The following is a 108,049-nucleotide window of genomic DNA, read 5'->3' on the forward strand; positions in this document are numbered from 1 at the left end:
TTCTTGCCTCCTCTCCTTTTAATAACCTTCCATTTCCGTCTTTCACTGTCTCTTCAATTCTTGAGCCAGCCTTCCTTACTCTCTTCACTTCTCCCCAAAACTTCTTCTTATTCTCTTCATATGACTGACCCAATCCCTGACCCCACCTCAGGTCAGCTGCCCTCTTTGCCTCACGTACCTTGCGCTTTACTTCCACCTTTTACTCTCTATATTTTTCATACTTCTCTATACTGTACTATTACTCTGCAGCCATTCTTCAAAAGCCCTCTTTTTCTCTTCTACTTTTACCTTCACTCCTTCATTCCACCATTCACTGCCCTTCCTCATGCTGCCTCCAACAACCTTCTTGCCACACACATCACTTGCAATCATAACAAAATTTTATTTTACTAACTTCCACTCCTCCTCTAAATTACCAGTTTCTCTTACTCTCACTTCGTCATATGCCATTTTCAACCTTTCCTGATATTTACTTTTTACCTCCGGTTTTATTAGCTCTTCAACCCTCACTAACTCCCTTTTACATCCACCTACTCTATTCCCCCACTCTTTTGCTACAACTAATTTTCCTTCCACCAAAAAATGATCAGACATACCGTTAGCCATACCCCTAAACATTACGTAATGATCTAGGCAAAATTTCAAGGGAATAGGGGATAAATATTAAGCAATAAAAGAACCTGTAAGAATTATAGAGGCGTAACACTGCCATACCCAGTATTCATAGGGACTAGATTAGCTTTATGGTCCTGTTAAATTAAAAACTTGTATATGCAAATGATGCTACTCTATTTGCACCAATTCATTCTCCCTAATGTAGACCTATGGTTGATGACTGTTCATAGAGATGGAGCTAAAATTAGTGCATGGTGCAAATCGTGTAGTGGGGGGGGGTGATATGTAGGTTAAAGATAGTCTCTCTTCAGCATCAAGATTTTTGCATTAATAATGTCTTTTAAAACATATAAAATTCATCTAAATATATATATATATATATATATGATTTTTTTCTCATAAGTTTACCTTTGAGAAACTCGTCCGATCTATTTCTTCTTAAAAACAAAAAAATCTGGTATATAGATAAAATCTATTAAGATCTTGAGGAAAGTTTCTAATTCAATCATTCTACCATGTTTTGAGTATTGCTCTCTTGTCTCGTCTTCAGCTGCTGACGACCACATTAAATTAATGGGCAGAAACTTGATGTCTATTAAATTCCATATTTCTGATCTGGATACTAATCTCTGGCACCATTGCTCCATTAGATCTTTAGACGTGCTACATGTGATTTTTCGTAATTCCTACCATCCTTCGCATTCAAATCTTAGCAGACTGCACTACCCAGAATGACGCACTAGGTAAACATTTAACTCAAACGATCTTGCCTTCTCCATCATAGGGTTCAGTAAGCCAATTACTTCCGTTTGTGACAAGATTGTGTAATGATCTTCCTAATTTGGCAGTTGAATCGGTGGAGCTTTAGAAGTTCAAACTTGCTGCGAATGATTTTCTTCTGTTGAACAGGTTGAAATGAGTCTCACCTCATAGTTTATATATGACTGATCACTTTGAACATTGTTACTGATCTTGGAATATCTTCTATCTCTTTGCATCACTTCTGGTATATGCTGTAGTTTATTAGCATCTTCTCTATTTTTTTTTTTTAGCACTGGGCTGACTTCCCTGAGTGAGCTCTTGGGCTTGTTACATCCTGCTTTTCCAACTAGAGTTGGTGCTCTTTTAGTACTAATAATAATGATAACATTAGTAATTAAAATCTTTTAAAATTATGATAGAGGTGTTTGTATCAAGTATTTAAAATATATCAGGTATATAAGAAGCTCAAAAATAAATGGATAACCGTGTCACACAAGATTCTAGAGAAAACTAATGGATATGTGGTATAAAGGGTTTTAAGATTGTTTAATGCAGAGAATAATTTGTTTTGAGCTTTTAGACATCTTTCTGACTTATAAAGACTCAAGAAGGTCACCTGGTTTATAAGAGTAGATTTGACTCAATTTAAATCTCTAGAGGACTTACATATCTATATTATAAAAGCAAACACAGCCATCACATGAAAAGTATGTTATCGTGTAAATTTGTGAATAAAACAGGAATTGAACAATGCTAGATGGGCAGAGTTTTCACAGGGTACGGTACTGAATGGAGTTTGCATGCAGGAGCTGTAGATATTAGTTTAAGCTTTTAGAAGTAATTATATGGAGAGAACTGAGAGTCATTACTGGTGACCAAATGCCTATGATTATAGATACCTTGATTATTCAAAGATCAATTTAATTATCGTTAAGGAAAACATTTAATTTATTGATTAAAAACCTCTTGGAAAAACTTAAAAATGTAGGTGAAGCTACTATGGAAATAGGATCTAATAAAAAGTTCTGTATGAGATAACGGTCTGTGTCTGGAGATTGATGGATAAACTCACTTTAAAGAAGATACATATAAAATTTTAATGTGATTGAAAGAGATTATGTGGAACCCAATGAAACAGAAGTCAAGTATAGCTGGACAATGAAGAGATAAGCATATGAGGATTTGAAAAAAAAAGTTGATGTGCGTACAATTTTGGAACTTTTAAAGTCAGAACCAAATATAAAAAGCTATGCAGTCTGGAACACCTTGGAATTCTCGGGTTGAAAGCAAGGTGAAGACATACAAGCAAAAAGACATTTATTAAGATAAATAAAAGACTGACTGAATATAAAGATCCACATCAAAGGATAGGGCAATCAAAGAAAAATTTATCATCCATGAAAATCTTTCATCTTTCGCAATCATTTCATTTCACTAAGAACATCAAATTTCAAGAATTATTAAAGGATAGTATGAAAAGGAATCAGTCATATATTCTAACTTGCTAATTTTCTAAGGTTTGGTATATGTTAAATATCAGGACACAAGATAAGATATTTATTTTATAAATTGTTAGGGATTTTAGTGTACTGCAAACTATGCTTCACCCAATCAAGAAATAATAAATTATAGCTTTTATTGAACAAGAAAATAATACACACTACCTTTCCCCCTACTTCCTCAAAAACCAAATTCCCTTGTCACTGGGATCATATAAATTAAATATTATTAAAAGCGACCAGCTTATTTCAAATGATGACACAGAAACAGATTACTATAATCCATCAAAAAAAAAAAACATCCACAAAAATAACAATAGTAAATACAGGAGAGTTTATGAATAATGTTTCTAAGTGATATTATTACAACCGCACTTATCTACAGTTCAATTACACGAAATGCGTAATTAAGACAATGTTTTATTCAAATGCCCCATCAAGTAAATAAATTCTGTATATTAATCTATACCCATATTCTCCTAAGTGGCAAATGCCTAATCAATACGAGACGTCCCATACAAAACTCACTCCAACCAGATAATATTATCATTTTTTACTATCAGATCTAAGACGTAATACCAGCCATTGTTATTTTAACCGGACTTTATCTCTCACTGGTGTCACAGTCAGGTTTACTATATAAGGGACCGAGAAGACCACTTCTGGCACATCACGATGAAGGTGATCGTCCTTTTCGCATTGGTGGCACTTGCTGCCGCAGGTAAGTGTGAAGTACACACCTTTCGTCCTCACTTCCTTTGGTTTGTACTTATCATTACAGAAATGGTTCTCTGACTTCAAAGCTATGCTATGGCGAAAGCCCTTCATTATAAGTGTTCAAGTCTTCTGAAGGATTTCCTGCACCCAAATGTATTTTCTGAAACTTGCCAAAGACAGTCGTGAAGACAGAGATCGCAGTTATGAGATATTCATAACTACCAGGAAGAACTCACTCCCAACTTCGAGAGTAATTCATGATTATTCTTCACTGGACTTTAACTGCTAATACACTTGGATCCTCATACAGTAAGATATCACTAACGAAAGCTCTTATCCATTACACATCTTTCGCGAGATATCTTTAGACAATCGGTAGACAGTGCCCTTAGATTTATTATTTTAAGTTCGACTAAATTTTCTTCATTTGCCAAAAAACTCTTTGGTTCCAAAACAACTTATGAGTAATTTCATCCAACTTTCATCCAGGTCATTAGATGTTGAAGACTGATTACTATCTTAACTCATTGATCTAATCATTCTCGGAGCGTGATGTTCTCAAAATTATAACACTTGTGGTCTATTATGCATCCTAAATATCTTCCTCTTAAATGGCAGGTACCATAAATTAATTTTCAGCGAAAACAAAGTTACGATTCAGTGCAACAAATTTTAGGTTCGTTCCTTAATGTTGTTGTTGTTGTTGGTTTTTTTTTTCTTTTTCTTTTTTTTTGCATTTAGGACTTGGAAATACCGTTTTTTTTTTTTTTTAATCATACACCATAACTAAATGTCTTTTAGTAGAAAGTCTGATCTTTATCAAAGGTTCTATACGTCATATACAAGTTTTGTTCTTTTCTTTTAATCCTATTAATGTACTTTGATCAAAACAGGAGAAATTATAATAATCGACAAATGCAGGGCTAAAGATTGTGTAATGCGATTTGTCACAAAAGAGAGCCAATGTCTCCATTGAACGTTTCATACAAAAACTGAAGAAACACTCAAAAATACACCAGAATTGCAATCAAAATATAATTAAAATACTTATACCAGCCGTAATTAAACTTGCATACATTTCTCCATACGTGATAATCGATTTACATAATAATTACTCACATTGTGAATTCAACCTGATTTACCCCCCTAGGGTTGCTGTAAGATACCAATGTAGTAATTCGATTAACTCGATAACAGGAATCACCATATGATATATGAGATAAATTATGAACATAATTACTTTTTCTTTGACAGATGTACCCTTGGCCAAGAGACAACAAGATGTTACCCATCTGTTGTGGAAAGTGTATGACCATTTGGAATTCGACGAACTGAAAGGATATGCCGAAGCCTTTGACCCTGAAGCTGACAAGTCTCAATATAAAGACGACGGTGAGGCTGTACACCGCTTAGTCCAAGAACAGAAGGACCACAGACTCCTTGAACAACATCACTGGTTCTCCCTCTTCAATGAACGCCAAAGGGAAGAGGCCCTCATGCTCTTTGACGTCTTCATGCAGTGCAAGACATGGGAATGTGCTGTTCACAATGCTGCATATTGGCGTGAGAAAATGAATGAAGGAGAGTTTGTTTATGCTTTGTACACAGCTGTTATTCATTCTGATCTTGGACATGGCATTGTTCTCCCTCCACTCTATGAAGTTACTCCTCACATGTTCACAAACAGTGAAGTTATCCAGAAGGCTTACACAGCAAAGATGACAAATAAACCAGGTAAATTTGAGATGGAGTTCACTGGTACAAAGAAAAATAAGGAACAACGTGTTGCTTACTTTGGAGAAGATATTGGAATGAATCTCCATCACGTCACATGGCATATGGATTTCCCCTTCTGGTGGGAAGACAAATATGGTGGACACTTGGATCGCAAGGGAGAACTTTTCTTCTGGGTTCATCATCAGCTGACTGTCCGCTTTGATTCTGAACGTCTATCCAACTATTTGGATATGGTGGATGAACTCCAGTGGGAGAAACCAGTCGAAGAAGGCTTTGCCCCACACACTATCTACAAGTATGGTGGCGAATTCCCTGCCCGTCCTGACCATATTCACTTTGAAGATGTTGATGGAGTAGCAAGAGTTCGTGACATGGTAATCATGGAAAGCCGTATCCGCGACGCCATAGCTCACGGATACATTACTGATAAGGAAGGTCAAGTTATTGATATTATGAATGACCAAGGCATTGACAAACTTGGTGACATCATTGAATCTTCTATGTACAGTCCAAATGTCCAGTATTATGGAGCCCTCCACAACTTGGCTCACATTATGCTTGGCCGTCAAGGAGATCCTCATGGAAAATACAACATGCCTCCAGGTGTTATGGAACACTTTGAAACTGCTACTCGTGATCCTACTTTCTTCAGACTTCACAAATATATGGATAATATTTTCAAGGAACACAAGTACAGCCTTCCTCCATACAAGCATGAAGATCTGGACTTCCCCGGTGTAGCTATTGATAGCATTAGCGTTGAAGGAGAACTTAAAACATATTTTGAAGACTATGAATTTGATATTCGCAATGCTGTCGACTCCGCTGAAGGTATTACTCCCGTTGACTTAAAAGCCAACGTTCATCGTCTGAACCATCATGACTTCTCTTTTGTCGCTGATGTCAACAACAATAATGGAAACGAAGTTGTCGGTACATTCCGCCTTTATCTTTGCCCCGAATATGACAACAATAAGGAACATTTTGATTTCAACAATGGTTCCTGGCACTGCATTGAAATGGACAAATTCTGGAAGAAATGTAAGTTTACCACTTATTCGTAATTCATTGCATTATATATACATTCAAATATATATACATATATATATATATATATATATATATATATATATATATATATATATATATATAAAGATAAATTGAAAGATGTAACAACATATTTCATCTATCTTTATCATTGCAATTTCGAGTATATGTTTGAAGTACTATTTCCAATCTAACTTTAGAAATATTTCCTTTGAATAACGTTTCGAATTTCTTTATTTACAGTAACTCCAGGAAGCAATCACGTCGTAAGGAAATCTGTTGACTCTTCTGTCACTGTTCCTGATGTACCCAGCCTGCAGTCTCTCATGGATGCAGCTGACAGTGGTAGCTTCTCCATGCCTGAATACGAAAGGGCTTGCGGCATTCCCAACAGAATGCTTTTGCCCAAGGGTAAGAGGGACGGTATGGAATTTGCTCTGATTTTGGCAGTTACTGATGGCAGCTACGACCTGACACACCCTGAAGTTGAATCTGAGCACGGAGGCACTCACGCTCACTGTGGAGCCCATGGAGAGATCTACCCAGACAAGCGTCCCATGGGATTCCCTCTGGACAGACGTATCCCAGACAGACGAGTCTTTGATGAAACTACAAACTTCAAGTACACTCATGTGAAGGTGTTCCATGATGAACACCATCATTAATGATTTTGAATCCTCGATGACAATGATTTCTCACTTATCTACTCCTAAGAAACTATCTTAATCATTTAAGTAAAGGCGAGTTAATAATGTGAAATAAAATAATGCTCAGAGGCTATGTTTTCTATATCCTTTAAACTTCTCGAAAGCTTAACATTACCTAACAACTCTCTTATTACGAAAATATGTTAGGTAGGATGAAAGAACTTTATAATTTGGTTATGCCATATAGAAAAACACAACATATTCTCTACCATTCATTACAAAAAAATCACTTACAATATTGTAAACTAAACATTATATCCAATTCCAGATAACTTACAATAACTTGATTATATACACCAAGGTTTCTAACCAAACCAATCCCTCACCATTATAACAATTCGAACACAATTTACTTCTATGATAAATGTTTAGAGTCCGCTAAATACATCAGTGGAACCATACAATGGTTTCACACTGCTTTCAGTAATAAGCTCTATTTCTGCATATGACACCTTCGCTCAGTTAGTTCTTTTAATAATTCTGACCATCCATTACATTTAGATCTTCCCAGACACTACTATCCTATGTGTAGTAAGCTTCTATGTATGTTCTTAATTCTAATAGTCATGCCTTCTCCATCACAAGACTCAATACTACACAGTATTCTAGAAGCTTTATCACAGCTGTATCCAGATTGGGGAGTGATCATCTTCATCTGGTGGTTGAATCAGAAGTTCAAACTTTTTGCAAATGTTTTTCTGTTGTTCAGGTCGACATAAATCTCATGTTTAGTTTTAATATCACTAATCTATTCTAATGTTGTTACTAATCTTTAAAAAAATCATATTTCTCATTCATTACTTATATTTGGTTCCTCATTGGGCTGCTTTCCCTATTAGAGCCCTTAAGCTTGTAGCATTCTACTTTTCTAACTTTTCCTTGACTTTTAATGATAATAATAAGGGGCCTCAAGAGAAAATGTTAAGCAATATTAACCTTCGCATTGAAACACTAATGCATTACTAAGCACAACATTACTTATTCTTTCAAGTTCTATTCTCTCTATTTGTCTATCTAAATGCTTTTTTCCTGATCATTTGTGTGATTTTCCTATGGTGGCAAAAAATTGAATTACAATGTTATACTTATGACATCTTAAATGGGTGAATAGTGATATCTATTACAGCCCAGGAATATATTTAAATTGCAGTCACTCTCCACGCAGGGTGCTGCACTCCTCCAATAGGTGGGTTTTCATTTTACATATTTTTATGTCAAAACCTAAAAACAGTATATAAAAAAACAAATGTAATTTTATTCTTTCTTTGTGACTTTCTTTTAGGATTAAAATTAAAAGAACATGTCATTTACTATTCTACCTTGCAATTGGGTCCATATTTAATTATATTTCTATTCTTTCATTTACACTTTATTTCCCCTTCCTTTAAGATAATTTCTACATTCAAAGTCATTTTCATCTATCAAAAATTTTTTAATCTCCCTTAGTTGCAAATTTAATGGTCTCTCCATCTTTCGATTTTGGTTATTCCCCACCAGAGGGGAGTTAACTATACTTGCCTATCCGGCAAAACATCATCCATTGTCTTGCTCCTGATATTCACATGATTATGCTTTCTTGGAATCCAAACAATGAGGTGCCAATTAAGTGATTAGATAAAGTGGGATAAACAGTATCAAGTGGCAAGATGACCTAATGTGGAAACATCAAAGCAATGTGAAACTGATTACCTTGTTGATGCTCTACCTTTCGAGATAACCTAGTGAGACTTCTCAATTACCTTTGACATAATATTTGGGCCTGTCCTTGGGTGTTCATAAGGAAACACTAGAACAAGCCAAACAAAATCAAACTAAGATTCCATACACCACAAAGTAAACTAGAAAATAATTTCTCAAGTGAGAGAAATGTCACGCTCTATGCTAACTCAGGCTGAGCTATCGAATGAGCAATCCATGTTTACTTTGAATTTATCAACGAACTATTTATAAATGACCAAAATATCCCTGACCTGTGGTATTGTAAGTAGTTACGCTCCCTGAAAATAAAGAAGGGTCGTGGATGCCTGGTAGCTTATTAAGAGGTTGTCTTTTGCTTATGTTTCTTTTTCTTTTCAAAACCATCCTAACAGTCCACCCTTCAGTTGAAGTGGCTATCCTGAGGGGTATTTAGCCTTGCATGGTGTATCGGCTCCTTCATGTTGATCAGCGTTTCTGACTGTTTTCTATAGTCTATGGGTTTGATCAATTACTTTATATTTTTTATAAATATATTTTTTTATTTTTTTGTTAATTTAGTTTCTAAGTATGATGTATCATTTTTATTACCATTAATTCTTATGCTGTCTGGAGACACTGAGCAAAATTTGGGACAAGTGCGTTCTAGATTTCGTCAATGTCGTCTACTGTATTGCAATATTCATGGTCTTCATGCAAATATTCAAAACTTTACAGTTGCATTCAGACAGTATTATATTCCTTGGTGCTCAGAAACTTTGTTTTCTAATAAGAGGCACTCATCTGAGCTCCTAATAACTGGTTTCAAGAAACTAATAATTTTTCAAACGGGATGACATTCCTAAGGCCAGGGGATTGGAGGTGTATATTAGAACTGAGTACCCTGCTTCTCATAAGTCCTGTTATGAATGTGGATATCATGAGATTCAGGTAATAAAAGTTTGTGGCAGGCATAACAACTATTTGTGTTCGATCTACCGGAATCCAGACAAGTATGATTATAGGTTTGATTGTCTTCTTACCATTATGGGCAAGATATAAGAAGATGATAGAAAGGCCTCTTTTATCTTTGTTGGTGATTTCAATACCCACTATAGGGCATGGTTAAATTCTGTTTCTCGTACCTATCACCAGGGCTTAAGATCTTTAGACTTTGCCTCTAAATCAGGCTGTTAGCAAACCATAGGTGAAGCTACTCACAGGTCTGGTAACTACTTGGACATTGTATACACCGACACCCCTGGCATTATTACAAGTAAAATTTGTTCTCTAGATGAGGACGTCTGATTATGCCTTGATATGATTAGTGGTGAAAACTAAGATTGTAAGATTTATATGAAATCTCAAGCAGACTGGAATGGGATTTTGAGTGATCTTTTGGGCTTGAATTGGTCACAATTGCATAGTAGTGTTGATCCTGTTGTCCCTTTGAATGAGAGTCTAGTGAACATAATTGATAGACACAACCCTTCTTATGTGCTAAGGTACCGAGTGAAGGACAAACCATGGTTCAGTGATGATTGTAGACATGCTTATTTGGAGAAGCAGGAGACCTATCATCTTTAGAAGGGTAACAGATCAGATTTGAATTGGAATAACTATACTCAGTTTAGAGCTTTTGCTCAGAGAGTTTATGCTTCAACTGAAAAAGAATGCAATTTAACCATAAAAAAAACTCTTTCTGGCAACACCTCCTCCTTTACTTAAACCAGATGGTTCTGTCACTCACTGTCTAAAGGAAAAGGCAACCCTTTTGGCTTATGTGTTTGACAGTAAGCAGGGTAATGAGAAACTTAATCTTCCTCATTCCTGTTTTCCTGAAGCTAAATTAACTAGTTTAGCTTTTCAATCTCATGAAATTAAAGCTCTCTTGACGAACTTTGATGCTTATGGAGGTGTAGACCCAGATATTAATTTTCCTTTGCTTTTTATAAAGACTGCAGATTTCTTAGTTCCAAAGTTATTTGTTATTTTGCACGTTAGCAAGAGGAGCTTTTAGCACTTGTTGGAGAATGTTAATGCACTATGTAAATGTGTTTGTGGTAGCTCAAGTTTAACTGATTACCGCCCAGTTTCCAAAACTCCCATATCATCTAATGCTTTTGAACTTCTTTTGGAAAACGTTTTAATGGGTTTGGTGAAGGTAATAATCTGTTCTCTAGTTTACAATTTGGTTTGCGTGTCGGCCTTGGAGCTTGTGATGCCCTTCCTACAATCTCCAATGCTGTACAGAAATCCCTTGATTGTGGCCAGGAAGTTCATATGATTGGCCTTGATTTTAGTACTGCTTTTTGCCGTGCTAATCAGGAGGTCATTGTTTTTAAACTCAAAAACTTAGGCGTGGCGGGGGGGGGGGGTCGTTTCTTAACATTATCACTGAATTTTTAAGTAATAGATCACTAAGAATTGTTGTTGATGAGCACCATAGGGAGTTGTCATGGATAGATAGAATAATATAGAAAAGGATATTAAAACATGTAAAGTTTCTACTCTTAAGAAGCAGGGAGAAGAGGTCCCACTAGTGTTTACCAGAAGCTGTCACAGCCGCTGATTGAGGTCAAGACATTAATTAGATGTGCCCAGATCAGCAGACCTGGGGCATAAGGGTCGTCTGTTGTAGCAATTCGAGGAGCCAGCGTTTTGGAAGGACCCGTGGCATAAGGGGAGTCTATTGTCACCGAAGCATCCATCAACAGAAGGTAAACACATGCCTCGCTTCAATTATAGCGCCATACGGATCATGATTGCACCAGCAGAATGTTCGGGAAGATGTTGTGATCAAAGTATGTGTGGTTTTAAGGAAAACCAATGGGGATGAAGAAAGGAGAAAATTTCCTTTGGAATTGTCCATAGTTAGCCCCTCCCATACGGGGGTATATAAATTTCAAAGATCATGGGAACAAGTGAAAGAACGAAAGCGGGAACGAGAGAGAGAACGAGAGAGGGAACGAGAGAGAACTGGAGAACGAGAAAGCAAAAGGACCACAATGCAGATGTGACCAGCCTTACGACAACTTATACGAGATGTCAGAACCAGTTGACCCCGTCGCCATTACCAACCACGAAGTGTCCAGACCTGAAAATCTACGTTCCTGAATCGTCAAGAACTGCTGTGAAGAGTACCATCATTTCTTTTAAGTATTATTTGTCTACTTTCTTGGCTGTTCCCCTATTTGCTGAAGTGTAGTTTAATCAGATAATTTTCTTTGTTCAATTTCATGCTTCCCAAGTTCTCAATCAAGAAACATTGATCTTTGACTAGTTGTAAATATTATGTTTTCTTTTGCGAATTTCTTTCTATATTCCTTTTCCCATATTTCTCTTGGTGGTTGTTGATTTATCCTAATTTAATTAATCAATTCAAAAGAACCTGATTCGATCCTCCAGGATCATAACAGTTGGCGACCTTGCCAGAATTTTCGACAACATAACCAATTGAAACAGGTAAAATATAGAAAGAAGCAGAATGAGTGAAATTACAAAAGATTTGATAGCTTCAGGTAAGTTTCTTGGTCTAGATGACGATGCTCTCCGTGAGTAGGTTTTTAAGAGAGAACAGGAAGTGTTTGAGAGAGACGAAAGAGCAGCTGAAAGAGAAGAAAATGAAAGACAGCGTAAGCATGAGTTAGAAATTGCTCGTTCAAGACAAACTCTTCATAACAAACGGTCAGGTAGCAGATCAGGAAGTAATTCAGCTTTAAATGGTGACACTGATATATGAGTGCAGTGCTCAAACTTATACCGAAATTTGATGAGGGAGACGTTACAAAATATCTCATGTCTTTTGAAAATTTAATGATCAGAGTAGGTTCTCCAAAAAGACAGTGGACTTTGTATTTACAATCAGTTTTAAATGGTAAAGCACATTCTGTGTATAGTTGTTTGTCTGAGGATGAAAGTGAAGATTATAATACTGTGAAAGAAACCGTACTTAGTGCATACAGATTGGTACTAGAGGTGTACCGTAAGAAGTTTAGAAGTTTGAAAAGAGATAATACTAGTACATATGTAGAGTACAGAAAGAAGTTAGAAAGATTGTTTTGTGATTGCTTGACTTCCGCAGAAGTCGATAATTTTGAAGATCTCAAGAACTTAGTATTGTTAGAAAGCTTCAAAGATAACATATCCCCAGCCATCAAATTATATATAGAAGATAGGCGTGAAACATCTTTTGCCGATGCTACGAAATTAGCAGATGAGTACAGTCTCACACATGGTTTAAGTGGCAGTAAAAAGAAAAACGATCTTTTGTCAAGTAAAGTACAACATAGTAAAGGTAGTTCTAACAATAACGATATTAGGAACAGGGATTATTATTATTATTGTTACACATGTGGGAAGGAAGGTCATATTTCTCGGTACTAAAAGAGCAAATGGGCAGTCAGTAATTCAGAGGTCACTTGTTACAATTGTAATAAGAAAGGGCATATAGCTAGGAATTGCATAGTAGAATGTACGAATTTTAAGAAACCAGTGTCACAGGTTAATAATCTTTCTTCAGGAAGGATTAGTTTCTTGAAAGAAACTAGGAAACATTATGGTGAATTTTTGTCTGAAGGTTTAGTTTCTTCTCTTAAAGGAGGTGATTCAATTAAAGTGTGACGGGGCAAGAGAAGGTTATGACTCAAAGGCAGAATGAAAGCAACTCAACATTCGTTTATATATACATAAACTCCAGGCAAAAAGGGCATAAAAGACATAACAGGCAATTTCATGTTCAACCGACACCGTAAGGGTTAACAGTTAACGGCGAGAAAAAGAGACATGTTATTTCAGGTCCTTATCAGTGCGAGGAGAGAGCAAAGATACAAGCATAACATATACACAAAATGGAATGTCGTTACTATGTACGATCGTGTGACATACGGTTGGTACATGGCTTCCCCCGTAAAAATGACATACTGTACATGTTAAATAGGGCGCCCTGATCTAGAGAAGTGAACTGTAGGCAGGTCATCTGGCAGGAGATAAGCAGGTTTTAGACGATCAATGGAAACCTAGTCTTCTTTGCCACGAATGTTTAGTAGGAATGCTTTAGGACTGCGTCGGATCACAAGGAAAGGGCCCGTGTAAGGGGGCGTTAGCAGTGGCTTGCTAGTGTTGTGGCGTAGGAAGACGTGCGATGCAGAGTGCACTTCTGTCGGTATGTGATGCTTCGCTGGGGGCTTGTAAGTCTGGCGGCATGGAGTAAATTTTCCCACGACATGACGTATACGCTGGAGATCGTTGGAGGAGGTTGCAGAAGGAAAATATTCGGCAGGGACGACCAACGGGTCGCCATACACCATTTCAGCTGCCGAGACATTGAGGGCGTCTTTAGGAGTGGTCCTTAGTCCTAGGAGGACCCAGGGAAGCTGAGTAAACTAGTTGGAATCCTTGCAGCGGGACATCAAAGCTGTTTTGAGGATGCGATGAAAACGTTCAACCATTCCATTGGCAGCTGGGTTGTAGGCAGTTGTCTGATGTAGGGTGATGCCCAGGAGATTCGATAATGATGTCCACAATTCAGAGGTGAAAGTGGTACCCCTGTCAGAAGTAATATGCTCAGGGATACCAAATCTTGCAATCCATCCTGAGAGTAAGGCAGATGTACATGAGGCGGACGTTGCAGTTTCCACGGGAATGGCTTCAGGCCAACGAGTGGAGCGGTTGATGACGGTAAACAGGTAACAATGTCATTGTGATGTGGGTAGGGGGCCTACAACGTCGACGTGAATGTGGGTGAAACGACACTGAGGTTAAGGAAAGGGGCCCACTCCTGAATCTGTGTGTCGATGTACTTAGAAATGCCGTGCCAAATGGACTTCGTCTTCAGCAGCTGTGCAGTAGAATGGCACAAGGGATGTGAAAGGCCGTGAATGAAATCAAACACCTGTCGGCGCATGGGAGCAGGAATCCAGGGTCATGGTCTACCAGTACTGACGTCACAGAGGAGGGTGGTGTTGGAGTCGTCGAGGGGGATGTCTTCCCAATGGAGGGATGTGCAGGATGTCCTAGATGCTTGATACTCTGGATCCTGTCGTTGGGCTTCAGCCAAAGCGTTGTAATCCAATCCCAGTTGAATGGCAGCCAACGTGTTTCTTGACAACGGGATTCATTTTCCCAGGGACGTGTTGAAGGGTGTAATTGTATTCAGCCACAGCGGAGAGATGTCGGCGTTGGCGGGCGGACCAGGCGTCAGTTGTAAAAGAAAAGGCTGAAATTTTTCTAGTTATTCCAGAGTTCTACATTTAACAAAAAATTAAATGTAGAACCCTTGGTGTGGAGTGTAAAGAAATATCTTTATGCTTTTTGTATAATTCTGTTTGTACTAAAAAGTACATTATGTCTTTGTTTACTTTGGTGGTGGTTGGAACTATGGGCATTTGTTTAATGTTAACTTGTTTTATGGTTATAGGATAATTTGCGACTTTGTTTAATATTGAGCCTGAATAGTTCTTTAAACTGTCAGTTAAATATCCACTCACTCTGCCTTTTGAGTATTTATATTCAGCGTTCCAGGATCCAGGCAGAGGCAGATTCCAGTAAGACAGATTCCCAGCGGGGTAGAGTCAGAGACCAGCACAGAAAGCAGTCCGGAGCGGAGCGGCACCAGATCTTTGAGATTTTCTGACATTTTCTTACCCTGAAGTTTTCAAGCGTCATGGAGCGATAAACTCCACCTAGGCCGAGCGATAGGATTTCATGTTCGGAGAGAGGCAACACGAGCAACTGGACTTATCATCTAACCACGAAAGACCAGGATCTAAAGAAACGTAAGTCAGTTGAGAGACCTTATGCAGGCTCAATAGGATTGATCTGTTTCTTAGATATAATTTACGCTTATTGTAGTTTAAATCATTGTTGCCAACATGTCGAAAAAATTGAAGTAAAGGATTTTATCATTGTAATTACCATTATACTTGTGCCTTTGGTTTATAAACCAGTGGAGTTTCATTTTGACTAAGATTAACTACGAACGTAATTCAAATATACTTTTTCTTATTTAGTAACGAGTGTTTATTTACGAAATTTACGTTTTCACGAAGCTAGCTTGCTGAATTTCTTTCCTTTCTCATTAAATTTGCCAATTAATTTCTACGTTAAATTGATTCTTTTCAAGAGGTGTATATTCTTTTTTATTATTTTAGGTCCTTTATATAAGGTAGATGAGTTACTGTGGAGAGGAAGTGGTGCATACATCCGAAGACAGCTTTTTGGGTAATTTTCTCTCAAGACGAGAAACGGCAGTTCAACATTTATAATTTCACTTATTAAACTCAATAGTTTTCTTTGTCTTTGGTTTGAATCCTCACTGTCAATTAATAATTTTTACCATATCAGACTGTCAAGCGAAGGTGTGCAACAGAGGCATGTGGTCTGTGCGAATGACGAAGGGCGTACCTTCGGAGAAATGGCGAAAGTGACGGACAGCCAAGTGCACCGCCAGCAATTTGCGATCGAAGGTAGAATGACCCGATTCTGCCTTGGACAATTTTCTGCTGAAAAAGGCCAATGTGCGGGGCAACCGTTGACCACCTGTTCGAGTACTGCACCAATAGCGAAATCGCTGGCATCGATGAAGAGAAGTAGAGGGCCATGTGGGATAGGGAAAGTGAGAGCTGCAGTGGTTGGTAGGGCCTTCTTTGCATTGCAGAAGGCCGCTTCTTGAAGGGCACTCTACTTCAGGTCTTTTGGCTTGCCCTTGAGGGGGAGGCGTAGAGGGGAGCAAGAGTGGTGGCAATGGCTGGCAGAAAACTGTGATAATAGTTGATCATGCCCGAGTATTCCTGCAGAGCTTTAACAGTCGAGGGCGTGGGGAAGTTCTGAGCGACTGCTACCTTCTCAGGGAGGGGATGGACTCCTTCAGGAGTGATGTGGTGCCCTAAGAACGACACTTCGGTGGCGCCAAAGGTACCCTTGTCGTACCAGACTACCAGGCCGTTTTATTGCAGGCGGTCGAGCACGATGCACATGTGACGGAGGTGTTCCTCTTTCGAGGAAGAGAACACAAGTATGTCGTCCATATAACATACACAGAAGGGGAGGTCCACTAAGATGCCATCCATGAGATGTTGTAAGGTGGCCTCAGCATTACGAAGGCCAAAACAGGAGTAACTGAAGGTGTATATACCAAACAGAGTGCTGATGGCAGTCTTTATGCTTCATCCGAAAAGTAGTACAATTTGACCTTAAAAGAAACCCTTTCTGGTACAACCCAGGAACATAAAGGGGGGTTTGTTATCTAATCTGCACTTATGTGGTGTAGACTAAACAGTTCCTCCTTGGCCTTATCCAGATGGCTTTGTCACTCACTGTCCAAAGGAAAAGACAATCCTTTTGGCTAATGTGTTACAGAAAGCTGAGCAGTGAGAAACCCAATCTTTGTCATTCCTGTTTTCTTGAGGCTAAACTAACTAGTGCAGTTTTCAATCCGATGAAATTAAAACAATCATCTTGGACCTTGATAACTATGAAAGTTTAGGCACAAAATAGTTTTCTTCCTTTTTTCTAAAGATAGCTGATTTCTTAGCTCCTACGTTGTCTGTTATTTTTTCACAAGTTTGAAAGAAAAGGTTCATTTTGCATTTGTTGGGAATTGGTAATATTACTCCGTAAGGTGAACATGTTTGTGGTCATATTATCCCTGCTGCTGATTACCGCCCAATTTACAAAACTCCCTTATGATAAAGTTTTTGAAGGTTATTTTGGGCCAAACGTTTAAATAGGTATGCTGAAGGTATACATCTGTTCTGTAGTTTGCAGCTTTGCCTTTTTATAGGCCTTGAAGTGTTTGATTCCTTTCTTAAAATTTCCATTGCTGTACAGAAATCCCTTGATTATGGTTGGGAGGTTAACATGATTGAACTAGATTTTAGAGCTGCCTTTAACCATGTTATTCATGAGGCCCTTGTTTTTGAACTTGAATAGGTGGGTCGATTCTTAGCATCATTATCGAATTTTCAAGTAATAAATTGCAAATAGAAATTGTTGTTGGGCACTATAGTAACTGTAGGAATGCCATATCTGGTGTTCCTCAGGATAGCGTTCTCGGACTATTACAACAACACCAAAAACACCACGCTGGCCACTGCGGACTGGTGATGGTGAGAGACTTTAGTCTGATTGCTCACAGAAAACCAATGTAGTATGGATGGCCCTGACTAGTACAGCTTTACTGATCATGGTGATACACAAACCCTTTCACCACACTACAGTATCCCTATTCCAAAAGGGTTATCACATCTCATATTATTTACTCATGATATGTGGTTTGGCATGAAAAACAAGGTTGCTGTATGTGCAAATGATGCTATTCTCTGTGCATCCATTCCATCACCTGAATGTAGACCTATGGTTGCTGAATCCCTAAACAGAGATCTTTTTAAAATTAGTGCATGGTGCAAATTATATGGCATGAAGTTGAATCCTAACAAAACTCAAAGTATTATTGTAAGTAACTCCTCAACAACCAGATCTTTGCATTGACAATGTCTCTTTTCTTATATACAACTTATTTAAAATTCTAAGTGTTATTCGTGATTGCAGATATACTTTTGAGAACCACATTCGGTTTGGTTCTTCAATTTCCCCAAAAAGTTGGTTTGTTGAGAAAGTCTTTTTAGAGTTCTATGTGACTACTCTATCCTAAGGAAATATTTTAGTGTTGTTGTCCTCTCTAGTCTTCAACGGCATTCTCTGTTATTAATTTGTTGAATAAAATCTCAATGTCTATTAGATTCCTTATTCCTGTTCTGGATAGTAACTTTTGGCACCGTCGTTCAGTCTCTTTTTTGAGGGTGTCGCATAATGTTTTTCATAATTCTGACCATCCTTTGCTTTCAAATCTTCCCAGACTGTACCATCTTCTACACAATCTAGGTGTGCACTTAAATCTAGCAAGCTTGCCTTCTCTGCAGCAAGGCTAAACATTACACACCTTTATAGAAATTATATTCCTTCTGTGACAAGATTCTTGTGGAATGATCTTTGTAGTCTGGCATTGAATCGATGGAACTTCAGAAGTTGGAAGTTGTTGCAAATCTTTTTCTGCTGAACAGGTTGAGATAAAGGTTCCTTTACACCAGGCAACATGAGGCATGCAACATTGTTGCATATGCCGAGTGTTTACACCAGTTCAGCAGAAGGTAATATGTAGCATATGGTTGCGGGGCATGTGGCTGGTGGGAACATGTTACTGTATAACCCAATGTATTTAGCAACAATTAGCCTGTTGCCCAGTGTTGCATGCCTTCCCACCAGTCGTGGCAATGATTTTCTTGTATAAAGCCACATAATTGTTCGCAAGAAAAAACTTACCTTAACTACATCTCATAGTGCTTCCATAATTGCTTGGTATACTTGAAATAGTCATACCAGAAATTTTGAAGAGGTACATGGGAGATTTATAGCTTTCGCCAGTGATTTGGAAATGCAATGTTGCCAAATTTCTAATTTTAGGTGGAAAGGCTTCTCCATAATTTTTGTCACTCGAGAAGGTAATTAAATCAATACTGATATTATTATTATTATTATTACTATCCAAGCTACAACCCTAGTTGGAAAAGCAAGATGCTATAAGCCCAGGGGCTCCAACAGGGAAAAATAGCTCAGTGAGGAAAGGAAATAAGGATATAAATAAATGAAGAGAACAAATTGACAATAAATCATTCTAAAATAAGAAACGTCAAAACAGACATGTCATATAATAAACTATCAACAACATCAAAAACAAATATGTCATAAATAAACTATAAAAAGACTATGTCTGCCTGGTCAACAAAAAAGCATTTGCTCCAACTTTGAACTTTTGAAGTTCTACTGATTCAACCACCCGATTAGGAAGATCATTCCACAACTTGGTCATAGCTGGAATAAAACTTCTAGAGTACTGCGTAGTATTGAGCCTGGTGATGGAGAAGGCCTGGCTATTAGAATTAACTGCCTGCCTAGTATTACGAACAGGATAGAATTGTCCAGGGAGATCTGAATGTAAAGGATGGTCAGAGTTGTGAAAAATCTTATGCAACATACATAATGAACTAATTGAACGACGGTGCCAGAGATTAATATCTAGATCAGGAATAAGAAATTTAATAGACCGTAAGTTTCTGTCCAACAAATTAAGATGAGAATCAGCAGCTGAAGACCAGACAGGAGAACAATACTCAAAACAAGGTAGAATGAAAGAATTAAAACACTTCTTCAGAATAGATTGATCACCGAAAATCTTAAAAGACTTTCTCATTAAGCCTATTTTTTGTGAAATTGAAGAAGACACAGACCTTATATGTTTCTCAAAAGTAAATTTACTGTCGAGAATCACACCTAAAATTTTGAAAGTGTCATACATATTTAAAGAAACATTATCAATACTGAGATCCGGATGTTGAGGAACCACCGTCCTTGACCTACTTATAATCATACTTTGAGTTTTGTTAGGATTCAACTTCATACCCCATAATTTGCACCATGCACTAATTCTAGCTAAATCTCTATTAAGGGATTCACCAACCCTAGATCTACATTCAGGGGATGGAATTGATGCAAAGAGAGTAGCATCATCTGCATATGCAACAAGCTTGTTTTCTAGGCTAAACCACATGTCATGTGTATATAGTATGAAAAGTAATGGGCCAAGAACACTACCCTGTGGAACACCAGATATCACATTCCTATAATCACTATGGTGCCCATCAACAACTCTTTGAGATCTATTACTTAAAAAATCAATAATAATGCTAAGAAACGACCCACCCACTCCCAACTGTTTCAGTTTGAAAACAAGGGCCTCATGATTAACACGGTCAAAGGCAGCACTAAAATCAAGGCCAATCATACGAACTTCCCGACCACAATCAAGGGATTTCTGTACAGCATTGGAGACAGTAATTACTCAATAGAATTGTTTCAAGCAAAGTTACTGACTATAAAAAGTTCTCTCTTCCACCATTGGTTTCCTCCTCCTTAGTTTATTTTGTATATTTTATTCATTACTTCTCATATATACTTTTTATTTGTTATTTCCTTATTTCCTTTCCTCACTGAACTGTTTCCTTGTTGAAGCCCTTGAGCTTGTAGCAATCTGCTTTTCCAAATAAGGGTGCAGTTTGGCTAGTAATAATAATGATAAGTATAATAGTAGTAATGATAATGATAATAATAATGATACTATAGCAGAAAAATTATTCTTAATATATCACAGAAATATATTTTGATTGAGAAAGTGATAGTTGAAAGAATGGATCATATCAGACCCTTGGGTTTTGAAAATGTACTAGGAAGGTCAAGAAACTGTTTATAGACATATGGACTTTAGAAAAAAAAAACATCTGGTTGAATCGACTAAGACAGTGAAGTGAATGGTGTTGAAGCTGTTGACAGTGAAATTAGGTTTTTCTAATGGAAATAAGCTATTTTCTAGAATGCGTAGATGGGAGAGCGCTTGGTGATTTGGTTTAGTATTGTGTCTGAATAGCAGTGTTTTATATCGAGGTCTGTTCACTATCTTCAAGGAAAGATACCAGAGAAATGTAGGTACAAAGATATGAGATTAGAATTTAACTTGTGAATATGCTACAGGATGGTTGATGTTTGCAGCCGGAGATCGAGATGGAAAAAAGAAATATCTTCAAAAAGATTGAAAGTATTTGCAGGATGATAAATTTAAAACCACTGTATGAGAAAGGAAGATTAGGTTGTTAGGATAAATGGAAACCTGGAATATGGAATAATAGATGCTAGTATGGATGGAGGAAGAATACTATAAATTAGTTTTCATATTCTTTTAGGCTAAAACACAAATACTAGTGGGAGTAAAGAAAATGTAGCACGGTGCTTGCTGAAGATTAGGAAGATAATAAATAGAACTTATGAAGAGAATTTTGAGCCAACTCTTGTATATGGATAGGATGGGGTTATATTGAAATAGGATAAATTGAAGCGCTGCTCAAATGTACTGTGCTTAGCATTTTTGATGTAAAAATAATTAAAGATGTTAGAAATGTTGAGACACTGAAAAGTGGTATGAAAGTTAGCATAGGTCAGAGGTTGGGCAAGACTATTTTTATGTGGTTTGGTGAGGTTGGAAGAATGGAAGAAAAGGCACTTAATGTGGTTGGAAGAATGAATGAAAAGGTCCGGAATGTGGTTAGAAGAATGGATGAAAAGGCCCTTAATGTGGTTAGAAGAATGGATAAAAAGGCCCTTGAAAAGACCCTTAATGTGGTTGGAAGAATGGATGAAAAGGTCCTTAATGTTTTTGGAAGAATGGAGGAAAAAGTCCTTAACGTGGTCGGAAGAATGGATGAAAAGGCCCTTAATGTGATTGGAGGAATGGATGAAAAGGCCCTTAATGCGGTTGGAAGAATGGATGAAAAGGCCCTTAATGTGGTTGAAGAATGGATGAAAAGGCCCTTAATGTGGTTGGAAGAATGGATGAAAAGGCCCTTAATGCGGTTGGAAGAATGGATGAAAAGGCCCTTGATGTGGTTGGAAGAATGGATGAAAAGGCCCATAATGTGATTGGAAGAATGGATGAAAAGGCCCTTAATGTGGTTGGAAGAATAGATAAAAAGGCCCTTAATGTAGTTGGAAGAATGGATGAAAAGGTCCTTAATGTGGTTAGAAGAATGGATGAAAAGACCCTTAATGTGGTTGGAAGAATGGATGAAAAGGCCCTTAATGTGGTTGAAAGAATGGATGAAAAGGCCCTTAATGTGGTTAGAAGAATGGATGAAAAGACCCTTAATGTGGTTGGAAGAATGAATGAAAATGCCCTTAATGTGGTTGGAAGAATGGATGAAAAGGCCCATAATGTGATTGGAAGAATGGATGAAAAGGCCCTTAATGTGGTTGGAAGAATAGATAAAAAGGCCCTTAATGTAGTTGGAAGAATGGATGAAAAGGCCCTTAATGTGGTTAGAAGAATGGATGAAAAGACCCTTAATGTGGTTGGAAGAATGGATGAAAAGGCCCTTAATGTGGTTGGAAGAATGGATGAAAAGGCCCTTAATGTGGTTAGAAGAATGGATGAAAAGACCCTTAATGTGGTTGGAAGAATGGATGAAAAGGCCCTTAATGTGGTTGGAAGAATGGATGAAAAGACCCTTAATGTGGTTGGAAGAATGGATGAAAAGGCCCTTAATGTCTAGGATGGTTGAAAGTGATTTCAAGATATATGTATATATATATATATATATATATATATATATATATATATATATATATATATGTGTGTGTGTGTGTGTGTGTGTGTGTGTGTGTGTGTTTGTGTTTGTATGTATGTACTCAATTTTGTTGTTCATGTATTGTGTATATTGTTGATTTTGCTATTATTATGATTAGCTAAGCTGCAACCCTAGTTTGGAAAGCAGGATGCTATAAGGCCAAGGGCTCCAACAGGGAAAAATAGCCCAGTGAGGGAAGAAAATAAGAAAATAAATAAACCATTTGAAGAGTAATGAACACAGAATAAAGTATATCTTAGATCAGTAGGCTACCAACGTTAAGATATATGTCATATTAAACTAGGAAGAGACGTTGACAGTATGTCAGCCTGTTCAGCATAAAAATATTCTCTGCAACAAGAATATGTTAAGTACGAATTTCTGAACGATATTTTGATGTCTAACAAGTAGAATTATGTAGTTATATGGAAATGAAAATACGTTTTAAATGAACGAAATATTAAATGATTATATTCAGATATTTTTAGTATTATATGATCCATGTTACTGAATCAAATAATCACATTTGTTTATGATATGAAAGCAAGTAATATGATAGTTCTACCTAATGTTGAACACTATCATAACCAAAAACGAAATATTTTTATCCAGCTTTGCTGAACCAGTAACACCCTAATGTCCTTAGCACTTGAGAGAAGCCGTAATTGGCGTTGATCATTCGATGAAGATGAGGACAACTGATGATATACTTATCAGAGACAGCTAACAATTGTGTGCATGTTAATTTGGTCTTTTTGTCGACGGACTTTGTCCCCTGCTTGATAGACCAGCGTGTATATAAGTAGGCAAGTCTCTGCAGTTCGTCACAGCACAATGAAGGTGTTTGTCTTCTTCGCGCTTGTGGCTGCTGCCGCCGCCTGGCCAAGCTTTGGCTTCGAGAGCCTTTCCCTGGATGGTTTCCAGAGCGACGCTTCGGGTAAGATTAGAATCTTTTTGTGGCATTTTAGCCCCAAATACATTCCTTTTTTCGTTTGTATATGCCGTCACAAGAGGCCCTAGTTAGGCTAAGCTGTTCTTAAAATATTTAATTTTTCTTTGTTTCCTTTCCTCACTGGGTTATTTTCCCTGTTGGAGCCCTTGGGCTTATACATCATCCTGCTTTTCCAACTAGGGTTGTAGCTTAACAATTAATGATAATGATAATAATAATAATAATAATATTAATAATAGTAGTCTTGGGTAGTGCCATAGTCTCTGTCCCATGGTCTTCATCTACCTTTGAGTAGAGTTCTCTTGCTTGAGGGTACAATTGGGCACACTATTCTATATTATTTCCTTTCCTCTTGTTTTTTGGAGTTTTTATCGTTTATATAATACAATATGAAAGATATTTCAAGGTTCATACTGTTCTTAGAATATTTAATTTTAATTGTTCGTTACTTCTCTTGTAATGTATTTGTTTCCTTATTCCCTTTCCTCACTGGGCTATTTTTCCCTGCTGGAGCTCTTGGACTAATAGTATCCTGCTTTTCTAACTAGGGTTGTAGTTTACCTAATAATAATAATAATAATAATAATAATAATAATAATAATAATAATAATAATAAATCTTTGTATCTGGCCACAAGATATCACTCGAGAAATTTTGGAGGCGATTTGAATATAGCATATAGTTGTGTTGTGGATCCAAGTTTTATTTAGTATATTTATTTCATAGAATTGCAAGGTACAGCTATTTTCTATATTCTTTTCTAATTCAATTGTTTAATGTTATTTATTTTTCTATCTTAATTCTAATAACATTTGAACAGTTTGAATAATAGTTCCTTAGGCATTGGCAAAATTATTGCCAGATTACAATATTTTGGTTCGTGGAGGAAAAATTGGTTTTCTTTGTGAATAATTTTAAAAGAAATTATGATAATGCATTGCCAAGCCTTTTAAATCGTAATGTATGTCCAAGTGTATTACTAAACTGGCTATTTTTTCTAGTTAGCAGTATTACATACCTGGAACTGTATTATAAAAAACTAGATGTCCTATTAATGTAAACAGCTGATATTATGTATTGTGATGATCGTTATTATTGTTGATTAGTTAAAAGATATGCAAATCTAATTTCTTGTTGAACATAATCATTTATATATAGTTTTATTTTCTAATTTGGAAATTTAAGTTGATTAAACGCAGAAATTATTGTAATTACAAATCTTTTTTTTTTGTGGTAAATGATCATTATAATTGTTATAAAAATGTCCAGGCATTTTGACTTGGTGAATGATATAACACTGAAAGTTTATCAGACAAGTAATAATCTACTTTTCATTTCTAATTTTTTCGTAGTTATTTTCAATAAACTTTGTTAAGAAATATAGATAATGATGTCATTTCTGTAATATTTCGAAACAATAATTTATTAAATTGCAATTAAGGATATGTTACATTTTACAAGGAAGTAGTTATTTACTTTTATGTTATTTTATTTTAGATGTCCCATTGGCAAAGAGGCAACAAGATGTGAACCATCTGCTCTGGAAAATATATGATCATCTAACCTTTGATGACCTGAAAGGTTATGCAGAAAGTTTCGATCCTGAGGCTGATACCTCCATGTATAAGGATGGAGGTGAAGCTGTCCATCGCCTTGTAAAGGAATTCAAAGATCACAGACTTTTGGAGCAGCACCACTGGTTCTCTCTCTTCAATGAACGCCAGAGGGAAGAAGCTCTTATGCTTTTTGACGTTCTGATGCAGTGTAAGACATGGGACAGTGCTGTCCACAATGCTGCATACTGGCGTGAGCGCATGAATGAAGGAGAGTTTGTGTATGCCCTTTACACTGCTGTTATTCACTCTGATCTCGGACATGGCATTGTGCTCCCTCCTCTGTATGAAGTTACTCCTCACATGTTCACAAACAGTGAAGTTATCCAGAAGGCTTACACTGCAAAAATGACAAACAAACACGGCCTTTTCCACATGGAATTCACTGGCACTAAGAAGAACAAGGAACAGCGTGTGGCCTATTTTGGAGAGGATATTGGTATGAATGTGCATCACGTCACATGGCATATGGATTATCCCTTCTGGTGGGAAGACAAATATGGACATCATTTGGACCGCAAGGGAGAACTCTTCTTCTGGGTACATCATCAGCTGACTGTTCGCTTTGATTCTGAACGTCTATCCAACTATTTGGATATGGTAGATGAACTTCACTGGGAGAAGCCAGTTGAGGAAGGATTTGCTCCACACACCATCTATAAGTATGGTGGTGAATTCCCTGCTCGTCCAGACCACATCCACTTTGAAGATGTTGATGGAGTAGCCAGAGTCCGTGACATGGTTATTACAGAAAGTCGCATCCGTGATGCTATAGCTCATGGATACATCACTGACAAAGATGGCAAAGTTATTGATATCAGGAATGACGAAGGCATTGACAAACTTGGTGACATCATTGAATCTTCTATGTACAGTCCTAATGTCCAGTATTATGGAGCTCTTCACAACATGGCCCACATTATGCTTGGCCGTCAAGGTGATCCCCACGGAAAGTATAATATGCCTCCAGGTGTAATGGAACACTTTGAGACAGCCACTCGTGACCCTACTTTCTTCAGACTTCATAAATATATGGACAACATTTTCAAAGAGCATAAGGATACCCTTCCTCCATATACTCATGAGGATTTGGATTTCCCTGGAATTGATATACAAAGCATTGCTGTTAATGGACCCCTTAGAACTTACTTTGAGGACTATGTGTTTGACCTAAGAAATGCTGTAGACAGTGCAGAAGGTGTTGCCATGGTTGACTTAAAGGCACTTGTTGCCCGGCTCAACCACCAGGACTTCACCTTTTCTGCTGATGTCAACAACAACAATGGCAATGAAGTAATTGCTACTTTCCGTTGGTATTTGTGCCCTGATTATGACAACAATGGAGAGAAATTCACTTATGAAAATGGTCACTGGCACTGCATTGAAATGGACAAGTTCTGGAGGAAATGTAAGTATTGACTTCTATCTTATCTCAAGGTCTAATTTTATATGGATTACAACATTTCACTCATTTATATGGTAATCATTATTATTTTCAGTCATTACAACATTTCACTTGTTTTATATGGTTCATAAAACACTTGTTTTATATGGTAATCATTATTATTTTCAGTCATTGATGTAATTATATTTTTTTTTTGTCAACAGTACTTCCAGGACTTAATCGCGTAGAAAGAAAGTCAACTGAATCATCAGTTACTGTCCCAGATGTACCAAGCTTCCAGTCCCTCATTGACGCTGCTGACAGTGGCAGTTTCGACATGCATGAATTTGAAAGGTCTTGTGGTATCCCCAACAGAATGCTCTTACCTAAGGGTAAGAAGGACGGCATGGATTTTTCTCTCTTCTTGGCTGTCACAGATGGTAGCTATGATCTTACTCATCCTGATGTTGATTCAGAACATGGTGGTACACACGCTCACTGTGGTGCCCACGGAGAAATCTATCCAGACAAGCGCCCCATGGGCTTCCCTCTGGATCGCAGAATCCCAGACAGACGTGTCTTTGATGAAACTACAAATATCAAATTCAAGCATGTTAAAGTATATCATGATGAACGCAAGTACACTGTTATAACCCTCGATTCTATCAACTGATTTTTTTTTACCTTTATTGATGGATTTATCATGGTAAGGATGACTGTTTAAAAACGCGTAAAAAATAAAATAATACTGTCTAAATACGTTTTCCTTTCCTTTTCTGATTTCATGGGGCATATATTAGATTGCCCTTATATCTATTTTTTTATTGACTGCATTCTCTGATTTTCTAAATCTCTTCTATATAAGATATTTCCTAAAGCAGAGTTATTATTCTTATGTATTTACATAGAGCAAGAAATGTTGAGGGAAATTTTAAATGAGCATGAACTTGAGCATATAATAGTTGTAGGTTTCTACTACTTTCAAGCAAAGCTTGTTTTTCCATGGTGCATGAAATATGTCAATTTTGTGACAAACCCAAGCTGTTATATGAATGACACTCGGTTTGGTTATACTAATGAGTACCACTGCTGAACTTCTGTTCTTCCTTGTTTTAGATGCGTTTCTTATCATTTGAAAAATTGTTAAAAGATTTACCCTAGTGTCATTTAGCCCTCCTTGATTGTCTGCTTCAGACCTGATAGTTGTCCTTGATATTGTACCAACCGTGTGTCACACGATCGTACATAGTTCATTTTGTGTATGTATTATGCATGTATCTTGGCTCTTCCCTCACACTAAAAAGAACCAGAATAAACATGTCTGTTTTCTCATCTGTAACAGTGTTTGTTTTATGAACATGAAATTTCTTGTTGCTTTGAGCTTTTGATTATGATATCATACTTTGAATTACATACATCCGTTATTTTAATTGACAGCAAGCTGGGTCATAAGAAACTCAAAAGATTTAATATCTGGCCTTCCTTAAGTAGATATTCTTGATTCATTTTGTTTTATATTATATACTCATAATACGTTGCTTCGCCTTGAAAGCAAGCTTATTGAATATGCATCTTTAATAGAGATCTAGCTTAAATTAGTTCATGGTTCAAATTATGGTAGGTGAAGGTGAACCGTAAATAACTTAAGATATGATTGTATGTGAAGGCCAGTGGGTCATTAACATCCAGAACATTTCATTGATAATATCTCTAACTTTATACAACTGATTTAGAATTTCAAGTGTGATTGTTAGTTGTAAATTTTCCAAAGGATATGTATTCGCCCCTGTCTGTTTCGTCTGTTTATGGGTTTGCTTGTTTGTTACTTCCGCCAACGAAGTTAAGAGGCATGGTTTACGCCCCTGTTTGTCTGTTTGTCCTTTTGTGTGTTTGTTTGTAAAAAAAAAACTTCCCGGCCACCATTTTACTCATTAAGTAATGAAAATTCCAGAGAATAATTGATATGTTGAGATGTGGAAGTGATTCAGGTTTGGAAGTCCTAGGTCATAGGTTAAGGTTAAGGTCGAGCAAAAGGTGACTGAATTAACCCTAACCTTTGCCCCAAGTTCGCACATAGTTGTCACGCAGACTTCAAATATGCCTTTGGCATAAATTGACTCTGGGAAAGACAAGCTGGTTTCGAGAAATAAGCTGCCGTGGTGGAATTCTGCACTGTCAGAGTGTTTTTCTAGTTTATATGCTTGTTTGACAGCAACTTTACACAAACACTAAAGTACTGATTTTGCCCAAACTTGGTAGTCATGTTGGGTATGACCCAAGGATGAATCTGTAACATTTTGGATAAAGTACTTCAAAGTACAAGTACTGAGCATTACTTCGAAAATAATCCCAATTTTTTGTTTGTTGACAATATTACCCAAAAACTACTGAATCAATTTCAAACGAGGCTTGGTGGACATTTATGGAATATGACTCAAAGACAAATCTAATAGATTTTGATGAAAATACATCTAAGTACAAGTATTTAGTGAAGTTAAGAGCAAAATTTGTCTTTTTTTTCTTTTTTTGGTGAACATTACTTCCAAACAATTGAACCAATTTCAACGAAACTTAGTGGACATGTGCGGTATGACACAAGGCAAAATCCATTAGATTTTGAAGAAAGTACAAGGATGCAGTGGAGTTCATAGCAAAATACGACTACTTGACGTGGCAAAGGCATGATCTCTACTGAGTGCACCTCTGTTTTGACTATGTTTTGAGTATTGTTCTCCTGTTGGATTCAGGTGCTGATTCCCAACTTAAATTTTAGATGAAATCTAGCAGTCTCTTAAATTCCTTATCCCTGATTTGAAAATTAATTTCTAGTACTATCGTTTTGTTAGTTCTTTGTACATGTTGCATAAGGTTTTCCATAATCCTGACCATCCTTTGCATTAGGATCTTTCCAAACTGTATCATCTTGTACATTTTCCTAGGTAGGAAGTTAATTCTAATAATCTTGCTCTCTTTATCATAAGGCTCAACACTGCACTATATTCCTGAAGTTTCTGTGAAATGGAATTGGAAGGATCTTCCTAATCTGGTGGTGGAACATGTGGAACTTCCAAAGTTCAAACTAGTCTCGTTTCATAGTTTATATTTGACGGGTCTGTTGTGCAATTAGAATCAAAATAAACGCCGACACTCGGGGGTGGGGGGGGGGGAATCTTTCGTCAGATGTCTCTTATTGTTCCCATGACAAAACAGACAAGGTGTTGCTCTTATTACTACTTCTACGAAATGGGCACTTTTGGGCAGAGCCTTCTCCATCCTTAGCGAACCAAGGACAGTGAAGGGCTGACTTTGTTAGCAAAGCATACAAAAGTTACAAATCGAGTTGCCATATTTCAATTCTTTATTATCATTTGACGCCTCATCTATACACTGCAAATACCAAACACCCACACATGATATATGTATGTATGTATGTATGTGTATATATATATATATATATATATATATATATATATATATATATATATATATATATATATATAATGCAATTACTATTTTTTCACAGGAGGGGCCAAGTGGACACTGCAGGGAAGGGTCGGAGGGGGGGTCTCCTCTTCATAACCCCTTGCCCCAGCCAGTCCGACACTGAGGAAATAAGGAAGTCGTTTCTGTTTTAGGGGTTGTGGAGAGAAGTTAAATGAGTATTCTTGATACAGCCTGTAAGATATTGTATCATTGCCTAAATATTATTTGATAACCGTTGGTGTTCTAGCAAATATTTTTAACCGTATTCAATATTGGTTGATTTGTAAAAGATAGTACCAGTAGAATAAAGTAGTTTTGTAAAAGATAGTACCAGTAGAATAAAGCAGATTTTGGTTGTTCCCCATCAGAGGGGAGTTAACTATACTTTCCTATCCGGCAAAACATCATCCATTGTCTTGCTCCTGATATTCACATGATTATGCTTTCTTGGAATCCAAACAATGAGGTGCCAATTAAGTGATTAGATAAAGTGGGATAAACAGTATTAAGTGGCAAGATGACCTAATGTGGAAACATCAAAGCAATGTGAAACTGATTACCTTGTTGATGCTCTACTTTTCAAGATAACCTAGTGTGACTTCTCAATTACCTTTGACATAATATTTGGGCCTGTCCCTGGGTGTTCACAAGGAAACACCAGAATAAGCCAAACAAAATCAAACTAAGATTCCATACACCACAATGTAAACTAGAAAATAATTTCTCAAGTGAGAGAAATGTCGCACTCTATGCTAACTCAGGCTGAGCTATCGAATGAGCAATCCCTGTTTACTTTGAATTTATCAACGAACTATTTATATATGACCAAAATATCCCTGACCTGTGGTATTGTAGGTTGTTATGCTCCCTGAGAATAATGAAGGGTCGTGGATGCCTGGTGGCTTATCAAGAGGTTGTCTTTTGCTTATGTTTCTTTTTCTTTTCAAAACCATCCTAAAAGTCCACCCTTCAGTTGAAGTGGCTATCCTGGAGGGTATTTAGCCTTGCATGGTGTATCGGCTCCTTCATGTTGATCAGTGTTTCTGACTTTTTTCTAAAATCTATGGGTTTCATCAATCACTTTATTTATATTTTTATAAATATATTTTTTTATCTTCTTGTTAAGTTAGTTTCTAAGTATGATGTATCATTTTTATAACCATTAATTCTTATGCTGTCTGGAGACACGGAGAAAAATTTGGGACAAGTGCGTTCTGGATTTCGTCAATGTCGCCTACTGTATCGTAATATTCATGGTCTTCATGCAAATATTCAAGACTTTACAGTTGCATTCAGACAGTATTATATTCCTTTGTGCTCAGAAACTTTGTTTCCTAATATGAGGCACTCATCTGAGCTCCTAATAACTGGTTTCAAGAAACTAATAATTTTTCTAACGGGATGCCATTCCTAAGGCCAGGGGATTGGCGGTGTATATTAGAACTGAGTACCCTGCTTCTCATAAGTCCTGTTATGAATGTGGATGTCATGAGATTCAGGTAATAAAAGTTTGTGGCAGGCATAACAACTATTTGTGTTCGATCTACTGGAATCCAGACAAGGATGATTATATCTTTGATTGTCTCCTTACCATTATGGACAAGATATAAGAAGATGATAGAAAGGCCTCTTTTATCTTTGTTGGTGATTTCAATACCCACTATAGGGCATGGTTAAATTCGGTTTCTCCTACCGATCACCAGGGCTTAAGAGCTTTAGACTTTGCCTCTAAATCAGGCTGTTAGCAAACCATAAGTGAAGCTACTCACAGGTCTGGTAACTACTTGGACATCGTATACACCGACTCCCCTGGCATTATTACTAGTAAAATTTGTTCTCCAGATGAGGACGTCTGATTATGCCTTGATATGATTAGTGGTGAAGACTAAGCAGCCTGTCCTTGTGTATAATACTCATGTAAGATTTATATGAAATCTCAAGCAGACTGAAATGGGATTCTAAGTGATCTTTTGGGCTTGAATTGGTCACAATTGCATAGTAGTGTTAATCCTGTTGTCCTTTTGAATGAGAGTCTAGTCAACATAATTGATAGACATAACCCTTCTTATGTGCTAAAGTACCGAGTGAAGGACAAACCATGGTTCAGTGATGATTGTAGACATGCTTATTTGGAGAAGCAGGAGACCTATCATCTTTAGAAGGGTAACAGATCAGATTTGATTTGGAATAACTATACTCAGTTTAGAGCTTTTGCTCAGAGAGTTTATGCTTCAACTGGAAAGGAATGGAATTTAACCATAAAAGAAACTCTTTCTGGCAACACCTCCTTCTTTACTTAAACCAGATGGTTCTGTCACTCACTATCCAAAGGAAAAGGCAACCCTTTTGGCTAATATGTTTGACAGTAAGCAGGGTAATGAGAAACTTGATCTTCCTCATTCCTGTTTTCCTGAAGCTAAATTAACTAGTTTAGCTTTTCAATCTCATGAAATTAAAACTCTCTTGACGAACCTTGATGCTTATGGAGGTGTAGACCCAGATATCAATTTTCATTTGTTTTTTTATCAAGACTGCAGATTTCTTAGTTCCCAAGTTATTTGTTATTTTGCACGTTAGCAAGAGGAGCTTTTAGCCCTTGTTGGAGAATTGGTAATGTTAATGCACTATGTAAATGTGTTTGTGGTAGCTCAAGTTCAACTGATTACCGCCCAGTTTTCAAAACTCCCATGAAGGTAATAATCTGTTCTCTAGTTTACAATTTGGTTTGCGTGTCGGCCTTGGAGCTTGTGATGCCCTTCCTACAATCTCCAATACTGTACAGAAATCCCCTGATTGTGGCCAGGAAGTTCGTACGATTGGCCTTGATATTAGTACTGCTTTTTGCCGTGCTAATCATGAGGTCATTGTTTTTAAACTCAAACACTTAGGCGTGGGGGGGGGGGGTCGTTTCTTAACATTATTACTGAATTTTTAAGTAATAGATCACTAAGAATTGTTGTTGATGAGCACCATAGGGAATTGTCATGGATAGATTGAATAATATAGAAAAGGATATTAAAACATGTAAAGTTTCTACTCTTAGGAAGCAGGGAGAAGAGGTCCCGCTAGTGTTTATCAGAAGCTGTCACCGTTGCTGATTGAGGTCAAGACATTAATTAGATTTTCCCATATCAGCAGACCTGGGACATAAGGGTCGTCTGTTGTAGCAATTCGAGGAATCAGCGTTTTTGAAGGACCCATAGCATAAGGGGAGTCTGTTGTCGCCGAAACATCCATTAACGGAAGGTAAACACATGCCTCGCTTCAATTATAGCGCCATACGGATCATGATTGCACGAGCAGAACGTTCCGAAAGATGTTGTGATCAAAGTAGGCGTGGTTTTAAGGAAAACCAACGAGGATGAAGAAAGGAGGAAATTTCCTTTGGAATTGTCCATAGTTAGCCCCTCCCATATGGGGGTATATAAACCTCAAAGATCATGGGAACGAGTGAGAGAATGAGAGCAGGAACGAGAGAGAGAACGAGAGAGAGAATGAGAGAGGGAACGAGACAGAACGAGAAAGCAAAAGGACCAGAATGCAGATGTGACCAGCCTTACGACAACTTATAACGAGATGTCAGAACCAGTTGACCCAGTCGCCATTACCAACCACGAAGTGTCCAGACCTGAAAATCTACGTTCCTGAATCGTCAAGATCTGTTGTGAAGAGTACCATCATTTCTTTTAAGTATTATTTGTCTGCTTTCTTGGCTGTTCCCCTATTTGCTGAAGTGTAGTTTAATCAGATAATTTTCTTTGTTCATTTTCATGCTTCCCAAGTTCTCAATCAAGAAACATTGATCTTTGACTAGTTGTAAATAATATTGTTTTCTTTTGCGAATTTCTTTCTATATTCCTTTTCCCATATTTCTCTTCGTGGTTGTTGATTTATCCTAATTTAATTAATCAATTCAAAAGAACCTGATTCGATCCTCCAGGATCATAATAGTTAGCGACCTTGCCAGGATTTTCGACAACATAACCAATTGAAACAGGGAAAATATAGAAAGAAGCAGAATGAGTGAGATTACAAAAGATTTGATGGCTTCAGGTAAATTTCTTGGTCTAGATGGCGATGCTCTCCGTGAGTATGATTTTAAGAAAGAACAGGAAGTGTTTGAGAGAGATGAAAGAGCAGCTGAAAGAGAAGAAAATGAAAGACAGCGTAAACATGAGTTAGAAATTGCTCGTTCAAGACAAACTTTTCATAACAAACGGTCAGGTAGCAGATCAGAAAGTAATTCATCTTTAAATAGTGACACTGATAGTTTAGATATGAGTGCAGTGCTCAAACTTATACCGAAATTTGATGAGGAAGATGTTACAAAATATTTCATGTCTTTTGAAAAGTTAATGAACAGAGTAGTTTCTCCAAAAAGACAGTGGACTTAGTATTTACAATCAGTTTTAAGTGGTAAAGCACATTCTGTGCATAGTTGTTTGTCTGAGGATAAAAGTGAAGATTATAATACAGTGAAAGAAACCGTCGATAATTTTGAAGATCTCAAGAACATAGTATTGTTAGAAAGCTTCAAAGATAACATATCCCCAGACATCAAATTATATATAGTAGATAGGCGTGAAACATCTTTTGCTGATGCTACAAGATTACCAGATGAGTACAATCTCACACATGGTTTAAGCGGCAGTAAAAAGAAAAACTATCTTTTGTCAAGTAAGGCACAACATAGTAAAGGTAGTTCTAACAATAACGATATTAGGAACAGGGATTATCATTATTATTGTTACACATGTGGGAAGGAAGGTCATATTTCTCGGTACTGTAAGAGCAAATGGGGAGTCAGTAATTCAGAGGTCACTTGTTACAATTGTAATAAGAAAGGGCATACAGCTAGGAATTACACAGTAGAAAGTACGAATTTTAAGAAACCTGTGTCACAGGTTAATAATCTTTCTTCAGGATGGCATAGTCTCTTGAAAGAAACTAGGAAACATTATGGTGAATTTTTGTCTGAAGGTTTAGTTTCTTCTCTTAAAGGAGGTGATTCATGGAAAGTGTAACGGGCCGAGAGAAGGTTGTGACTCAAAGGCAGGATGAAAGAAACTGAGTAACTTCATTACAGAACATTCATTTATATATACATAAACTGCAGGCAAAAAGGGCATAAAAGACATAGAAGGCAATTTCATGTTCAACCGACACCGCAAGGGTTAACAGTTAACGGTGAGAAAAACAGACATGTTATTTCAGGTCCTTATCAGTGCGAGGGGAGAGCGCAGATACATGCATAATATATACACAAAATGAAATGTCGTTACTATGTACGATCGTGTGACACACGGTTGGTACATTGCTCCCCCCCCCCCCCTCTAAAAATGACATACTGTACATGTTAAATAGGGCGCCCTCATCTAGAGAGGCGAACTGTAGGCGGGTCATCTGGCAGGAGATAAGCAGGTTTTAGACGATCAATGGAGACCCAGTCTTCTTTGCCACGAATGTTTAGTAGGAATGCTTTCAGACTGCGTCGGATCACAAGGAAAGGGCCTGTGTAAGGGGGCGTTAGCGGGGGCTTGCTAGTGTCGTGGCGTAGGAAGACGTGCGATGCAGTGCAAGTCTGTCGTTATGTGATGCTTCGCTGGGGGCTTGTAAGTCTGGCAGCATGGAGTAAGTTTTTTCCACGACGTGACGCTGGAGATCGTTGGAGGAGGTTGCAGAAGGAAAAAATTCGGCAGGGACGACCAACAGGTCGCCATACACCATTTCAATTGCCGAGACGTCGAGGGCGTCTTTAGGAGTGGTCCTTAGTCCTAGGAGGACCCAGGTAAGCTGAGTAAACCAGTTGGAATCCTTGCAGCGGGACATCAAAGCGGCTTTAAGGATGCGATGAAAACGTTCAACCATTCTATTGGCAGCAGGGTTGTAGGCAGTTGTCTGATGTAGGGTGATGCCCAGGAGATTTGCTAATGATGTCCACGATTGAGAGGTGAAAGTGGTACCCCTGTCAGAAGTAATATGCTCAGGGATACCAAATCTTGCAATCCATCCTGAGAGTAAGGCGGGCGTTGCAGTTTCCATGGGAATGGCTTCAGGCCAACTAGTGGAGCGATCGATGACGGTAAACAGGTAATGATGTCCTTGTGATGTGGGTAGGGGGCCTACAACATCGACGTGAATGTGGGCAAAACGACGCTAAGGTTGAGGAAAGGTGCCCACTCCTGAATCTGTGTGTCGATGTACTTTGGAAGTTTGGCAAGAAGTACAGGCGCGGATCCAATCCTTAGTATCCTTAGAAATGCTGTGCCCAATTAACTTCGTGTTCAGCAGCTGTGCAGTAGAACTGCACGAGGGATGTGAAAGGCTGTGAATTAAATCAAACACCTGTCGGCGCATAGGACCAGGAATCCAAGGTCGCGGTCTACCAGTACTGACGTCACAGAGGAGGGTGGTGTTGGAGTCGTCGAAGGGGATGTCTTCCCAATGGAGGAATGTGCAGGATGTCCTATATATTTGATACTCTGGTTCCTGTTGTTGGGCTTCAGCCAAGGCGTTGTAATCCAATCCCAGTTGAATGGCAGCCAACGTGTTTCTTGACAGAGCATCGGCAACGGGATTCATTTTCCCAGGGACGTGTTGAAGGGTGTAATTGTATTCAGCCACGGCAGAGAGATGTCGGCGTTGACGGGCGGACCAGGCGTCAGACTGTCGAGTGAAGGTGTGCACCAGAGGCATGTGGTTTGTGCGAATAATGAAGGGCGTACCTTCTAAGAAATGGCGAAAGTGACGGACAGCCAACTACCGCCAGCAATTTGCGATTGAAGGTAGAATATCCCGATTCTGCCTTGGACAGTTTTCTGCTGAAAAAGGCCAATGTGCGGGGCGAGCTGTTGATCACCTGTTCGAGCACTGCATCGGTGGAGAGAAGTAGAGGGCCATGTAGGATAGGAAAAGTGAGACCTGCAGCGGTTGATAGGGCCTTCTTTGCATTGCAGAAGGCCACTTCTTGAAGGGGACTCCACTTCAGGTCTTTTGGCTTGCCCTTGAGGGAGGCGTAGAGGGGAGCAAGAGTGGCGGCAATGGCTGGCAGAAAATGGTGATAATAGTTGATCATGCCCAAGAATTCCTGCAGAGCTTTGACGGTCGAGGGCGTGGGGAAGTTCTGAATGGCTGCTACCTTCTCAGGGAGGGGATGGACTCCTTTAGGAGTGATGCGGTCCCCTAAGAACGACACTTCGGTGGCGCCAAAGGTACATTTGTCGTACCGGACTACAAGGCCGTTTTGTTGCAGGAGGTCGAGCACGATGCGCAGGTAACGGAGGTGTTCCTCTTTTGAGGAAGAGAACACAAGTATGCCGTCCACATAACATACACAGAAGGGGAGGTCCCTTAAGATGGTAAGATGCCATCCATGAGACGTTGTAAAGTGGTCCCAGCATTACGAAGGCCAAAACAGGAGTAATTAAAGGTGTATGTACCAAACGGAGTGATGATGGCGGTCTTGGGGATGTCTTCTGGGTTCATTGACACCTGATAATAACCCTTCAGGAGGTTGAGCGTGGAGAAAACCTTCGCTTTGTGCAGGTAGGAGGTCACGTTGGTGATGTTTAGGAGGGGGTAGTGATACGGTTCTGTTTGCATGTTCAGGCACCTATAATCCCCGCACAGACGGAGGGAGTCGTCTTTCTTCAGAATGATGTATAAGGGTTATTTCCTCCGTCTTTCTTCAGAATGATGTGTAAGGCCTAATTCCTCCATTTCGGTGAACATCTGTTTGGCGGCTGCCAATCATTCCGGTGCCAGATGACTGAATTTTGCGAAGACTGGGGGTCCCGTTGTCTTGATATGGTGATAAAAACCATGCTTGGCATGAGCCATGGGCGTTTGGCAAAGTTCTGGACGGAAAACTTCCGGGTACGACGTGAGGAGGTGGGCGTAGGCATCCGTAGGTACGCTGATGTGGAGAACGAGGTTAGAGGGGGCGGGTTTAAGAGGTGTTGACAAGTACGAGTCTGCGTTGACCAATCGTCGGTGGGCGACATCGACCAGAAGGTGGAAATGAGAGAGGATATCAGCACTAAGGACTGGCAATGTGACGTCAGCAACAAGAAACTTCCAATTAAACTTACCGTTTCCAAACGATAATGTGAGGTTCTCGTAACCGTAGGTGGGTATCGTAGATCTGTTGGCAGCTACAAGGAGGACGTCGGCAGACGTAGACAGACTACGTCGTATCCTGAAGAGTTCCCTTGGCAAAAGAGAACGACAAGCACCCGTGTCTACCAAAAGTCACATGCCCGTTCCTGCATCATATAAAAAGAAAAGATTAGAAACACGAGAGGCCACTGCCACGAGCGATGGCCTACTTACACTTTTTTTGGCCAATGACAATCCTTGGCCCATTTCTTCGTGGCTGCCCCAAATCTGTAGTGGTAATAGCAAAACTACAACCAATGGGAGGCAGTAAGTGGCTGTAGAAGTCGTTGGTTGGGGCGCGAGCGAGTGGTGGGTGATGGGTGGCTTTGTCGCCGCTTTGGCACGTCACGGGGTAGGCGTGTATGTCCTACGGCATTCACGTCAGCTTTGGTTGACGTTCAATAGGTGTCCTCTTTGTCAGGAGTGGAGGCATTAATGGAGGTCTTGAAGGTCGTGAAGTGGCTGCCCATAAGGGCGTCGGCTTTGGTCATCAAGTCCATCATGGGTAAACTATCGACATCCGGTATGGCAGCGCATACAGGTTCGGGTAAACAACATATCCAAAGGGCACGAAGTAGGTTCACCTCACGAGGAGAGCCGTCTGCGGAAGGTTGTAGCCGAGCAATATTGGTCATTTCCCTGAGGGCGAGCGAAGCCGTTTGGTCCCCACAAAGGTTGTTGAGAGAGCTGAAAAAGCTTTGCTATACGGGCGGCTGGCGACGGCGAGTACTGCTGCAGAAGATACGTTTTGAGGGCGTCATACACTACTGGGGTGTCTCCTTCTTCAAAAAGCCAGTCGGATATTTCCGGGAAGGTGTCCTCGGGTATCGCCCCAAGTACATAATCTGCTTTGGTGGTTGAGCGAGTCATGCCCTTGATGCAGAACTGGACTTCTGCGTGCTGAAACCAAGCAAACGCCTCTCAATGGGGCGGCGCCAACTTCCACAGAGTCCGCCATAGAACCAATGACAGAGGGGCGAGGGGGGGTGGAAGGCGGGGGGAGTGAGTCGACTTCCGGAGTCACCAATGTGACGGGCCGAGAGAAGGTTGTGACTCAAAGGCAGGATGAAAGCAACTGAGTAACTTTATTACAGAACATTCGTTTATATATACATAAACCCCAGGGAAAAAGGGCATAAGAGACATAACAGGCAATTTCATGTTCAACCGACACTGCACCGGTTAACAGTTAACGATGAGAAAAACAGATATGTTATTTCAGGTCCTTATCAATGCGAGGGGAGAGCGAAGATACAAGCATAATATATACACAAAATGAAATGTAATTACTATGTACGACTGTGTGACACACGGTTGGTAAAAAAGTAGTCTTGCTTAGGGATACAGGAGCGGCCGTATCACTCGTTAGGAGGGAGAGCGTATCAAGGAATGTAATAATCAGCATGAAAGAAAAAGTTATGCTAGATGGGTTTCCGAACACTTGTGTAATTTATCCTTTATTAAAGATGAAATTGAAAAGTCAGGTAGTGACAGGAGATGTAAAACTAGCAGTCGTGGATACTTTGCCCGTAGACGGCGTTAACATTATTGTTGGCAATAATTTAACTACCTCCAAGTGTGTGAATCCTATTTTAAGTGAAGCTCAAGTGCCTGAAATGATAGTAACTAGGTCAGGATTAGATACAGATATTGACTACGGTCATAGGTTGTTCGAGGATTCGAACGTGGGTAATAGAGGTGGTGATGATGATCTTAGCATGAGTGTAGCTGAGGAAACCGACTCTATCAATGTTTACAATGTGAGGTGAGATGATAATGTTGTCGTAAGAAGTGATGTACAGATAGACAATGTAATAGGCCCAAGTAATAGCAGTTGTAGTGTTTCAGAAACTAGTATATTGAATAAGGATGAACTAGTTAAGATGCAGAGGGAAGATGAAACACTAACTCGAATTTTTTAATGTGAGTTGGATGATGAACCTGAAAATGTTTGTAAGGAAACATTTAGTCTAAAAGACAAACTTTTGTGTCACTATGTTCGTCCTAAGACAGGTAGCAAAGAGGAGGTCATAGAGCAATTAGTAATTCCTGGGAAACTTCGTGAATCAATTTTGAAATTAGCACATGATGAACAAGGACATTTAGGAGTAAATAAAACATTCAAGTGTAAAAGTAAAACGTACTTTTGGCCTGAAAAGAAAAGTGATGTGAAGAGATATGTTTTAAGTTGTCACGAATGTCAAATGGCTGGTAAACCTAATCAAGTAATTCCCAGGGCTCCGTTACGTAATATTCCATCGGTAGGAGAACCTTTTGAGAATGTCGTAATTGATATAGTAGGGCCTTTGCCCAGAAGTAAGGGAGGGAATATCTATCTATTAACAATTATTGATAGACTAACACGACATCCAGAAGCAACCCCAGTAAGAAATTGCAATGCAAAAACTGTAGTGTAAACGCTTGCTGAACTTTTTCTCTAAATTTGGACTTCCTTGTGTTATACAGTGATAATGGTAGCAATTTTGTATCAAAGTATTTCAGAGATAAAATGGAAGAGTTAGGGATTAAACTTGTAACTTCCACCCCATACCACCCTGAATCACAAGGAATTGTTGAACGTCTTCCTCAAACGTTGAAAAGTTGCTTAAGGAAGTTGTGTAATAATTCCGAACATGACTGGGAAGAAAAGTTACCTTCTGTCTTGTTGGCTTTACGATTAGCACCTAATGACACCACGGGATTTAGTCCTTTTGATTTGTTGTTCGATCACACCGCCAAAGGACCTTTAGAAATTTTAAAGTGTAAGTTAATGCGAGAAGAAGGTAGAAAGGATTACATACAGAATATCGAAGATCACAAAGAGGATTTAAGGAAAGCCTGGCAGTTGGCAAAAGAAAATGAGAGCAACCATCAAGGGAATTACGATCTTAAGGCTAAAGAAAGAATTTTCCCTGTGGGTGATAAAGTCTTAGTATTAGTCCAGAAAGAAGGTCCCTCATCATCTTATAAGTTCGAAGGTCCATTTCCTATCGTAGATAAAAGGGGAAATTTAAATTACTTAATTGATATAGGTAGGCGTAGAGCTGAGTGGTTGCACATCAACTTGCTAAAGAAATATAATGAACGTCCAGTGCCAGTTGTATCCGTGTCGCAGAGAGAGATTACTTTTGAGAAGAACTCTGATGTTCTTAATAATTTCACGTTATTTAATCCTACCTTAGAGAAAGAAAAAACAAGGGAATTATTCAATGTCTTTTCAAATTATCCAGAAACTGTTAATGATAAATTAGGTTTAACTAATCTCTTAGAACACAATATTGAGTAACAGGACACAAAACTAATTAGACAAAGTCCTTATCGTCTAAGCCCAGAAAAAGCAAATTCAGTCCGACAAGAAATTAAGTATATGCTAGACAATGGTTTGATTGTTCCTAGCGAAAGTGTCTGGTGTTCTCCAATAGTTCTTGTTAAGAAGGAAGATGGATCAGATAGGTTGTGTATTGATTTTAGAAAAGTGAATAGTGTTACAAAACAAAGTAATTTTCCCCTCCCCAGGATAGAAGATTGTTTAGATAGAATAGGAAACGCCAAGTTTATTTCTAAACTTAATTTGGCCAAAGGATACTGGCAAGTACCTTTAAGTTGTCGAGAACAGAAAATATCTGCTTTCATAACACCTTTCGGTACTTATGAACCCAGTGTTATGGCTTTTGGTCTACGAAACGCTGCGAGTACTTTCCAAAGATTAATGAATAAGTTTTAAATGGAATTGATAACTGTGTCGTGTATTTGGATGATTTTGTAGTGTTTTCAGATACGTGGGAGCAACATCTACGCATTTTAGCTAAAGTCCTAGCAGTCCTTGAAAAAGCAAAACTTGTTTTAAATCTGAAGAAATGTGAATTCGGAAAAACCTCGATCACATATTTGGGTCCTAAAGTGGGTCTAGGTAAGATTTGTCCAAAAGATGGGAACATAGAGGCAATCATCAACTTCCCAATCTCTACCAGTAAAAAAACAGGCAATGCGATTCATTGGACTGATTTCATATTTCCGTAGATTTGTTCCTAATTTTTCAGAAATAAGTGCTCCAATAAGTAATCTTTTCCAGAAAGGACGAAGTTTTGTATTTGATAATGAATGTACCGAAGCTTTCAATAAGTTAAAGGCCATACTGATTCACGAGCCCGTCCTAATGTTACCCGATTTTAGCAAGGAATTTAATTTAGCAATAGATGCAAGTGATACTGGCATAGGAGGAGTTCTGTTGCAAGAAGTGAATGGGACCAAGCACCCTGTAGCTTATTATCCGGAGAAGTTAAATAAAGCACAGCAGAATTATTCATCTATTGAGAAGGAATTGCTTAGTTTAGTATCAACTTTACAGCATTGAGATTTATGTTTGCTTTAACTGTGTATACTTATCACAATCCATTAGTTTACTTAGATAGGTTTAAGAATGAGAATAAACGTCTCATGCGTTGGAGTTTAGAATTACAAGATTACGATTTAAGGATAGTTCATATAAAGGGAAAGAATCTTTCTAGAAATTTTTCAGAATGATATGGACGTTTGCTTGTTTTTTTTTTCTCTTTCATCAATAAGTAAGAGTGTGTTTTGGTTTTGTTACGTGATGCGAGAGTAATGAAGTAATTGTCTCAAGAAATGTCAACATAAACTAAAGAAATAATAAGAATCAAAATATATATTCAGATACGATAATAGAAAAAATCATTTTTATATGATATTTCTATTTTCAATTCCTAAAAGTAAATAATGTTTTTCTTGTCGTATTTGGCTTATCTGAGCCACTTCTCATCACATCATTTTACCTGAAACACTAAATCGAAAAGCAAATTGACTTAAAAGATAAAGTAGACAATCATGAGAAAGCTAAACTCACACTAGGACCCAAAATTACTTGATAAAGCATAATGATAAAAATTTAAATTAGGATTATTTCCAATTAGGCTAATTCGCAAACATATTGCACAATCTCATCAATTAATTATAATCATTTCACAATAGTGCTTTCTTCTTCACTTGAATTTCTTCAAAGATTATGAAGAATACTATTTATCGAGGTCACCCCCCCCTCCCCCAAATCTGGTATCTTATCAAATTTCAGACAGATAACTAAATCATTGTTATGCTTGGAGAGTTTAACAAAGTATACCACTTTGCCTCTCATTGCATCCACAGACTTGAGCCTTAGAAAGTAGGAGCAAAGAAATTTTCAACATAGAATATCATGTCGATTTTCTAAAATATTTTCTTAACTGTTACTAACTACAAATTTCGAAGAATTGTAATGTGAATATTTTATTGGAGATCATGAGCTCAAAAATACCCGCAAATGCCACCAAAATCCTTAAAGAATTTTTCCAAATGACATGATAAAAATTATGCTCAATATTGCAAATCTGATAATCTTTTTAAAAATAATTTAATAAAATTACTTACATTTCGATTATTAGTGTGACCCATTGACTAGGAACACATCTTAAAATACTAATACTAATCTCCATCTTCTTGGACAAATTAATAAAAAAAATCACCCTCAAACATGATAGTTTTAGTCAAAAATATTCAGTGTTTATGGTTTCGCATATAGTCCTCAGTAAAACCAATCTCACTAAATTGATAAATAGATGATTATTATATGTATTTTCAGGCTATTTGATTTCCAAATTTACTTAACCTAGCCATTATCTGATTTGCTTTTTTCAATCTTTCATTAAACTTTGCACTTGCTATGGTTATGAACAGATTTAATCAAATTTCATAATAACGCAAGACTTTCCATAAAATTGGCCGGTGCAAACTATCAAAGACATTTCCATAAAAGGGAAATGAAACTCTGGAAAATGGAAAAACTATACAGAATAAAGAAAGAAGAAATACGATAGACTGAGATTAACTCTCAAATAGGGAAACCGAAAAATGGGACAGGTGAAAAACCAGGGAGAAAAAAATATAAAAATAAGGAAAGACAGAAAAAGGAAGCTTGGAACACAAAGTAAAAATTGGAATATGAAAAGAAATCAAAATATGGAAACGAAAATAAATCATATAACATCTACGAAGCAAAAAAAGATATATATATATATATATATATATATATATATATATATATATATATATATATATATATATATATATGTATATATATATATGTATATATATACATATATATATATATATATATATATATATATATATATGTATATATATATGTATATATATACATATATATATATATATATATATATATATATATGTATATATATACATATATATATGTGTATGTATATATATATACACACATATATATATATATATATATATATATAAATATATATATATATATATATATATATATATATATATATATAAAAGGATATAATAGAAAAACGTTCATTAGGTCAACATTTTCAAAATTTGAGTAATTTCATCTGAATTACAAAAATTACAAAGGAATATTATGTAAATATTTGACAAGTTTTAAGTGCAACTTTTATCAGTGGAAACTCTCCTTAACAATTTGTAAGAATGAATTACAGGAGAAAAATGTTATAGAAAAGAACGACAGGAAATCATGCAACTGAGAGAATCATGTCACTAAAACACTTTTTTTTATCATGTTCCTTTTATTTGTTGCCAAGGATTTGCTAGGAAACTTGTGGTGGCCTACTGGAATCGTCCTTGCTGGTGATCGTCAGGTAGGGGTTCGAGTCCCACTCAAACTCTCTAGTTTCTTTAGTGTCTGCAACCTCACCATCCTTGAGAGCTAATGATGTGTCATCAGTGGCCATTACCTGACCCTCCCTAAACCTAGCTTGGGTGGAGAGGGGGCTTGGGCGCTAAATATACGTTATGTAAACATGGTCGGACTGTAGGCATTTTCCAGCTTGCTACGGCAATGGAACTGTCTCTTGCCTTTGCCATTCATGAGCGGCCTTTAAAATTTTAAAATATGACTTAGTAAACTCTTTCAAGCATGACTGTCGAGTGATATATCCGTCATTCGCTTGATTGAATCACCGAGCTTCCTAAAGGATGTTGAAGGTTGAACAGGTCCTCCGGATTTATGTGAACTTATCCATTCTTGTATCAAGTTTTGCTCTCACAGCGCATCGTGGTACGCTATAACTCTTGATAAGGTTTAATCAAATGCATTCATTTCACTTCTCTCGGCAGCTCCTCCATGTTATTGTGAACTTATCCATCCTATTTAAAAGTCCTTGTAAACTGTCACTCAGAGACCTTGCAATAAAATGCCCCTACTTGTTCTGTAGAGATATTAACATTAGGTTTCACAGTCCCGCTGGCCCTGTAGGTATGTCGCCACTTCGGGAGTGAACCAGTTTCACCAATGCCATACACCGCTCAATTTCAGAGAGAAAAATTCTCACCTATAGCAAATATGATGTTGCTATTCAAATATTCTACTCCGTCCATGGTTGCAACCCACAAACAGTGTACCCATTAGCAGGTGCTTCATTGGAAAATGGACCTTAGACCTTACTATGGACCACGGGCGCTCTATCAAAAAGAAAAAGAAAAAAAAATAGTTTCCAAAATCCTCTGATGTATAATCTTTTTACAAAACCAATAATTTTCTGGTAGTGATTCCAGCCGCATGTTTTGGCAGTGTTTATGAAACTAATTTCTATTTCATTAATTAGAACATCTTCGAGCATTGAGTCCTGATTTGTACGCATAATTTTTCCCCTTCAATTTACATGAACTTAATTGCAAATTTAATCAATTATTATAAATGTAAAGGAAATTACGAGAAAACTCCTTAATTGATTTCATCTACTACGTAAAATAAACGAGGTGAAATTGCAATACGAAAAAAAAAAAAAAATGATTTCGCCCTGGACAAAATTTATGAAGGAAATTTCGAAAGAGATCCAATAAATCCTTTTAAAATAACCACAGTAAATCATAATGGAAATATCCAAACAATACAATATAATTTCGCCTTAGTTTGAAAATTATTTAAAAAAATACATATTTTAGTTAATAAAAAAATATCACAAAGGGCCATTGGGCGCATTTTACGTTTGAATGCTTCCACTGTATTCGGCCCATATGAACACATTTTATGTACAATTGCTACCAGTTTTTCCCTTGTTATCATTTACTCGTGAGGAAATTTTACAAAATATGTAAAATTATATATCAATGGAAAGGAAGTTTATTCAGTTATATATATATATATATATATATATATATATATATATATATATATATATATATATATTAGATTCGTATCTTTGATAATTTTGTGCTAGGGTGAGTTAAATGAAATGTCCCCTAGAAAGGAGCTGAACCCAACAAACTCGAACTAAGATTCCATACACCAGGATGTATCCCAATATATAGTTTCCCAAGTGAGAGAAATGTCCCTCGCTCTCTTTAACTCGGGATGATGTTTTATTCCAGGTGTGACCAAGTTGTGGAATGATCTTCCTAATCGGGTAGTTGAATCAGTAGAACTTCAAAAGTTCAAAGTTGCAGCAAATGTTTTTATGTTGAACAGACTGACGTGAGTCTTTTTATAGTTTATATATGACATCTGTTTTGATGTCGTTACTGTCTTTAGAATGATTTATTGTTGATTTGTTCTCCTCATTTATTTATTTCCTTATTTCCTTTCCTCACTAGGCTATTTTACTCTGTTGGAGCCCTTGTGCTTATAGCATCTTGTTTTTCCAACTAGGGTTGTGGCTTGGATAATAATAATAATAATAATAATAATAATAATAATAATAATAATAATGAGCTATAGAATAAGCAATCCATATTTACTTTGGAATTCACCTACGATCTATTTTTACACGACCAAATTATTCTTGTCCTGTGGTATTGTAGATAGCGACGTTCCCTGAGAATATGTGCATGAAGGTCTTTTGGAATTCTACCCTTGGGAGCACGGATATGAATTTTACGTAGATGGAGGACAATGCAACCGAGCTGAAGATACGGCAATAGTTATTATCTTTATAAGATAGAAGTGCTTGATGAGGGATAAAAGATTAAACGGGAGAAGAATTAGCCAAAGTACATCTTCAGATATTTGAAATCTCGGCAGAGATTATTCTTTCTGAAAGACGCACCATTATACCTTGTAATAATTACAGTAAGTGTGACACTTGACTGCAAACTATCGCATTTTGATGCTGATCCTGGTTATATTGCAAAAAATATGTTTTGTATTATTATCTGTACTCGATTATGCTACATAGTCAATGTCTGAGTGGAAAGCTCATATATAAAACGTAACTTGCATGCATTAACTTTGAAAAATAACTTCTTTTTCAAATGACCAATATTTGTCATTATGCATCCTTATGAGGAACTATCAAATGTATTATTTTTTTATAGACATTTATATGTAAACAGAAAGTGTAAACTAATTATTAACAAGATTGTTAATAGACAATACATTCAATTAGGCAAGTGTAAGGACATGAATATTATATGATATTGTTACTTTTTGAATTATGATCCTGAAATGCCTCAAAAATCATCAATATAATATAGATATTCAAAAAGTATATAACCCATTATATAAAAATATATTCAGAGACGACAATAGGAAAAAATCATTATTATAAAGATATTCCTATTTTTAATTCCTACAAAAATGAATTCATTTTTTATTTAATTATTTGGCTTCGTTATTATCTGGGCAACTTCTCATTACATAATGTCTACCTGAAACACTAAATAGAAAAGCAAAAAGACTTAAGAAATGAAATAGTCAATCATACGAAAACTACGGTCTGACTAGGCCCCAATTTACTTGATGAACCATAATGATGAAAATTGGAATTAAGTTTATTTCCAATTAGGGTAATTGGCAAACATTAGGCACAATCTCATTAACTAACTACAATAATTTTCACAACAGTGCCATCTTCTCCACTTGAACTTCTTCAAAGATTATAAAGAATTCCATTTATCGAGGTTCCCCCCTCTCCCAAATCTGGTATCTTATCCAATTTTACTCAGATAACTGAATCATAATTATGCTTGGAGAGTTTAACAAAGTATACCACTTTGCCTCTCATTGCATCAATAGACTTGTCCTTTTGAAATTAAGAGCAAAGAAATTTTCAACATCGAATATCGTGATTAAATATTACTACCGACAAACTTCGAAGAATTGTGATGTGAACTTTTTTTTGCGATCCACGAGTTCAAAAATACCCCCAAATGCCACCAAAATCATAAAGGAATTTTCCCAAATAACATAATAAAAATTAAGCTAAATTTTGCAATGGCAAATGAGCTAGCCATCTCCATTCTGATAAAACGATAGAAAATATAGAAAATAATCTAATAAAATTACTTGACTTTCGAGTATCATTGTGACCCATTACCAAGGGTAATGTCTCTCAAATACTAAAATTAATCTTCATAATCTTCGAGAAACGAATCAATAAAAATCACCCTCAGTCATGATAGTCAGTCATAATATAGAATGTTTATGGTTATGCATATAGTTTTCAGTCACTGTTGAATAAATTTTAAGACCCACTTAGTAAAAAAGCATCTTAAATGGCAAATAAGTCTTTTCATTGGGCACAAGGGCAATACTGATCACGCTTCTGTAGGATGTTGGATACCAAGAAATGAAACGAAGGGCGACATGATAAAACATTTGTTAAATAAGAAGAAATTGAAGGTTGAAAGACCAAATAGGCTGTATAAGTTTAAAGGTCGCTCATGAATGGCAGAGGCAAGGGACAGTGACAATGATGGACCTAGAGACTAATGCCAGGCTGACACTTGCACGACTTTTTGCCACGAATTTGTCGTGGCAAGTCGTGACATTTTGTGGCACGAACTGGAAAATAAAAAAAAAACAAAAAATTACCTCAGAATCACAGCTCACCTGTCCACATTGACACGAACTGGCACGACGAGTTCACGACGAGTTCATGCATAGTTTTAGCATAGTTTGCGCACTTCCCGCATCGTCCCGACAAGTTCACGAACAGTTCGCGCATAGTTCACGCCACATTCACGAAATTTTGTCGTGACCAAAATTTTGAACATTTCAAAATTCTCGTCACGACATGCCACGATGTCACGACAGGTTCACGACGAGTTCACTCCAGTTCACGACGAGTTCATGCCAGTTCACGACTCGAGCCGCGACAATGCGTGCCACAAATTCGTGCAAGTGTCAGGGTACCTTAACTATATGATCAGCTCTCAAGCCCCTCTCCACCAAACTAGGATCAGAGGAGGCCAGGCAATGGCTGCTGATGACTCAGCAGGTAGACCTATGAACTCGCACAAACCCGTCATCCTTAGCTAACAAGGATCGTAAGGTTGCAGACACTACAAAAAACTATCGAGTTTCAGCTTGTCTCGAACCCCAGTCCAGCAGATTGTCAGGCAGGGACGTTTTCAATAGTTAATGTAGTATTATGAAAGTCAGAGGTAGACAACGTAAAAAAATGTGGTACAAATCACAGAGAGAAGGACACAACAAATAAAAAAAACTTTTAAAAAATAACAAAATGAAACATGTAAAGCTAGAAAAGTTTTAAAGGTAACAAATGAGGTGAAAATTGCGGGGAAAAAACACCGAGAAAAACAATAGAGGTAACGAATCAGGCAAACACCAAATTAAGAAAAATGTAACTCTGAAAAATGGAAAAACTTATAGAAATGGCATTACCAAATAAAGAAAGAATTGCGATGCGCATAAGGATAGACTTGGATCAACTGTCAAATAAGGAAAACGAAATATAGGGCAAGTAAAAAAACAGAGAAAGAAATATAAGAATAAGGAAACACAGAAAAGAGAAAGCTTGGAACACAAGGAAAATTGGAATATGAAAATAAACTGGAATATGGAAACGTAAATAATTTATATAACACCTACGAGCTAATATATATATATATATATATATATATATATATATATATATATATATATATATATATATATATATATATTGAAGGAAATAACAAAAATAATCGTTATTCCAAAATTTTCAAAATTTTAGTAATTTCATCTGGATTAACAATTTTTTCCTTGAATTTTCATGAATGTAATTATAAATATAATCAATTAGTATAACTGTAAAGGGAATTACGAGAGAAGTTCTTAAATGATTTCGTCTACTTCGTAAAATAAACGACGTGAAATTGCAATACAAAATAAAATAAAATAATTTCGCTCAAGAGAAAAATTGTGGAGGAAATTCCGAAAGAGATCAAATAAAACATTTCAAATTACTACAGTAAATCATAACGGAAATAATACATAAATAATCCAAAAAATAGTTACGTCTTTGTGGGCAAATTAATAAAAACTGAAAAAACGAATAGTTTTACTGTTAATGAAAAAAAATATTACTTTGAGCGACATTGGACGTAATTTACTTCTGAATAATTCTACTGAATTTGGCCCATATGAACACATTTTATGTATAATTGCTACCAGTTTTTTCTTTCTTTTTATCATTTACTCATAAGATAATTTTACAAAATATGTAAAATTATATATGAATGGAAAGGAAATTTATTCAGCTATATATTTAAAAAATATTTAGATTCCTATCTTTAATAACTTTGTGCTAGGGGAAGTTAAGTAAAATTTGTTTTAGGTTCTTATCTTTGATAACTTTGTGCAGGGGAAGTTAAGTAAAAAAATTTTTAGGTTCCTATCTTTGATAACTTTGTGCTAGGGGAAGTTAAGTAAAAAATTTTTTAGGTTCCTATCTTTGATAACTTTGTGCTAGGGGAAGTTAAGTAAAATTTGTTTTAGGTTCTTATCTTTGATAACTTTGTGCTAGGGGAAGTTAAGTAAAAAAAATTTTAGGTTCCAATCTTTGATAACTTTGTGCTAGGGGAAGTTAAGTAAAAAAATTTTTAGGTTCCTATCTTTGATAACTTTGTGCTAGGGGAAGTTAAGTAAAAAAATTTTTAGGTTCTTATCATTGATAACTTTGTGCTAGGGGAAGTTAAGTAAATTTTTTTTTAGGTTCTTATCTTTGATAACTTTGTGCTAGGGGAAGTTAAGTCATTTTTTTTAGGTTCTTATCTTTGATAACTTTGTGCTAGGGGAAGTTAAGTAAAAAAAAAATTTTAGGTTCTTATCTTTGATAACTTTGTGCTAGGGGAAGTTAAGTAAAAAAAAATTTAGGTTCTTATCTTTGATAACTTTGTGCTAGGGGAAGTTAAGTAAAAGTTTTTTTAGGTTCCTATCTTTGATAACTTTGTGCTGGGGGAAGTTAAGTAAAAGTTTTTTAGGTTCTTATCTTTGATAACTTTGTGCTGGGGGAAGTTAAGTAAAAGTTTTTTTAGGTTCTTATCTTTGATAACTTTGTGCTGGGGGAAGTTAAGTAAAAAAAATTTTAGGTTTTTATCTTTGATAACTTTGTGCTAGGGGAAGTTAAGTAAAATGTACCCCCAGAAAGGAGCTGAAGCTCGAGTGCCAAATGTTGTAGGAAGGGATTGGCACATACGCAAATGTAAATTAAAGTTGGAATCGCAATATCAAATTTGGGAAACTGAGAGTCGTTGATATGAGAGTTTGGGATATGCTGATACTTTTTTCTAACCTATTTCATAATTTCCATTTCAAATAGGTTTTTTAGAAGACCTATCACCTCATTCGAATAATTTTGACGATAAGTATATTTTTATATTTGATCTTAAAAATAATCTTATCTCTGTTCATCGTTGGTTATTCTGCTAGTTTATATGCATACACACAGTTTGAAACCAATCAAATCTTAGTAAGCCTATGTTGACCTAAACAGTAAACTTATGAATCTGCATGTTATTAGACTGGCCTGGCCTGAAGCCAGTGTATGGGGAGAGCAAAAGACTTGCCGATAATCTCCTTTAAAGGGAGAAGCAAGCCCGTTTGTAGCGGGGTTCGACACGCTAGTGGTGAGCCTTCAGTGAAAGTTTGTAAACCGGCTGATGTTGCTAACATTTTCATATCTGTTTCGTGTGTGATAGAACAAATTCTACAATTACCCCATTATTTCTTTTACCTAAAACCACCGCATGTTAGAAGAGCTGGATTATTATTATCATTATTATTATTATTACTTGCTAAGCTACAACCCTAGTTGGAAAAGCAGGATACTGTAAGCCTAGGGGCTCCAACAAGGAAAATAGCCCAGTGAGGAAAGGAAACAAGGAAAAATAAAATATCTTAAAAACAGTAACAACATTAAAATAAATATATCCTATATAAACTATAAAAACTTTCACAAAACAAGAGGAAGGAAAATAAGATAGAATAGGGTGCCCGAGTGTACCCTCAAGCAAGAGAACTCTAATCCACGACAGTGGAAGACCATGCTACCGAGGCTATGGCACTATTATTATTATTATTATTATTTGCTAAGCTACAACCCTAGCTGGAAAAGCAAAATGCTATAAGCCCAGGGGCCCCAACAGGGAAAATAGCCCAGTAAGGAAAGGAAAGAAGGAAAAATAAAATATTTTAAGAAGAGTAACATTAAAATAAATATTTCCTATATAAACTATGAAAACTTTAACAAAACAAGAGGAAGAGAAATTAAATAGAATAGTGTGCCTGATTGTACCCTCAAGCAAGAGAACTCTAACCCAAGACAGTGGAAGACCATGGTACAGAGGCTATGGCACTATCCAAGACTAGAGAACCATGGTTTGATTTTGGAGTATCCTTCTCCTAGAAGAGCTGCATACCATAGCTAAAGAGTCTCTTCTACCATTACCAAGAGGAAAGTGGCCGTTGGCAACTGAACAATTACAGTACAGTAAACCCCTTAGGTGAGGAAGAATTGTTTGGTGTTGTCAGTTGTATGAGGCCAGAGGAGAATATGTAAAGAATAGGCCAGACTATTCGGTGTGTGTGTGTAGGCAAAGGAAAAATGAACCGCAACGAGAGAGAAGGATCCAATGTAGTACTGTCTCACCCGTAAAAGTACCCCATAACTCCCTAGCGGTAGTATCTCAATGGGTGGTTGGTACCCTGGCCAACCTACTACCTATTGTTGAATATACTGTATGTATGTATATATGTATGTATGTATGTATGTATGTAAGTATGTATATATACATATATATACATACATATATATACATATGGGGACCTTTAGTTAACGATATGCAATTGGCTCATCCTGTCGGACCTCTTACGCTGACCCCTCCTACTAAAATTGAGCAAATCTTCTTCAATAGAAAATATGTTCTAATAATGTTTCACCTCTAGATATTGGTTAAATATGACGAATTTGGAAGTAGTTCTTATTATTCATAACTAAACAAACCTGAGTCCATTACATAGGAAAATGATAACAGTGAAGCTGGAATATGGCAGTCCAAATTTTATAATAAGTACAAAAGGTAGTTGGCTGGTGGTTACTGGCCGGAGGCAGGGGAAACCCGCTCCCACTGCTTGCTCACTGGGTAGTCACTTTGATTGCAGCTAGGACTTTCTATAGGGTTGGTGACTGCAGGAAAGTGTGAGTACAGGACCCTGGACTGTATAGTTAGGAAAAATACAAATTACGTACAAAATCGTCATTTATTCCTACACAAATATAAATCATTGTCCCTTACATAGGAGACTCGTCCTTAGACGGGAGGAAGTTCCTGTTCCAACTGGCTGGAAAACAAATCTCAGGATTCCTAAATTCAGACCTTGTAGGTAGCAAGAGTTCAGGATCCTTACAACTCATGTACCAGTGGTGTGACTATACCAGCGGGTCCACGGCCAGTCCAATAAGGGACACTAAGCAGAAAATCTTTGTGTTGTAATGTTGAGGCATACATATACTAATGGATTTCCCTGGTTACTACATGCTCTCCTCATAAGGAGTATGTGGAATGACACTTCTATATACACTGTTATAGAAAAGCTACCAGTGAGGTGGAGCTTACTTGTATGCAAATCGATTCCAGTTGAAAGGGTTTCCAATGCTGTGCCCAAGTGGAGGGGAAAATAAAAGTTAAAGGAAAGGGCCAGTAAACCTTCAATTTCATCGTAGTCTAACACATAACCTCCATCCTTGATCCACTGCTAAGGTCCTGTGCAAAACAACAGAGGCAACGATAACACCTGCTGTGTAGCTACTACAGGCCCTAGCATAAAGTGTCTACGTACCTGTGGGTCAATTCCCATAGATAGTAGTCATTAAACATCACCTGATATTTTCACATACCTGACTGGAGTACATGCGCTACAGAGACATTTTTACGGAATTACAGGGTCGTAACTACTCCATTGGCATCTTGAGTTTAACCCAACCTTCTCCCAGAGGAGGAGGGGAGAATGGCAAATGGGTACAATCAAAGCCTTCCCTATGTCACTGGAAGATCATATTAGGTAACATTCATCTTCACTCTCCTCGTGTTGAGGAAGAAGAGCTTTAAGTTGAGTCTAGTTGTACGTGTACGTTTAAGGAAGCAGTCAGGCGGCCCGACAAAAACCCCAAAATTAGCTGATCCCGATCACATGTTACATCTCTTAGGGTCACAAACTGAGACGAAAAATCCTGGCATTGAGAACAGACAGAATCCGGGGTTTAGCTAGAAGTTCAGGAACAAAGGGTGGGGAGACGAGACCTGCCCCAGTGTTAAGTATGATTAACGCTAAAGAAGAGACCATAACTCTCGCTATATAACTTGTCGGAGGCTACGTCAGGCAAGAAATACTTATTTGAGGAATGGTTTCTGTGTAAGGTAGCCCCAACCATAGAAAGGAGTCCTTTCTAAAGAGCACCAGACTTTCATACTGTCTGAGGATGACGAGTCACCTCCCTCTGAGGACAAGTCAATTCAATACACTGCATGAGTATGAAGTTTTATCTAAGCAGTCAAATCAACTACTATCAGACTAAGGGCCTGATTTTAAGGCTTGAGTAATGATTTCTCATTGCCGATCCCAAGAAGAGACCTTCTTCAGAGGAAGGAAAATAAACATCAGGCTAACTCCAGCACTGAGGCTCTGAGAGGGAAGGTACCCTTCTCTAACCATAGAAGATGGCTCATTTGGTTTGGCTCACTCAAGTCAACGATTCCCAAAAGTATCCTGACATATCTCACGTGATTTTGCATGAAATATCTGTCTTCTGAGAAATGCTGGACCAATTTAACTCATAACTCTGAAGCAACTCTAATTTGTGAGATTTCTGGGGGTTTTGGTTGATGGAATATGTGACTGAGGAGGTAATACCATCAGATTCTCTATCTGGGTGGTGTTAGAAAGTACAGATACAATTCTACTTGGGGCCTTCTCAATGCTATTAGAGTTAAACTGAGTTAGGAGTGGCTTGTACTCAATTTAAGACACTCCTTATCTAGCAGAACAATGGAAAAATTAAATATAGATAAAGTCCCAGGAATGCCTCCTCGAATTCTGCTTCTGGGTCTGTCATTGGTGAGAAAAACATCGGAAGTTTCTGATTAGTGACGCTGTGAACAAGACGGCTCACAGAGAACCCCTTCAAGTCAAAGTTTTGTTCACTATCTGATGATAGGCCTATGATCAGTATCCTTCTGCTCAATTTGTCCTTTACTGATGTTATTTTGCGTGGCTTATCGCGGCTATAGAGGCTGTAGAGTGACGAGTCAAGCATTGCCAACTTGTGGATCTCTACCGTCAGTTGATAGACTGCTAAGAGAACAGTACCGCCTAATTTCAATTTTTGTCTCTACGGTGGTGCTTTTACTTATTCACGCCACTGAGAGACCAATAAAATGAGGGCAAAAGTGTTTAAGTGTCTCTCAACATCTCAACACTAAAATTGGATCGGTGTACTGGTCAGTCCTTGTATAGACTCCACATGTTATAGGAAGTGCACTCAGCTCACCACCCCATCACCCCTTCTCTTTTGACTTGCCAATGAACTCCAGAAAATCCAGTGCATGCCTTAACCGGAGGAGGAGCCCTTCAACGGGTTATTTCTGAATGGCAACGTTGCCAATCGATATGGGACTCTCCTATCGGACTATTGCTATAGGAGGGTTGCGGTCTTATGAACAGTGTCTCTTCCGATAACATTGAAAGGACTGGAAATATTGATAATATTTCGGGATGACACGTTCCAGGGCAGTTAGGACTTCAGCCCCCTTCAGCTAAAGCTGTGTTAGTAGACGGGGCTGTTGAAGGAGAGGAAAAGAAAGTTCTTGAAGATGCTGGTGGGAAGACTCCTCCCCAAAAGGTATCAATATCTTTATAAAAAAAAATCGGTCTGTTTGGGCATCAGGCTGACTTTTTCGATTCATCACGATCCTAAATCATGTCTGAATGAGAGGAATTTGTCACGTTGGAAGTCAACCAGGTAGTGCAGGTTGACAAATGCTGTTGGTGTGTGTCCCTGCTCTGGAGGTTGGATGGATTGGAATCTGGAAGTAATCACACTTCAGATCAACTGACATTATGATGTCCAAAGGGCCTTATTATCTCCTGAGTATTGTGGCAGTTCATGATAGATTTGTAATTAAATACGGGATTTATATAATTTCATATATTGAACTATTAAATACTTCTTATTATCAAGTTCCCTCTATCTTTGGATTAACATGGATTAACCATATGCAGAGTTACATTTAAGTACAGCTATCCTATCCATGACTTAAACAAAGGCCTTAGGATCTTCATACTGAAGTAAACAGTCAACTTACTCGGTTGTCAAGAAAAATATATGTATAATTCGACTTTATTACAAATATTAATGTAAAAATACTCTTTTTTTTTTTTTTTTTTTTTTTTTGTATTGAGAAGCGAATGACCTAGCTTGCTAATTTACTATTTTGAAACTTCCAATTCTCAGTTTGTGATCTTGAGAATGCTCATAAAACTATTCTAATTATGGTTTGATCTTTATCGTGCATTCGCTCATACTTTTGGCTGCATGATTCTAAGCTTCTTTGTGTAGGCATCCTGAAGCTAGGAATAAAGTACTTTTTTACTTTATAGTTAGTATTAGAGAATATAATCAGCATTTTTCTATTACTCCTATTAGCATCATTATCATTATCACAAACCAATCTCTAGCGCTCTTTAGAAAACCTGAAGGCTACAATCATGAGGGCGCCCTTAAGGAGAGCAGTCCAGTATGGGAAAAGAAGTAAAAAAGTAAATAATAAAATATGAATAAAACCAATTACAATAAGTAGCAACTATGAAGAAATATCTCGATCCCAAACCCAAAGACATTTTTAGTAGAAATAAAGAATCACATTAAAGATGAATATTCGAAACCAGAAACTTTATTATTTGTTGAGTTAAAAATATATAATCTTCTTCACAAAGAAAGCCCAGTAAAGAAATTAGGAGGTACAATGGCCGCAAGATGTAAGGTGTAACATTTCAGAACAAGAAAAAAACATAGTTTCCTTCTGTGTAAGTCTTGTAAGCATTGCAGCCTTTTCTGCATCAGACTGAATAATATATTAAATGTTACATATTGCCCCTTACGACTATCTTCAGGCGCAATGATATAACTGTATGCACTCAAGGCTGCCACATACAAAACAAAATACTGATATAGTCGTTCTTATCACATGTAAGATATTGATGCTATTGAACCATAGCAACAGCGAATTGATGGACTTTGCCTTTCAATGGGCAAGCAACAAGAGTATTTAAAGAGGCCAGGATCCCTCTGCTTTCACAAGAGCCTTCTCCTGTCAAGTCACAATGAAGGTCATTGTCTTGTGCGCTTTTCTGGCACTTGCCACCGCAGGTACGAGAACAATCCCTTGCTTAACTGGTAAACAATGTTCTTTTGCAACAAAGCAACGAATAATTCTAATATCTAAAGTCATTTCATTTTCATATATTTGGCACTCTTAATGTCTAGATAAAAATGGATTCTTAATTATCGTTCCATAGATATAAAGAAAAGTAGGTTTTTATGAAAGGGTGGAGGTAACAGAATGAATGAATGATTGATTTCAAGTTTTCTGGCATCCTGACATCAGGAAGTAATAGACGCTATTGCTCCTACAACGCCACATAAAGGATTCAAGTCATAAATTTACATTATATTTTACAATGTCTTTTTAACATAACTGCTCTTCATTGAAATTGCTCCCGTTTGTAATATATATTTTACTCTTTATAATAATAAAGATGCTATATGCTGATATTATTAAATATCAGTAAAATTTCTAAGGAAATGATATGCGATTTACTTTATATTTCATGATCTACAAAAGAATCCTGAGACAGGTGTCACCAGCATAAATATGAAAGTTCTGTATAGTTCTACCAGCCATTGGAAATTTAAATATAAAACAACAACCCTACCCTTATAGAATAAGATAGAATCCTTTTTTTTCTACAGATATCCCGTTGCTCAAGAGACAGCAGGATATCAACCACCTACTGTGAAATGTGTATGACCATCACCACTTTGATGATCTGAAAGGATATGCTGCTTCCTTTGACCCAATAGCTGACAAGTCACAATATAAGGATGGAGGAGAAGCTGCAGAACATCTAGTCCAGGAATACAAAGACCATAGGCTCCTTGAACAACATCACTAGTTCTCCCTCTTCAATGAACGCCAAAGAAAAGAGGCCCTAATGCTCTTCAATGTCTTCATGCAGTGCAAGACCTGGGATTGTGCTGTTCATAATGCTGCATGCTTTTGCCCAAGGGTATGAAAGACGGGCTGGAATTTATTCTCGTTTTGGCAGTCACTGATGGAGACTATGACTTAACACACACTCATGGTGACTCAGGTGACTGAGAACATGGTGGAACCCATGCTCTCTGTTTATCTCATGGACATTTGTATCCAGATAAAAGGCCCATGGGATTCCCTCTTGATCATCATATCCCAGACAGAAGAGTCTTTGATGAAACTACAAACTTCAAGCTTGCAAATGTCAAGGTCTACCATGACGAACACAACCACTGAGCTTTTCTCCAGTAATAACAACTACTCGGCAACCCCTAGCAAATGTGAAAAGAAAATGTGGCGTAACCTAAATTCTTTGAATTTGATATAGAAAAATGAAACATGAAATGATAATAAATATCTGGCATGTTTTGTATGTTTGTATTCCCTTAACATATCAATTATATTTATATTACATCTAATATAAATAAATGAAGTACCAAAATAAATGACCTTGCAATATAATGCATGCATATATATATATATATATATATATATATATATATATATATATATATATATATATATATATATATATATATATCACTAACAATCATGATTTCTTATTATTCAATTAAGCCATAATGTCTTTTAACATCAAATTCAATCTGCCATGGGATTAATGGTTCATATCATAATGAGAATTGACCTATAGATCTGTGATCCCATGGTAGAGTGAATTCGTTATTACACGGTATTTGTTGTTTAATACACAAACATATACATACTGTATATAGAAGCTCTCTCTCTCTCTCTCTCTCTCTCTCTCTCTCTCTCTCTCTCTCTCTCTCTCTCTCTCTCTCTCTCTCTCTCTCTCTATATATATATATATATATATATATATATATATATATATATATATATATATATATATCATATATATATAATGATATACTTGTATTAATATATATTATATATATATATATATATATATATATATATATATATATATATATATATATATTATATATATATATATATATATATATATATATATATATTAGAGCATATACATATATATCATCATCATCATCAGCGTTACTAGTTAACTGCAGAACAAAGGAATCAGACATGCCCTGCCAATTGCGTCTGTTTATGACTTTATGGTTTTTTTATGCCAGTCTATACCTGCAAACTTTCTAAGTTCGTCAATCCATCGTCTTCTCTTCCTTCCCGTACTTCTTTTGCAATCTCCAGGGACCCATTTTATTTTTTTAATGTTATCTATTATCTGTCATAGTCATTATATGTACTGCCAATGTACATTTCATTTTCTTACATGTTCTTAGAATACCTTCCATTTTAATTTGCTCTTGTATCCAAGTTGCTCTTTTGTCTCTTAGTTTTATTCTCATCCTTGTTCTTTCCATTGCTCTTCGAGTTGTAACGAGCTTATGTTCTAAGGCTTTAGTACGACGTTAAGTTTCTAATGCATAAGTTAATAATGGTAAGACCATCTGATCAAATACTTTTCATTCTAGAGAGAGTGGCATTTTACTGTTCATAGCCTCATTTTGTTAATCAAAAGCTCTCCATGCCGTGCATATTCTTCTTTTAATTTCGATTCCATGTCCCGGGGAAACAATTACTGTCTGTCCTAATATGTAATATGTATATTAATTTACCATCTCTAGAGAATCGTCCATAACTCTTATTTGTAGTCTTTCTGCATTTCCATTGAACATTACCTTAGTTTTACTTATATTCATTTTCAGTCTTACATTTCTGCTTTCTCTATTCAAATCTTCTATCATCTATTGCAATTTCTGATATGATTCACTAAACAGAATTATGTCAAATATAAATATCAAGCTATTAAGGTATTCCCCTTCGATATTAATTCCTACATTTTCCTAATCTAATTTTTTTTAAAACTTCTACGAATGCTGTGAATAATTTACGAGAGATAGTGTTTCCGCGCCTAACTCCCTTTGCAATTGAAATTTTCTCAATATCCTTATGTAGTTTGAGGATTGCTATACTTCCTTCTATAGATATCTTCAAGTGTTTTAACATAAGATTCATCTACTTGTCTTTGAAGGGCTTTCATTACTGCCGATGTTTTTATAAATGACATATATAGTGGTTAGTCATACTCTATTGATTTTTCCACTAGCGGCATGTCAATAGGTGGGCGTCTATGTCTTACCGTATTCACGTCGGATTCTGGTCAGTGTTGAGTAGTTTTTCTCTTCCTAAATAGTAGAGGAGTTGATGAAGGTCTTGATGGGTGATGATGTGGCTGTCCATAAGGGCGTCAACTTTAGTTATCAAGTCTTTCATGGGCAAGGTATCGATAACAGGGGTGGTGGAGCAGACACGTTTGGGTAGGCGTAATATCCAATGAGCACGATTTAAGTTCACTTTCCAAGGAAAAGAAGAGCCATGGAGCGAGCGATACAGGTCATTTCCCTGAGAGCGGGCAAAGCCATTTGGTCCCCTAACAGATGTTCAGAAAGCTGCACAAGCTTGGCTATATGGGTGGCTGGTGATGGCAAGTACTGCCCCAGAAGGTATTTTTTGAGGGTGTCATACGCTAGGGGGGCATACCCTTGGTTGTAAAGCTAGCCACAGATTTATGGAAACGTGTCCTCGGGGATTGTAGTGACGAGTAGCCTGCTTTGCTGCTTGAGTGAGTCACGCCCTTGATGCAAAACTGAATTTTGCCGCATTGGAACCAAACAAACGTTTTTATGACTGGTGAAGGGTGGCAGTTTCAACGATGCAGCATGGGCTGCAGAGTGTCAGGATTGGTGGGCGTCAACGTAACAAGGACTTTACGTAGTGTACAAAAAATAGGGGGGAGAGTAGTTGATCACTACGGGGGTAACCAATGTGCAAGGCGGTTGTTAGGTGTTAACAGAGAGGTGAGCTGAATGCAAGTAACCTTTATTAAACAGATAAAGAGTTTCCATACAAGCAGTTCAGAGCAAGAATGTCACAAAAATTCAAGCAAACTAATACATACGAACACCAGTTAACAGGTTCTTTTATTAGTGTGGGGAAAAGCAGGATAAAAAAAAAGGCAATAACATTATTATTATGGTTATTATTACTAGCCAAGCTACAACCCTGGTTGGAAAAGCAAGATGTTATAAGCCCAAGGGCTCCAATAGGGAAAAATAGCCCAGAGAGGAAAGGAATAAGGAAATGAATAAATGATGAGAATAAATAAACAATAAATTCTTCTAAAAACAGTAACAACGTCAAAACAGATATGTCTTATATAAACTATTAACAACGTCAAAACAGATATGTCAGATATAAACTATAAAGACTCATGTCAGCCTGGTAAACATAAAAACATTTGCTCCAACTTTGAACTTTTGAAGTTCTACTGATTCAACTACCCAATTAGGAAGGTCATTCCACAACTTTGTAACGCCTGGAATAAATCTTCTAGAATACTGTGTAGTATTGAGCCTCATGATGGAGAAGGCCTGGCTATTAGAGTTAACTGCCTGTCTAGTATTACAAACACGATATAATTGTCCCAGAGATCTGAATGTAAAGGATGGTCAGAGTTATGAAAAATCTTATGCAACGTGCATAATGAACTAATTGAACGACAGTGCCAAAGATTAATATCTAGATCAGGAATAAGAAATTTAATAGACCGTAAGTTTCTGTCTAACAAATTAAGATGAGAATCAGCAGCTGAACGCCATTCAGGAGAACAATACTCAAAACAAGGTAGAATGAAAGAATTAAAACACTTCTTCAGAATAGATTGATCACCGAAAATCTTGTAAGACTTTCTCAATAAGCCAATTTTTTGTGCAATTGAAGAAGACACAGACCTAATGTGTTTCTCAAAAGTAAATTTGCTGTTGAAAATCACGCCTGATATTTTAAAAGTCATACAAATTTAAAGAAACATTATTGACACTGAGATCAGGATGTTGAGGAGCCACCGTCCTTGACCTACTTACAATCATACTTTGAGTTATGTTAGGATTCAACTTCAACCCCATAATTTGCATCATGCACTAATTTTTGCTAAATCTCTATTAAGGGATTCACCAACCCCAGATCTACATTCGCTGGATGGAATTGATGCAAAGAGAGTAGCATCATCTGGATATGCAACAAGCTAGTTTTCTAGGCCAAACCACATGTCATGTGTATATCGTATGAAAAGTAATGGGCCAAGAACACTACCCTGTGGAACACCGGATATCACATTCATATGCTCACTATGGTGCCCATCAACAACTCTTTGAGATCTATTACTTAAAAAATCAATAATAATGCTAAGAAACGACCCACCCACTCCCAACTGTTTCAGTTTGAAAACAAGGGCCTCATGATTAACACGGTCAAAGGCAGCACTAAAATCAAGGCCAATCGTACGAACTGTCTGACCACAATCAAGGGATTTCTGTACAGCATTGGAGATTGTAATAAGGGCATCACATGCTCCAGTGTACAAGTGTGTATGAAACACGTGCGGTACAATTATATATATATATATATATATATATATATATATATATATATATATATATATATATATATATATATATATACACAACAACACATGGGACCGTTTCTAGACCTCAGAAAAATGGGGTTTGGCCATTTTCATCACCTACTGGCCACTGAATACTGGTGATGTTGAATGTTGGGAGACTTTAGTCTGAAGGCTCACAGCCAACCACCCTAGTAAGGGCAGTTCTGACTGGTAGCTTTGATGATCATAGCGATACACACACCTTTTCACCACATTAAGGTTTCCCTACTCAGAATATATATATATATATATATATATATATATATATATATATATATATATATATATATATATATATATATATATATATATATACATGTATATATATGCATATATATATATATATATATATATATATATATATATATATATATATATATATATATATATATATATATATATATAGTGTATATATTACCATTTCACGGTAGATTTATAGCGCATTAACAGGATTTGTATCATTTCAAATATCAAACTAAATCATTAATATCAAGTTCACTCTACCTTTGGATTAACTTCTACCTTACGCTGACTAACATATACCGTAAGTGAAGTTTCCATATCCACGACTTGAGCAAAGGCCTTAGGGCCTTCATACAGAAATATGATAAATATCAATGTAAAAAAATCGTATTTTATATATTTTGAAAATCCATCAATATGGAGTATAAGCGATTCTCCTAGCTTACTAATTTACTATTTTGAAAGTGCTAACTCCCTGATTGTAATTTTGAGCATATTAAAAAAAAAAACATTCGCTTTTGGATGTGTGACTCTAAGTTTCCTGGTCTACGTATCTTGAAGAAGTAAATACAGTAATTTTTTTACTTTATAGTTAGTATTAGAGACAATTATTTGCATAATCCTATTATCAATATCATTATCACTATCATTATTACAATTCAATTTCTAGATCTCTTTACAAAATCAAGCACAAGGGTGCCCTTAAGGGGAGAAGGCCAGTATGGAAAAATTAGAAAAGTAAAAAAACTAACATTAAAATATGAATAAAATAAATTAAGTTAGAGAAACATCTCGATCGCAAACCCAAACACCTTTTATTATAGAAATTAAGAATTACATTAAAGATTACTAGATTCAAAACCAGAAACTATTACCTGTTTCAATTAATAATACATAATTTTCTCAACAGAGACAGTCCAGTACAGATAGGTGGCAAAATGGCCACCAGATAAAAGGTGGTGACATGATATTTCAAAAGTTGGTCTAAATATTAAGTCCTTTCTGCATCTGACTGCATAATATATTAAATGTTAAAACAATACTCTTGCCCGCCGGACTATCTTCAAGGGCAATTATATAACTGTATGCACTCGAGGCTGCCACATACTAAAAAAATAAATACTGATATAGAGTCGCTGTTATCAGATGCAAGATATTGACGCTACTGGAACCTCGCAATCTCATTGGAGCGATGGACTTTGCGCAAGCACCAAATGTATTTAAGGAGGTCACACTCATTCTGGTGTCACAGACCCTTCTGCTGTCAAGTCACAATGAAGGTCCTTGTCTTGTGTGCGTTCCTGGCACTTGCAGCTGCAGGTAAGTAAACATTCCATTGCTTGAGTGGTTAACAATGTTCTTTTGCTACAAACCAACGGTTACTCCTAATATCTAGTCACTTCTTTTTTATACATTTCACGTTCTCAATAGCTAAATAAAACCGAACTCTTTAAGTGTAGTTTCAGAGGCATAAAGAAAAGGAGTCTTTCACTAAAGGGTGGAGCGAACTAAACATTTGTCTAAAGACGTAAATTTAAAAGTCATATAAATGAAAGCAGTGTTAGACTATTGGAAAATAAGACTTTAAAATTTCGATTCGCGTTAAAGTTTCCAATTTTCGTTCACTTCTCAGGAAGAACCTTAGTCTTGCACAAAGTTAAAGTGTCTTTTAAAAGCCTATAAAAGACCCCTCGAAATATCCTCCTCATCAATGCACATAATAGAACACATTGAAGCTACACAGAATAAAGCTCCCTGGGCTCATATAGATCCATAAAATGATAAAGGTAAAAATTCGGTTGTCAATATGGTGAATTATGGTTCAATATATAAACTGTGAATACCCATGAAAACAGAAAACTATGAAACCAGTTTACTAGTAATATGATAATTTGCTTTTACCCTGCCTTAATTACATATATTTTTCCATCTTCATTATTAAAGTTTTCATCAAAAGGATATAAAGGTTTCGTAGCAGGGATAAGTACTCAAACACAAAACATACTCAGTACTTTTTATCACCATATTTCGTTGAAGTTCTTTTAAAATTACAAAAGGGAAAAAGCACAAGTAGGAAAGATGTATACATGCCATAAAAAACATCGTAACAAGCACGAATGAATGGAATCTTTTGAGATATTATTGAGAATAACATTTAGCATATTTACGACACAACATAAAGAATTCACGTTATAGATTCACATTCGATTCCAAAATGTCTTTCTAACGTAATTGTATTTTTTTCTCTTCATTGAAATTTTTCACTTTTGCAATATACATTTTATTCTTTATAATCATGAAGATGCATAAGGGTAATACTGGTAAAAATCAGTCCAATTTCTATAAAAATTGTATGAGCTTTACTTTTCCCTGTTATGATCTACAATGGAACCCTTTGCCTGGTGTGACCAGCATAATTGAAGAAGTTTAGAAAATACCTACCAATCATAGGAAATATATAGGACAACCACCCAATTTCAAAGAATAAAATAGAACGTGTTTTTTTCCTACAGACACCCCGTTGCCCAAGAGACAGCAGGATGTCAACCACCTACTGTGGAATGTGTATGACCATCACCACTTTGATGATCTGAAAGGATATGCTGCCTCCTTTGACCCAATAGCTGACAAGTCACAATATAAGGATGGAGGAGAAGCTGCAGAACATCTAGTCCAGGAATACAAAGACCACAGGCTCCTTGAACAACATCACTGGTTCTCCCTCTTCAATGAACGCCAAAGAGAAGAGGCCCTTATGCTCTTCGATGTCTTCATGCAATGCAAGACCTGGGATTGTGCTGTTCATAATGCAGCATACTGGCGTGAACATATGAATGAAGGAGAGTTTGTTTATGCTTTATACACAGCTGTTATTCACTCAGACCTTGGACATGGCATTGTTCTTCCCCCACTCTATGAAGTTACCCCTCATATGTTCACAAACAGTGAAATTATCCAAAAGGCTTACACAGCAAAGATGACTAATCAACCAGGTAAATTTGAGATGGAATTCACTGGTACAAAGAAAAATAAGGAACAACGTGTGGCTTACTTTGGAGAAGACATTGGAATGAATCTCCATCACGTCACATGGCATATGGATTATCCCTTCTGGTGGGAAGACAAATATGGAGGACACTTGGATCGCAAGGGAGAACTTTTCTTCTGGGTTCATCATCAGTTGACTGTTCGCTTTGATTCAGAGCGTCTCTCCAACCATTTAGATATGGTGGATGAACTTCAGTGGGAGAAACCAGTCGAAGAAGGCTTTGCCCCACATACTATCTACAAGTACGGAGGCGAATTCCCTGCCCGTCCTGACCATATTCACTTTGAAGATGTTGATGGAGTAGCAAGAGTTCGTGACATGGTTATTACAGAAAGTCGCATCCGTGATGCTATAGCTCATGGATACATCACAGGCAAAGATGGCAAAGTCATTGATATCATGAATGACCAAGGCGTTGACAAACTTGGTGACATCATTGAATCTTCTATGTACAGCCCCAATGTCCAGTATTATGGAGCTCTCCACAACATGGCTCACATTATGCTTGGCCGTCAAGGAGATCCTCATGGAAAATACAATATGCCTCCAGGTGTAATGGAACATTTTGAAACCGCTACTCGTGACCCTACATTCTTCCGTCTTCATAAATATATGGATAACATCTTTAAGGAACATAAATACAGTCTTCCTGAATACACTCATGAAGACCTGGACTTCCCTGGTGTCAACATTGATAGCCTTAGCATTGAGGGAGAGCTTAAAACATTCTTTGAGGACTATGAATTTGACCTTCGAAATGCTGTAGACTCTGCTGAAGGTATTGCTATGGTGGAACTGAAAGCCAATGTTCATCGTCTAAACCACAATGACTTCTCCTATGTTGCTGATGTCAACAATAATAATGGAAATGAAGTTGTCGGTACTTTCCGCTTGTACCTTTGCCCCGAATATGATAACAATCATCAGCAGTTTGATTACACAAATGGCAGCTGGCACTGTATCGAAATGGACAAATTCTGGAAGAAGTGTAAGTATGCTACTTGCAAACATTTATGGATTCCATATCTATTAAAGTACTTCTAATCTTTATACTTCTCTGTAATTAGGTTTAAAAGTGAGTGTATGTTTTATACATATTCTATTAATATTTTACTCTCAATTACAGTGTCTCCTGGAGGAAATCATGTGGTAAGGAAATCCAGTGACTCTGCAGTCACTGTTCCTGATGTACCTAGCCTGCAGTCTCTCATGGATGCAGCTGACAGTGGTAGTTTTAGCATGCCCGAATATGAAAGGGCTTGTGGCATCCCCAACAGAATGCTTTTGCCCAAGGGTACAAAAGACGGAATGGAATTTGCTCTATTTTTGGCAGTCACTGACGGAGGCTATGACCTAACACATCCTGATGTTGAATCTGAGCATGGTGGAACTCATGCTCACTGTGGAGCCCATGGTGAAATCTACCCAGACAAGCGTCCTATGGGATTCCCTCTTGATCGTCACATCTCAGACAGACGAGTCTTTGACGAAACTACCAATATCAAGATTACACATATCAAGGTATTCCATGATGAACACCACCACTAGGGTCTTTTTGCCGTCATGACAACCACTCTGATAAGATGGAGAAAGATTGAAAAATTAATAGTTTTGTTCATTATGGAAATTCCTAAAATCTAAATCCATAAAAATAGAGAAATAAAATGAAATACACATAATTCTGTCTTTTTATATTCTTAACAATAGCCGGTGCCTTTACGTAAAGCTTTAACCTGATCTTAAAAAAAAAAAAGTGTATATGGTTAAAATAGTAAAAAAATGCGCTTTAAAATTAGAAAATTGGATAACATGATATATATATATATATATATATATATATATATATATATATATATATATATATTTATATATATAAATATATATATATATATATATATATATATATATATATATATATATATATATATATATATATATATATATATACAAAATGAGTTATAAATACATTTCACAGATATATATTATAGTTATCCTGCATGTATTTAATTTCTATACATACAGTATATACAAATAATTTGTTATGCAATGGTACACCAACTCAGCTGTAGATTATACGTGTTCTGCTGAAAGTTAGTATCAGGATTCATTAGACTTAAAAAGTTTTACATAAATATTTCACTTTGTAGTAGCGTTGTACAACATCCTACCTAATATGTTACTCATCTGGAGCACGAATGACATATGATAACCTTATGCTTTTCCTTATGGAATCTCAAACTGTTAGTATTACTGATCATAATAAGGCCAGCAGCAAATCTAGTTGAAAAAAAAAATTAATACTACAAGGGCAAGGGGAAAAATACAAAAAGAATACACATAGACGTAAATGCATACTAAAATTTAAACTTATGACAGATAACTAAATAAAGAAATAATATCATAAACTACGAAATGAGACCTATGTCAACATAGTAAAAAACGATTTGCAAAAAGATTTCATTTCTCAAGTTCAACTAATTCAACTACTTGATATAAAAGATCATTCCACAATTATCCTCCTGCCGAACTAAGACTTCTAGAATACTGTGTTGTCTTCTTTCCCACCCATATTCCAATACTGAGAGATTGGATGCCTGATGCGGCCCCTCCAATGCCTTCTCTTCCACCACACCTCTTCTCTCCATATCATGCTTCACCTTATTTTGCAATTTATTTCGCTCATCCTCCTCTCAATCTTCTCCCCCGGGTTCACAGGATCCTCCCAAGCCCTTTTCACCATCCATCTTCAACATGTGCCTACATCATCTCAATCGTGACACTTTTATAATCTGTTATCTTTACCATGACTGCCATTCTAGTTTAGCTTCTTTTTTTTTTTTTTTTTTTTTGTCTTAAAGCCAATGTTTTTTTATCCATACATAAACACTGATTTTATAGATGTGCTATAGATCTTGACTTTTAGCTTGATTGGCATTTTCTTATCACATATCTATCTCAATAACTCCCTCTACTTCCCCCCAGGCTTCTTTTATCCTATTCTAAACTTCAGCCTCGCATTCTCCCTTCAGAATTAGAGAAGTTGCAAAGTATCTCATTTTTTTCACCTGTTTTATATCCAAGGCTCTACTTTAATGTATGGTTTCTGAACTTACTTTCTTTAATGCACACCATAACTTCAGTGTTATCCATACTTACCTTCAAACCTTCCCTCTCCAAAGACTCCTGCTATTCCACAACCCTTGTCTGTAAGCCTTCCTCGTTTTCAGCAGTGATCACCAAATCACATGCATATAGCAACTCCCACAACTCTATTTCTAATCTCTTCACATAACACATCCAAGACGAGCACAAATAAAAACAGGTTTAATACTAACCCTTGATGTAATCCACCACTAACTTCAAAGGTTTTTGTTTTCATACCAGATGTTATTACTTTTGCCCTTGTTCTTTTGTACATCATCCCAGCCATTCTAACCAACTTCTCAGGGACTTTCTTCTTCCCCATGCACCACAACATCATTTATCTTGGTCATTTATCATAATCCTCCTCTAGATCTACAAAAGCACTAGAGATCTTCTGGTTTCCCTCTACCCCCTTTTCCTGTAGCTGCCTTACTATGAAGAAGGCATCCACAGTCCCTCTCTCCATCATGGATCCTTATTGCTGTATCCCAACATTTACAATCTCTCACCTCGTTCCCTCTCAAAAACCATGCTCTATTAGTTTAATTCCCTTGTGGCTACCACATTCTAGAACACTGTGTAGCATTTGAGCCTAAAGAAAGAAAAGTCAAGATTATTCAGGATTAACTGCACACCTTGTATAAAGTAGAGGATTGTACACTCGCCTGCAAAGAGATCGCTACCTTGTTAGAAATGTTTCGCTCAAATGGTTGTCAATTATTTTTTATTATATCGTACAAATTTTAAATTTCCTCTTGGGTATATTTTTAAATTGATATATACGATGATATAATTTCTTTTCACAATGAAAATCATTGTCATATTTACATAATTCAAGAAAAACGAAAAACAGCATGAAACATTATGAAACTTTTTATTCATTTAGAATCTATCGTAAATTGTAGGACATGAAATTAACTTTTTATTTAATCATCATATATTTACTTATATTTATTATCATTACCTTTAATCATTTTGATGCAGTTTTCATATAATTTAGTTAGTCTCCTTTTTTAGATTAAAATATCCATCATTATCATATTTTTCTTTCGAGCGATTCCGCAACTATTACTTCACCAGAATGACGTAAAACAGATGAAAACTAGTAACTGAGTCAGCTGATTATATGAAACAAGGCCAAGTTTTTATAAATTGTTATGGCTCATAATAGAAAACAACATAATTTTCTAGCATTGCGCAGTTCCATCGTGAATATGCACAAGGCCAACAAACCGAAAACCAAAATAGTATGACAACTAAACACACAAAACAACAGCATATCAATGGATGATATAAAAGCTGAATTGGGAACTGTGAACCGAATGCAGGGGCAAGGTAGAACTAAACTTACTACCCAGGGAGAAGACGAAATGATTGTCGATTTTGCTGCTCGTCATCCATTAACTAACACAACAGTTTCCGCGTCTGTCATTAGTAGGAAGAATATCAGAAGTTTCCGAGTACTGAGGTTGTGAACAGGTCCACTCACATAGAACCCATTCGAGTCAGATTTGTTGCTGATGATGCAAGGACCATTCTAGGCCTATGATCTGCATCTTTCGGCTTAATTTGTCCTTCCATGATGTTGTTTTGCTTGGCTTATTGCGGCTGTGGAGTAACTGACTTGAGCACTAATAATACATGGTTCTCTAACGTCAGCTGGTAGACTGCTACGAGAGCAGTATCGCCTCTATTTTTATTTCTGTCTCTTTGGTGGTGGTGTTACATACTTACAATCGGATTGGTGTACTTGGTCAGTTCTTGTACAGACTCCAGGTGTTATAGTAGGCATGCTGTGGCCCAAGGGCACTGCCCATTCCCTCGTCTCTTATGACGTGTCCGTGAACTACTGAAGACCCGGTGAACGTGTTAGCCGGAGGAAGAGCCTTTCTCCGGGTTCATCCTAAACAGCATCATTGCTAATCGAAACTGGGACTCTCCTATCGGACTACTGCCCGATGAGGGTCGCTGTCTTGTGAAGTGTCTCTTCAGATATCATTGAAGGGACTGAAAATAGAGATATCCTTTCGGGACAAGACATTCCAGGGAGGTTAAGGCCTTCCAGGCCCCTTCTGCAAATGCTGTGTTGGTAGATGGAGCTGTTGAAGGCGAGGGAAAGCTAGTTCCCAAAGATAATGGTTCATCCCAAGGTGGGAAGACTCCTCACCCGAAGATATCAATGTCTTTTCCAAATAAATCGGTATTTGTTTGAGGACCATACTGAATTTTTCGATTCATCTTGATCCCAGATCATAATTGAACGCGAGGAGTTTGTCCTGTTGGATGTCATCCATGTAACGCAGGAGACAAATGTTGTTGGTGTGTCCGAAGCTCAGATGGATTGGAATCTGGAAGTCTGGAAGTATGCATACTTCAGATCAATAGACATTACAATGTCCAAATAGCATTATTATATCTTGAATATTGTGGCAGTTCATGATAGATTTGTAACTAAAATACCGGATCTGTATTATTTAAAATATTGAACTACTAAATACTTCTTATCACCAAGTTTACTCTATCTTTGGATTCACTTGGATTAACCACATGCAAGCTTACATTCAAGTACAACTACCCTATCCATGACTTAAACAAATGCCTTAAGATCTTGATACAAAAGTAAACAGTCAACTTACCCACACAATTGCCGAGAGAAATATGTGCTGAATTCATCTTTATTAAAAACATTAATGTAAAAATACGGTTCTATACCGTTTCGACGAAGTCCGTTTGAGCTAAATTGTTTTGAGCGATACTCTTTAGGTGTTGGACGTTTTCAGCGGAACTATTTGAGCGATGAGTTTATGCGTATAGTTTAAGTGCCAATAAAATCTTACTATTTAGCGGGAAACTAGAATTTAGCATTTTAAAATCAATAGACTAGAGTTTTTCATATAGTAAGGATATGTGAATCATCGTTTTTTTTAATTTGATGGTAATTACTTGTCCATTTACCCATCATTGAAATCATTATATTAAAGCGTGGACGAGACTAAGTAAGTTATATCAGATTTATATATAGAAAGGACAAAGTCACTCTAAGCACTATTATATGACAATATGAGGCCTATAACAGCAAAGGACGATAAAACACAACTTTAGATTGCAGAAATGACAATAATTATACGGAAAAGATGAGCATTCGCATAGTGGTGATTCAGTGAAAGTTCACATGGAAAAGGTTGAGGATGAATCACTGATCACTGCCGAATAGACACACGATTCACCACGATGCAGACTTCAGGACAGAGTAGTTGGGGCGGCAACGGTCATTGTTATTCCTGAATCATACCGCCTCCCTTTTTAGCAAAGATTTTTTCTTATTATATGATAGTGGAGTTGGAAATACTATAGTAATCGTCTCACTATTTTGGTGCTATTGTTTATGTGGTTAATGATTATAATTCTTTTAATAATCATTGGCAAACTCTTGATATACCTTTGTATGTATATTTTTGCACTTGAACAGTATTATAAAGTTTAATTTATATTAATTCTATTAAAGACAGTGGTTAATGTTTATATTTCTTTTAATAACCTTTGTCAAACTCTTGATAGTAATATTTGTTTCAAACTTTTCATAATACCTGTTGGCGAAGTCATTTAGTAGCAAGTCGCCGAATCTAACATTCGCTCTTAAAGCATCACTTTAAGAGAACTTCGCTCAATTGGCTTCGCTGAAAAATATTCAGGTGAAAGTGACTTCGCTCAAACGACTGGCAACGAAAAATACTCTTTCTTTTGTATTCAAAATTGAAATCAATCCATATGCATAATAAGCGATTGATCTAGCTTGCTAATTTACTATTTTGAAACTTACTATTCTCACTTTGTGATCTTGAGCATGCTCAGAAAACTACTCTAATTATGGTTTGATCTTCATCGCACATTTGCTCATGCTTTTGGCTGCATGACTCTAAGCTTCTTCGTCTAGGCCTCTTGAAGCTAGGAATAAAGTATTTTTCTGGGTCGACCTGTGACGCCTGGGGAAAAAGAGACTCCGGCCATGGTCCAAACAGAAGAACCTTTCCAAATCGGTTCCTCTGCAATTCCCTCCTCCACAAGTGACGATTCATACAGACGTGTCTCTGAGTGGTTGGGGGGGATATTACAACCAACAGATGTTTCAGGGCTCCTGGTCCCCCGCCATGAGACACTTCAACATCAATGTACTACAAGCCATGGCAGTATTCCTGATCCTGAAGCGGCTCTCCCCGCCACAGTCCACTCATATCAGGATAGTTTCAGATAGCACGGCAGTGGTGTACTGAATAAACAGAAGTGGATCAAAGTCTCCCAACCTCAATCAAGTCCTGGTCACGGTTTTCGTCTTGGCAGTAGCCAAGAACTGGTTCCTGTCGGCATCTCACCTGGCAGGAGTCCAGAACGTGGTAGCGGACTCACTATCCCGGACAAAACCACTGGAGTCAGAATGGTCTCTGGACATGAATTCTTTCCGGTGGATTTCCATGCTGGTTCCCAGTCTCCAGGTAGATCTATTCGCGACACAACTGAACCACAAACTTCCTTGTTATGTGACCCAAAACCTGGACCCTCAGGCATATGCTATGGACGCATTAAGCCTGGATTGGAACCGTTGGACGAAAATTTACCTTTTCCCTCCGGTGAATCTTCTGATGAAAGTCTTACACAAGTTACGCTCCTCCCAAGGAGCAGTGGCTTTAGTAGCACCGTACTGGCCAAAGACCAGTTGGTTTCCACTCCTCCGCGAGTTGAAACTACGTTCCTTCCAGATCCCATTCCCCAAGCTGACCCAATTAGTCCAAACTCTGACTGTGTCAGATTCCTCAAGGGTAGCCACAACCCTAACTTTGTGGATTTCATGAAGTTTGCAGCCCACAGGGACGAGAACATTGACCCAGAAAATGTCCTCTTCATAGAGTCAGACAAAAGGGACTCTACCATTAGACAGAACGATTCAGCTGTTAAGAAATTAGCAGATTTCCTAAAGAAGTCAGGACATTCTCTCATGACTTCTAATATGGCCATATCATTCTTTAAATCCCTATTTGACAAGGGCCTGGCAGCTAGCACTATAACTACGATTAAGTCAGATCTGAAAAAGATCTTTCTCGTGGGTTTTCAATATTGACCAGGCAGATTCCTATTTCTCATCTATTCCGAACGCATGCGTTAGGCTCAGGCCTTCGGTTCGCCCACAAAAGGTCTCTTGGTCTCTGAAAGACGTACTAAAGCTAGCTTCGGACACGGATAACGAATCCTGCTCCTACATCACTCTTCTTAGGGAGACCTTATTCCTAACGGCCTTGGCCTCAGGTGCTAGAATCTCAGAATTAGCAGCTCTCTCACATAATCCTGAAAATATAGAATTCCTCCCGTCAGGCGAAGTACTACTTTCTCCAGACAGAGCTTTTCTGGCTAAAAACGAGAACCCGCAAGATAGGTGGTCCCCTTGGAAGATTATCCCTCTTCCCCAAGATACTACTCTGTGTCCAGTCACCACACTCAGGGCCCTTTTTAGCTAGACCCGCCACCCGCTCGTCTGGCCCTCTGTTTCTCAGAGAACAAGGAAGCACTGTTTTCATCCAAGGCATTTCCCCAGAAATAGATTTTTCCTTTGTCAAAATCCCTTTTTTACTTATAGTTAGTATTAGAGACAATAATTAACACAATTCTTTTATTGCTATTATCATCATTATAATTATTACAAGTTAATCTCTGGCTCTTTTTAGATTAAAATGCTACAAGCTCAAGGGCACCGTTAAAGGGAGCAGTCCAGTAAGGAAAAATAGAAAAGTTAAAAAGTAATTAATAAAATATGAATAAAATACATTACGATAAATAACAAATAATAAGAAACATCTCGATCCAAAACCAAAAAATATTTATTGTAGAAATAACGAATCACATTACAGATGAATAAATTAAAAACCAGAAACTCATCTTCTCAACAAAGAGCCCAGTAAAGAAATTAGGTTGTACAAATGACCGCAATATGTAAGGTGATGACATGCATTTTCCGAAAAAAGAAAAAAAAATAATTTCCTCCAGTGTTTGTCTTCTAAGATAATCTAAAATTGAGGCCCTTTCTGCATCAGACTGAATAATATGTTAAATAGTATGTTTTGCCCTTGACTGCCTTTAGGGGCAATAATATAATTGAATGCACTCAAGGCTGTCATAGACAAAGAAAACATACTGATTCCGAATCTTTCTTATCAGATGCAAGATACTGATGCTACTGGACCCTCTTATTATCACTTGGAAAGATGGACTTTGCCTTTCATCGCGCAAGCACCAAAAGTATTTAAGGAGGTCAGACGCTTTCTGGTGTCACAGACCCTTCTCCTGTCCAGTCACAATGAAGGTCCTTGTCTTGTGCGCTTTTCTGGCGCTTGCTGCCGCAGGTAAGTAAACATTCCATTGCTTAAGTGCTTAACAATGTTCTTTTGCATTAAACCCACAGATACTTCTAATATCTAAGGTTATTACTTTTTTCTTATATTTGAATTTCTTAATATCTAAATCAAAACAGACTCTTAAATTTAGTTTTATAGAGCTAAAGAAAAGTAGTTTTTCACGAACGGGTAGAGGCAACTGAATATTTATCTAATGACATTGCTTCAAGTCAAACAATTATGCAGAATATTATTATTTTGAAATTTTGATTCGTGCTCAAGATTGCAATTTTCGTTAACTTCTCAGGAAAAACCTTAGTCTTGCATAAAGTTATAGCGCCTTTTAAAAGCCTATAAAATATCCCTTGAAATATCTTTCACAACAATTTACATAATACAACACATATTAAGGTAAAGAATACGGTATCTTGGATTCATAAGGACCGATAAAATAATAAATGAAAAGCTTCAGTTGTCAATGAGGAGAATATTGGTTCAAAACATAAAATGTAAAGACCCAAGAAAATATAAAACTATGAAACCTGTTAACTAGTAATATAATAATTTGCTTTCCCCTGCTTAGATTATATATACATACATACATACATACACATATTATATATATACATATATATATGTGTGTATATAGATATATAAATATATATATATATATATATATATATATATATATATATATATATATATATATATATATACTGTATATATTATATACACTTCATTATTCATGTCTTCTTCAAAAGGATATAAAAGTTTCGTAGCTTGCATAAGTACTCAAACGCATCACATATCCAGGACATTTATCACCATATTTCATTAAAGCTGTTTTAAAATTTAAAAAGGGAAAAGCTCATTTACTAAAAAGGAGAAAAATTACAATTAGGAAAGATGCACACGTCTCGGAAAAACATCGTAACCAAAAAAAAAAAAAAAAAAAAAAGAAAAAAACACGCAAACAAATCCAATATTTTGAAATATTCTGATAAATCATATTTAGAATATTCAAATCACATAAGGGATTCACATCATAAAGTAACTTCCAATTTTGCAATGTCTTTCTAACATAATTGTGTTCTTATCTTTATTGAAATTTCTCACGTTTGTAACATGTTTTACTTTTTATAGCCATACGGAAATGGTATATGCTTTATCTCTGTCAAGGTCTACAAAAAAAACCTGTGACAGATTTCACCAGCTTACAGTATAAAATTTTAGCATATACCTTCCAGTCATATATATATATATATATATATATATATATATATATATATATATATATATATATATATATATATATATATATATATATATATATATATATATATATATATATATATATATATATATATAAATACACACACACACACATATATATATATATATATATATATATATATATATATATATATATATATATATATATATATAACAACCATATTCCCTAGACTAAATTATATATATTTTCTTTCCTACAGACACCCCGTTGCCCAAGAGACAGCAGGATGTCAACCACCTACTGTGGAATGTGTATGACCATCACCACTTTGATGATCTGAAAGGATATGCTGCCTCCTTTGACCCAGTAGCTGACAAGTAACAATATAAGGATGGAGGAGAAGCTGCAGAACATCTAGTCCAGGAATACAAAGACCACAGGCTCCTTGAACAACATCACTGGTTCTCCCTCTTCAATGAACGCCAAAGAGAAGAGGCCCTTATGCTCTTCGATGTCTTCATGCAATGCAAGACCTGGGACTGTGCTGTTCATAATGCTGCATACTGGCGTGAACATATGAATGAAGGAGAGTTTGTTTACGCTTTGTACACAGCTGTTATTCACTCAGACCTTGGACATGGCATTGTTCTTCCTCCACTCTATGAAGTTACCCCTCATATGTTCACAAACAGTGAAATTATCCAAAAGGCTTACACAGCAAAGATGACTAATCAACCAGGTAAATTTGAGATGGAATTCACTGGTACAAAGAAAAATAAGGAACAACGTGTGGCTTACTTTGGAGAAGATATTGGAATGAATCTCCATCACGTCACATGGCATATGGATTATCCCTTCTGGTGGGAAGACAAATATGGACATCATTTGGATCGCAAGGGAGAACTTTTCTTCTGGGTTCATCATCAGCTGACTGTTCGCTTTGATTCAGAGCGTCTCTCCAACCATTTAGATATGGTGGATGAACTCCAGTGGGAGAAACCAGTGGAAGAAGGCTTTGCCCCACATACTATCTACAAGTACGGAGGCGAATTCCCTGCCCGTCCTGACCATATTCACTTTGAAGATGTTGATGGAGTAGCAAGAGTTCGTGACATGGTTATTACAGAAAGTCGCATCCGTGATGCTATAGCTCATGGATACATCACAGGCAAAGATGGCAAAGTTATTGATATCATGAATGACCAAGGCGTTGACAAACTTGGTGACATCATTGAATCTTCTATGTACAGTCCCAATGTCCAGTATTATGGAGCTCTCCACAACATGGCTCACATTATGCTTGGCCGTCAAGGAGATCCTCATGGAAAATACAATATGCCTCCAGGTGTAATGGAACATTTTGAAACCGCTACTCGTGATCCTACATTCTTCCGTCTTCATAAATATATGGATAACATCTTTAAGGAACATAAATATAGTCTTCCTGAATACACTCATGAAGACCTGGACTTCCCTGGTGTCAACATTGATAGCCTTAGCATTGAGGGAGAGCTTAAAACATTCTTTGAGGACTATGAATTTGACCTTCGAAATGCTGTAGACTCTGCTGAAGGTATTGCTATGGTGGAACTGAAAGCCAATGTTCATCGTCTAAACCACAATGACTTCTCCTATGTTGCTGATGTCAACAATAATAATGGAAATGAAGTTGTCGGTACTTTCCGCTTGTACCTTTGCCCCGAATATGATAACAATCATCAGCAGTTTGATTATACAAATGGCAGCTGGCACTGTATTGAAATGGACAAATTCTGGAAGAAGTGTAAGTACGCTACTTGCAAACATTTATGGATTCCATATCTATTAAAGTACTTCTAATCTTTATACTTCTCTGTAATTAGGTTTAAAAGTGAGTGTATGTTTTATAAATATTCTATTAATACTTTACTCTTAATTACAGTATCTCCTGGAGGAAATCATGTGGTAAGGAAATCCAGTGACTCTGCAGTCACTGTTCCTGATGTACCTAGCCTGCAGTCTCTCATGGATGCAGCTGACAGTGGTAGTTTTAGCATGCCCGAATACGAAAGGGCTTGTGGCATCCCCAACAGAATGCTTTTGCCCAAGGGTACAAAAGACGGAATGGAATTCGCTCTATTTTTGGCAGTCACTGACGGAGGCTATGACCTAACACATCCTGATGTTGAATCTGAGCATGGTGGAACTCACGCTCACTGTGGAGCCCATGGTGAAATCTACCCAGACAAGCGTCCTATGGGATTCCCTCTTGATCGTCATATCTCAGACAGACGAGTCTTTGACGAAACTACCAATATCAAGATTACACATATCAAGGTATTCCATGATGAACACCACCACTAGGGTCTTTTTGCCGTCATAACAACCACTCTGACAAGATAGAAAAATTTAAAAATTGATAGTTTTGTTTATTATGGAAATTCCTAAAATCTAAATCCATAAAAATAAAGAAATAAAATGAAATACACATAATTCTGTCTTTTTATATTCTTAACATTAGCCGGTGCCGTTACGTAAAGCTTTAACCTGATCTTTAAAAAAAAGGGCATATGGTTAAAATGGTAAAAAAAGGGGCTTTACAATTAGAAAAATGGATAACATGATATATATATATATATATATATATATATATATATATATATATATATATATATATACAAAATGAGTTATAAATACATTTCACAGATATATATTATAGTTATCCTGCATGTATTTAATTTCTATACATACAGTATATACAAATAATTTGATATGCAATGGTACACCAACTCAGCTGTAGATTATAGTTGTTCTGCTGAAACTTAATGTCAGGATTCATTAGACTTCAAAAGTTTTACATAAATATTTCACTTTGTAGTAGCGTTGTACAACATCCTAATATGTTATTCATCTGGAGCACGAATGACATATGATAACATTATGCTTTTCCTTATGGAATCTCAAACTGTTAGTATTACTGATCATAATAAGGCCAGCAGCAAATCTAGTTGAAAAAAAAATGGATACTACAAGGGCAAGAGGAAAAATACAAAAAGAATACACAGACGTAAATGCATACTAAAATTTAAACTTATGACAGATAACTAAATAAAGAAATAATATTATAAACTACGAAACGAGACCTACGTCAACATCGTAATAAAAAATTTGCAAAAAGATTTCATTTCTCAAGTTCAACTAATTCAACTACTTGATATAAAAGATCATTCCACAATTAGCCTCCTGCCGAACTAAGACTTCTAGAATACTGTGTTGTCTTCTTTCCCACTCATATTCCAATACTGAGAGATTGGATGCCTGATGCGGCCTTTCCAATGCCTTCTCTTCCACCACACCTCTTCTCTCCATATCATGCTTCACCTTATTTTGCAATTTATTTCGCTCATCTCCCTCTGAATCTTCTCCCCCGGGTTCACAGGATCTTCCCAAGCCCTCTTCACCATCCACCTTCAACATGTGCCTACATCATATCAATCGTGACACTTTTATAATCTGTTATCTTTACTATGATTGCCATTTTAGTTTAGCTTCCTTTATTTGTCTTGAAGCCCATGTTTTTTTTTATCCATACATAAACACTGAATGTATAGATGCGCTATAGATCTTGACTTTTAGTTTGACGGACATTAGCCACCTGTCCCAACCAGCGGGTGGATGATGTTTTGTGTGAACGAGGACCTGTATTGTACCCGTTCGTTTCGTGGCCTAAAACCCCGACTTTTCCTCATAGTATAGTCATAGAAATTAGTTAGTTTGTTGTTGACACCATGTATGAGAGGTTAATTGAACCTTTTCAAGGGTATGAGGAGATGTTTGACATGGCAAACAAGATGTATAGAAATAATTTACATAAATAAAAGATATGGAAAATTACTGGAGAGGCATTAAATAAAACAGGTCAGTTTATCGCAATTTTAATATTCTTGGCATGGTGCATAAAGCATTATGAAGTTGCATAACTTATTATATCAACACAATTATCAACCAACATCTTAAAGTGTCAAAATTATCATAATTGACTCGGTCCTCACATGACAGAGTCTAAGTGAACAATGAAAACCACGCGCTGGTAAACGGATACGGAACGCCTCGTGTGAATGTACAACATTTTGACGGCGGTTAGCCACCACCCAGCCTGTCGGAAAGAAAACGGGTCGTGTGAATCGGCCTTTACGTGTATTCAAATGCAACTGTTCACATGACCTGTTAGGCTGACGGCGGCCCTCGGACGTCAGCCGTCCGAGTCGGCTCGGCTTTCTTTCCAAGAAACCTCGTCCGCTTTGACGGCCGTTAGCCACTCGTCCCAACCAGCGTATGGATGATGTTTTGTGTGAACGAGGGCCTGTATCATACCCGTTCGTTTCGTGGCCTACGACCCCGACTTATCCTCATAGTATAGTCATAGAAATTAGTTAGTTTGTTGTTGACACCATGTATGAGAGGTTAATTGAACTTTTTCAAGGGTATGAGGAGATGTTTGACATGGCAAACAAGATGTATAGAAATAATTTACATAAATAAAAGATATGGAAAATTACTGGAGAGGCATTAAATAAAAGAAGTGAGTTTATCATAATTTTAATATTCTTGGCATGGTGAATAGAGTATAATGAAGTTGCATAACTTAATTTATCAACACAGTTATCAACCAACATCTTATACTGTCAAAATTATCGTAATTCACTCGGTCCTCACGTGACAGATTCTAAGCATACAATGAAAACCGCGCGCTGGTAAACAGATACGGAATGCCTCGTGTGAATGTAAAACATTTCGACAGAGGTTAGCCACCACCCAGCCTGTCGGAAAGAAAACGGATCGTGTGAATCGGCCTTAATAGGGTCATGTGAAATACTAAGAGAGAGAGAGAGAGAGAGAGAGAGAGAGAGAGAGAGAGATGGCAACTACTTATGTAGGTTAGAGGCGGGACTTTAACGTTTAAGATGCTATTTTTTTTCAATATTTTGATTAGGATATAGAATAAATTATTGTCTATCATATTTGTTTAATTTACCTATTCAATGATTCTATTCTATATTTGAAAGAGAGAGGGAGAGAGTTCAGAGAGAGAGAGAGTTGTTGTTGTTGGGGTATGAGAGAGACTGACTTTGAGTAGAGCTAGTGCGTGGAATAACGCACTCAACGTGGATTCGTCTGCCCAGAAAAAAAGTTGCCAGATACTTCTTTTTCATTATTATTCTTAAGAGATACCAAAACATTTTGAAACGGGTAGAGATATTTTTGCAGGCGAGTGTACTGCAAGGCAAGATCTAAAAGAAATGGCTGCTCATAATTATGAAAATTCTTATACAACATGCACAATGATTTAATGTAGTGCCCAAGCGGCACGAAAAAAAAAAAAAAAAAAAAAAAAAAAAAAAAAAAAAAAAAAAAAAAAAAAAAAAAAAAACAGCAGCTGATCCCGATCTTCTGTTAGATCTCTAGTTGGGCTAACAAACTGAGATGAAGAATCCTAGCATCGAGAACAGGAAGAATCCGGGTTTTAATTAGTAGCTCAAGAACAAAGGGGAGAGAGGCAAGACCTGTCCTCAGCGTTTATTAAGATCAATGCTAAAGGAGAGGCCAAGACACTATCAATCTAACTTGTCAGAGGCTACGTCAAGTAAGATAATCCATTTGAGGGAACGTTTCTTTGTAAGGTTTCATACTGTATGAGGATGGGGCTATACAGGTGGCTGGCAATGGCAAGTACTGTTCCAGAAGGTATATTTTGAGGGTGTCATGCACTAGGGGGTCATACCGTTGGTTGCAAAGCTAGCCAGAGTTTTCTGGGAACGCAACGTCGGGGATTGTAAAGAAAACATAGTCTGCTTTGCTGCTTGAGTGAGTCAAGCCCTTAATGCAAAACTGAACTTCGGTGCATTGGAACCAAACAAACGTTTTTTCTGATAGATGAAGGGTGGCAGTTTCAACGATGCAGCATGGGTTGCAGAGTGTCAGAATTGGTGGGCGTCATCATAACAAGGATAGGGCGTAATGTGCAAAAAAATAGAACAGAGAGTAGTTGATCACTACGAGGGTAACCAATGTGCAAGGTGGTTGTTAGGTGTTAACAGAGAGGTGAGCTGAATGCAAGTAACCTTTAGGTTCAACATATAAGGAGTTTATGTACAAGCAGTTCAGAGCAAGAATGTCACAAAAATTCAACCAAACTAATACATACAAACGCCAGTTAACAGGTTCAGTTATCAGTGCAGGGAAGAGCGTGATAAAAAAAAAAGGCAATAACATTACAGTGTACAAGTGTGTATGAAACACATGCGATAAAATATATATATATATATATATATATATATATATATATATATATATATATATATATATATATATATATATAAATATATATATATATATATTTATATATATATATATATACATATATATATACATATATATATATATATATATATATATATATATATATATATAAAACAAAACATGGAACCGTTTCTAGACCTCATGCAAATGGGGTTTGATCATTTTCCTCACCCACTGGCCTCTGATTACTGGTGATGTTGGGAGACTTTAGTCTGACCGCTCACAGCAAACCACCGTAGTATGGACAGTTCTGAATGGTAGCTTTGGCGATCATAACGATAAACACACCTTCTCACCGCATTCAGGTTTCCCTACTCAGACTATATATATATATATATATATATATATATATATATATATATATATATATATATATATATATATATATATATATGTGTGTGTGTGTGTACATATATATATATATATATATATATATATATATATATATATATGTATATATATATATATATATATATATATATATATATATATATTTATATTTATATATATGTATATGTATATATATATATATATATATATATATATATATATATATATATATATATATATATATTGTACCATTCCATGATAAATTTGTAAGGCATAACTAGGATCTGTATCATTTCAAATATCAAACTAAATCATTATTATCAAGTTCACTCTACCTTGGGATTAACTTCTACCTTACGCTGACTAACAAATACTGTAAGTGAAGTTTCCGTATCCATGACTTGAGCAAATGCCTTAGGGCCATCATACAGAAATATGATAAATATCAATGTAAAAAAATCGTATTTTTTTTATATTGTGAATGAAAATCCATCAATATGGAGGATAAGCGATTGCCCAAGCTTACTAATTTACTATTTTGAAACTGCTAACTCCTAGCTTGTTATTTTGAGCATATTAAAAAAAAAAACATTCGCTTATGGGTTTAGATGTGTGACTCTAAGTTTCCTGGTCTAAGTATCTTGAAGACATGAATAATGACATTTTTTACTTTATAGTTAGTATTAGAGACAATAATTTGCATAATCCTTTTATTAGCATTATCATCACTTTCATTGTTACAATTATATCTCCAGCTCTCTTTACAAAATCAAGCACAAGGGCGCCCTTAAATTAAGGAGAGTAGGCCAGTACGGGCAAAACAGAAAAGTAAAAAATTAACAATAAAATATTAACAAAATAAATTACGATGAGTAACAAATATAAAGAAATATCTCGTTCCTAAACCCAAAGATAATTTATCATGGAAATTAAGAATCACATTTAAGATGACTAAATTCAAAACCTGAAACTATTACCTTCTGAATTAATAATACATAATTTTCTCAACAGAGACAGTCCAGTACAGATAGGTAGTACAATGGCCGCCGGATATAAGGTGTTGACATGATATTTCAGGAGTTCATCTAAAATTAAACCCCTTTCTGCATCTGACTGACTGATATGTTAAATGTTAACGTAATATTCTCGCCCTCCGGACTATCTTTAAGGGCAATGATATAACTGATTGATTCATTCATTCATTGAAAGTTTTCTGGCATCCTGACATCTAAGGTCATTGACGCCGATAGCATTTATTATATATGAAAAATAAAGAGAATTCAATTAAAACAATAAAAGTCAAGAAGTCATTACAATAGTTGAATAGTTTTCAGAAGACCTGCTTCTGAAATAAATCTAAAAATTCCGCTCGCATAGTAGGACACATCATGTCCAAGAATCTTGGCAAGGATGAACCTGCCATCCTCACCTCGAGCCTCAAACAGATATCTATTTCTCAAGTTAGTAAAATTAGGGCATTCGGTCAACAAATGCCTCACTGTTAAAGGTACTAAACAGTCCTCACAATGCGGTTGGTGTTGGCCCTTCAGCAGAAACTCGTGTGTCAACCGTGTGTGACCAATAAGGAGACGACAACGAGTCGTCTCCCATTTTCGGGGTATCATGTTATACCTCCAAGGTGATATGATATTTGTTGTATGTACTCAAGCCTGCCACATACGAAAAAAATAAATACTGATATAAAGTCGCTGTTATCAGATGCAAGATATTGACGCTACTGGAACCTCGCAATCTCATTGGAGCGATGGACTTTGCTCAAGCACCAAATGTATTTAAGGAGGTCAGACTCATTCTTGTGTCACAGACCCTTCTGCTGTCAAGTCACAATGAAGGTCCTTGTCTTGTGCGCGTTCCTGGCACTTGCAGCTGCAGGTAAGTAAACATTCCATTGCTTAAGTGGTTAACAATGTTCTTTTACTACAAACCAACGATTACTTCTAATATCTAGTCACTTCTTTTTTATGCATTTGACGTTCTTGATATCTAAATAAAATTGGACTCTTTAAGTGTAGTTTCAGAGGGATAAAGAAAAGGAAGCTTTCATTAAAAGGTGGAGCAAACTAAACATTTGTCTAAAGACGTATATTTAAGTCATATAAAGGAAAGCAGCGTTGGACTATTGGAAAATATGACTTTAAAATTTCGATTCGAGCTAGTTTCCAATTTTCGTTCACTTCTCAGGAAGAACCATAGTCTTGCATGAAGTTAAAGTGTCTTTTAAAAGCCCATAAAAGACCCCTCGAAATATCCTCCTCATCAATGCACATAATAGAACACATCGAAGCTACACAGAATAAAGCTCCCTGGGCTCATATAGATCCATAAAATGATAAAGGTAAAAATTCGGTTGTCAATATGGTGAATTATGGTTCAATATATAAACTGTGAAAACCCATGAAAACAGAAAACTATGAAACCAGTTTACTAGTAATATAATAATTTGATTTCCCCTGCCTTAATTACATATATTTTTCCATCTTCATTATTCATGTTTTTATCGAAATAAATAAAGGTTTCGTGGCTGGGATAAGTACTCAAACAAAAAACATACTCAGGACTTTTAATCACCATATTTCGTTCAAGTTCTTTTAAAATTACAAAAGGGAAAAAGCACAAGTAGGAAAGATGTATACATGCCATAAAAAAACATCGTAACAAGCACGAATGAATGGAATCTTTTGAGATATTATTGAGAATAATATTTAGAATATTTACGACACAACATAAAGAATTCACGTTATAGATTCACATTCGATTCTAAAATGTCTTTCTAACGTAATTGTATTTTTTTCTCTTCATTGAAATTTTTCACTTTTGCAATATACATTTTATTCTTTATAATCAAGAAGATGCATAAGGATAATACTGGTAAAAATCAGTCCAATTTCTATAGAAATTGTATGAGCTTTACTTTTCCCTGTTATGATCTACAATGGAACCCTTTGCCTGGTGTCACCAGCATAATTGAAGAAGTTTAGTAAATACCTACCAATCATAGGAAATATATAGGACAACCACCCAATTTCAAAGAATAAAATAGAACGTGTTTTTTCCTACAGACACCCCGTTGCCCAAGAGACAGCAGGATGTCAACCACCTACTGTGGAATGTGTATGACCATCACCACTTTGATGATCTGAAAGGATATGCTGCCTCCTTTGACCCAATAGCTGACAAGTCACAATATAAGGATGGAGGAGAAGCTGCAGAACATCTAGTCCAGGAATACAAAGACCACAGGCTCCTTGAACAACATCACTGGTTCTCCCTCTTCAATGAACGCCAAAGAGAAGAGGCCCTTATGCTCTTCGATGTCTTCATGCAATGCAAGACCTGGGATTGTGCTGTTCATAATGCAGCATACTGGCGTGAACATATGAATGAAGGAGAGTTTGTTTATGCTTTGTACACAGCTGTTATTCACTCAGACCTTGGACATGGCATTGTTCTTCCCCCACTCTATGAAGTTACCCCTCATATGTTCACAAACAGTGAAATTATCCAAAAGGCTTACACAGCAAAGATGACTAATCAACCAGGTAAATTTGAGATGGAATTCACTGGTACAAAGAAAAATAAGGAACAACGTGTGGCTTACTTTGGAGAAGATATTGGAATGAATCTCCATCACGTCACATGGCATATGGATTATCCCTTCTGGTGGGAAGACAAATATGGACATCATTTGGATCGCAAGGGAGAACTTTTCTTCTGGGTTCATCATCAGTTGACTGTTCGCTTTGATTCAGAGCGTCTCTCCAACCATTTAGATATGGTGGATGAACTCCAGTGGGAGAAACCAGTCGAAGAAGGCTTTGCCCCACACACTATCTACAAGTACGGAGGCGAATTCCCTGCCCGTCCTGACCATATTCACTTTGAAGATGTTGATGGAGTAGCAAGAGTTCGTGACATGGTTATTACAGAAAGTCGAATCCGTGATGCTATAGCTCATGGATACATCACAGGCAAAGATGGCAAAGTTATTGATATCATGAATGACCAAGGCGTTGACAAACTTGGTGACATCATTGAATCTTCTATGTACAGTCCCAATGTCCAGTATTATGGAGCTCTCCACAACATGGCTCACATTATGCTTGGCCGTCAAGGAGATCCTCATGGAAAATACAATATGCCTCCAGGTGTAATGGAACATTTTGAAACTGCTACTCGTGATCCTACATTCTTCCGTCTTCATAAATATATGGATAACATCTTTAAGGAACATAAATATAGTCTTCCTGAATACACTCATGAAGACCTGGACTTCCCTGGTGTCAACATTGATAGCCTTAGCATTGAGGGAGAACTTAAAACATTCTTTGAAGACTATGAATTTGACCTTCGAAATGCTGTAGACTCTGCTGAAGGTATTGCTATGGTTGAACTGAAAGCCAATGTTCATCGTCTAAACCACAATGACTTCTCCTATGTTGCTGATGTCAACAATAATAATGGAAATGAAGTTGTCGGTACTTTCCGCTTGTACCTTTGCCCCGAATATGATAACAATCATCAGCAGTTTGATTACACAAATGGCAGCTGGCACTGTATTGAAATGGACAAATTCTGGAAGAAGTGTAAGTATGCTACTTGCAAACATTTATGGATTCCATATCTATTAAAGTACTTCTAATCTTTATATTTCTCTGTAATTAGGTTTGAAAGGGAGTGTATGTTTTATGCATATTCTATTAATATTTTACTCTCAATTACAGTGTCTCCTGGAGGAAATCATGTGGTAAGGAAATCCAGTGACTCTGCAGTCACTGTTCCTGATGTACCTAGCCTGCAGTCTCTCATGGATGCAGCTGACAGTGGTAGTTTTAGCATGCCCGAATATGAAAGGGCTTGTGGCATCCCCAACAGAATGCTTTTGCCCAAGGGTACAAAAGACGGAATGGAATTTGCTCTATTTTTGGCAGTCACTGACGGAGGCTATGACCTAACACATCCTGATGTTGAATCTGAGCATGGTGGAACTCATGCTCACTGTGGAGCCCATGGTGAAATCTACCCAGACAAGCGTCCTATGGGATTCCCTCTTGATCGTCACATTTCAGACAGACGAGTCTTTGACGAAACTACCAATATCAAGATTACACATATCAAGGTATTCCATGATGAACACCACCACTAGGTTCTTTTTGCCGTCATAACAACCACTCTGATAAGATGGAGAAAAATTGAAAAATTAATAGTTTTGTTCATTATGGAAATTCCTAAAATCTAAATCCATAAAAATAGAGAAATAAAATGAAATACACATAATTCTGTCTTTTTATATTCTTAACAATAGCCGGTGCCTTTACGTAAAGCTTTAACCTGATCTTAAAAAAAAAAAAAGGGTATATGGTTAAAATAGTAAAAAAACGCACTTTAAAATTAGAAAATTGGATAACATGATATATATATATATATATATATATATATATATATATATATATATATATATATATATAATATATATATATATATATATATATATATATATATATATATATATATATATATATATATATATATATACAAAATGAGTTATAAATACATTTCACAGATATATATTATAGTTATCCTGCATGTATTGAATTTCTATACATACAGTATATACAAATAATTTTTTATGCAATGGTACACCAACTCAGCTGTAGATTATAGGTGTTCTGCTGAAAGTTAGTATCAGGATTCATTAGACTTAAAAAGTTTTACATAAATATTTCACTTTGTAGTAGCGGTGTACAACATCCTACCTAATATGTTACTCATCTGGAGCACGAATGACAAATGATAACCTTATGCTTTTCCTTATGGAATCTCAAACTGTTAGTATTACTGATCATAATAAGGCCAGCAGCAAATCTAGTTGAAAAAAAAATTAATACTACAAGGGCAAGGGGAAAAATACAAAAAGAATACACATAGACGTAAATGCATACTAAAATTTAAACTTATGACAGATAACTAAATAAAGAAATAATATCATAAACTACGAAATGAGACCTATGTCAACATAGTAAAAAACGATTTCCAAAAAGATTTCATTTCTGAAGTTCAACTAATTCAACTACTTGATATAAAAGATCATTCCACAATTAGCCTCCTGCCGAACTAAGACTTCTAGAATACTGTGTTGTCTTCTTTCCCACCCATATTCCAACACTGAGAGATTACATGCCTGATGCGGCCCCTCCAATGCCTTCTCTTCCACCACACCTCTTCTCTCCATATCAAGCTTCACCTTATTTTGCAATTTATTTCGCTCATCTCCCTCTCAATCTTCTCCCCCGGGTTCACAGGATCCTCCCAAGCCCTTTTCACCATCCATCTTCAACATGTGCCTACATCATCTCAATCGTGACACTTTTATAATCTGTTATCTTTACCATGACTGCCATTCTAGTTTAGCTTCTTTTTTTTTGTCTTAAAGCCAATGTTTTTTTATCCATACATAAACACTGATTTTATAGATGTGCTATAGATCTTGACTTTTAGCTTGATTGGCATTTTCTTATCACATATCTATCTCAATAACTCCCTCTACTTCCCCCCAGGCTTCTTTTATCCTATTCTAAACTTCAGCCTCGCATTCTCCCTTCAGAATTAGAGAAGTTGCAAAGTACCTCATTTTTTTCACCTGTTTTATATCCAAGGCTCTACTTTAATGTATGGTTTCTCAACTTACTTTCTTTAATGCACACCATAACTTCAGTGTTATCCATACTTACCTTCAAACCTTCCCTCTCCAAAGACTCCTGCTATTCCACAACCCTTGTCTGTAAGCCTTCCTCGTTTTCAGCAGTGATCACCAAATCACATGCATATAGCAACTCCCACAACTCTATTTCTAATCTCTTCACATAACACATCCAAGACGAGCACAAATAAAAACAGGTTTAATACTAACCCTTGATGTAATCCACCACTAACTTCAAAGGTTTTTGTTTTCATACCAGATGTTATTACTTTTGCCCTTGTTCTTTTGTACATCATCCCAGCCATTCTAACCAACTTCTCTGTGACTTTCTTCTTCCTCATGCACCAAAACATCATTTATCTTGGTAATTTATCATAGTTCTCCTCTAGATCTACAAAGGCACTAGAGATCTTCTGGTTTCCCTCTACCCCTTTTTCCTGTAGCTGCCTTACTATGAAGAAGGCATCCACAGTCCCTCTCTCCATCATGGATCCTTATTGCTGTATCCCAACATTTACAATCTCTCACCTAGTTCCCTCTCAAAACACATGCTCTATTAGTTTAATTCCCTTGTGGCTACCACATTCTAGAACACTGTGTAGCATTTGAGCCTAAAGGAAGAAAAGTCAAGATTATTCAGGATTAACTGCACACCTTGTATAAAGTAAAGGATTGTACACTTGCCTGCAAAGAGATCGCTAACTTGTTCGAAATGTTTCGCTCAAATGGTTGTCAATTATTTTTTATTATATCGTACAAATTTTAAATTTCCTCGTGGGAATATTTTTAAATTGATATATACGATGATATAATTTCTTTTCACAATGAAAATCATTGTCATATTTACATAATTCAAGAAAAACGAGAAACAACATGAAACATTATGAAACTTTTTATTCATTTAGGGATGTGAACAAATTAGAATCTATCGTAAATTGTAGGACATGAAATTAACTTTTTATTTAATCATCATATATTTACTTATATTTATTATCATTACCTTTAATTATTTTGATGCAGTTTTCATATAATTTAGTTAGTCTCCTTTTTTAGATTAAAATATCCATCATTATCATATTTTTCTTTCGAGCGATTCCGCAACTATTACTTCACCAGAATGACGTAAAACAGATGAAAACTAGTAACTGAGTCAGCTGATTATATGAAACAAGGCCAAGTTTTTATAAATTGTTATGGCTCATAATAGAAAACAACATAATTCTCTAGCATTGCGCAGTTCCATCGTGAATATGCACAAGGCCAACAAACCGAAAACCAAAATAGTGTGACAATTAAACACACAAAACAACAGCATATCAATGGATGATATAAAAGCTGAATTGGGAACTGTGAACCGAATGCAGGGGCAAGGTAGAACTAAACTCACTACCCAGGGAGAAGACGAAATGATTGTCGATTTTGCTGCTCGTCATCCATTAACTAACACAACAGTTTCCGCGTCTGTCATTAGTAGGAAGAATATCAGAAGTTTCCGAGTACTGAGGTTGTGAACAGGTCCACTCACAGAGAACCCATTCGAGTCAGTTTTGTTGCTGATGATGCAAGGACCATTCTAGGCCTATGATCTGCATCTTTCGGCTCAATTTGTCCTTCCATGATGTTGTTTTGCTTGGCTTATTGCGGCTGTGGAGTAACTGACTTGAGCACTAATAATACATGGTTCTCTAACGTCAGCTGGTAGACTGCTACGAGAGCAGTATCGCCTCTATTTTTATTTCTGTCTCTTTGGTGGTAGTGTTATATACTTACAATCGGATTGGTGTACTTGGTCAGTTCTTGTACAGACTCCAGGTGTTATAGGAGGCATGCTGTGGCCCAAGGGCACTGCCCATTCCCTCGTCTCTTATGACGTGTCCGTGAACTACTGAAGACCCGGTGAACGTGTTAGCCGGAGGAAGAGCCTTTCTCCGGGTTCATCCTAAACAGCATCATTGCTAATCGAAACTGGGACTCTCCTATCGGACTACTGCCCGATGAGGGTCGCTGTCTTGTGAAGTGTCTCTTCAGATATCATTGAAGGGACTGAAAATAGAGATATCCTTTCGGGACAAGACATTCCAGGGAGGTTAAGGCCTTCCAGGCCCCTTCTGCAAATGCTGTGTTGGTACATGGGGCTGTTGAAGGCGAGGGAAAGCTAGTTCCCAAAGATAATGGTTCATTCCAAGGTGGGAAGACTCCTCACCCGAAGATATCAATGTCTTTTCCAAATACATCGGTATTTATTTGAGGACCATACTGAATTTTTCGATTCATCTTGATCCCATATCATAATTGAACGCGAGGAGTTTGTCCTGTTGGATGTCATCCATGTAACGCAGGAGACAAATGTTGTTGGTGTGTCTGAAGCTCAGATGGATTGGAATCTGGAAGTCTGGAAGTATGCATACTTCAGATCAATAGACATTACAATGTCCAAATAGCATTATTATATCTTGAATATTGTGGCAGTTCATGATAGATTTGTAACTAAAATACCGGATCTGTATTATCTAAAATATTGAACTACTAAATATTTCTTATCACCAAGTTTACTCTATCTTTGGATTCACTTGGATTAACCACATGCAAGCTTACATTCAAGTACAGCTACCCTATCCATGACTTAAACAAATGCCTTAAGATCTTGATACAAAAGTAAACAGTCAACTTACCCACACAGTTGCCAAGAGAAATATGTGCTGAATTCATCTTTATTAAAAACATTAATGTAAAAATACGGTTCTATACCGTTTCGACGAAGTCCGTTTGAGCTAAATTGTTTTGAGCGATACTCTTTAGGTGTTGGACGTTTTCAGCGGAACTATTTGAGCGATGAGTTTATGCGTATAGTTTAAGTGCCAATAAAATATTACTATTTAGCGGGAAACTAGAATTTAGCATTTTAAAATCAATAGACTAGAGTTTTTCATATAGTAAGGATATGTGAATCATCGTTTTATTTTAATTTGATGGTAATTACTTGTCCATTTACCCATCATTGAAATCATTATATTAAAGCGTGGACGAGACTAAGTAAGTTATATCAGATTTATATATAGAAAGGACAAAGTCACTCTAAGCACTATTATATGACAATATGAGGCCTATAACAGCAAAGGACGATAAAACACAACTTTAGATTGCAGAAATGACAATAATTATACGGAAAAGATGAGCATTCGCATAGTGGTGATTCAGTGAAAGTTCACATGGAAAAGGTTGAGGATGAATCACTGATCACTGCCGAAAAGACACACGATTCACCACGATGCAGACTTCAGGACAGAGTAGTTGGGGCGGCAACGGACATTGTTATTCCTGAATCATACCGCCTCCCTTTTTAGCAAAGATTTTTTCTTATTATATGATAGTGGAGTTGGAAATACTATAGTAATCGTCTCACTATTTTGGTGCTATTGTTTATGTGGTTAATGATTATAAGTCTTTTAATAATCATTGGCAAACTCTTGATATACCTTTTTATGTATATTTTTGCACTTGAACAGTATTATAAAGTTTAATTTATATTAATTCTATTAAAGACAGTGGTTAATGTTTATATTTCTTTTAATAACCTTTGTCAAACTCTTAATAGTAATATTTGTTTCAAACTCTTCATAATACCTGTTGGCGAAGTCATTTAGTAGCAAGTTGCCGAATCTAACATTCGCTCTTAAAGCATCGCTTTAAGAGAACTTCGCTCAATTGGCTTCGCTGAAAAATATTCAGGTGAAAGTGACTTCGCTCAAACGACTGGCAACGAAAAATACTCTTTCTTTTGTATTCAAATTTGAAATCAATCCATATGCATAATAAGCGATTGACCTAGCTTGCTAATTTACTATTTTGAAACTTCCAATTCTCACTTTGTGATCTTGAGCATGCTCAGAAAACTACTCTAATTATGGTTTGATCTTCATCGCACATTTGCTCATGCTTTTGGCTGCATGACTCTAAGCTTCTTCGTCTAGGCCTCTTGAAGCTAGGAATAAAGTATTTTTCTGGGTCGACCTGTGACGCCTGGTGAAAAAGAGACTCCGGCCATGGTCCAAACAGAAGAACCTTTCCAAATCGGTTCCTCTGCAATTCCCTCCTCCACAAGTGACGATTCATACAGACGTGTTTCTGAGTGGTTGGGGGGGATATTACAACCAACAGATGTTTCAGGGCTCCTGGTCCCCCGCCATGAGACACTTCAACATCAATGTACTAGAAGCCATGGCAGTATTCCTGATCCTGAAGCGGCTCTCCCCGCCATGGTCCACTCATATCAGGATAGTTTCAGATAGCACGGCAGTGGTGTACTGAATAAACATAAGTGGATCAAAGTCTTCCAACCTCAATCAAGTCCTGGTCACGGTTTTCGTCTTGGCAGTAGCCAAGAACTGGTTCCTGTCGGCATCTCACCTGGCAGGAGTCCAGAACGTGGTAGCGGACTCACTATCCCGGACAAAACCACTGGAGTCAGAATGGTCTCTGGACATGAATTCTTTCCGGTGGATTTCCATGCTGGTTCCCAGTCTCCAGGTAGATCTATTCGCGACACAACTGAACCACAAACTTCCTTGTTATGTGACCCAAAACCTGGACCCTCAGGCATATGCTATGGACGCATTAACCCTGGATTGGAACCGTTGGACGAAGATTTACCTTTTCCCTCCGGTGAATCTTCTGATGAAAGTCTTACACAAGTTACGCTCCTCCCAAGGAGCAGTGGCTTTAGTAGCACCGTACTGGCCAAAGACCAGTTGGTTTCCACTCCTCCGCGAGTTGAAACTACGTCCCTTCCGGATCCCATTCCCCAAGCTGACCCAATTAGTCCAAACTCTGACTGTGTCAGATTCCTCAAAGGGTAGCCACACCCCTAACTTTGTGGATTTCATGAAGTTTGCAGCCCACAGGGACGAGAACATTGACCCAGAAAATGTCCTCTTCATAGAGTCAGACAAAAGGGACTCTACCATTAGACAGAACGATTCAGCTGTTAAGAAATTAGCAGATTTCCTAAAGAAGTCAGGACATTCTCTCATGACTTCTAATATGGCCATATCATTCTTTAAGTCCCTATTTGACAAGGGCCTAGCAGCTAGCACTATAACTACGATTAAGTCAGATCTGAAAAAGATCTTTCTCGTGGGTTTTCAATATTGACCAGGCAGATTCCTATTTCTCATCTATTCCGAACGCATGCGTTAGGCTCAGGCCTTCGGTTCGCCCACAAAAGGTCTCTTGGTCTCTGAAAGACGTACTAAAGCTAGCTTCGGACACGGATAACGAATCCTGCTCCTACATCACTCTTCTTAGGGAGACCTTATTCCTAACGGCCTTGGCCTCAGGTGCTAGAATCTCAGAATTAGCAGCTCTCTCACATAATCCTGAAAATATAGAATTCCTCCCGTCAGGCGAAGTACTACTTTCTCCAGACAGAGCTTTTCTAGCTAAAAACGAGAACCCGCAAGATAGGTGGTCCCCTTGGAAGATTATCCCTCTTCCCCAAGATACTACTCTGTGTCCAGTCACCACACTCAGGGCCCTTTTTAGCTAGAACCGCCACCCGCTCGTCTGGCCCCCTGTTTCTCAGAGAACAAGGAAGCACTGTTTCCATCCAAGGCATTTCCCCAGAAATAGATTTTTCCTTTGTCAAAATCCCTTTTTTACTTATAGTTAGTATTAGAGACAATAATTAACACAATTCTTTTATTGCTATTATCATCATTATAATTATTACAAGTTAATCTCTGGCTCTTTTTAGATTAAAATGCTACAAGCTCAAGGGCACCGTTAAAGGGAGCAGTCCAGTAAGGAAAAATAGAAAAGTTAAAAAGTAAATAATAAAATATGAATAAAATACATTACGATAAATAACTAAACCAAAAAATATTTATTGTAGAAATAACGAATCACATTACAGATGAATAAATTAAAAACCAGAAACTCATCTTCTCAACAAAGAGCCCAGTAAAGAAATTAGGTTGTACAAATGACCGCAATATGTAAGGTGATGACATGCATTTTCCGAAAAAAGAAAAAAAAAATAATTTCCTCCTTTGTTTGTCTTCTAAGATAATCTAAAATTGAGGCCCTTTCTGCATCAGACTGAATAATATGTTAAATAGTATGTTTTGCCCTTGACTGCCTTTAGGGGCAATAATATAATTGAATGCACTCAAGGCTGTCATAGACAAAGAAAACATACTGATTCCGAATCTTTCTTATCAGATGCAAGATACTGATGCTACTGGACCCTCTTATTATCACTTGGAAAGATGGACTTTGCCTTTCATCGCGCAAGCACCAAAAGTATTTAAGGAGGTCAGACGCTTTCTGGTGTCACAGACCCTTCTCCTGTCCAGTCACAATGAAGGTCCTTGTCTTGTGCGCTTTTCTGGCGATTGCTGCCGCAGGTAAGTAAACATTCCATTGCTTAAGTGGTTAACAATGTTCTTTTGCATTAAACCCACAGATACTTCTAATATCTAAGGTTATTACTTTTATCATATATTTGAATTTCTTAATATCTAAATCAAAAGAGATTCTTCAATTTTGTTCTATAGAGCTAAAGAAAAGTAGTTTTTCACGAACGGGTAGAGGCAACTGAATATTTATCTAATGACATTGCTTCAAGTCAAACAATTATGCAGAATATTATTATTTTGAAATTTTGATTCGTGCTCAAGATTGCAATTTTCGTTAACTTCTCAGGAAGAACCTTAGTCTTGCATAAAGTTATAGTGCCCTTTAAAAGCCTATAAAAGATCCCTTGAAATATCTTCCACAACAATTTACATAATAGAACATATATTAAGGTAGAGAGAATACAGTATCTTGGATTCATATGGACCGATAAAATAATAAATGAAAAGCTCCAGTTGTCAATAAGGAAAATATTGGTTCAAAACATAAAATGTAAAGACCCAAGAAAACATAAAACTATGAAGTCTGTTAACTAGTAATATAGTAATTTGCTTTAACCTGCTTAGATTATATATACATACATACATACACATATACTATATATATATATATATATATATATATATATATATATATATATATATATATATATATATATATATATATATATATATATATATATATATATATATATATATATATATATATATATATATATATATATATATATATATATACACACTTCATTATTCATGTCTTCTTCAAAAGGATATAAAAGTTTCGTAGCTTGCATAAGTACTCAAACGCATTACATATCCAGGATATTTATCACCATATTTCATTAAAGCTGTTTTAAAATTAAAAAGGGAAAAGCGCATTTACTAAAAAGGAGAAAAATTAACAATTAGGAAAGATGCACACGTGTCTCGGAAAAACATCAAACCGCCCCCCCCCCCCCCAAAAAAAAAAAAACACGCAAACAAATCTAATATTTTGAAATATTCTGATAAACCATATTTAGAATATTCAAATCACATAAGGGATTCACATCATAAAGCAACTTCCGATTTTGCAATGTCTTTCTAACATAATTGTGTTCTTCTCTTTATTGAAATTTCTCACATTTGTAACATGTTTTACTTTTTATAGCCATAAAGATGCTAAATGTCAATATTGCTGAACCAAGTGAAAATTATATGGAAATGGTATGATATAAGTCAATGTTGCTAAACCTCAGTGAAATTCATACGGAAATGGTATATGCTTTATCTCTGTCGAGGTAGACAGATTTCACCAGTTTACAATATAATAATTCAAGAATATACCTTCCAGTCATATAATAATATATATATATATATATATATATATATATATATATATATATATATATATATATATATATATATATATATATATATATGTATATATATGTATATATATATATGTATGTATATATATAACAATATTCCCTACACTAAATTAAATATATTTTTTTTCTACAGACACCCCGTTGCCCAAGAGACAGCAAGATGTCAACCACCTACTGTGGAATGTGTATGACCATCACCACTTTGATGATCTGAAAGGATATGCTGCCTCCTTTGACCCAGTAGCTGACAAGTCACAATATAAGGATGGAGGAGAAGCTGCAGAACACCTAGTCCAGGAATACAAAGACCATAGGCTCCTTGAACAACATCACTGGTTCTCCCTCTTCAATGAACGCCAAAGAGAAGAGGCCCTTATGCTCTTCGATGTCTTCATGCAATGCAAGACCTGGGATTGTGCTGTTCATAATGCTGCATACTGGCGTGAACATATGAATGAAGGAGAGTTTGTTTACGCTTTGTACACAGCTGTTATTCACTCAGACCTTGGACATGGCATTGTTCTTCCTCCACTCTATGAAGTTACCCCTCATATGTTCACAAACAGTGAAATTATCCAAAAGGCTTACACAGCAAAGATGACTAATCAACCAGGTAAATTTGAGATGGAATTCACTGGTACAAAGAAAAATAAGGAACAACGTGTGGCTTACTTTGGAGAAGATATTGGAATGAATCTCCATCACGTCACATGGCATATGGATTATCCCTTCTGGTGGGAAGACAAATATGGACATCATTTGGATCGCAAGGGAGAACTTTTCTTCTGGGTTCATCATCAGTTGACTGTTCGCTTTGATTCAGAGCGTCTCTCCAACCATTTAGATATGGTGGATGAACTCCAGTGGGAGAAACCAGTGGAAGAAGGCTTTGCCCCACATACTATCTACAAGTACGGAGGCGAATTCCCTGCCCGTCCTGACCATATTCACTTTGAAGATGTTGATGGAGTAGCAAGAGTTCGTGACATGGTTATTACAGAAAGTCGCATCCGTGATGCTATAGCTCATGGATACATCACAGGCAAAGATGGCAAAGTTATTGATATCATGAATGACCAAGGCGTTGACAAACTTGGTGACATCATTGAATCTTCTATGTACAGTCCCAATGTCCAGTATTATGGAGCTCTCCACAACATGGCTCACATTATGCTTGGCCGTCAAGGAGATCCTCATGGAAAATACAATATGCCTCCAGGTGTAATGGAACATTTTGAAACAGCTACTCGTGATCCTACATTCTTCCGTCTTCATAAATATATGGATAACATCTTTAAGGAACATAAATATAGTCTTCCTGAATACACTCATGAAGACCTGGACTTCCCTGGTGTCAACATTGATAGCCTTAGCATTGAGGGAGAGCTTAAAACATTCTTTGAGGACTATGAATTTGACCTTCGAAATGCTGTAGACTCTGCTGAAGGTATTGCTATGGTGGAACTGAAAGCCAATGTTCATCGTCTAAACCACAATGACTTCTCCTATGTTGCTGATGTCAACAATAATAATGGAAATGAAGTTGTCGGTACTTTCCGCTTGTACCTTTGCCCCGAATATGATAACAATCATCAGCAGTTTGATTACACAAATGGCAGCTGGCATTGTATTGAAATGGACAAATTCTGGAAGAAGTGTAAGTATGCTACTTGCAAACATTTATGGATTCCATGTCTATTAAAGTACTTCTAATCTTTATACTTCTCTGTAATTAGGTTTAAAAGTGAGTGTATGTTTTATATATATTCTATTAATACTTTACTCTCAATTACAGTGTCTCCTGGAGCAAATCATGTGGTAAGGAAATCCAGTGACTCTGCAGTCACTGTTCCTGATGTACCTAGCCTGCAGTCTCTCATGGATGCAGCTGACAGTGGTAGTTTCAGCATGCCTGAATATGAAAGGGCTTGTGGCATTCCCAACAGAATGCTTTTGCCCAAGGGTACAAAAGACGGAATGGTATTTGCTCTATTTTTGGCAGTCACTGACGGAGGCTATGACCTAACACATCCTGATGTTGAATCTGAGCATGGTGGAACTCATGCTCACTGTGGAGCCCATGGTGAAATCTACCCAGACAAGCGTCCTATGGGATTCCCTCTTGATCGTCATATCTCAGACAGACGAGTCTTTGACGAAACTACCAATATCAAGATTACACATATCAAGGTATTCCATGATGAACACCACCACTAGGGTCTTTTTGCCGTCATTACAACCACTCTGACAAGATAGAAAAAATTGAAAAATTAATAGTTTTGTTTATTATGGAAATTCCTAAAATCTAAATCCATAAAAATAAAGACATAAAATGAAATACACATAATTCTGGCGTTTTTATATTCTTAACAATATCCGGTGCCTTTACGTAAAGCTTTAACCTGATCTTAAAACAAAAAAAAGGGTATATGGTTAAAATAGTAAAAAAAGGGACTTTGAAATTAGATAAATGGATAACATGATATATATATATATATATATATATATATATATATATATATATATATATATATATATATATATATATATATATATATATATATACACAAAATGAGTTATAAATACATTTCACAGATATATATTATTATTATTATTACTATCCAAGCTACAACCCTAGTTGGAAAAGCAAGATGCTATAAGCCCAGGGGCTCCAACAGGGAATAATAGCCCAGTGAGGAAAGGAAATAAGGAAATAAATAAATGAAGAGAACAAATTAACAATAAATCATTCTAAAATAAGTAACAACGTCAAAACAGATATGTCATATATAAACTATTAACAACATTAAAAACAAATGTCATAAATAAACTATAAAAAGACTCATGTCCGGCTGGTCAACAAAAAAGCATTTGCTCCAACTTTTAACTTTTGAAGTTCTACTGATTCAACCACCTGATTAGGAAGATCATTCCACAACTTGGTAACAGCTGGAATAAAACTTCTAGAGTACTGCGTAGTATTGAGCCTCGTGATGGAGAAGGCCTGGCTATTAGAATTAACTGCCTGCCTAGTATTACGAACAGGATAGAATTGTCCAGGGAGATCTGAATGTAAAGATGGTTAGAGTTATGAAAAATCTTATGCAACATGCATAATGAACTAAATGAACGACGGTGTCATAGATTAATATCTAGATCAGGAATAAGAAATTTAATAGACCGTAAGTTTCTGTCCAACAAATTAAGATGAGAATCAGCAGCTGAAGACCAGATAGGAGAACAATACTCAAAACAAGGTAGAATGAAAGAATTAAAACACTTCTTCAGAACAGATTGATCACTGAAAATCTTGAAAGACTTTCTCAATAAGCCTATTTTTTGTCCAATTGAAGAAGACACAGACCTTATATGTTTCTCAAAAGTAAATTAACTGTCGAGAATCACACCTAAAATTTTGAAAGAGTTATACATATTTAAAGAAACATTATCAATACTGAGATCCGGATGTTGAGGAGCCACCGTCCTTGACCTACTTACAATCATACTTTGAGTTTTGTTAGGATTCAACTTCATACCCCATAATTTGCACCAAGCACTAATTCTAGCTAAATCTCTATTAAGGGATTCACCAACCCTAGATCTACAATCAGGGGATGGAATTGATGCAAAGAGAGTAGCATCATCTGCATATGCAACAAGCTTGTTTTCTAGGCCAAACCACATGTCATGTGTATATAGTATGAAAAGTAATGGGCCAAGAACACTACCCTGTGGAACACCGGATATCACATTCCTATAATCACTATGGTGCCCATCAACAACAACTCTTTGAGATCTATTACTTAAAAAATCAATAATAATGCTAAGGAACGACCCCACCCACTCCCAATTGTTTGAGTTTGAAAACAAGGGCCTCATGATTAACACGGCCAAAGGCAGCACTAAAATCAAGGCCAATCATACGAACTTCCCGACCACAATCAAGGGATTTCTGTACAGCATTGGAGATTGTAAGTAGGGCATCACATGCTCCAAGGCCTTTACGAAAACCAAATTGCAAACTACGGAGTAGATGATTACCTTCAGCAAACTTATTAAGACGTTTTGCCAGAAGACGTTCAAAAACTTTAGATAATATGGGAGCTATGGAAATTGGGAGGTAATCAGTTGGACTTGAGCTACCACAAACACATTTACATAGAGGAGTAACATTACCAATTCTCCAATAAGTGCTAAAAGCTCCTCTTCTTGCTAACTTGCGCAAAATAACAGACAACTTTGGAGCTGAGAAATCTGCTGTCTTTATAAAAAACAAAGGAAAAATACCATTTGGGTCTACACCTCCATAAGCATCAAGGTCCATCAACAGAGCTTTAATCTCACGAGATCGAAAAGCTAAACTTGTTAGTTTAACCTCTGGAAAACAGGAATGAAGAAGTTCAAGTTTTTCATTACTCTGTTTACTGTCAAAAACATCAGCCAAAAGGGTTGCCTTTTCCTTTGGACAGTGAGTGACTGAGCCATCTGGTTTAAGTAAAGGAGGAACTGTTGCATCTACACCAAAGAGTGCAGATTTAAGGGTAGACCACCATTTATGTTCCTGAGTTGTACCAGAAAGTGTTTCTTTTATGGTAAAATTGTACTCCTTTTCAGTTGAGGCATAAACTCTCTGAGCAAAAGCTCGAAGCTGAGTATAGTTGTTCCAGGTCAAATATGATCTGTTACCCTTCAAAGATGATAGGCCTCCTGTTTCTCCAAATAAGCACGTCTACAATCATCATTGAACCAGGGTTTGTCCTTCACTCGGTACCTTAGCACACGAGAAGGGATTCGCCTATCAGTTATGTTGACTAGATTCTCATTCAAAGGGACAACAGGATCTACACTATTATATAATTGTGACCAATTCAGGCACAAAAGATCATGTAAAATCCCATTCCAGTCTGCTTGGGATTTCATATAAATTTTACAAGAATATGATATATCAGGGACAGACTGCTCAGTCTTCACTAATAATGAAATCAAGGCATGATCAGATGTCCCGACTGTAGAACCAACCTTACTAGTTATAACGCCAGGGGAGTCAGTGTATACGAGGTCCAAGCAATTACCAAACCTGTGAGTAGCTTCATTTATGATTTGCTCACAGCCTGATTCAGAGGCAAAGTCTAAAGCTCTTAAGCCATGGCGATCGGTAGGAGAGATAGAACTTAACCACTCTCTATGGTGAGCATTATAGTTATCCTGCATGTATTTAATTTTTATACATACAGTATATACAAATAATTTGATATGCAATGGTACACCAACTCAGCTGTAGATTATAGGTGTTCTGCTGAAACTTAATGTCAGGATTCATTAGACTTCAAAAGTTTTACATAAATATTTCACTTTGTAGTAGCGTTGTACAACATCCTAATATGTTACTCATCTGGAGCACGAATGATATATGAAAACATTATGCTTTTCCTTATGGAATCTCAAACTGTTAGTATTACTGATCATAATAAGGCCAGCAGCAAATCTAGTTGAAAAAAAAAAAAATGAATACTACAAGGGCAAAGGGAAAAATACAAAAAGAATATACATAGACGTAATGTATACTAAAATTTAAACTTATGACAGATAACTAAATAAAGAAATAATATTATAAACTACGAAACAAGACCTATGTCAACATCGTGTGAAGTTTCTGAAGTTCAACTAATTCAACTACTTGATATAAAAGATCATTCCACAATTAGCCTCCTGCCGAACTAAGACTTCTAGAATACTGTGCTGTCTTCTTCTTTCCCTTCCATATTCCAACACTGAGGGATTGGATGCCTGATGCGGCCCCTCCAATGCCCTCTCTTCCACCTCACCTCTTCTCTCCATATCATGCTTCACCTTATTTTACAATTTATTTCGCTCATCTCCTCTCAATCTTCTCCCCCGGGTTCACAGGATCCTCCAAAGCCCTCCCCACCATCCATCTCCAACATGTGCCTACATCATCTCAATCGTGACACTTATAATCTGTTATCTTTACTATGACTGCCATTCTAGTTTAGCTTCCATTTTTTGTCTTAAAGCCCATGTTTTTCTATCCATACATAAACACTGATTTTATAGATGTGCTATAAGTCTTGACTTTTAGCTTGATTGACATTTTCTTATAAACCTATCACAATACCTCCCTCTACTTCCCCCAGGCTTCTTTTATCATATTCTAAACTTCAGCCTCACATTCTCCCTTCAGAATTAGAGAAGATTCAATGTATCTAATTTGTTCACCTGTCTTATAACGAAGGCTCTACTTTAATGTATGGTTATCCTCAACTTACTTTCTTTAATGCTCACCATAACCTCAGTCATATCCATACTTACCTTCTAACCTTCCCTCTCCAATGACTCCTGCTATTCCACAACCCTTGTCTGTAAGCCTTCCTCATTTTCAGCAGTTATCCCCAAATCACACGCATAGAGCAACTCCCACAACTCTATTTCTAATCTCTTCACATAACACATCCATGACAAGCACAAATAAAAACAGGTTTAATACTAACCCTTGATGTAATCCACCACTAACTTCAAAGGTTTTTGTTCTCAAACCAGATGTTATTACTTTTGTCCTTGTTCTTTTGTACATCATCCCAGCCATTCTAACCAACTTCTCTGTGACTTTCTTCTTCCCCATGCACCAAAACATCATTTATCTTGGTAATTTATCATAGTTCTCCTCTAGATCTACAAAAGCACTAGAGATCTTCTAGTTTCCCTCTACCCCCTTTTCCTGTAGCTGCCTTACTATGAAGATGGCATCCACAGTCCCTCTCTCCATCATGGATCCTTATTGCTGTATCCCAACATTTACAATCTCTCACCTCGTTCCCTCTCAAAAACTATGCTCTATTAGTTTAATTCCCTTGAGGCTACCACATTCTAGAACACTGTGTAGCATTTGAGCCTAAAGGAAGAAAAGTCAAGATTATTCAGGATTAACTGCACACCTTCTATAAAGTAGAGGATTGTACACTTGCCTGCAAAGAGATCGCTACCTTGTTAGAAATGTTTCGCTCAAAAGGTTGTCAATTATTTTCTATTATATCGTACAAATTTTAAATTTCCTCTTGGGTATATTTTTAAATTGATATATACGATGATATAATTCCTTTTCACAATGAAAATCATTGTCATATTCACATAACTAAAAAAAAACAAAAAAAAAACGATAAACAACATGAAACATTATGAAACTTTTTATTCATTTAGGGACGTGAACAAATTTGAATCTATCGTAAATTGTAGGACATGAAATTAACACTTTTATTTAATCATCATATATTCACTTATATTTATTATCATTACCTTTAATTATTTTGATGCAGTTTTTCATATAATTTAGTTAGTTTCCTTTTTTAGATTAAAATATCCATCATTACCATATTTTTCTTTCGATCGATTCCGCAACTATTACTTCAACAGAATGACGTAAAACAGATGAAAACTAGTAACCGAGTCAGCTGATTATATGAAACAAGGCCAAGTTTTTATACATTGTTATGGCTCATAATAGAAGAGAACATAATTCTCTAGCATTGCGCAATTCCATCGTGAATATGCACAAGGCCAACAAACAGAAAACCAAAATAGCGTGACAATTAAACACACAAAACAACAGAATATCAATGGATGATATAAAAGCTGAATTGGGAAATGTAAACCGAATGCAGGGGCAAGCTAGACCTAAACTCACTACCCAGGGAGAAGACCAAATGATTGTCGATTTTGCTCGTCGTCATCCATTAACTAACACAACAGTTTCCGCGTCTGTCATTAGTAGGAAGAATATCAGAAGTTTCCGAGTACTGAGGTTGTGAACAGGTCCACTCACAGAGAACCCATTCGAGTCAGTTTTGTTACTGATGATGCAGGGACCATTCTAGGCCTATGATCTGCAATTTCAGCTCAATTTGTCCTTCCATGATGTTGTTTTGCTTGGCTTATTGCAGCTGTGGAGTAACTGATTTAAGCACTGATAATAAATGGATCTCCAACTTCAGCTGGTAGTACCGCCTCTGTTTTTATTTCTGTCTCTTTGGTGGTGGTGTTATATACTTACAATCGGATTGGTGTACTTGGTCAGTTCTTGTACAGACTCCAAGTGTTATAGGAGGCATGCTGTGGCCCAAGGCCACCGCCCATTCCCTCGTCTCTTATGACGTGTTCGTGAACTACCGAAGATCCGGTGAACGTGTTAGCCGGAGGAAGAGCCTTTCTCTGGGTTCATCCTGAACAGCATCATTGCTAATCGAAACTGGGACTCTCCTATTGGACTACTGCCCGATGAGGGTCGCTGTCTTGTGAAGTGTCTCTTTAGATATCATTGAAGGGACTGAAAATAGCCGAAGACAAGACATTCCAGGGAAGTTAAGGCCTTCCAGGCACCTTCTGCAAATACTGTGTTGGTAGATGGGGCTGTTGAAGGAGAGAGAAAGCTAGTTCGCAAAGATACTGGTTCATCCCTAGGTGGTAAGACTCCTCACCCGAAGGTATCAATGTCTTTTCCAAATAAATCAGTATTTGTTTGAGGACCATACTGAATTTTTCGATTCATCTTGATCCCAGATCATAATTGAACGCGAGGAGTTTGTCCTGTTGGATGTCATCCATGTAACACAGGAGACAAATGTTGTTGGCGTATGTCCGAAGCTCAGATGAATTGGAATCTGGAAGTATGCATACTTCAGATCAATAGACATTACAATGTCCAAATAGCCTTATTATATCCTGAATATTGGGGCAGTTCATGATAGATTTGTAATTAAAATACCGGATGTGTATTATTTAAAATATTGAACTACTAAATACTTCTTATTACCAAGTTTACTCTATCTTTGGATTCACTTGGATTAACCACATGCAAGCTTACATTCAAGTACAGCTACCCTATCCATGACTTAAACAAATGCCTTAAGATTTAAGATCTTGATACAAAAGAAAACAGTCAACTTACCCACACAGTTGCCAAGAGAAATATGTGCTGAATTCCTCTTTATTAAAAACATTAATGTAAAAATACGGTTCTATACCGTTTCGACGAAGTCCGTTTCAGCCAAGTTGTTTTGAGTGATACTCTTTAGGTGTTGGACGTTTTCAGCGGA

The 108,049-nt window shown here is 36.8% G+C and overlaps 7 protein-coding genes and 1 long non-coding RNA gene across 8 annotated transcripts; all 8 read left to right on the top strand.

Annotated features, from left to right (window-relative positions):
• The first annotated feature begins 3,498 nt into the window (after nt 1-3,498).
• LOC137624452 (hemocyanin B chain-like) lies at nt 3,499-7,147 on the top strand. Its single transcript, XM_068355218.1, has 3 exons — nt 3,499-3,597; nt 4,848-6,371; nt 6,621-7,147. Exons 1-3 carry the CDS (start codon nt 3,552-3,554, stop codon nt 7,040-7,042), a joined length of 1,992 nt encoding a protein of 663 aa, XP_068211319.1. The 5' UTR covers nt 3,499-3,551; the 3' UTR covers nt 7,043-7,147.
• A 15,011-nt stretch (nt 7,148-22,158) lies between these two features.
• LOC137624771 (repetitive organellar protein-like) lies at nt 22,159-22,911 on the top strand. The gene has a single exon (XM_068355721.1). It carries the CDS (start codon nt 22,159-22,161, stop codon nt 22,909-22,911), a length of 753 nt encoding a protein of 250 aa, XP_068211822.1.
• An 862-nt stretch (nt 22,912-23,773) lies between these two features.
• Nucleotides 23,774-27,623, top strand: LOC137624453 (hemocyanin A chain-like). The gene is made up of 3 exons (XM_068355219.1): nt 23,774-23,923; nt 25,436-26,959; nt 27,160-27,623. The coding sequence occupies exons 1-3, from the start codon at nt 23,821-23,823 to the stop codon at nt 27,606-27,608; spliced, it is 2,076 nt and encodes a 691-aa protein (XP_068211320.1). The 5' UTR covers nt 23,774-23,820; the 3' UTR covers nt 27,609-27,623.
• Nucleotides 27,624-58,145: 30,522 nt separating this feature from the next.
• LOC137624993 (uncharacterized) lies at nt 58,146-59,579 on the top strand. The gene is made up of 2 exons (XR_011040796.1): nt 58,146-58,266; nt 58,870-59,579. It is a non-coding gene; the product is annotated as an uncharacterized lncRNA (long non-coding RNA).
• Nucleotides 59,580-65,126: 5,547 nt separating this feature from the next.
• On the top strand, nt 65,127-68,599 carry LOC137624454 (hemocyanin B chain-like). Its single transcript, XM_068355220.1, has 3 exons — nt 65,127-65,285; nt 66,479-68,002; nt 68,141-68,599. The coding sequence occupies exons 1-3, from the start codon at nt 65,180-65,182 to the stop codon at nt 68,560-68,562; spliced, it is 2,052 nt and encodes a 683-aa protein (XP_068211321.1). The 5' UTR covers nt 65,127-65,179; the 3' UTR covers nt 68,563-68,599.
• Nucleotides 68,600-76,386: 7,787 nt separating this feature from the next.
• LOC137624455 (hemocyanin-like) lies at nt 76,387-80,244 on the top strand. Its single transcript, XM_068355221.1, has 3 exons — nt 76,387-76,547; nt 78,032-79,555; nt 79,694-80,244. The coding sequence occupies exons 2-3, from the start codon at nt 78,274-78,276 to the stop codon at nt 80,113-80,115; spliced, it is 1,704 nt and encodes a 567-aa protein (XP_068211322.1). The 5' UTR covers nt 76,387-76,547; nt 78,032-78,273; the 3' UTR covers nt 80,116-80,244.
• A 5,949-nt stretch (nt 80,245-86,193) lies between these two features.
• LOC137624456 (hemocyanin B chain-like) lies at nt 86,194-89,736 on the top strand. The gene is made up of 3 exons (XM_068355222.1): nt 86,194-86,334; nt 87,522-89,045; nt 89,184-89,736. Exons 1-3 carry the CDS (start codon nt 86,229-86,231, stop codon nt 89,603-89,605), a joined length of 2,052 nt encoding a protein of 683 aa, XP_068211323.1. The 5' UTR covers nt 86,194-86,228; the 3' UTR covers nt 89,606-89,736.
• Nucleotides 89,737-97,406: 7,670 nt separating this feature from the next.
• LOC137624457 (hemocyanin B chain-like) lies at nt 97,407-101,289 on the top strand. Its single transcript, XM_068355224.1, has 3 exons — nt 97,407-97,563; nt 99,076-100,599; nt 100,738-101,289. The coding sequence occupies exons 1-3, from the start codon at nt 97,518-97,520 to the stop codon at nt 101,157-101,159; spliced, it is 1,992 nt and encodes a 663-aa protein (XP_068211325.1). The 5' UTR covers nt 97,407-97,517; the 3' UTR covers nt 101,160-101,289.
• The last annotated feature ends 6,760 nt before the right edge of the window (nt 101,290-108,049 follow it).

This window comes from Palaemon carinicauda, chromosome 31 (genome assembly GCF_036898095.1).
Source record: "Palaemon carinicauda isolate YSFRI2023 chromosome 31, ASM3689809v2, whole genome shotgun sequence".
NCBI classification, from domain to species: Eukaryota; Metazoa; Arthropoda; class Malacostraca; order Decapoda; family Palaemonidae; genus Palaemon; species Palaemon carinicauda.

What these genes read in the sequence shown, in the direction of transcription:
- LOC137624457 (XM_068355224.1), top strand. Translation starts at nt 97,518, where the DNA reads ATGAAGGTCCTTGTCTTGTGCGCTTTTCTGGCGATTGCTGCCGCAG. An exon ending in TCTGGCGATTGCTGCCGCAG is followed by an intron (nt 97,564 to 99,075) that starts GTAAGTAAACAT and finishes TTTTTTCTACAG; the next exon opens with ACACCCCGTTGCCCAAGAGA. An exon ending in GGACAAATTCTGGAAGAAGT is followed by an intron (nt 100,600 to 100,737) that starts GTAAGTATGCTA and finishes TCTCAATTACAG; the next exon opens with TGTCTCCTGGAGCAAATCAT.
- LOC137624455 (XM_068355221.1), top strand. Translation starts at nt 78,274, where the DNA reads ATGCTCTTCGATGTCTTCATGCAATGCAAGACCTGGGACTGTGCTGTT. An exon ending in GGACAAATTCTGGAAGAAGT is followed by an intron (nt 79,556 to 79,693) that starts GTAAGTACGCTA and finishes TCTTAATTACAG; the next exon opens with TATCTCCTGGAGGAAATCAT.
- LOC137624454 (XM_068355220.1), top strand. Translation starts at nt 65,180, where the DNA reads ATGTATTTAAGGAGGTCACACTCATTCTGGTGTCACAGACCCTTCTGC. An exon ending in CCTGGCACTTGCAGCTGCAG is followed by an intron (nt 65,286 to 66,478) that starts GTAAGTAAACAT and finishes TTTTTCCTACAG; the next exon opens with ACACCCCGTTGCCCAAGAGA. An exon ending in GGACAAATTCTGGAAGAAGT is followed by an intron (nt 68,003 to 68,140) that starts GTAAGTATGCTA and finishes TCTCAATTACAG; the next exon opens with TGTCTCCTGGAGGAAATCAT.
- LOC137624453 (XM_068355219.1), top strand. Translation starts at nt 23,821, where the DNA reads ATGAAGGTGTTTGTCTTCTTCGCGCTTGTGGCTGCTGCCGCCGCCTGG. An exon ending in TTTCCAGAGCGACGCTTCGG is followed by an intron (nt 23,924 to 25,435) that starts GTAAGATTAGAA and finishes ATTTTATTTTAG; the next exon opens with ATGTCCCATTGGCAAAGAGG. An exon ending in GGACAAGTTCTGGAGGAAAT is followed by an intron (nt 26,960 to 27,159) that starts GTAAGTATTGAC and finishes TTTTGTCAACAG; the next exon opens with TACTTCCAGGACTTAATCGC.
- LOC137624771 (XM_068355721.1), top strand. Translation starts at nt 22,159, where the DNA reads ATGGATGAAAAGGCCCTTAATGTGGTTGGAAGAATGGATGAAAAGGCC.
- LOC137624452 (XM_068355218.1), top strand. Translation starts at nt 3,552, where the DNA reads ATGAAGGTGATCGTCCTTTTCGCATTGGTGGCACTTGCTGCCGCAG. An exon ending in GGTGGCACTTGCTGCCGCAG is followed by an intron (nt 3,598 to 4,847) that starts GTAAGTGTGAAG and finishes TTTCTTTGACAG; the next exon opens with ATGTACCCTTGGCCAAGAGA. An exon ending in GGACAAATTCTGGAAGAAAT is followed by an intron (nt 6,372 to 6,620) that starts GTAAGTTTACCA and finishes CTTTATTTACAG; the next exon opens with TAACTCCAGGAAGCAATCAC.
- LOC137624456 (XM_068355222.1), top strand. Translation starts at nt 86,229, where the DNA reads ATGTATTTAAGGAGGTCAGACTCATTCTTGTGTCACAGACCCTTCTGC. An exon ending in CCTGGCACTTGCAGCTGCAG is followed by an intron (nt 86,335 to 87,521) that starts GTAAGTAAACAT and finishes TTTTTCCTACAG; the next exon opens with ACACCCCGTTGCCCAAGAGA. An exon ending in GGACAAATTCTGGAAGAAGT is followed by an intron (nt 89,046 to 89,183) that starts GTAAGTATGCTA and finishes TCTCAATTACAG; the next exon opens with TGTCTCCTGGAGGAAATCAT.